The sequence below is a fragment of the Mugil cephalus genome, chromosome 3, assembly GCF_022458985.1.
Source record: "Mugil cephalus isolate CIBA_MC_2020 chromosome 3, CIBA_Mcephalus_1.1, whole genome shotgun sequence".
Taxonomy (NCBI): Eukaryota; Metazoa; Chordata; class Actinopteri; order Mugiliformes; family Mugilidae; genus Mugil; species Mugil cephalus.
Genome location: NC_061772.1, coordinates 22,800,536 through 22,918,718, shown reverse-complemented (window position 1 = coordinate 22,918,718; position 118,183 = coordinate 22,800,536). Strand labels below are relative to the sequence as shown.

Sequence of the window (118,183 nt, the reverse complement as noted above, 5' to 3'; positions counted from 1 at the left end):
ATAATAAAACTATATATATATATATATAATAACTTCTGAATTAGTTTGGTGGGACATGAGGCTAAAGGAGGATTGTGTGAAAGGACACTCCAGCGCGGTGGTTGGCCCTAGAGGTGTCCCATTAAACTGAAAAAAACTTCCAAACCGAAAACAATCTGAGAAGAAAATCACATTTCGGTTCGACTCAATTCGCGTCTGCACTAAAGCCACAGCCTGCGCTTAAAGGTCACATCTAACTACTTTAGGAGGTCACAAGCCGGAAAGGGCTTTACAGAACATGCCCGTTTCTTTTTCTTTTTTTTTCTTTAAAGTGTTTTTTTCTGCAGTCCGTGTCCTGACCGACTCAATAGGCTCACAAAAATTCAAATAAAATTCATTTCCATCGCGGACTTTACTGCAGATGGACTTGGGAAAAGAAAAAAAAAACACAATGGAGTGGATAATAAAAATGACATTTCTATTAAATCGCCACGCAGCTGCATATCTCTGCCTGCTCAGTCAGGCCCCTCCACTTATAAGGCGTGATGATTATCCAACTCAAAGCTCGAGGTGTGCGCGCACAGGCTCCCACCTGTGCAGAGGTAATTACAGTTTCACTCCTCTCCCAGCAATCACTGGGAACAAGACCATAGCTCTGAAAGTGAGACTCAGCTTAACCAGTAATACATAGGGATGTGTGAAGCAGAATAACACACCTGGACGTCCACACTCACACACTTGTACGCAACATTCTTACAAGCATCGGCCTAGGCTCGTAAAGTTGTCCTCATTTTGAGGGATTTATTGCAATCTAAAAAGCATCAATGTGATTTAATACATAAAGCCATTCTTTTTAACTGTACAATTTAAGACTCTTTGAATCTGTAGTGAAAATGATTAAATATAGAAAAAAAAGTACATAAAGTAAAATAATCAGCATATCCTCGCCGAGCAAACAAAGAAACAATTGTTTAGCTTTAACATTCACAGAGAAACACACTTAATCTCGGAAGTACAAGAATCGTATAATATGTTCCTAACTTTAACTCTGTGGTGGCTCAGAGGTAGGCACAGGGACAGAATAAACTACTTTTCAAAATAATTCAGAGGCAAAACCTGGAAGACATGTTGTTTCACAATAATAATTTGAACTATTAAGTGGAAATCAAGCGGTTAAAGAAGGACTATACATATAATATATATCAAGTTTATACAGTATTAACAGGCAGAACTTCATGACTGATAAACCAAACTCAATATATATGGTTTAAAACCCCCAAAACATAAAAAGACAATTTCCCCTTAACCAAAAGTCAGGAAAACATTTTTTTGGAAGCATTACATCTGTTTCGACAAAATGTATTTTCATCACTACATCTCAAAAGTAGTTACGGTGCAAGAAACAACCTATAGAGAACTTTTAATGGCCTAATGCTCTGTGTTACTGTGGACCATTTTTCTTAAGAGCCCCAGTCCCTCAGGTGATTTTAGTCATGGTAATGCAATGTTTGTCACGCTGCATTTCCAGTCAAGGGTGTGTTCATAAGGGCGTGCTTGCAAATCGAGCCCGACAATCTGCCTGAACCAGACAGAAATGGAAAAACAGGCTGAAACAAAGAAAGAATTCTATCAAGAGGAATGAATTCATTTCAATTTAAAAGCAGCGGCTGATTGTCTGGGGCTGCGGACAATGCTATCAGGCGTTTTACTGGTAAAATAATTTGGCCACAGTATCAAACAGATATTCAAATCCCTCCACCTCCTCCCCAACCGGTGACAAACACCTGTGTTGACCATGGAAAACAGAAATTTGACACTGGTGTCACGGCACGACTGCTCTGTTTACAGAATCTAGCCGTCCTACAATAACTTTATGAACACACCCTTAGATTACACACATCAAAGTGGACACAAAGAAAATGCAATGATATCCAGGCTAATTACTCAAAGTCTGTTGACATTTTTAAATTAAAGTACTTCTTTTTTTTTTTTTTTTTTCCTTGTGAAAATCAATAGCAGCCTGCCTTCAACACGAGACTGACATTGCTTCTCCCACTGGAACATTATATGTTGATTCATTGTGCTGGTTGAATGCATAAGATAAACATATCTAAATCAAACAGGCAATTTGACTGTGTCCTGGTTTGTTGCTGTTTTGTTTCCATCGCTGTTGTTCATCCCCTCACAGCCTGCGAGTCTCCCTCGAAGGCACTGTTGTCATAGTGATGTTCCTGTCTCTCCGGGTCAGAGCTCCCTGGGTTGGTCAGTGGAACCTCGTACAGATGTTCTCCTCCCGTCACTGTGATCACAGTGACATCTGGTGGCGATTCGCTAGAGATGCTCTTTGTCTCATCCTCGACCCCGAGGGCCTTCAGGATGTCGCACTTGCACATGGGGCAGGTCCTCTTCTCCAGCAGCCACGGTTCGATGCAGGCTTTATGGAAGAAGTGGTCACACGTCAGTATGGTCACCACGTCGCCTGCTTTGTAGGATTCGATGCACACGGCACACACATGGGACTCGGAGGTAGTTTCCTCGTCCCCTCTTTTGATGGTGCGTACTTGTAGACGGCCTATTGCCTTCTTCGCTTCAGATTTCAGCCTCCTCTCGTTGCGCCTCAGCCTATTCAGACTGTAGAGACGGTTCGCGGAGATAAACACGAAGTAGGCGATTGAGGCTGCCGTCACAATGAAGAAGGCGATGGACAGGAAATAAAGCCAGTAGGTGTCCATCCAGGGTCCGTGAGGGCTGCCTACGTCGATGAGCATCTGAACATCTGTCCCATTCATGACCAACCTGGCAATTTCCGCGCCCTGAGCGTTGCCGACCATGATAGCCACAATTTCTTCTGCCTCCGAGTGTGCCATGTGTGTGGTGCTGTTTCCACTGCCGTCCACATTGTACACGACCACAGCAGCTGCCCCTTGACGCTTGGCGGCATTGATCTTCTCGCTGAAGGTGCAGTTGCCTCTTTTGACTAACGCTATCCAAGGGGGAGAGCTGGAATTGCGGCTGTAGACGGGGTCTGAGCCGCAGCCTTTGGGGTCTCCCCTGGGAAGCGTGACAATGCCTGAAGCTTTTTGAACCAGAGAGTTTCGACCGTACACCCCGCACTCACAGTATTTGTCCACAGTCTCATTGAGGTTGTTAACGTAGCTTATTTCCACCACGGCTGTCCAAAACACCATGGCAGCTGAACAGCGCACAAGCCCTGACAAACACAGCAAAAGCAGCAGAGGCTGTTGTGCCTTCTTACCCATGGTAACGCTCTTCTTACAACACCCTCGGTTGTCTTCTTTAGCTTCTTTAAATCCTTTGTTGGTCCTAGTTCCTGGTTTGTTCGAGCCACAGCGATCTGAATCCAGCTATGGTTTCACGCTACCTGCTGTCTTCGGTAATATGAGCTGAGCCTGTGGTAACATAACACGAGCTGTGCGTCAGCCACTCACCTCTCGTTATCTTCCTGAACCTTGAACACTGAGCACTCCTTTGTAGAGGGCAGGGTGCTGCTATTCAACAAGTTGAAGCACTAAAGAAATATAGACCTGTGCTTTTTCCAGAACCGTGGAACGGTGTACGAGAATCCAAGACGTGATAAGCAAAAGATAAGGAGAATTTCATAGATCAGTAACACACAGCAATAGCTTGAAGCTACTAAAAACAGCTGACTTTGCCCCCGTGCACCGATGAGCAAAGTACCTCAACCAGTCTTTCAAGTCCGTCTAGTTTCCTTCCCCTTTTTTCTGTGGTCAGAATCGCTGTTGTGTAAAGCGGACGGGTATTACTCATCTGTCTTGTGGTTATTCAGCAGTGTCTGCTCCTAGCACACATTTTAAAAACCATACACGGTAAGAAAGTGTCCTTTAAACAACACACACGAATAAAAGTTTTCTCATGGCTTGGATACCTCGAGGCAATTAAAGAGCCTCAGCTAGCATACCAGCGACAACTGAAATGGAACCAGGCTTTGTGAAGTTTCCATTGTATCTTCTTACACACAAGTGAAAGCACACAAGCACAGAGAAGGAGAGACAGAGAGGCTTCCAATGACAAACAAGATGAAGCAGTTGCTTGCCAGGTTGCTATTTTACCTTAGCTCTCCAACACACACACACTGAAACTGACTTACGTAGGCATCTAAAAAATGCATTGCTCAATCAAGGAATTCAGGGAAACAAGTATCTGAAAATAAAAGAGGACCTGGTGTTTATTCTTGCAGCTCACGGATGTTGATAACAGAAACAATGGTGCTGCTATGACCTGGAAATTCAAAATACCCACACACAGATAGCAGAAACCAAAAGAGTAACACAAAAACAGTGAAGACCATATTAATTTAAGTTGCTTTCTCAAGTATAAAAAAAGAAATTAAAAAATTCTACTCCACTGGTGTGAATTTAGGTTACATGTTTTAAAGATATCCCCAGACTTTCTGGCATACTACTGGCATCTGCTGGTTGGTTAAGGACAAATGTGATGACACACTGGTGCACAAGTTGAGAGATATTGGAAACAATCACCCAGTCACATGAAACTGGAGATAAAAAATCTCTTATCTTGAAAGTATTTAAAGTTTGAACGGTATTTTCAACAGTATCAGGTGGATGGAAATACAGCGTAAAGAAAGACTGAAGTCATTTCCAAAGCAGGCCCACAGAGGTCACTGGGTAATGAACTCTTAAATATATATAACCTAGTGAAGAAATACAGACAAACGTACATTTCAGATTTGAAGTAGTAAAAGAACAGAAAATAATATTTGTTTTGATCTGAAATTAAAATTCATTTCTCACCTGCTGTGAAGTGGCACTGTGAACATGTTTTGAATTGGACTTTAAGATAATGAGAAATAAAAACCAGTGAGATTAATTAAAAAAAAAAAAAAAGTGTAGCAACTAAAAAAAAATAACATGTCACACATTTAAAAATTTGGAAAAGGCGTTTAAAAAATTCTATTTTAAAATGACAAAGCTGTATTTTGCTGTGTTTGTCTGAACTTATCCACCACTTGTTGCTCTCTTGTTAATGATCAACTTATTTGTTTATGATTAGACGCTTGAGATTATTGCTTCCGGGTTGAGCGCGCACACCGAAACCATTACCGACTACAAGATGGTCGTCACGAGCAGGAACCAGTCAATGCCACACAGGGGCGCCATTAGCTCACTGTTGTTTGTTAGCTGACAATAACAAAAACACTGTTTTGACTATACAGCCTCATTTCACCGCTGCACAACACACAAAATGCCCAGAAGACTTGGTAGTAAGGATTTCGTTACTTGCCATCCTCATAAAGTCATTTTTGACTTTACATCTTGATTAAGCACGAACAATCTCCGCGGTTTCACGAATATAAATTATTTCACGCTGATAAACAAGTAAACAACTCACCTCCAGTTCTTTTCTTGCATGAGGGATAGACTGCCCATCATTAATGTCTCTTGGGTGTGAAGGAAGGTGACTCTGAGTGAGCAGCACAGAGAGAGCATGCTAGCAGAGGTCTGAAGAAGTCGTGCAAACTCGGGGCATGTCCAAGCATGCCCGAGACCCTGTCACTCCACACGCGCGCGCACGCGCGCACACACACCTTCCTATTATAAAAAAAGCTTCTATCACGTTGTGGGATGAATTTATATTATAATGTTTACCCATCAGTCACAACATTATAACTTTACCACCTGCCTAATATCGTGTAGGTGCCTCCAAATTAGTTGTGACTCATCAGAGGATGGACATGGGCCTTCTGAGGGTGTTAGCATGTTGTTAGGATATAAGGATGTTGTTAGTTAGGTCCTTTAGGTCCTATCGGTTGAGAGAAAGGGCCTCTGTGGATCATCCCACACCTTGTGCTCTTTTTCATGTTTCTTGTCTTTTCTTTTCTTTTTCTTTCTTTTTTTTTTTTTTTAATGCTTTAACCATTTGTTTTTCTTGTGCCAATGTAATTTTCCACCTGGACAAGGTGTGTTTATCAGGAGACATATTGAGGTTGGTGTATAAAATGACCACGTTCCACTCTGTGGCCATAACTATCCCCATTTTACTTTGGCCATTCCTTAGCAATAGTCACCATAAAAGAATATAAGCAATTTCGTTCAACAAAGAAAAAATGGAAATTACAACTAAATATACATTGACGGTGAAGGTTTTTTTCTCACTGCACTGATAATTTATTTATTTATTTATTTATTTATTTTTTAAATTAGAAGGCAATATATTTCTTTCAAAATCCATTTGCTCTTGTAAATAACTGCATGCAATTTTAGGAGACTGAATCGATTAATATGTGAACCCAACACATCACAACACATCTTTGCATCCTACTGGAGATTGCTGCTGCCATATGTGAAAGATTCCCAGCAGAACATTATATTGTCAGAAGATATTATATCATATTATTTACCTCTTCTGTCAGTGGTCATAATGTTATGCCTAATCTGTGCATATTATAGTATCAAATGCTCAGTGTAATGTTATTTATGTTGTCGCATTTTCCTTCTTCAGACCGTTTAAAGAGCCTATAGGCAACATCGGTCTGTAACATGGATGGGATGAGATTTATAAATGTATAACCCGCAGCGTTACAGGCCTGCTTACGGTCACTTTAATGTGCGTTAAATTCCTGCCACCGGAAAATTACGAACTAACTTTCCACTCTCAGGATTGTGGTGGAAGGGTTTCATGTTGAATTACACCCCTGATGCCCCTCAGGCTGGGGTTCGTTCAAGTCGAGTGGAATGACTCGCAACTCGTGATCCCCGACTCTTTGTAACGCCAGACCTTAAAAGATGCTTTCTCCCCGCTCAATAATCTCTCTTTGCAGCTTGTAGCCGTAGTGTAGTGTTAGATGCGGCGCTCACAAGCAGTTTCACCCCGCTTTAAATCTTTAGCAAGCTTGTTAGACTAAAGACGCACATGACTCCTGGGGGATAACTGCTAATTTCACTTTCTATTTTTTATTGAACTTCCAGTGACAATGAGTGCGGCGACAGCTCTACAGAAAAAGAAGAGGAAAGATTTTATACCTTATTTTATAGGGTTTGTAATATTTTTGTATTGCACGGTTCATCTCGTATCATTTACAGCAGAAACAGCTCGGGAAACTCACTCTGTCAGGGTGCGCCGGGCTCTTGGTAAGCATATTATAAATATGTTATTTATGTTATTTTGTCGTATTTTTATTTTTTTTTTTTCTAAATCTGCAGCCATATTTCAACAGAGCTTTGTTGTGTGGCTACAATCGCTTTAATTTATTGTCATAAATGTCATGGTGCATTTTCGTGTTTTTTTAAAAAAAGTGTGCGTAATCAATTGTGGCTCATGAAACTGTGACCATGTTTGCTCTCCAAACCCCCGTGACGTTATTGGCATTAAATACCGTGTAAGTGCCGTTGAGAACAATCTTGGCAGAGCAACTTGTTGGTTAGATTTTCTTCTCTGATGACTGCTGAGCACTTTGTGTGTGTCCTTTTTTCTTCTTTTTTTTTTTCAGAAAATGAGACCGAATGCATCCCACCACAATCCTCTGAGTTTCCTGAAGGCTTCTTCACGGTGCAGGAGAGGAAGGATGGAGGGCTCGTCATTTATTTTATGATTATATTCTATATGCTTCTAGCTGTCTCAGTAGTCTGCGACGACTACTTTCTGCCATCTTTAGAAGTGATCAGTGAACGTAAGTTGAAATACTCTAATGATGTCCTGTTCCCTGGGGAGGATGATTACAGGCTGTATCACATTACAAAATAACCAAAATAACTATGGATTGTCATTATAATTGTTATTAAATTAAGCCTGGCATTCAGTATTCAGGTTTGTGAGCCATGCAGCGGTTGTGATTTTACAAATTCATGGTACAGAACATCCACAAACACACAGTTTAAAAGATCATCAGAAGGAAATTGTTTGGTTGCTCCCATAAAATGACAGCTGCAATGAAATGAAGTACTAATAGAATAAAATAAAAATATACAAAACAATGCTTAAAAACAAGATGTTGCACAAGTATTACTGATTAAAAAATACAGAAATACAGGAGGATTACAGAAGAATAAATGTGTGGAATGTGCGCATATAACAGGCCTCTGTCTGGACAGTTACATAGTTTATATGTTAAGTTTTAATATCCAAATATCCAAAGAAAAGTCTACACAAATAGGGGAAAATGGCCAACCCAAGTTCCAAGATCCAAACACTTCAGATGTTGTCTGTTTTAAACATCTTGACCTTTTTTGCAGAACCAGTAAATATTCAGCATTTTTTAAATGAATTAAACTGTCACCAGAGTTGTTGCTGATTGATGCAACGCCCTCCACTCCAGTGCATTAGTCATAATCCTGCACCCTTTGTTTTATTTATTATTTTTAATGAAGCTTTAAGCGTTGACTGGATGCATTTTCTATTGTGATATTATTTTGTTTCTCAGGTCTTGGGTTGTCTCAGGATGTAGCAGGAGCCACATTTATGGCAGCCGGGAGTTCTGCGCCTGAACTTGTTACAGCTTTTCTTGGTAATCACCAAAACCACCGCCGCATCCCTTCACTTTCCCCACCCCCCAATATGACAGTGGAAAGGGAAGATGGTTGCCTTATCTCAATTAGCTTTACGGACATTTCCTTGTCTTTTTACCATGTCTTTATGTCTTTATGTTTATATTGCCCCTTAGGCGTTTTTGTGACAAAGGGTGACATTGGGGTGAGCACCATTGTGGGATCGGCCGTCTACAACCTGCTAGGAATCTGTGCCGCCTGTGGACTCTTGGCCTCCATGGTATGGTTTGACACAATGACACGGCAGTGGAATCGTGCGTGCATTGTGTTGTGCAAGAGATAAACCTGTTGTTTTTGTCTCCTTTACGAGGCGGGGCGCCTCACTTGTTGGCCACTGTTCAGGGACTGCCTGGCATACGGCATCAGTGTTGCCGCCGTTATTGCCATCATCTCTGATAACAAAGTGTACTGGTGAGTGTGCGTTTATGTGCGGTGACTAAGCGGCACATTATCTTCAGGCCTCACTGCACATGTGCGCTACTTATAAAAGACAGCGTTACATACAGCTGTTTATTGCATCTTGTGATACTCAGAACAACAAATAAATTACCCAACAACCATGTTGTACAGTGCTGCAACACAGCCACATTTATTACAAAGCTATCTCTACTGTCCGAATGACATCTGCCATAAAATCAAAATCAAACTATAATAATAATAAAAAAAAAAAAAACACTAGGCAGAGAATCAACAGAATAACACCATATGAAATGCGATGCTATTCCCTGAAGAGGGATATTCGATTTACGTGGAAAGCTCTTGGAACATCTTTCCAGAAAATGCGCCAATTATATGTTTTTTTTATTTTTTATTATCAGGTATGATGCTGCCTGTCTGCTGCTGGTCTATGGCGTCTACATTGTGGTGCTGTGCTTTGACCTCCGCATAAGCGAGTTCGTCCTGAGGAAGCTGAGCCCGTGCTGCACCTGTCTGGGTTCGGGCTCTGGCGATAAGACTGAGACACAGCCTCTGACGGGCTGGAACGACGACACCAGCCTCAGATTCCACAGTCGCTCCAGAACCGACAGCGGCATCTTCCAGGACGACTCTGGCTACTCGCACCTGTCGCTCAGCCTCCACGGCCTCAATGAGATTCCTGAAGGTATGACATGCTGCTTGGTGAAGTTCATATCTGGGCTTTTGTCCTCTTTGAGGTATTAACTTGATGAATTTGTTTCATCTCAGCAGAGCATAAAAGTGTGTTTGCGGTCCCGGAGAGCGACCTGAAAAGGATCCTGTGGGTTTTGTCTCTTCCCATCATCACTCTGCTGTTCCTGACCGTCCCCGACTGCAGGAGAAGGTTCTGGAAGAAGTGGTTCATGATAACTTTCCTCATGTCCGCTGTCTGGATCTCAGCTTTCACATACGTGCTGGTGTGGATGGTCACTGTTGTCGGTAAAAACCGGTGTTTTGAACATTCTGTAACAGTAACAGGGCCGAACCCATTCTGCACATTTCCTCCGACTTAGCCTCAGGTGTAAGCGAGCCCGGGTCACCCATCGAGTCACTGGGGATCACAAGTGTTTGGAACTTGTGAGAAAAAACGTCTGATTTGCAGAGTAGAATCACATGGAGGTCTGCTGGCTAATTCCTGAGATGCCATTGTCTTGGAAAGTTGAGAAGGGGGGTGGTTGTAGCTCCACTGGGCTGTGTGCCTGGCCAACCACAGCAGGGATTACAGTCGGCTTCACCCCTGAGGAAACACAGTCATGTGAGGGCTGGGTGTACAGAACAGAACTTAGCACGGGCTTCAGCTCACATCTACAAGAGAGATGTAGAAAATGACCAGGGATCAGGCTAAAAAGGCTAAAAGATCCAACTTATCATGTGACAGTAGCAGGTCTAGTGAGGTATAATGAGATTAGTATCCCATAGTCACCAGATATGCTCACATGGAGTGAGCGTTCAGTCATATGAAAGAGTGGATGCGCAAAAGAGTGTTTCCCAGTGGCTGTGCTCTGTAGATGACTGCAACATCACCGGGTTCAGACAATGTTAGGGACTCATGTGACTTGTTTTTGCATCACAAGTTTACAGTAGATTACTTAAAACTATTTTTAACGGGAGGTGTGTCAATAAATTTCTTTTTCTTTTTCTACTTTGCAAAATCTTTATGAAGGTCAGTATTTTTACATGTTAACATGCACCTTCAGGGAATCTTTAATATGCTGACGATTTAGCACTTTTGTTATATGTTAGTGAAAGCATCTAATTCCATGACCTTTGTGTTTCTAAAACCCTGGCTACAACCTTGCTACCAGGGATAATCTATTAACCCTATAGGCATAGCTACAATGAGCTGCTGTTCTCCTCCTGGCTTGAAGTTGTTGGCGGGAGGGAAGGGTTATGGGACTGATTTTGTGTTGCTTTGCTGTTTACACAGGTGAGACCCTGGGGATTCCTGACACGGTAATGGGACTGACTTTGCTTGCTGCTGGGACCAGTATACCCGACACCATAGCCAGTGTGATGGTGGCCAGAGAAGGTAATATCTGCTGCAATTCACTATTAAAAATAAAAACATAAGAGTAGTTTGTTGATGAGCAGCAATGCCGTTTCATGTCCCAATACTCACAAGTGGTGATATAAAAACACGAGTCTTCTACCAAGCCCTGAGCTCTGTTTTAGTGGTAAACACACCAATCAGGAATAACATTATGACCAGAGAAATAAATAACATTCACCATCCTGTGAGAATCCAATGTTTTGGATCTGGTATTTATGTGGATGTTACTTAGACATGTAGCACCCACCTAGACCAGACCAGATGCCCCCACCCCATAGCAGGCACACAAAAGAATAACAGTTTAGGAACGCATGTATACATTGTCTATATAATAATAATAATAATAATTTCTATATCAATAAAAATGCCTTGCCTTGCATGAAACATGAAAAACAGCACAATGTGTTGACCTGGCCTCCAAATTCACTAGACCATAGGTCTTCAACAGGGGGTCCGGGATCCCTAGGGGTTCCACAGAGGTACTGCAGGGAAGTCGCAAAATCTTTGGTTAATTGGATATTTTTTTATACATATAATGTTTTCTATTTCCCCCCACAAATTTAAATGTCTTTAATTACACATTAACATGAATCCAACATATTTTAGTAAAATGATAAGGGATAGCCTAATATTGAATGCAAAATGATAATAATGATAATGTATATTTATAAACAGCCCAAGTTTAATATAGAACACATATAGTACTGTAGGTACTGTCCATTCTCTGATGAGTCACAACTGTTTTGGGAGACCTACACAATGTTAGGAAGGCGGTCATAAAGTTGTGGCTCATCAGTGTATTTGTCACTTATTTGGATTTTAAATTAAATCAAAAATAAAACATTTTTATCAAATTGCAGAGGTATCAGTGAGGCTTAAATGCAGCATGTGGACATCTTTTTGCTTCTCAGGGAAAGCTGACATGGCCATGTCCAACATTGTGGGTTCTAACGTCTTTGACATGCTGTGCCTGGGTCTGCCTTGGTTCATCAAGACGGCCTTTGTGGACACCAACAACCCGGTGGAGGTCAACAGCACCGGGCTGGTCTTCATTTCCTCCACGCTGCTCCTTTCAATCGTCTTCCTTTTCGTAGCCGTGCACATCAACGGCTGGAAACTGAACTGGAAGCTGGGAATCGTTTCTCTCGCCTGTTACATCCTCTTCGCCACTCTGTCCATCCTGTACGAGCTGGGGATTATTGGGAATAATCCCATAAGACTGTGCGGCGACTGAGACCTGACATTCCCAGGACTGAAGCCATACTTTCTGAGACTACAATAGTTCAAGAACTGTTAAGCCCTTTAAAACCTACAAATGTCTCGGAGCCGTGGTCAAACTCACATTTTTTTTAACATGTTATGCAAAAAAAAAAAAAAGGCGAACACTCGTCACATCTCAGGAAGAGGAGGATGTCTGTAATGTGGAGAAGCACCAAAGATCATCCCCTTGCACGTGTCTGCTTCTTCAGATCCGGATCAGACTGGCATCGCATCTTGAAGGCCCGATGGAGGCCCCAAACGGAAAAAGCGCCGTCACAGGCGTGACTGCTGTGGTCATATAAATAAAGGTGTCAACTAACTTGACCATGTGCGTCTTTTAGGTGTAGGTGTAGACTTGAAAGGGTAATCTTCTGGTCATAACTGATAAGTTTTATGAACAGGAAGTACTAGTGGAAGGAGCAATAAGAAGTAGTAAAGGAGGAGAAAAAAAAAAAAAAACTTTCCACTCAACTTCGCTACATTTAAATGTTTCCTTCAGTTGTGTTTACACATGAAGTTGTAAAGTTTGCATGGACTTTAGACACTGACCTACACGTTGAATGATGCCTATATAATCGACAGTGGTAATGCCCATTAAAAAGTTATGTGGTTTATGTTTGTCGTTACCTGGAATTTTCCAGTTTTCGAGAGGCCAGTGTGTGGCAGTGTTGAGAGCAGAACAGCTCGATGCCAGTTTACACACTGAAGAACCATTGAGACTTTGACCTTAAATAATAATAAAAATAATAATAAAAAAAAATACAATCACCAAGTTTAAAAATTAAATTTTATTTGTTCAAACAAATCACCTGACAAATTAAAAAGGGCTTACAAAACAAAGATAAAATAGCTATGTAGTATATATAAACAAAAACAAAAATGAAATGGACATACGGATATGAAGTTTTTGTGTTTTTAAAACAAAACAAAAGATCATTGGCAAAGGGGGGCTGAATGTGTTAAGTGTGTAAGATCAACTTCTACAAAAGCTCTAGGCGTTGCGGTCGATGCGGACGTCCACCTCTCTGCCGTTGATCTTGGTGCCGTTCATCATCCTGCAGGCCTTCTCCGCGCTCTCCGGAGAGTCAAATCTCACCGTCCCACATCCCTTTGACTTTCCATTCTCCATCTTGATTTCTGCAAACATCACCATACCTGCAGCAGGACCAGCGCGAGCAATAATTCAGTCTCTGAACAGTCTGAGAAACAGACGGTAAATAATAAATGAACTTTAAGCGAAGGACGTACCACAGTGACTGAACTTCTCTTTCAGCTTTTGCCATGTCAGATCATAGGAAAGCTGCAACACAGAAATATATAATTCAGTTAATAACCTTATTTAACACATTTGAAGGTAGATGTAACCAAATGAAAAAAAAATGAATAGTATAAACATTAAAACCACTATAAGACTTACATTTCTCACAAATATCTGGCAGCCTGCTTTGGACCCAGAGCCTCTATCAGACATGCCTCCACCCATGTGTCCTGGCCCCCCACCTCCATAGCCACCAAAGCCTCGGTTCATGTCAATTCCCGTCATGCCTATACGGTCGAAGCTGGAGCCCATCCGGTCCATTGACATGTTGCCTATTCCACCACCTGCAATAAACACAAACAGGAAAAAAAAAGAAAACAAAGTAAAATGAGTGACAGAGCTAATCTGGGTTTAATCAGACCTAATCTGGAGTCAGTATATGAAGGGTCCAGCTGCTGTAGCCCTGCAAAGTCTGATCGCAGACACACATGAATGATAATAACCCGACAGACACCAAATATACCAATAAACTCCATCTCCTGGCACACAGTGTTTCACTGGGTTAGTTCAACGAGGTCACCAGAGTGTTTAAGAAGTGGAGAAACTGCAGAACCAAACATCAAAACACCAGAGTCCAGGGCCACTGTGATATAGTTCATGCGGAGGTTAGGACTTTGCACCAGATTCATTTTAGTCGCTGAATAAATCACACAAGGAAGTGTGAAGAGAAATGATGTCAACTAACACACTTTCTCCCGACAGTCCTTTTACTCTTTGTTCTGTAACAATCGTTATCAGTGTACGTTATCTGCCTCATAGTGACTTACATAGTGACGGCAACAAGGGACAAATGTTGAAGTAAGAAAAAGTTGCGCACTAATTAAGACTGACCCGCTTATGATCTGCAAATTACAAGACATGCAATACAGATAAAATATCTCAATCTATTACAGAGATGGACTGCAATAACTCTAACATTATTATATAACTATATTTCACGCCCAGTGCAAATGCTGAAGAGGTTTCAAGTTTTTTTTATTCTGGGGGGACATACATATATACACAAAGATTGTTTCTCGGGGTCCCTACATACACATGTCTGTGCTTTCTGCTGCCATTTTTAAGAGCAGATATGCAGCACTTCAATGAATTGTCTTGTCAAAAATTCCCAGATTAACTAGACGGCAAACCTAAATTAGACCGGGTCAAGTTAACATGTACTCTGCAGCCTGTACTTTGTCACTTCGGTGACATGTCTGTATTTTATTTGGGTCAATATATAATTGAAGGACTTTTGAAGTTCATGGGATAAACCTCGCATACACTTGTATTCAAACTAAAACAAATAATGCTTTTATGTTTGTTATGATCACATCTTTATAAAATCCATAATTATCTCTTATGGAAAAAACACTTATTAATAAAAAAATACTAGATATCACTGAAATGTCAACTAAATAACCGTCCGAATTCAATAACAACCACCTTCTAGTTAACTAAACAATAATAAAATGAGCTTATTCAAAATTAGTTTTGATTGTATTCTTTTTGTTAAGTTGAGATCATCATGACAGATATTATATTCTGGCAATATATCGAATTATATATGGAAAATAAACACATTAAACCTGACAAGGAAGTGTGTTAAACCCAAAGCAAATAACCTGCTCCAAGGTTTGTTCCTCCTCCTTTCTTAGGAATTTAATATGGAGTTAACGCACGTCAACGGTGTTCTTTATATATTTATAAATAACTTTCAATTTACTCAACTGAATATATAATAGTTAGAGAATCTTTCCATAAAAATGCCATGTGGTGATTGATTATATGCAGCCATGTCGATCTTAGGCCTGAAAACAGCCAAAAATGTTAAAACTATGTTAAACTGAAAAAGTCCCACTATTATATCTTGACCCATTTACAGCGTAGACAGAAACTGTGAGAAAGAGGTATGACGTTCAAACTAGATCCTCTAGCAGGGACTTTAAACATGCACACTACACCTATTATTTCAGTGTAATCAACAAGTACACCGAGTCTTCACTGAGTCTTCACTGGGACATCCCAAACAATCCTCCAAAATATCCAAAATACAGCTGTGTCATAAAGCGCAACACAGGAGCAGGACGAGTACTTGTACTGAGGTCATCTGATTCAAGGACACTCCAATTATTATAACCCAGCACTTCATTAGCAAGTCTCGACACTTGACACATGATTGGCCGTACAAACTGTCAAAACACGATAAAATGGTCTAGTGAATTTTCTTGTACCTAATCCAGTCCCCATGTTCCCCATGCCACCACTGCCCATGCCTCCTCCAAAACCTCCACCTATAGGAGAGAATGCAAGTTGGATGCAGATTAGGTCAAATCCTAACGCAACAATGTCACAACACAAAGTACGAACAGAACACATTTAACACAGTGAGTAATCCCCAACATAATCCAAAGTACACAGAGGTACTTGAATAACCTCCCCTGTGCACCGTGTTTAACTATAAAAGGAATTCAAGGCTGATTGTCTGAAGAGGGAATTTAACTCACCCATTCCTCCGAAAGAATCCCCAAATCCTCGATTCATTGGCATGTCACCGTGACCGAAATCCCGATCCATGACACCCATTCCTGACCTGTACATATCTTGACACAGAAGAAAACAGGAACTTTAGACCCGAAGACACCATTAACACAAAGGAGCGTTTCAGTGTTTACAGCAAGACGCACTTATCTCTTCCACTATCTCTACCCACTGTGAGTGCAAACACTCACTTACCTCCCATTCTACCAACTGGTGCCATGTCTCTCCCTCCAAAGCCACCCATATTGCCCATGCTCTCCATGCCCCCAAAGCCTCCACCACCACTCATTCCTGTTAAAAGCAGCACCAAGTTTGAACATCACTGCCTCCTCAACAACAGCCTTTGAGACCAGAAAAACTCGGGTAACTAAAGTCTCACCTCCTCCGAGTCTGTTCATTCCACCGTAGCTCGAAACATCCATACCTACGACAGAAGAGGATGTAAGTCAGGACATGTAAAGAAGCAACATGCACTTATTTACATTCAATGACTGAACTTATACGATGAAAGTGCAGCTCTTCTATAATGTTCTTGACCATAAGCCATGAAAATGTGCAGCCAAGAGATCCTGGATGGATTCTTTGCATTACCTATGTGCTGCTTTTCTAAATTAGTACAAAAGGTGTTCAAACGCCTGGCATGTGGTGCTAACGTGCTAACCAGCTGGCGAGGATGAATTCCATCCTCTCTGAGAAGCCTTTGCGTGTAGAGATGGACTGTTTCATAACAGCACGATGCCCTGGATGCATGACTATTTCTGAACCTCCATAAACTAAACATGTTTGACGGGTGACTGACCTCCAGGTCCCATGGAACCCATGCCTCCTCCACCGCTCAGTCTGGTGGCATTTATAGGTTGACCTCCCGGGCCCAGTCCCATTCCAATACCACCTAGACCCCCTACAAAAAACACACAAAGAGCAAACATTTAAAAAAAATAATAACTTACTGGCACCAACCACACAGCTGTTTACCCATCATAAATATTTGTGCACACCTCAATCAATGTCAGGTCATGCTAGTGGCATTTATTGTTACAGACACTGAGAATTTTGTGCAAAGATACTTAATAACAGTTAATTACGTGAGTCTTCACTATATCTCAAATACAGTAACTTTAAAGAATTTAAGTATTGATCAAAGTATACGTTATTTATCCGAACGTGTTATTTATCCTATGCTGGTGGAGCAAGTCTTTACTTCCAGTGAGGACATCAGAGCTCTGTCCACTTCATTAACCAAGAACACCTTAACATGAGAATCTCATAGGACTGTTTTTATCCACTGGTGTTTATACATATGACTAATGTTCTTGGTAGACTCAGGACATTTGTCAAATACTGTCTTGGCATGTAAACAAGAACTTTTGTTGTACGAGCATATTTTCCAAAGCACAACTAGACAAAAAACAGCAACGAACGCTATTGCGCAAGGCACTGTACTCACTTGGTAACTGTGGTGGTTTTTCTACTTGATGGAAATCATCCAGGGGAAGTGACTTTTCATCCTGCACAATCACACAAATCTTAGTTTTGATCATTTCCACATCCTATGCACGGTTTAAATTACGCAATGACTAAAACCAACTTACAATTTTCACGTGCATCTGTCTGTCAAAGAGCATCTGTCCATTGAACATAGCTGCATCCAGAGTCAAGGAGGAAGTCGTGGTAAAACTGCAAATCACACCATTTTGTTTCATTATGTTCAGCTGAGAAGGATACATATTGCCTGCACAGCCTCCAGTGGCTGCTCAAAAGTCACCGTTCCCATCCCGCGACTCTTGCCATCTTTGTCCTCCTTAACATCCGCACGTTTTACCACGCCTGCCATGCCAAACACCTCCTTTAACTTCTTCCAGCCCACCTTGAAGTCGAGCTGTAGGACAGAAGGACATGAATTAGCGCTGATAACCATCATTAACTAGATTTGGAGACCGTTCGTCCCTGTGTCCTCACATTTGCCACAAACACTGTGTTGCCTAGCCGTCCAGCCTGCAGTGCATGGATGACCTCAGGTGGGATGTTAGGGTTATTGGCAATGGAGGGCGGGAGGTTCAGCCCGCCAGGTCCCATGTCCTGCCCACGACCTCCCTGTTGACCTACTCCCATTCGCTGCAGTGCACGCCGTGCATGTTCCCCATCAGGGTCCTGTACAAAAAGAAACACATACAATCTAATTAACATCTAGGCTATCATCTAGTGATTATCACAAGCATTTGTGTTACAAGCCCATGTGTCGTATTTAACCATAAAATGTTCCTCACCTCCTTGATGTTGAGTCGTCTTCCACTAAGGTCATGCTTATTCATGGCTGACACAGCCTTCTTCACAAACTCCTCATCTTTGAACTCCACCACACTGTTGATTGGGGCAGATACAGGCAACACATGAGTCCATGCAAGCTCAATATTAAAAAAAACAACAACTAAATTTGTTAAAGAAAGTATGTTTCTTACCCACAACCCTAATCGGGGGCATCATAGGAGTCCAGGTAGCACACAGGGAGTGAACAAAGCACAGTTAACATCAAGACAAACCACAGGGACATTATACATCTAATGTATCTAACAAGCTTCTACTTTGTTCTTCAGAGCATGATGTCCACAACTTGCCTGCTGGCGTGAGCCAGAAGGCTTTTGATCTACATTACAAAGGTAACAATTAATACTAATTAAAATAAAAAATAAAATTTTGCAAAGACATTTTGTAGAAAAAGATACATACATTGCTATTTACCTGAAGTATTTTAAAGTTTTGAACTGGACACAATTATCAAGGTAGAAGACTTTAGAAAACTGCCATAAGAAATTTGTTTAAGCTTTACCAGTTTAAACTTTAGTGAAGAAAAATAGTGCGGTTCATCTTTATATCTAAAATATGCATTTATGTCATTTAATGTAGAAACATAACAAAAACAAAACAAACAAAAAAAATCAGGATCTTTCAAGGCTATTTTGTTCCACTGAAGAGAAAGCTGTTGCATGTAACAGAATTGTAAAATAAAATTTTGAGACATGAGGGTCAATCAATAAGACAAACCACACAACCCACATTTCCCTTTGGAAAATGGCCAAACAAACAAACTTTTAAACCAATTGAAATCACAACAACAAAAGCAAATGTGTACTCTTAGATGAGTTCATTCGGCTACTTTTCCAAAAGTCAACAGGACATCTCCCTTTCAAATGAATGTCAATCATTAGCCATCTATCAGGCTCTAAACCCAACCTACAGTATCTCCAGTTCAGTAGACCCAAAGGATCTGAGCCTAGAAGAACACTTGATTAAAGAGAGCCTGCTGAGGGCATTTAAAACCTCGTGCAGCATGTTGGCCACATCACTTACCCTTGACTTTCCTTCTGCATCCTTAAAGAGCTCCACGTATGTAACCTCACCGACTACATGAGACATACAAAGGAAAAATACCAAAAGAACAAAGGAATTTAAGTCACCAAGTCTTCAAGTCACCGTTGGCCTTGGCAATGCCGCTACAGATGGAGATGTCCCATTAATGATCAACAGTCAGCCCAGACCAACATCCCACCAGACAACACCATGCCTTTCTGGGCAAGTGACTGAGACACCCAAAGGCCAAGGTCAGAGAGAAACACAGCTACATTAAACCTGGGAAATTCAAAAGACTTCAACATGATCAGTTTGGCAACAGATTCCATTGATGGCAGTTCAGAGTTTTAAACTGTCCTTTGACCATTCAAATGGCTTCTTGAGACCTCCGTTATTCAGAAGGTATTATAATACAATATTTTCAATGACATAATCAAGATTCACCATGAAGCAGATGCAACAAAAACATTCAACAATCAATTCTACTACAGGTTTGAGGTTACATTTTGGAGCTGACAATGCCATGAAACAAGTGACAATGTAACTAAGTTCATCTTCCTTTTCTCACGTTCATATCAGCTCAATCTAAATTGGTGCCCATCCAAAAGATTTTATTAAAACTCCAATCACCTAAAAAAAAAATCACACTATTTTGGTCCCTTAGTATCTGCACTAAGTACATCCAGAGAAAGCTACAAACTAACTGACTAGTGCTAGAAGCAGATGTTCCATCTGGTAACAAACAAAAAAAGTGGTCAAGTTCTTCTAAATCAGTTGAAGAGATAGAGAGAGGAGGGAGACACCATCCCCATTACTGGGAACATTACCTTTCTCACGCATTAGATCTTTAATTGCCTGCCACTTCATATCATAAGGGATATTGCTGATGAACACCCGGTTTCTATGGGCGCCCTTCTTGTCTCCACCGTGTTTGTCTTTGTAAGGATGGTAGCGGTTTCCTCTTCTGCTCCCAGAGGACTTCTCTTTACCATCGTGTTTTTCTTTGGAGGGCTTACTCTCATCGGCTTCCCTACAAAGTGGACAGATATGCAGGTGAAATGCAGCTCTCTCTTGGACAATTAAAACAACTGCTAAAGACCAGAACATCCACAAAGCTAAGATTTGGTGCATGGTATTTACTAGTGTAGTGTACCAAGTGAACTGGCAGGTGATTGTGACCAGTGACAGAGTCAGAGTGTTTTGCATGTGCTAATATTCACTTGTGTTTTGCATGTGTTTTTCTTCATTGGTGGCAACAGGGACAGCAGCAAACGCTGATATATTTACAAGCTATCCAATATTTGTAAACAGAACAGAGGCCATGCCATACAACTAGTAAGGGACGCTAATGCTAGCGTATTCATCTTAAATCAGACTACAGCCTAACTTTCGTGGTTTATGTAACTAACCTGGATAAACGGTAAATCTAAGTGGTGACCTGGTGAATCAGCAAGCCCCCGATTTAGAAATTCTGTTAGCTAAAGCTAACACAACAAGATAAGCTTCTCCCGTAGCTCTGAGCAATTTTGGGACTCACAGGACACATACAGAATACACAGTACACATTTGACGTGACGTATTTTATAAACCAGTCAGCGTGCACGTAATATTAAAGTTTTCGACAGCTTATTTGCTAACAATAGCTAGCGTCTCACGACTCCATTTTAGCTAAGCTAGCTACCAGCTGCGCCGACAGAACAATGCATCATTTTACTCACGTTTTCACGCCATTCGGTGTTTCTTCAAATGTCTCGTCGGGTTCGGACTTGACGGACTCAGCAGATTCCTCCTGCCTTGGTTCCTCGTCAAGAGTTTCAGCATCTGCCATGTTAAGGTTTTGTTTGCCCTGCAAAAAAGCTACGCAATTGGATGCGTGTAGTTTGAAGATTTGTTAAACCTGACGCGCCAGATGGTTACACACGACCATGAAGTTATCGCGTGAACTCAAACATCGCGAGAATCTAGTGCCCTCCTGATTCCAACAACGCGAGAATTGAGAGTTGTTGCTAGGCAGCCCGGTTGAATGGAATAGAGTAGAATAGAAAAGAATAGGATAGATAGATAGATAGATAGATAGATAGATAGATAGATAGATAGATAGATAGATAGATAGATAGATAGATAGATAGATAGATAGATAGATAGATAGATAGATAGATAGATAGATAGATAGATATTTTATGAACATCTTCATGTTTTTTTTGTTTTGTTTTTAAATAGTGACCTGAAATGCAAATGAAATGCAAATGATTGTTGCATGAGTTTCTGAACAGTATATATATATATATACGTTCGAGGCACAGTTACAATGATACAGCCTGCACATTTGGAGCGTCTACTGGGACCATCAGGTCCCTGAAGACACTGCACCTCTTGTCATGTTACTCATATAGGGGAACAGCTGCATATTTGTTCTCTAATAATAGACAGTGTAATTCATACCGGTAATACCTACAGCCTATAATATTCCAGGCAGCTCACTCGAAGCCTCAGACTATAAATGTCCCATCTTATTGATTAGAATACAGTGCCAAGCCAATTCATCATTCCTGAAAGTATTGATTCATGCACTTTTACTTTGCTGGAGGAATAACTTCTGTTTCTTTATAAGGTCTACTTTATCATTTGTAAAGAATCTGCTTAGCAAGTCTGGCTAGATTGCACCAGCAAAAAAAAAACAAACAAACAAACAAAACAAAACCACTTTTCAATGCCATAAACAGGTGTACTGCTGGAGAAAACATCGCCCTGTTACTTGTTAATAGTATCAGCGGACAATAACAACAATCATTAGGATAACAAGTAGTAAAATATGGTGCTATTAAATAATCAAGCACCAGGTGCTGGGCTTCAGACCATATTGATGATGACTCCACTTCTAATATTAAAGTGTTGGATACTCTACGTGCCTCAGAGTGATAACAATAAAAGTAAAGCTAGTTTTTCGAACGCTGGTGTTTTCAGGGTTACAGTATATGAATGTTTCTGAATATTGATATCAAAATATCAATGTCCAGCGGTTGAGATTTCTGCGAACCAGCCAGTGAGTCAACAAGTTGTGCAGTTGATGACTGATTAAAAACAAAACAAAAGACAACTTGTTTTTTCTTTTCATTCAGGTGCAGGTAACGAAACACGGATTGCAACAACGTTTGATTACAACCAGGGATCAGGTTGTACACAAACGCCAAGAGGTTAACCTTTAACACGGAGCACAGTACATGCATTACTCTGTCAATAAAAAAATCAGGTCAGTAAAATGATTATTCATTTCCTGACTGGTTGTTCTCACTGTGTACACGCCGTGAATCAATGCTTCATCATTTATGGCACTTTAAGAGAACTGCAAAATGACTTCCGAACTTGTCAAACTAAGTTACTGAACAAATTCTGTTAATATTGGAGGTTCTCGTGTGCAGTTAAACTCAATGTGACTTACTAAATGACAGTTAAGTAAAAAATTTACTCCCTCATAAGAAGAGTAATTTATTCATTTAGCGTTATTTCCCCCCGTAGACATTTGGATCTCATTTCTGTCAGTAATTCAGTTAGTAATTATTGAAACACTTCTCTCCAATGGGCTCCTTGGAATAGTACATCTCTAATATCAATATTCTAGATTATTGTATTTATACATCAAAACATCAGGCCATTTTTTTTTTTTTTTTTTTGTAATAAATATTTAAGTTTTGTAAGAGATTGTAAATCTCATTAAACCATGAGCCCCAATAGAATGAGTAATGACTGCAGTTACCTAAACCGGGAGGTCTGGTAAAGTATTTAAAACTTTTGCAATTCCACTGCTTTCATCTTTGTCCTTTATCGTTAGATTGTATTATCACACAGGGGTGTGGCGCAGGGTTCATTAACATTAACGGGGTAACCGTGTGAGCAGTTAATAGAATCCTTGTTTTACAATCCTCTGTATCGGCTTTGCTCCTGACCTGTTGCACGACTGAGATGAAAGTCTAACAACGCTTCATAACATTAAAATGTACTTTATGCAACCGGTTTTCTTTGGTTACCAAAGGAGTCCCAAGCACCACGCCCTGACACACAAGTTTGCTCACATTTTGTTTGTTCTCAGCTGTCCTGACAGATATGATAAAGCTAACATTACCCAAGTCACCGACCTTCTGGTCATTTTTACATACATGGACTGAGGAAACAAATTGGCTTGCAAATGTCAGAGCAGCTAATGTAATCTGGAAGACCAGCTGGGTGAAATGTTTGAAACAAAAATGAGTGGTGCAGATCCGCTCAAGACTAGATACTGATGCTGGCCTGAGAAAGGCACATTTCAAGAGACACACTGCAGAGGCAGAAACTTGGAGGTGAATTTTAATGCAGAGAAATATTCTCAGTGTTGGCACTATACACAAACCAGTGATCACTATATCCCTCATGACACGTCTTAGCCTTAGATCCAAGTCTCTGCACCACCATGACAAGAACTACATTGCTGATTTTTGCACTTCATAACAGTGAAACAGGCAACCAGCTGCATTTCCTTAGGTGGGCAGTCAAATGACCTGCTCTTTCTTTTCCTTAGAGATTTGACTTCACATTCAATTCTGCTAAAACCCTTTTAAATACCATTATTCTGTCCTTCAGCAGATTGCATTTGTAAGTCTCTAACCAGAGGGGCTAATTCAATTGGATCACGGCAAACTGCACCAATTAAAGACACATCATCAAACCAGGCTTGGAGGATTATGCTGTGTTGTACTAAAAAAAAAAAAAAAAAAAACCCATTGCAGCAGCATTTACAAGTCAGGAGCAGTAAGAGGCAGCATTTCTCCTGCCGCCTAAACCTTGATATTCTTGTTGGTAGAGTCGTTTTGGGAAAAGCCGAAAAAGCCGGAGAGGGAAGGATGAGGACGGCGGATCGCTTGTTTATGCTGCTGCATACACCCTGTTGCTGAGGGGAGGAATGTTGTGAATGACCGAGGCGGCAGGGCAGCTGAGTGAGACTAACAAGTGGTTGCCATGCAGCAGGAGCAAGCGTGCGTGCTTCTGGAGGGAGAGATAGAGAAACAGAATGATAATGAGCAGGAGGCAGCAAGTAAAGGAGCACGAGGACAGGCGCTGTATCTCTCAGAAGAAGAGACACATATAACGGCTTGATCCAGCCTCTCCCTTGCTTCTCTGTTTCTCTCTTTGCTTCAAGCTTTTTTTCTTTTTCTTTTTCTTTTTTTCTTAGATGAGCGCTTAGCCTGTCACATCCAGCATGCCAGCAATGAATGGATTGATGGATATATGTCTGAGAGCTCAAAGATGGAAGAGTTGTTTGCAAGAAACAGCAGCAACAGGTCTATAAGGATGGCTCGATAATGATGGTGAGACGCCTGCTTTTTTCTTCTTTAACAGCCTCACCAAATAATCCTGTCAATGCGGTCTCTCTTCTTCTTTTTTTTATTCACCCTACCTCACCTCCCTCCCTCTCGCTTCCCTCTTTCTCACCATCTACACTCGTGCAGTGTCCTCCTCCTCCTCCTCCTCCTACTCCTCATCATTCCACTTCCTTCCTCCTCGTCTGTCTTCCCCAATTCCTCTCTGTGCATTTCCCCGTCCCTGCCTATATGTATCGTCCCTCTCTCGTCCACCTCCCACCCTCTCCTCCGTCCTCCCTTCCTCTCACCCGAGCCACCTGCTGCTCGTGTTCATATGAAAGATTTGAGGGGGGGAAAGAATGACAGACTTTCACTCGTGCGACCACACCGATTTCGTAGTCATGTTTCGGTCAATTGCCGTCGCTTTCTTAGCGTCTAACGGAATTGCACTGTCTGGCAGGCACTGCTCACATGCAACAGGTAGAGACTCCTTTCCTCTGAAACGCACATGCATACGGTTGCATCCTCGGCAGATGTGACGTTTTCATTGATGCCTTGCTGGCGTTGTCCTTGTTTAACAGCGGGCTATGCACTGCGACACAATGAAACTGTAACCTGACTTAGGGGAATGTAGTCAGGGTTTGTTTTCCTGAACCCATTTCACACGTTTTGTAATTCTCTGCAAAATTCCCAGAGGGGCAGAGGGGGAAACAGACAGATTTATTGAAATGCCTGTATATCCGTTTGATACCACATTTAAAAGAGTCTATGTAAAGACACCTGTAATTGTTCTTGTTTTATTCAGCTCAACATTTAAATGCGGGGATCTCTATATTTCCTCTACTATGTCTGCATTTCCTCCCCTCAGACTATGCAGCATGTGTGTTAACGCTTAAACAGAAACAGGTTGATAAATAAATTGGGACCCTTTCCGGAAAAAGAGGCGAATGCAGCACTAATCCGAAGCCGCCGTTTCACCTCTGCGCAGGTAACATGCGGGCTTCTAAACGCCTGACCCCGTCAGAGGAGAGATGAGGCACCTAGATGCTGGTTTACCATGAGCAGCATCCACTTCAACCACTCCCTTGCTGCCATGAGCGGAAACGACATGATGGCGCATTCTCTGACTCTGGAGCAGAAGACGGCGTTCGCTTTCGTGGGGATGCTGCTGGTGTTCCTGGGGCTGCTGATAGTAAGGTGTTTCAGGATCCTGCTGGACCCCTACAGCAGCATGCCCTCCTCCAACTGGGCTGATGGCATCGAGGGGCTGGAGAAAGGGACGTTTGAGTACGCCCTCACCTAACACAGGGACACACACACACACACACACACTGACAGATAGAAATGTCCATATAAACACTCAATCATACAGTTGCACACATTCAAACACCTTGCATTATCCTTGCACCCTAATGCCGACACGCCATGAAGACATCTATCTGTGACGCACTGGAGACACTGTGTGGCTCGACCCGCGTGCGTTGTTAGAGTCTCTCAACTGTACGTGACTTGTTGTGCGTGTGTGACAGAGTGCGAGGCAGATGCTGTGTCACATTCTCTGCCCTTCTGCCAGGGGGTGTGTATCTCAGCTCATCGATTTACACAGACCTTGGCCGAAGCTCCCTTTAACCCATGCCTGCAAGTTGAATGTCTGTAAATGATAAGAGGTGGACGCTCATGTGACGGGAATTTCGGGGCGAGGTGGGACTATTAGAATGTGGCTCGAAGACTCAGGGACAGGCTCCGTTATGTGGACTGTGTGAATGGGACACAGAGGGCTCCGCACAAGAATGCACATGAGTGGATACAGGGTATTATGTCAGACTGTAGTGCTCCGTGGACTGATCAGACCCAGTGTGGTGGCTCCTGCTGCGTGCAGATTGGCCCTCGGTGCAGACGTGTCTCGTTTTCCAAAGTCCAAACACTGAGATTAACAAACTGTGATCTACATTATGGTGTAACTGTTTCTCAATGATGCAGACTCGACTCTTAAGAGTTTGCGCCGCTGCCGATTTTTGAGCGATGGTGTACAGTATGTGCCACGATTTAAAAAACAAAAAAACACAAATGTTTACTTATGAGAGTATGTCTGGAAAGAGATATGATAATGTTGATTATTTATGGCTTGTCAGCTGTTCCCTCTGACAAGTGTTTTGTCTAAGGTTTGGCTGGGGAGATCAAGCCAAAGAGCTTTGAAGGGAAAAGAGAATTACTGAAAGAATTAGGAAGGACTCTCTCTCTCTCTCTCAGCGCTGCTACTTTTCTAACGACGGGGAGAATCTCTCGCTGACTGTCTGCAAAAGGAAAAGGTCACGTGGAAAACAAAGGCGGGGGGGTGTGTGTGTGTCAGCACTGCACGTGAACATCTTCTTCCTCTATTCTCAGCCATCCTCAGCCTCACTCACCTGACAGGACTTCTGCTGCGACTCTGCAGACGGCTCCAAGTCTGGGGTGTTCCTTTGCTAATTTCTACGGTCTACGGTTTTCTCCTTAGTGCTGTGAATCTGCCTTACTGTGACCTTCAATGGTTTTATGTGCCTTCATCTAGAAACAATAGAGCACCAGTTTGTGTGTGCGAGCGCCTGCGAGGGTGCGTGCGTGCCATTCCATGACGACAGACCTGTTGCTTGCTCAGCTGGTGGTAGAAATTTTGCATTGTTTTCATTAGATTCAATGATGTGAAATAAATAGAATCTCTTCTCTTTAAAACACTGCTGGTCAAGTCTTTGCTTTTTGAAGTCTCTTATTTGGCGTCTGTGAGACAGATCAGGTCAGTTTTACCGAGCGGGTCGCAGTAAACAGCCGTGGCTCAAACGATGAAAATTCAAATTCAAATCCTTTTTTGACCTGTCTGCTTCTGCTGTCTGACGGTGATTATTCAGCATCGCTACGGCAACAGACAGAGAGGGAGCAAGAGAGTGCATTAGCCCAATACCGGAGAAAATGGCTTTATCATTATGACACTGGTACAGGTAGATCATGACACAGGAGTTTTTGGAGTTTTCAAGAAATGCTGCGACGGAAAGTCCACTGACGGTAATGAAAGACAGGTCCTGATCTACAGAGCCATTTTAAACTCAGAGGCCCCCACGCATACCTCCCTCAACGCACGTCATTCTTCAGGAATGCAACAATTATTGTCAAAGTCACTGTCACCTATGTGACATCCTTATCTGGAATCTATTTTTAGTGCAAACACATTGTTCCTTTTCCTCTTTAGCCTACAAGCCCACTTTGAAGAAAAACTAAGGTTACCTATTTAGTTTTAATATTTGTTCTATTTTGCATTGTGCATTTAGGGCGTATGTGGTCTGAAATATAGATAAAAAAAAAACTAACCTGTTCTTGCATGAGGCAGAAGGATCTCCTTAACTTCATCTGCATCCAACAAATACTGCAGATATCACCAATAATCAGAATGACAGGAAACTTTCTTCTTGCATTGATTTCCTTCTTTTAATAATTAGGATGCTACATGCTTTTGCTGCTGAATTCACAAAAAGACCGCATACAGAATTCCCAGTTACATAGCGCAGGACTGATGAGATGGCTGAAAAATAAACCTTAGGTGTGCTGATTATCAGTCATTAGTTTTATTGCTTGTGGTCTTCGGACCTCGCAAGCCATGTCCTTGATATAACGTGATAAGAAGAGGCGATACAATAAGCTTTTTACTACCTAAGCTATCTTAAGTCCTGTATATTTGTTACAGTCGCTTCCAAAAATAGTCGCTTGAATTAATAAAGCCATAAATATCGTAGCAAGTGTGTTTTATTTCCTTGCTTTATACAGTATACACGGGAGTGGTTGTCTGGTGTAACGAGCTGAAGCTGAAACTTGAAATCCAACACATCCGAAGGCTGCTTTAAATCAGCCGTGTTTGATTTTAAAACTGAACGCCTCTACGGGCCCGTATGAATGGATGCATCAATGATTACCCACCATGAGTTACATTAATGTTTTAGAACAATTATTAATGAATATAAACCGCATATGTTTAATAATTCACTTTTACCTGATTCTAAGCCGCTCTCAGTTCTCGGATCTCCTTTTCATGGTTTTTCACAGGTTCGTGTTTCTTTAAAATAAAATAAGTCGTACTGTGCGTTGAAGTCAAAAGTCATTACGAAACGGCTGAGATCAGAGTGAGATTGGTCGTAGCCAAACATGTATGGAGTGGAAGATCACAAAAATAAAATTACATAATTTTTTCTTTTATATTTATTTCTGTGAAACTGTCAGATTTATTGGAAACATTGTTTATTACATGCGTGTGAGTTGTTTTAAATACCATGAGTATCTTTACACACGGTTTTACCCCCCTTCGACTTTAACCTCAGTTCTCATTAAAAAAAAGAAGCATGTTTAAAAGGTTATGTTGGTCTGAAGGTGTCATTTTATTTCTGAGTGTAATTAGCAGACCTACCCTGACAAATCTCAGGTAACCTACAAGGTTTACACAGCTGTTAATTTATTGTTGCTATTTAAAATGTAGCAATCGGGAACCACGTCTGCAGATGTCCATGTCCCGTGCATTTAAAGGCTTGTTTCGTGTTGCAGAGCAAGGTTTGATAAATGCTGCAGTGGGATTTGTCTACCTCTTTAAAGCCCTTCGGTCATTAAGCAGAGTGCAGATTGCCTTACTCTCTGTGCATATAGTTGTAAGAGCACCTGCGGCTACTGTGCAGGCTCAACGGATCTCAGAGGAGCAGTGTGTGGCAGGGAAATGTCATGCAGCCTCCATAATAAAAAGGAATCACCTTCATTTCAAGTTCAGACTGCTGGAGAGTCAGAGTCAGACCTGATGATCCCAAACTGCACAGACAAAACAGCTGCTTCACTACAAAGAGTCAACTCACAAAAGAAGTGAGGCAGCAAGGAAAACTTCTACTACCAGTGTAGTCAATGTGCCCCAAACGGACAGTTTTCTTTCCTCAGCATGACTCAGTATTACTCTTGTAGAGAAAAAAAATAAAAAATCACATCAGCTTTGAACCCCGGTGTTTCGAATCCGATAAGCGCCGTGAAATTGATTGCCACCTTTCAATCCGAACATAAAAACACGTGCTGGAATATTTTTCTCAGCTTGCAATACATCCAAGGTCAGGCTTCAAGTCATTAGCCTGCCTTTCACTGTGTGCATAAATCACCGTGGTATATCAGTAATAAGGAAGTTTACCTGTTAAGAGGTCTTTTAAAGGCACTTTAGAAGTCATGTGGCCTGAGTGAAGTGCCTCCGGCATGTTCCTGTAATTCATGGTCTTATATTAACTCTCTTTTTCCCTATGAATCCTGCACTTGCCAACCCAATAGCGTTCCCTCCTAACAGTTTGTGACAAACACCATTATTAGAGGTAACCTTTATTTAATTAGTTATATAAATCTTGTGAGCCCAATATCGTATTCGCTGTATGAACTGTTCTGCCTCTGTAGATTCAATTTGACTAGATACTATTGAAAATTAAGATTTTTATGTTGTTTTTTTTTTATCAAAGTCACATTCAGTCTATAGGCTGAGAAACCTTGAAAACTTTCCTTCAGTATATAGCCTTTCTTCAAATGGGAACTTCCTTGTGGCTGTTTCCAGGTGAATCATCGTAAGGGCCCATAGGTCTGAGGAAATACTTCTCAAAGTCCCATAAACTGCAACCAGAACAACATGTGCTGTTTCCCTGCACTTCAGACAATAATATTAGTAATCAATTCTCCTGAACCCAGGCAATGAGCGCCTTTATCTCTCGCTTGGCGTTTATGACTCGGTTAATCGTTAAGCAATGCCTTTGTGTCCCCGAGGATGGAGCAAGGACATATCTGACACCCCTCGTTCAGTTTTCTGAGGGTTGATCCAGAGAATCAGCCAATGACTGACAGGCAGTGTATGACCCTGGGATCTAGGATATAAAGGTAGGCCATTCAAACCAAGCTCACATCAACAAGAGCAGCGGAAGTGTGCTCTACTTTCCTAGGCTAGTCTATTCATCAATAAACAAGGATAACCACGCCGGTTGAGGCAGTGTTCAGCTCTTTTAAAAGGCAGTTGGATGTCTGAAGACTTAAGACCTGCGCTGCTGTTTTGATTTGCTGACTGTTTAAGTCTGAGAACCTCCTTGTGATGGAGAGGTTCAGCTCGAACAGAGGGGAGCATGTTAACCCCGCTTATGACTCCAATCTGGATGAACCTCCAGTCTACGAGGAGCCTACCAGGGACCAACGGACTGTCCGGCCCTCGGTGGTCAGTGCTTTTGGCCACGACACTTTAGACCGCGTGCCCAACATTGACTTCTACCGCAATGCAGGCAGCGTGAGTGGTCACAGGGCCGTGCGACCATCCCTGCAGGAGCTCCACGATGTGTTCCACAAGGTAAGCGTGCGTGCATTTGACTAAAGTTTCAAGTTCAACTCTGAATAATAAAGTGCTTTGCCATTTATAATCTATTCCTGTCAATAAGTGTTGCAGTAATAAATGCTCTGCACACTTTCCTTTTCAATATGCGCGGTTGTCCTTCACGTCACCTCTTGCAGAAAGTAACTCCAACCTGTTGTTCTACACAACTCAAGGCTGTGTAACGGTCATTTTTGTGCTCCTTAGCTACACGGGTCATCCATTCAGATTAAAGACTCAAAACAAAGGCAGTTGGGGTAGTTTACTAGTGTTTAATCATTCAAAAACCGTCCACAGTTCAGTCATTATCTCTTTATCTAAAACCTTGTAAAACTAAAAAGAACACCAAAAGTTATTTCTGGTGCTCAGGGGCAGTTAACAGCACTGACACATATACGAGTTTTTACTGCGTTTTATTAGGCCACATTGCCAAAGAGATGGGGTCATAGGTCAGCTGGGTTTATAGGCTGCGATAGATTAGTATTTCTAAACAGATTAATTTTTTAGCGCTCATTCTGTCAGGTAATGAAAGATATAATTTGCACTAACACGCTAGGGCAGATTTTGTGGCTGCGTGCGTCTGTGTCGGTGATCAGCGATAGGGTTTTAAAAATATTCACTGGGACACATCAGTGTTTCATGTAACATTCTGCCATAAATAACACATGTATTACAGAGAAAGCAGAAAAAACACTAATGCACACGCTGACAATAAAATAAGTTCTGCGTCCAAAAATGGGAGAACAGACGCAGACATATTTTTTTATTATTTAATCTTATCATTTCTAATAATTCTTATCATTAGTAAACGTATATCAAGTATGCTAAAGTCACAGTTATCACGATATCTCACTATGTTTCTGCTTATTTTTTAACAGAATGGAGCGATCTCCATCCCAGACACTGTGGAGGACGACGGTGAGGGGAGCGACGGGACCCTCTCCGAAGATCTGGAATCTGGCACTCCCGTTGAAAAGGTCCAAGAAGGAGTGAAGTTCGGCTGGATAAGGGGTGTCCTGGTGAGTTATATTGGGCCATTGCGAGCTCCCCCCCTGTTTTTATACGAGCAGGGTCACTCGTTACTGTGACCTGACGAGAAGAGACCCCATGTGTCCCAATAACGCTGTGGGGGTCAAGTGGGAACCTTCAAGGCCAGAGTGTGGCGGTCATTTGCATTTGAGCTGCTCCTGGTCAATTGTGTTTCTGGCAAAATCGAGATAAAACATGTTGTTGAAAATTAAAAAAGGGAGACGATGTGTTCAAATTATGACTAAAAGTGAAGAATTTGAACTTAAACTTTAAACCTGTTCTCATCCACAGGTACGATGCATGCTGAACATCTGGGGTGTCATGCTGTTCATCCGTCTGTCCTGGGTGTTTGGACAAGCAGGCTGGGGTAAGTGAGTCAAGCGCATATCTGTCCTTGTCCCACGGGACTCTAACAAAGAGTGTCCTAAGGCCTTAATGTGCATTTTAACTGCCTTTCCCATTGTTTATTCTATTTTAATTCCTACATTTTTAAGAGGAGTTTTTTTTGCCGTTCCCATTACACAGCTCTGGTTAGGTTGGGAACGGTCGCTGTTGTAGGTCTGTAAAAACTTCACTAGATTAGACAAATGATCGCGACTCGGTGGAGTCAGTTTCCATCAGTGAATCCTAAAATGGTCCTGTCTGGGGCAAAAGCAGACAGATCCTACAAATATGTGATCCGGCGACGAATTAGCATGCCGTTAAGCAGTGATTGTAGGTAATCCTAGAGACACTTAACGAATTACATAGTTCTCCTCTCGTTTGCGGGGAAGGACCAAATTGCTGCTAATTCAATTGAAACAGCCTTACTGAGCTCCCGCAATAACCGCTCAAGGTCTTATCCGAGAGCCGAACTTTCGCTGAGCAACATTAAAAAGTGTGAGACAAAGAAAGAGGAAATTCTAAGAATAGCTGAATGTGTTCACTGATCAACCAGCACCCGCTTTTGTTCAGACGCTGTAAAACTAAATGGTTTCGAAGGGGCAGAGAAATCCGACCAGGTTACGGCTGAGGACTCTCAGTGTGTTACCGTGGGGAGAAAAGTTTCATTTCACACAGAGCATTGCGTGACTGATCGTTTAAACATAATGCCCGAGGAAAGTGGAGTGAATAAATAATTATTTTAAGCTGTTACGTGTGTGTGCTTTTCAGGTCTGGGAATTGTGGTCATTCTTCTCAGCTGCGTGGTCACCACCATCACTGGCCTTTCCATGTCTGCCATTTGTACTAATGGCGTAGTGAGAGGAGGTAAGTCAATGGATTTCCAACCCACATAAGACAACTTAATGTACAAGAATTTGACAAGTGACAAGTGAATTAAATGTGGCTATTGATTAACCTTTCATTGCCTTCATAACTCACCAGAACCACCGCCGCCAACACCAGCAGTTAAAACATTATTTATAAATTTCTACTCCCTGCGATAACACACACTCGTTTTTGACATCAAATATTTTATCGAGAGGACGTCCAGATAAGCCCTCAAACCTGCACCTGAATGTCAGGACCTGGGGCCTTTTCCTGGTTTTATGACTTGCCTACCTACCTCAGTCCCGACATGAAATCAATCACTCAGTGACGTGGCAATTAATCATCCACTAATGTATGTACGCCTGTGCTTCATTTTGTCATTTCAGGTGGAGCCTACTACTTGATATCTCGCAGTTTGGGACCAGAGTTTGGCGGGTCAATTGGTTTAATCTTCGCCTTCGCCAATGCAGTGGCCGTGGCCATGTATGTGGTGGGATTCGCGGAGACGGTCGTCGATTTGCTCATGGTGTGAGATTTTACCGTTATAAAGTCGTTAATGAAGGAGTTGTGGAAATGTCTATTTGCAAAGCATTGAACACTGGCTTGTACCTCTTCCCTGACACTCTCAGGAGCACGATCTCCTCATGGTGGATCAGATAAACGACATCAGGATCGTCGGTGTCATCACGGTGGTGCTGCTCTTGGGCATATCCGTTGCTGGAATGGAATGGGAGGCAAAGGTAAGAGATGAATATTTTTTTTTTTTACTGGTAGTTCACTAGTCTCTGGGCTCGTTCTGATAAAGTGTCCTAATTTAACTTTAATCCTCTTCTTTCATTTCTCCCCACAGGCACAAATTGTCCTACTCATCATCTTGCTGGTGGCCATCGTGAACGTGTTCGTGGGAACATTCATCCCTGCAACCGAAGATAAGAAATCCAAAGGCTTTTTCAATTACGACGGTAAGAAGCGTTCTCCAAACCAACGCTCCTCCTCAAAGCAAATGAGATTGTATCCGTTCACGCAGTTCATTTTCTCTCTTCCTTTCTATTTGTCCCCCCTTTTTTTTTTCTCACAGCCAAAATCTTCATGGAGAATTTTACTCCGGATTTTAGGGGTACAGAGACATTCTTTTCAGTGTTTGCCATCTTTTTCCCTGCGGCTACGGGCATCCTGGCTGGAGCCAACATCTCTGGAGACTTGAGGGTAAGTTTTCATTATCATTAGCGGCTACGGTACACAGGCTTCTAAATAAATTGCTATAGGTTATTAAAAAAGTCTATTCTGTAAATAAATCAGTGGGGTTGCATCAGAAACACCTTTCACTAATTAATTAATTGATTTTTTAGCTTTTATTTTTATTTACAGAAACTTTTTTCTTCATAAAATGACATTGACCTGTGTTATTTTACAGGATCCTCAGGCTGCCATACCTAAAGGTACCTTGTTGGCCATCCTGATCACTGCAATCACCTACCTGGGTGTGGCCCTTTGTGTCTGTAAGTACAATCATTTATAAAAATTCAAGTGAATGAAATTACTCACTGGTTATAGTTTTGCTCTGATTTAGACTTATTCATAAGAACAATATCATGCCCATTCAGCCAGAGAATTTTCTAGGCTTCTAGAATATCACATGAAAACATTGTATTTTAAAAAAAAGAAATACCAAGCAATGCATCTGTTCCCTTCTTTTTTAATTAAACAGCTGCTACTGTTGTCCGTGATGCCACCGGAAACATAACGGACCTCATCGCTCCTGGAACAATATGTAACGGTTCAGCAGCTGTTGCCTGTGAACTTGGTTATGATTTCTCCTCCTGTGCAGTAGACACATGCAAATTTGGCTTGATGAACAACTTCCAGGTACACACCCTTCTAAGATTAACCGTCATACGAGAGGATCCTTTTCTTTAACTCCCAAAACCATTAATGGTCCCTGCTAATCTCTTCTGACTCAGGTGATGACCATGGTGTCTGGGTTTGGTCCACTCATCATCGCTGGAACATTTTCAGCCACACTTTCCTCAGCCTTGGCTTCCCTCGTCAGTGCGCCTAAAGTCTTCCAGGTCAGTAACTAAGTCTTTTCAAATGCAGTGCAGGTAAAAATGTTTTAGAGAAACTGAACTGACTTTTGGAGATATTTTCTAACCCGAGTTCTGTCCCTCCTCAGGCGTTGTGTAAGGACAACATCTACAAGATCCTGCACTTCTTTGCCAAAGGTTATGGCAAGAACAACGAGCCGATCCGTGGCTATGTCCTCACATTCATTATTTCTGTGGCCTTCATTCTCGTTGGTGAGTCATAGTTGGACTGCAGCATCTCAGCGTCCTTACAATTAACTGACACCTTATATTTTATGAATTTCATACCTAAGCGCATATGATTTCACCTCACAGAGACAAAATTAACCAAACTGAGCTGCTTCTTATGCATATTCACATGTATTTCATGTTCCAAAGTCAAAGCAACTCAGATTCTTTTTTTTTTTTGTCTTTGCAGGTAATCTCAACACCATCGCTCCTATCATCTCAAACTTCTTCCTGGCATCGTATGCTCTCATTAATTTCTCCTGCTTCCATGCATCCTACGCCAAGTCTCCAGGTTGGTCTCTACACAGCAGCATACAAATTAGCGTTTTTTTTTCTTATGACCATCCATCCATCCAGTACCATACGCTTTTTGCTTTTATCCTGAATTTTTCTTTTTTTTCTTCAGGTTGGAGACCGGGCTACAAATACTACAACATGTGGCTATCCCTGATGGGAGCTGTGCTCTGCTGTGTCGTTATGTTTGTCATCAACTGGTGGGCGGCTCTACTCACATATGCCATTGAAATCCTCCTCTACATTTATGTCACAGTCAAGAAGCCAAGTGAGGAAGCATAAACGCGTGAAAACACTCCACATTCGCGATGGCGCGGTGGTTAAACTAACCAACTTTCATTTCATCTCCAGACGTGAACTGGGGTTCGTCGACACAGGCTGTGACGTTTGTGAGCGCAGTCAGCAACGCTCTCTCGCTGTCTGGCGTAGAAGATCACGTCAAGAACTTCAGGTAAAAAGCTGCACTGCTGGACTGAGGGGATGTTTTAAGAAGCCGTGACACTGTAAAACATTCTTGTTTCTTTTATAGGCCTCAGATCTTAGCACTGACAGGTTCGGCACGAAGCAGACCAGCTCTCCTGGACCTGGCTCACTCCTTGTCTAAGAACTATGGCCTCTGTCTCACAAGTGAAGTGTTTGTGGTAAGTTACTTGTCATGCAATTGATGATCAAATATGAAGCAGGTATGAAGTTTAGGGTCATGTCTTTGGGATATCTTAGCTCCTAACAACAAACTCTTCCACATGTTGTGATCTCTTTAGGGTCCAAGATCGGAGGCCCTGGAAGAGATGAATTCAGGAATGGAGAAGAACCAGTACTGGCTGAGGAAGACCAAACGCAAGGCCTTCTACACTGCCGTGGCTTGTGACAGCTTCAGGGAAGGAACCGAGAGTCTGCTGCAGGTCAGTGCGGACACCCGTCTCCGATAAAACTGCAACAGAACGAGCATAGTGCACTCGATTAAAGTGTAACTTTGATAAAAAGGCGATTTTGTAGAATAAGGATTTACTGACTCATTTCGTCCTCACAACACTGAGTATCTATTGCTTTGTTATGACTCCGAACGAGATCTATCGCAAGGATCTGGCCAGGGCATTATTGCAGGAGGTTGAAGAGGAAGGAGTTCACGAGAAGGAGGAAAACAGTCTTATTGCTCGGACTATCACACTCGAGATAAGGCCTCTGTTCATTGTCAGGATTGCTTACTTCAAACAGCACGACAGATTAAGAGCTATAATTGATTAACACTGCACTGCACGAGTCCTTGCAGACGGTTTGAGATCTGCTGATTGACCTGGTCTTAACTTCTGGCAGTAAAACTGCTATTGCTTGAGTCTGGGAGGCTTTGAAACTTTCTGGGAACTGTTTTTTTGTTGCTTTCTCAAGTTAATGAAGACACCAGGTTTTACAACCCACCGTTGAGATGGTGCTGGTGTTGCTTCAGTCATCAACTCATTTTGATTTGGGGGTATTATCTTTACGAGTTTTGCGCTCCTCTTTACAGGCTTCTGGTCTTGGTCGTATGAAGCCTAACATACTGATGATGGGCTTCAAGAAGAACTGGAGGACCTCAGGTTCAGAAGCAGTGCAGAGTTATGTGGGAATACTTCAGTAAGTCCCGAGTACACCTACACGCATATGAAACAATAACACACAGCCGTTAACATGGGCAAGTGATCTGGGACTTGAACGCCTGTCTTAATTCTCTTTTGGACAGTGATGCATTCGACTTTGAGTACGGGACAGTGATACTGAGGATGAACCAGGGACTGGATGTGTCGCACATTGTCGAGGCAGAAGGTCAGTTTGAAACTGAGTGGATATGAAGAAATGTGTATATATAAATAAAAAGCAAACATGTTCCAAAACCAAAACTGTGGAAATTCACTGGCTTTAAAATATGCTTCTAATCTGTCAAACAACCACAGGATTAATAAAAGTAACTATCAGACATTGCAGAGGTGCTGTCACGACAGCCCACAGTAAATGATAATAATAAAAAGAACATTGATAAGCCAGGTCAGCTTACAGATTACAGAGTATTACAACAGTAGTTGGCAAACAGATAAGAGGCTACAATAATTTGTGCCCCTGTAGGAATCCTATACAATAAAAAGCGAATGAACGTTGCCCATATTCACAGCGATGGGACGTATGATTCTGTCTTTCAGAGGAGATGTTGAAGGCAGCACGAGAGCAACAGGCACTGGAGGATGAGATGATGCCAAACGGAGGGAAACCAAAGGGGCTGTTCAGGAAGTCCAGGAAATCATCTCAGCAAGTCCTCACGACCAGAGGTATCTATCAGATTATTGGTTTGCACTCGACATTTAAAGCGGCTTTGAGGGCGGCTGCGCTCTTTAAGTACGTGGTAGTATCTTTCTCATGCTCTCATATTTCCAGTGAGTCAGAGAATAAAAACAACATACATTTAACAAATGAAACCGATGACTCACGTCTTTTTTTTTTTTTTGGAGTTTTCTCCACCCCCATATTGAGTTATAATTGAATCAAACGCTTTGACTAAAGAGATCTCCGAGGGTGTAATCCAATAATATGGTCCCTTTCGTTCCAGTTTGAAGAGCATCTCTTAAGAGCATCGCTTTAACCCAGACAGCCGAGGGTGGTTGCAGCCTCTTGCTCAATCCATCTCTGTCTCTGTATCACACACACACACACACACACACACACAAACACGCGCCTCACCACTGAGCTGCATCTTGGCAAGACGGCGGCGGTTGTTAGTACACAATCTGCATCCCACTCACTGGAACATTAGACCTGAGAGATGGCTGTTCCTGCTGATGTAAAGTCAGCTTTTAATCTTAGTTCGCAACTGCTTCCCCCAGCTGACGTAATTTTCCACACTCTGTCAATGAATTGCATCCACCCCCCGTCCGGCATTGCTCTCATTTCTCCTATCATTTTTTCTCCCCCCCCCACCCTCCTCCAGTGTCGGTGTGTGGCCCTCCACCCGTGCAGGTTGCCAGGATGAATGAGAAGCTGATGGAGGCCAGTGCTCTGTTCAAGAAGAAACAGCCTAAAGGCACCATTGATGTGTGGTGGCTGTTTGACGATGGAGGTGGGTGTTGGTTCCCATAAATGTTTTAAGAAATGCGCACACAGGAACAAATCACACATCTTCCTCAATAATATACAGACAATATGGAAAGAAAAAAAAAAGATAAATAATAAAAAGCAAAAACTGAGATATCGTGGTGGAAAAAATTATCTTGAATAAACTTAGACTTAGTCTCTAAAAGCCACAAATAAAAATATATACATCATATTTTTGTCAATGAAAGCAAGTGGATTTTGTGTGATGGTTTTACAATAAATAAATAGCTAAACTAATAAAGTGTTTCCCCCCTCCCAGGTCTTACCCTGCTGCTCCCCTACATCCTTACCACCAGGAAGAAGTGGAAGGACTGTAAATTAAGGATCTTCATTGCAGGACAACCTGGACGCACTGAGCTGGATAAACAGGAGTGAGTAAACAGACTTACGTTTCTGTACCAACCATGGCTTAATCTGCAGAAGTTCGACTGGGTACATTAACCGGCAAAGTCGCGACGTAAAAAATTCATGAGCCGGCAGCAGCGCTTTATAGCAAGTTTTATTGAGCGTTAACTTTCAATAATTAGCTCCATTTACGAAAATGTGAAATTAACCCGTGTGTGACAATTTGACTCGCAGGATGAAGTCTCTGCTGCAGAAATTCAGAATCAACTGCAACGACATCAATGTGATCGACGACCTCCACGTCAAGCCCCGATCTGACAGGTGACTGCTTTTATTTTCATGCACTCTTAACATATCACAGCGTGATAAAACATTCACGCACAAGTATGTCATTGGTTACTCACGTTTTTCAAATGCGTTCCTGCAGCTCGAAGCAGCTAGACGACATGATTGAGCCGTTCCGCCAGCGCGGCGTGTCCAGAGACACGGTTCAGGCCGATGCCAAGCAGAAAGATCAACCCTGGAAAATCACCGACGAAGAGCTGGGCCAGTTTGAGGAGAAGGTAAACCAATTATTTAGTGGAGTTATTCATGTATACAACAGCAAAATCTGGTTGAAATAAAGTAAATAAATAAATAAATAATGTTGCCGTTTTGCAGACTAACCTCCAGGTCCGACTGAATGAGCTCCTCCAGGAACACTCCAAATCAGCCAATCTGATCATTGTGTAAGTATAACCAGATGTTTTCTATATAACATTCGACTACTCATCTTGATCCAGTGTTGGAAATAACTGTGTCTAACGTACTGTTTGCCCGTGGCGTTAACCCTCTGCAGGAGCATGCCCATTGCTCGTAAGGGATCTGTCTCGGACTTCCTCTACATGGCCTGGCTGGACGCTCTGACGAAGGACCTTCCACCGACTCTGCTCATCAGAGGAAACCACAAGAGCGTGCTCACTTTCTACTCCTGAGCACGTCACAGGCAACACTGCATTGTAGCGAGAAAGGAAAAAGATGATGGTACCAAATATGAACCGTGTTCATAAAGCTTGCAAGGACATGGATAATACTCAGTCTTCCAGACCAACACCAGCATTTAGTTAACAAAAAAAAACAAACACTTTTTTTCTTTCTATTTGGCTTCTGAAGACAAAATTTAACTTTCTGCTGCACGGAAGGTTCTACATAAATGCTGTCAATGAGGGACAAGACTTTTAAAAATAGAAAAATGCATTTCTGACATCGGCTTTGTGAATGTGAATGAGTCTGAACGGGATTTGGAGGTATTTGCAACAGTGGAAGAAAAAGTGGAAGGGTACAGAAAGGATTGTCTAGAAGTGAGATGTAGGCAGATAATTTTGGGTCCTATCGTGGTCAGATCAGTTCAATGAACAGAGACGGGGGCGGAGATGAAAGGCTGCTGCAATGGTTACACTGAGTGAGTGTGATTGTAAAATACATGTATATAGTAGATGGCTGACTTCATTAGTGGATATTTTTGAAAAGTTAAAACTTTCACAAATGATCAATAGCATTATATTTCTTATTTAGCCGCGGTAATAATGATTTTTTGATATTCACTTAATGTAAAATACACCTCATTTATATAGTTGTTTGTTTACCTGTTCCACATCATGTTGTTTCAATACTTTTAATGTTACTATCACAGCACACTTTTTGTTTAAGGCAAATTAAGGGGAAAAAAATAATCATGTGAACAAAATTCTTTAGCATATTTTAACTGACTGTCTTCTTTTTTAAATGTGTAATTGCGATCACATGAAATAAAGAATTAATACAATATTTCAGTTTTGTCATGCCTGTTTCTGTCAATACAAAAGAAGATGAGGTACTTTGTGTAGTAGTTGCTTTGTTTTCAGTCCAAACTACTTGTGTAGATCTATTTTAATTTACGAAACAATCAGTTTTAATATAGTTTTTAGTTATACAATGTTGTTTGTAGTTCGACACACAAGGGCTTCAAGCGGAAAACACCAGTCTAACGTGTGCACTTTGAAACCGGATAGATACAGTGGTGAAAAAAAGTTTTTGGAAACCCTTAAAATTTTTATACATGCTCAAACATTATCATGAAATATTTGTGGAAAAATCTATCAAAAGGTGTGGCTGCATTAGACAGGCACAAAAAAATATAAATTATATTTATTCTGTTTATTTGTTTACGAGAAAAAAACTAAAAAGAAAAACTAATTTCTTGACAGTTTAAATATGTCAGTTCTCAACATTGTCGGTATCAAAGTCAACGAATAACAGAGAATGTGTTCAAAACTGAAGCATCACATCTTAAAATTGATATTTAGTACTCTTTCCATTAGCATGCATGCTCCCCACGAGCCTGTCAGGGTAATCTTGTCCCACTCTTCTTGAATTACTACTTTCAATTCTTCTAAAGTCTTTGGTTTGCATTTTGAAACAGACCTTTTGATAATCCACCACAGATTTTGAATGGGGCTGGAGCTGGGTCACTCTAAGACCTGGACACTGTGCTCCTGCAGTCAAGTTCTACTGGCCCTGGATGTTTGGCGAGCGGCATTATCTTGTTGGAACGTCCAGTTTGGGCCTCAACAGAACAGTGCACGTGCAGAATGGAGGTTTGGAGAATGGCACAATATTTGTCAAAGTTCAATGTGCCATCACAGACAGTGAGATGACCAGCAGCACTCATGCATCCCCAAACCATGATACTGCCTCCATCATGTTTGACTGTAGGTACTGTACATGCTGGAGATAATGCTTCACCTGGTCTTCTGAGTACCCTCACCTTAGCAGGAGGCAGATAAAGCTGGAAGCTGGACTCATCTGACCACAGAATCTTCTTCCAGTTCCTGACTGTCCAGTTCTTTTGTGCTTGGGCCCGACGACGCTGACCCCTGTCTCTCATTGATCAGGGGCTTCTGGACAGCCTTGTAGGACCTTAAGCTATGATCTAAAAGTCGACCACGTTGCCGGTGGAACACTGAACACCAGTTTGGTTTGACCACTACTGTTGGAGCTCCTGTGATGTCATTCGGGGGGTGTCCCTGCACAAACGGATCAGGATGCATCTGCACTTCCTGGCAATCTGGCAGCAGCTGTACCCTTCCTGGCTGATTTTTTGTTTTTACATTTGAAGACAATTCAGGCCCTGCATTACCAAAGAACTTATTTAAAAAAACAATTAATCACCTCATTCATGTCATTTTTCTTGTCCAAACACCTTTAACATTGTCTTTATTATCATCTAATATTTTATGATAGTGTTTCTTAGATCTTCTTACAATAGTTGTTAGCTTGTTTCTATATTCATTTCTTGCCTCTTTGGTTCTCTGTTTTAGAAATTCTCAATAAAATGTGTTTTTCTTTTTGCAAGCATTCTTTAATCTCTTTATAATCCAATGTTGATCTTGTTTTGGTTTATTATTAATCAATTTTATAGGACCTGTTTTATTATATAATATTTTGATATATTATCAAGAATTCATCACATGCACAATTTATGTTCTATACTATAATTTTAATGGCATTTTTAAATGCATTTATTGAGTCTTTTGTTTTCACTCAACTGTATTCACTTTTTTTCCACTTTATTTAAATCAGAGCACTTTCGTACAAACCGATACAAATGTATGCATTTATAAGTATGTTATTATTTGAAGATGAACAATGATTTATGTAGATTTAGTCTGTAATGTATTTCCACAGGTGCAGCAATGGATTTAATATTTCAGATCTGAAACGATGATCACAAGTACAGCAAGATGATTAAGAAACTGGGGACAAAGTCGTCAGATTATCCTTACATCATCACATAATTACATAATGAGCACTGCCAAATGATTTTAAAACATTATTGACTCTATATTTAACCCTGTTATCAGATAATGACCACGGAATGGGTGACTTCTGGTGTGATATCAGGCAAAATGACTAAATGTCCAGTTAAATTACATCTACAAACCACCCAGACGTTTCAAAACAGTGCACAGTTCCTACATTTCTATCCAATTAAACGTTTTTGTTGACCTCAGCTGTCAGCTTGATCTGACATTGTGGATTGCGTGACTCAGGGTGCAGCAGGAGGAGGAGGAGCGTAGCTAACCTGAAAGGCTGGGAGGTGGTCAGCTGAGCTGAGCCGGTCTGAGCAGTATAACACTATGCCACCGCTGTTGCCAAGGCTAAAGGGACTTCAGCTATGCTCGTCGTTGTTTTATGCTGCTCCACATTTCTTGAGAAGAGACATCCGCACTCAAATGATCACTAAAAACAAAGGCAAGCAAGAGGTTAAGATGGACAAAGTTGACGTTAGCTTTGATAGCCTTTGATAGCATTTTGTAACTGACCGCTGTGAATTCATTACGCGACGTTATAACTTCTCTGTCTGGCCGCGTTAACAAAGACGTGACAGGCTACGTCTTAATGTAATGTATGAATAAAGCGAGGCTTATTAGTCATTGGCAGTTTTCATTTGCGTTAGCAGGCTAATGCATTTTTTTTTTACATATCGGAAGTAAAGTAATGTTTACATCTGCATCAACTCTCGCGAGAACCGGTTGAGCGACATTCTTTGGGAACTGTTGCCGCGGTTACGGAACCTACTAAGGTTTCTTTTTTCATTTCGCTACAGAACAGAGCACAGTGCTAACTACAGTGCTTTAGTGTTGTGGTAAGCTTTTGCCCTTAATTCTACTACATGTTTAGCCTGTTTAGCCGGTTTGTTTCATATCCGGGTGATAACGTTTTGAGGAGGGGCTTATTTGGCGGCGCAACTTCCTGCGCGGCAAAATCAAGAGCGCGCCAAGAAACTGGAGCAGAAGCAGTTATTGCTGTCTCTTTGTCTGCAGCTACTTAGTCTTTAGTCTGCACAAATTATTTAGCGTGCTTTAGGTTTTTTTTTTCTTTCTTTGAACTCTAAACTATTTGACAACATGCCCGCCCTAGAGGTTACAGACGCGTCTGCAGTTTCTCCATCAAAGAAGGCAAGGATTGAAACAAAAGAAGAAAGACCAGTCCTTAAATTTGCCAAACTCTCTGAGCATGCCACTACACCTACCAGGGGCTCATCTAAAGCAGCAGGATATGACCTTTACAGGTTGGTTGTACTTTAAAAATAATAATTAAAATTGTATTTGGTTCTACTGATGACTAATGGTAAATCAGTTTGTGCAGCTTTTTAATATTGTGGCCACATGCTGTAAACAACAACATCAAAAAAATAGAATAAATGAAAACACAGCTGCAGATATTACTTTACTAATTGTTAATGTTTAATTTGTCCTACTGCATAGATAATTTCTTTCCTGGTCGTCTGTTAGATGGCGATAAAGCGAATGCAAACCAGCTAACCTCACTTTGTATTTTAACAGTGCATACGATTACACCATTGGTCCCATGGATAAGGCCATTGTGAAGACAGACATTCAGATAGCAGTTCCACATGGCTGCTATGGGAGAGTGGGTGAGTGTTTGACACAATAATATATTGTCCTTCCTGTGTCTACGAACTCCATTTGAGTTCAGAGCTGTTGTAGTTAGATACACCCGCCCATAACTGTTATTTCCTCCCCAGCACCGAGATCCGGACTGGCGGCAAAGCACTTCATTGATGTCGGTGGTGAGTCTTTCTACTTACCTAATGAAATTATTATGAGGCAGTAGCGATAACCTTCGTCACGTTAGCCATTTTAATTAATGTGTTTGTTCTCCCTCAGCTGGAGTTGTAGATGAGGACTACAGAGGAAATGTGGGCGTTGTGCTCTTCAACTTCAGCAAGGAGACGTTTGAAGGTGAGTGGTGGTGTTAGTAAATTGGACCGTCGCCTTTTTTCATCGCCAGCATCAGCATGTACATTTAGTCCATGTCTAATGCCACACTGGCTACTCGATGAGTTCAGGACTCTGTGGTGTTGGCATCTAATGCAGGACTTCTCGTTAGTGCAGATAGTTCTTTGTGACTCTGGCTGTACAGGTTTATTGAATATGGAACAGATTCCTGCCTCGTGGCATTGTGTGTTATACAAATCTAAACTCATAAACCTTTAGACTTTTCTGTGCATACAAAAGGTTTAATGAGACTTTCGCATGTCTGATACCGAAACTGCATTCATGCAAACCAGTTGGACCACAAAGCTGAACCAAAGTTATCTTTAAAATTGAATCAACTTCCTGCTTGCACATTTTTTTAAGAGATTGCAAGACACAAACTGAATAAAAACTAAAGCGCTTTATGAAACGATGCATATATAAGTGTTTTTTTTTTCTTGGTTTCTATTCCTCTTTCAGTGAAGAAAGGTGACCGAGTGGCACAGCTGGTGTGTGAGAGGATCTGCTACCCAGATCTGATGGAACAAGAGGTAAACTGCAGTGTCATTATTGTACACAAATAAACACTCTAGTGCCAGTTTATTAGATACACTTAACTAAAAATGGATGAAGCATTCCTGCAATGAATACAAACTCCTTAAAGGTAATAATGTCAATTTTTGTCAACATAGTTTGGAATATGTGGTAATTTGAGGTTGCTGTTGAATTGTACTGTTGCCTGCCTCATATATTTTAATGAACAGGATAAAAAAATAAACAGCCCCACAAAGTACAGCCTTAACATGACTGCTAGATTTAAAATGAACATTTTTTCATATTTTCTGTTGTATTTTATTTCATCAGATTAACATGAATAATTAAGTAATAATAATAAAATGTGTTTTCTTTCAGACACTTGATGAGACAGAACGTGGTGCTGGAGGTTTTGGATCCACTGGACGCAACTGAAAGCTTCTAAGAGAGTTACGTCATATTATATATGTTTAGTGTTTAGTGTTCAGTGTTCAAATAAAGACAATATTTTGTACTTTGTGAGTCTGGTGCTTTTACTGAGCCTGACACCAATGTTTTTTTTTAAGTTTCCACTTGACTTGTGTTGTGTTCAAATGGTGACTTTCCACAAATGCCCACATGGGGGCGGTACAGGACAAGAATTATATCATGGCCTAAAACTGAACTCCATAACTGATTCCACCAGTATAATGTCAGAACTGAAACATTCAGAGCTCATGCTGCACTGCAGAAGAGTCCTCTATCATGAAGCCAGCAGCAGCAGCAGCCTGTTGAACTCGATTACGATCGTAATACAACCTGGATAAAGGGGAAACCACAGCACCGAGTACATGTACACCAAAAATGTTTTATTGTGAATTTACAACTAAACCCTCACTGATGTGAACAGAGAACACAGACTGGTGTCAGGCTGGTCCGTGGCAATGCAGCACTGATTTTACTTGTGAGAGGATGTGTGGCCACGAAGACCTCAGTGCATAATCATGAAGGCCCAGGTTTGGCATCATCAACGTGTTTTTCGTGTGTGCAGGTGTGTGTGTGTGTGTGTGTGTGTGTATGTATACACAGTTTACAAAGGAAGTAGTTGGTCATTATAAGCACCATTATGACACCCTCTATTCCAGGGGCTTCCTCTAGTTTACAAATGCTTCATAGATTAAAAAGTGGCATTGATTATTACAGTATAAACACAATTTACATGTAGTATAGAGGAGAGCAGACAGGCTATGAAGCTAGCTGTTACGGTTGCAAAGACATGAAATCTTCAGAATGGCTGATGAGATTGTATCTTGTTGACTACGGAGTTTTGTATAGTAGTGCAGTGCATTCACAAGTCTACGTGGAAGTGTTGCTAGCACCAGTAAATATGAATTATTCTAGTCAGTAGGAAAGATGGAAAAGCGTAGTTTAAATATGCAGTAGGAGTCATTTAATCTCAGACATGGCTAAATCTCAATAGTCCATTGTGGTTTTTCCTTTCCTCTCCTAATTATTCTCAATCTTTATCGTCTTCACTCCGTTAAGTTAAAACCAGGGGAAGGAGTGAAATGTCAACTTCCACGTATCTGGGTTTGTTCAGTCATTTACGTGAGGGGAGGAAATGAATTTATTTCAGACTATTGGGACTCGCCCCTTTTTTCTTCAACCTAAGCTGAGTTCTTTAAAACAAAAAAACAAAACAAAAAAAAAATATCAGCCTTTAGAGCTTTCTGCAGTCCACATGCCCTTCAAAGTGGCATCAGATTCCACATATCATTATACAACATTAACCCTACAATTAAAAACCCTATTCACACCCTCTCCAGTGCTTTGAGCGCAGCGGGAGTTGTGATGCCGGACAATATGTGTTTCATTGACTGAAATCTTCCATACTGCCCCGTTTCAGCTGGCATTTTCCGCAGAAATTGTATCTATGATATGCAGAATCATCTTTGGTAATCAAATAACCCAGTCCCTCCCTTCCCCCCCAAAAACCCCTTCTTGTCTCTTTGGTGGTGAGCCGTTCTCGCTGTTGGAGCAAGTAGAAGTTCCCCCTAACTACTGACCCAGAGTCAGAAATGTTTAGCCTTTTTTGGAGAGTGTGAGAATGACACTGGATCAGCAGCCGCTGGCAACATCTGCCTCTCTCAGTCTTGTGATGGTTAATGGAGAATGATCTGCACCCTCATCTTCAGTATGTCTCCCAGCTGTCCTGTGAGGTAGTCTTTATCATGTTGGTCCTCCAGCTCAGCCAGCTCCTTCTTCCTGTAGAGGGGCATACTGCTAATCTGAAGGGAGTACGCCCCCGGCACCAGGGCCTTCTTCTTGCTCAAATGCAGGTAGCTGATCCCTTCCCTCTGGTTGATTTTGAAATAGCCTTCCTCGTTTCCGTAGTCAATGCTGTAGCGTACATGGTCGCTGAGAGTGGACAAGGCTGGGGTGAAGACGAGGATTTGGTCCCGGTTGCTCAGGTCACTGATGTTCAGGTGGAACTGGAGAGTGTCCTCGATGTCCAAACTGGCCAGGCTGATCGTCTCCTTCTCAGTCAGCTGCAGAGAGGAAATGTGGTCAGACTTGATGCAGTAGATAGAGGATATGTAAAGCAGGGCTCTTTAGCGTTTTTCAGGCTGAGGACCCCAAACTGATGGAGATTAAGTAGGGACCCCCTACCAACTATATGGGTTCTATATTAAACTCGGCCTAGTGCTATTTATAAATATACATTATCACTATCATTTTGCATTCAATATTAAGCTATCTCTTTACTATACTACTACGTACGATTAATGTTAATGTGTGTTTAAAGAAATTTAAAAAATATACATATATATATAAAAAATGTCTAATCAACCAAAGATTTTGCGAACCCCCCTGCACTGCTTCCACAGACCCCCTGTTGAAGACCTATGATGTAGAGTAAATAAAAGAGATGTAAAATGACATGGCGTAGTAATAGTACATGACTGCTATGTTGACAAGATACAAGTAATAAGGTGCTCTAATGTTCAGTGTAACCCTGACCACCATTCATTTTTTAACATAAACTAAACACTAAATGACTGTAACCAAATCATAAAACCTTAGGTTACTCTTGCAACTTACTAGAAGTTCCTTGGACTCAGCAAATCTTTGCTGGAGTTGAGCACATCAGTGTCAGAGAGGGTAGAGACCCTCCCACTTTAAAAGGAAGTTTAAGTTTTAGATCCCGAACACGGGCCTCAGAAGGCCCATGTCCATTTTGGAGGCTCAAGGGAGACCTATACAATATCAGGCAGGTAGTCACAATGTTTTGCCTGATCAGTGTATACAGATTACCTGCAGGTTATCCACAGGATCCCCATGTGTTGAGTTGGTGCTGCGACGTTTGCGTCCCTTCTTGGGATAGCCGTTGATCTTACATTCGTAGCAGGCCTCGGGTGAGAGTGAATTATCGTCCTCCTCACCTCCTTGTCCTCCACCCGGGGCGCCACTTGTGAAGCCCAGGCCTGTGACACAGTGTCTACAACGACGAGAACAAAACCACCGCTCAGACAGAAATACCTACATCAGATTTCACTCGCAATCACCCACTTCACGTACCCTTGTCCTGCACGGAAGTATCCAGGCGGGCATCCGCAGAGGTAGCCCCCGTCCGTGTTCGAACATCCAAACTTGCAGGGGGTCTGGCTGGTGGAGCACTCGTTGACGTCCGTGCAGCCTCCGCTGGTCTGCTCGTAGTTGAAGCCAGTGGGGCAGAGGCAGCGGAAACTCCCAAGGGTGTTGTGGCATGACGCTCCCCCGCAGATCTGGCTGTTCAGACACTCGTTCTCATCTGGGACATGGGAAGTGGATGGGAAGTAAACACACAAGGGTTCATTCTGGTTAAAGGACACAAACAATACTGGGAACGGCTGCCACGAATGTTGTTCATACGGGAATAGACTCTAAACACTAAAAATAGAGGTTTAACCAGCTAATCTTGTTATTTTGGTTCACAGAGGGAAACAAATAACACAATTATTTTTTCTGTGCTTGAATTAGCTCAAATTATTTTATGAAATGAAGGATTGATACTTGTTCGCCGAGAACTTTAAGCCATTGTAGATTTTAACAACAAGGTAATAATGATGCACTGAAAGAAATTCAATTTAATATTCATGAAAAAAACAGTATAACTCACCAACACACTGGTTCCACTGGTAGTGCTGCAGGTAGCCTTGTGGACAGCTACATCTGTATCCACCCACTAAGTTCTGACATCCATGCTGACACCTGTGGTTACCGTCACACTCGTCCATATCTGTTGGGGACAAACGCACGGCAGAGCACTGTTAAGAGTCTTCTTTCTGTAACTAAGCTGATACCAAAGCTGATTCCAACAGTCCACAGACCTTCACAGTTTTGTCCGTTGGGATCCAGTGAGAATCCCCGCTGGCAGTCGCAATTGAAGCTTCCCGCGGTGTTCTGACAGACGCCATTGGATCCGCACAGATTTGGATCCGTTGCGCATTCGTTGTTGTCTACGGAGAGAGGCGGGGAGGTTCAGACATGGGTAAAACTGGAAACGTGATATAGAGACTGATTATGAGCCTGGTTTCGATGTGTTTTTTTTTCACTTTAAAATCCAAGCAGAGGTGAAAATAGGGCCGCACGAGTTGTTGGTACAAAGAATCTCACAGTCTGCACGAGGGTTCTTACATGTTATATCAGACCAGAGGAGGTAAACATGAAAGCTCATGCTTGACATTGGAATAAGTGGAAACAGCGTACATTATTTTGACTGACTTCTTCCACTGTGCTGATTAAAAACGATGCAATATGAACACAATCACGTTGTTCGAGCTGCTGAGAACCTAAAACCAGAATATCTCGTTATCTCTGCACTACAGCTGTTAGACGTTCGATCCCGGATCTTGTCACAGATCATTTCTTCCTTTTAAAGGTGCTCTAATACGTTCCCAACTTAGATCTCCGCTCGGTGCAACGGTCAACATATGGGAAACAGTGCTCAAAAGCGCAGAGGGAGTATCTACTGTCCCAAAACACTACCAGGCAGTCCAAGCATGGATCCCAGACAAGCACTGCTTTAAAGAAGAATCTGACAAACAGAGACTCGCGTCACATGTATGTTTCTCCAACCTCATTAATTATAATTTAATAACAAATTTCCAAATCTACAGCAAACGATTTGCCTGGGGTAATTCCCTTGGCCAGCGCTGAGGGTTCCCTGTCTTTGGTTTGACGTGACGTCATGGGAGCCACTTTATGGTCTGGAAAAAAGCTTGTGGTAGCCATGGCGATCCACAGCAATGTTCCATAACAAAGCACCGCTAAAGCCGCCATGACTACAACCCAGCCTAATAAGACCAGAGTGATATCAGGCGGAGTCCATTAACACTAAATGAGTATGTAAAGGTTAGACGAGACGGTCCTTCAGGGCTCTGTTATGAGCTGGGCTGGAATAAGACGCTACAAAGTGACAGGACAAAGTGTGTTTGAAGTGGGCGCAGGGTGAAACACGTAGCGAGTCCCTGTTTTTGTGCGGTGTAACTTCGTTCTTCCGTGCGTGTATTTACCGATGCAGGACGTGTGATGCTGGGTGAAGCCAGGAGGACATTTGCAGGTGAAGCCGCCGATGGTGTTAACGCACAAGAACTGACAGTAGTGCTGTTTGGTTGAACACTCGTCCAGATCTGGAAAAAAAAAAGCAATATGAAATAGAATTTTTTTTAAAAAAGAGTTAAGACTGCTAACTGTTTTTTATAGTGCTTTTAAGATACAGTGGAGTTGACAGACGACTGTATGGGGGCTGCTCTTTTCTGAGTCAAATTCCAGTCCTTCTACAGTCACTGACCTACAAATGAACTGCCAATGAACCAGACACCGGAAGCACAGAGAGGTACGGAGGAGGGGGGGGGGGGGGGGGGGGCACTAAAGCTGTGGTAAATAAATATGAAAAAGGCCTGAAACAAGTGAACACTGTGAGCACGCGTCTTTAAACTTCTAAACAAGGCTGATAAACAGAGACCCAGACAGATTAACTGCGTCAGAGACCCCGGATGCATGGTACACGTCTTCAAACTGAGCGTCTCGGGACGGTGAGCAGAGCACTGGCAGAGGGCCCAGGCCACTCAGCACTACAGCAGCTGGAACCTGAAAACGCACTCAAGCAATGAGAGCGTGTCACTGAACTCGACGGATCTCGGGAGCACTGAACTTAATGTGGGCTAGACTTGAATATTTAGAGGTTCTGTTTGGCATTTTGTATGTGTGTGTCACCTCTGCAGCTTTTTCCATCTTCCTGCAGGATGTATCCTCGAGGGCAGGAGCAGATGTAGCCTCCTTCGGTGTTCTTGCAGATGAAGTTACACGGCTTCGGTGCCTGTATGCACTCATCCACATCTAGAGGGAGAAGGTGAGACAGAAAAAGTGAAAGACAGAGGGAGTTTTGAGTCCGCGGCCAGAAATTCCATAAGGGGAGATGATGAGACGGACAGACTCGGGCTGCATTTTTTCAGACGACTGTGTGGGTAGTCCACACAAAATACTTTCAGCTCTTTACTAGACAGCAGGAATGAAAACTTGAGGTAGGTAGGTAGTCAATAAAGCACGAACACTGGAGGTGTATTTAAGCCTTACCCACACACAGTGTGCCGCTGATGTCAGTAGTGTAACCGGTTTTGCAGACGCAGTGATAGGAGCCCAGCGTGTTGATGCACTGACCATTCTTGCACAAGTTCCCCATCACGCGACACTCATCAATGTCTGGACAAAAACAAGAAGCTTCCTTCAGACAGGGAACGGATGCATTTATTTTCACTAGTGTATCTAATGAACTGGCTAGTGAGCGTGTGTTTCTAGGCATTTTGTTAAACATGGAGCGTGTAGAGTACGGTATAAAATTACAAATTTCTACCAGCAGCATATAAATCAGTGCTTCGCAAGAGGTTTCAACATGGCCACCACTAACATTTGTAAATAACCAGAATCATATCAGTGTTTTTTTTTGTTTTTTTTTTTAAATAAATACTGATTTAAGTATTATATAGTATATAGAAATAGTAGTACAGTATAGTAATGGATGCTCTACTAGTCAGAAAGCAACTCATCTGGAGGTGTCCACTTATTTTAGTATAAACAAAAAAAAGGGAGCTCCGTGCGGGGACTTGTTGTCACAGACTGAAACTAAAATGTAAAAAGGGGCTTTACATAATTCTATTTCCTGCACTTACCTATAAAGGTGTGTCTAACCCCTCTCTCTCTGTCTCAATTCTTAACGCCCCCCTAACAACCCCTCTATTTTCATTGCTTCATCTTCCATTACCCACCCCACATCTCGCTCCGTGGGTTCCTCTAAACCGATGACCTTCCATCTCTGCTATTAATGTCTGCTTGCCTTCTGGGTTCAATCTGCTTATATAACCAAAAATGACTCTCTGCAGGGGAGTTATAAATCTTGGAAGATGAAGACTGCATGTAAACCAAAGAAAATTATAATGAATCCATATCAACAGAGACTGATGGCAAAAGGGAGACAAAACACCAGATGTTTTCAAGGAAAGATCCACAGCATCCAGTTGGATAAATTTAGCCGTGGACATTTGAATTATTCTTATTGACGATTCATTTAAACTAAGTAAGATACCTCTGCCACTCGTGGTGTACCCAGGTCCCAGAGGACACATCCTCTTGTACTGGGTGGTCCCCGGCAGCGGGCAGAGCTCACAGCTGGTGCCCCATCCTCTGCCTCCGTCACAGCAGCACTCAGACTTGGTCACCAAGTTCCTGTTGCTAGAAGTCATCTGGCACAGTGTGGTCAGAACTTCAGTGAAGCAGAAGCCTTCACGGTTATCTGGAGGGGTGAAAGAGGCGGGGGAAGAGAAGTGAGTGACAGACAAAAGTGGGCCTGGGGAAAGCAGACCGAACAAACCCAGACGGGACCACACACCAGACGCAAACAGATAACCCACACTGCTCTATCACTACAGTCTGTGAGGACTGAGATAGACAGGGGTTTTTCTCATCCAGTTCAGGACATCACGGTTACCCATGGGGATATATTTAGTCTAGAGAGGAAGGCTTTCACAGTATTTCCCTGCTCCTATCTTGATAATGATAGACACATGTTTTTTTTTTTTTTCCCCAGCATGACAAAGGACACCGTCATGGAAAGGTTGAATTCCCACTGAGACAAAATTAAAAGGAAACCTAAAATAAATATAAATAAACTAGTAATCAACATGAAATAAGACATACAGTGTGATGTCTTTGGTTTCCAAGGGAAACCCAAATGCTTAGCGATATGGGTGATAATTTAAGTTCTGAATGCCAGAACCACTAATTACGGTACCTTTTTAAAACATTGTTTTCTTAAACTTTTTGGCCTCTCAAACTGGCATCCCCACTGTAATATCCAATTTCATATCATCCAGCATGTAAATAGGCAACCAAAATATTTTAAAGGGTGGCTTCATTTAAGGAGAACAAACTGCAGTAAACTAAAATAAAAGGGCAGCAAGGAAACAAAAGATCCTGGTAAAACCTCACGCTTAACTAAAAACACATGAAGTCAGAACACAGTGAAAAGTAAAATATACAGAAGGGCACATAGTATAACTTCATTTACATACCAATGCATTCTGTCTGTGTTGGGTTAGCGATGAATCCCTGGTCGCATCTGCAGCGGTAGCTTCCTACTGTGTTTTCACAGCGGCCATTCTTACAGACGCCTGGTTTGGTGCATTCATTCAGGTCTAATACATATACACAGACACACACACACAGATACACACACACGGTGTAAATATAAAACGGACTGTTATGTTGATCTCAGTTAAATGATGCCAAAGCCAATGTTCCTCCAAAGAAATCATAATATGAGCTCTCATCATTTGATTAAAATTGCGGCAAAAGTGAAAAGAATTCACTGTGTCCAGAACCAACTTTATTCTTCAGCGTTTGATGAGTCGCTTGTGTGGCTGCGATAAATGTTTCATAGTAACCAGAAAATTTAAGAGGACATTAAAAAATAAAGTTAAATATAGAATTCTTTTTCCACACAAGTACTTAATACAGTAGTCCTCGCTTGTTTTTATTTGCACTCCAGGTCAGATGCTAAAACAAACGTCGATGTGAATGAACTCAGGTTTATTTTCTGTACACTACAGGCCAAAAGTTTGGAAGCAACTTCAAGTTTCTGTTCATAATACACTTCTTAAAAACCAGCATGAGTTCTATGTATTTTGGGATGTATTTACTGCATGATCAGACTTTGCTTTAAATTGAAATTTTATCGTTTCAGTGCAAAAGTAAAAAAAAAAAATTACAAAAAAATTACAGTTTAGATTATTCACTTTAACTCTTTGGGGCTTTTGAGAGTCTGCAAACAAATATCCAATGTGGAACCAATGCCTTGTATATGCCATGCTGTTTTTAAAGCCAGAGGAGGTTATAGTAAAAATGTCTTCCGTCTTATAGCAAAAATAACTTTACTCTTTATATAATAATCATGTATATTTTGATGCCAAGTATACCAGTGAAACTATGATCTTTTAATGTAGAAAACAAACTTTTGGCCTGTGGTGTAAATGAAGACAACATGAAGTGTTTCCTACAGTTGGACAGTGTGATACTTACCCATGCAGCCCTCTCCACTGGGCATGCGCGTGTATCCGGGAGAACAGATGCACATGTATGTACCAATCAGGTTCTTGCAGGTCATCCCTCTGCTCTCGCAGTCATCTATGCCATCTTCGCACTCGTTCTGATCTGGAAGAGAAAAACTCCAGAGTAAAAGGGCCGCATACATTTTAACTAGTCCGTGTGTGTGCATGCATGCACAGCAATTACGGCGCACCAGTGATGTAACACAGACACTCATGACAGTACTCCAGGGCTTAATCTAAACGCCCACTCCAACACCGATATCTATAGTGCTAACAGGCGCGCAGTGGGAGAGCTGGTGGTCTGTTTGGAGCTCTAATGTAAACAGCAACGCTATAGACACTGACAGGTTCCTCCTGTCTCTGCGCTTCCCCCCAAATACGACCGTTGCCATGGTGCCCGCGCTATCTGAGAGCGGAGGTGTAAACAGTGTCTCGACCGGTTAGAGTGTTTTAAGTCCATGCCGGACGGAGAACTCTTGAGGATCTCACAGTGATAGCGTGTTATGTAACGTTTTACGGACGGGGCCAGCGTGTCTCTGCGAGGTACGACGTTCTCCAGTAAATTCAACCATGCCTGAGAAGGCCTACGAGTGAGCTGCTGCGGTACCTTTGCACATCTTCTTGTCCTCGCGCAGCACGTAGCCAGTGGGACATTTGCACTCGTACGAGCCCACCACGTTAACACAGCGGAAGGCGCACAGGAGGGCGTTCTGGGCGCACTCGTTGATGTCTGCACGAGGAACGGAGAGCGACAGGTTACGAGAAAAGCCTGCACGGGTGAAGCGTGCGTTTGAGATTGCGCTTCGCTCACCTTCACAGGTCATCATCGGGCCGGGCTCGAAGCCGTCGTCGCACGCACACTCAAACCCTCCGATGACATTAGTGCACGTGCCGTTTCCGCAGGGATTGCCGATCTCACACTCATTAGTGTCTAGTTGGGAGAAAGTCATTGGAAGAATCACATTAATGCCACGTTAATATCCACACATGCAGATGGAGCTGACAGAGAGGAGGAAGATGAGGAAACACCGGGAAAGTTAAAGAGAAAGTAAACTTACCTTCACATTTAACGCCTCTAATGTCCAGGCGGTATCCCATGGGACATTCACAGCGGAACGAGCCGTCCGTGTTGATGCACTGGCCATTTTCGCAAGGATCATTGAGGCATTCATCGATATCTGCAATAAAAAATATCAACATCGATTGAAATTATAAGCCACAACATGACAACGCAGGGAAGATTGTGTGTTAGTGGCACACATACCTTTTGGATGGTCATCATCCCCTCGTTGATATCCCTCATTAGGACAGAGAAGGATATATCCCTCTGGAACAGTGAGATGTTATTATTATTGTTTTGTTTGTGAGCTTCCATGCAGTCCACGAGTGTTGTCATTCATTCGTGTGTGTGTGGCAGTCTAAATGCAGGGAAGAATACAAACCTTCTCCTTTGCTGGGGCAGATTTCACAAGGGTCTCCCCATCCCTGACCGGGCATCCCAGTGCAGCAGCAAACTTCCTTAGAGGTGTTTTGAGGCTTCGGAGCCAGGCAGCGCCCATTTTCAAACTTGGTGTAGCAGTAGTTCACACGGATATCTAAAGGTTAACACATAAACAAAGGACAAATGGAGTGATGGAGTATTGGATACCAGGTTGACAATTTCCCCCTGTTACTATTTTAGGTCATCATTACACAATGCATTATTGTGTTTTACCATTGTAAATGAGCTGAGCTAACTCTAAGTACTTCCATTTCTGTTTTTATCAAACTGCAAACACTGGGGGAGAGATGGAAGGTTTTTTATTTCAACTGCATAAAGAGCGGGAAAACAAGTAAATAGTAATAAATATGCTTATCAACATAGCTAAACCCTGCTAATTAACACAACCACACCAATGGCAACTTATTTCTTTAATCTATTTAAACAATTATTTTTACATATATTTGCTTAGCCCCCCAAAAGTAAAATTTGTCAAAAAAAATCATTGTGTACAAATGCCACATAGGTAGTTATTTATTTATTTATTTTTTATAAAATTTTTTACTGTTTAAGATAGTGTGGCCTTCATTCAATTTAAAGTAATGCAAAATCAAGCACGCCATATTACATGGATGTTTTTTTTTTCCAGACTTCTTTGCAATGTTTAGGTCAGAATGAGGTCAGTGACCACACAGAACTTAATTTTAACCTCCTCAGACTCAAGCTTTTGTTTGCTATGCATTTTTTAAAAATTTTTCTTTCTCCTAAAAAACTAAGCATCATCTTTCAACAGGAAGTAGTTTTTGGGATTATTTCATTATTTATATTATAAAAAAGTCACCAATGTGTGAAAAAATATAAAACTGTTTATTTTAATACCTGTACATGCCTGAACAAAACCAGAATGGCGAACAATGAACGTCTTCAAATGAGTACTTGCTAATTAGCGAGGTTGTAGCTCGTTGCTTCTGATAAAATTTGTTAATTTGCAGGTCAAATCAAACTAGAAATGTTAATAAGCACAAATAAATAAGTTTTAACCGTAGAACTTGATGAGGTTTTGTTCTGTGATTGTCTGTAGAGCAAATCCAATGAAATGTCCGCTATCATGTTTTTACTGATTAGTGTATTAACACTTTGCTACCACTAGGTGGCAGACTAAAGTGTCCACTAACGAGGACAACGGTTTTAAATGAAGCAGAATAAGCTGCAATAAAACATAAAACTTAATGTGAGGGTGCAGGGTCTCAGGAGGTTAAAGCTGCGCCCAAGGTAGCACTCCTGCCCACGACCCTTAAAATGGCAGAAGTGCCATGCTAACTTGTACTGTATATTGATCAAAATGCCAACAGGACCCTGACATTTAATGCACTTTAAGGTGACTTGACTCTTGGTCAATTATCTCTACTGAGCAATCCATATTTGCCTTCTTCGTCCTGGACTAGGCAGGCGTAATGTGAAGCATATGGCCGCGCTCTCCTGCAAGCACCGGCCTTCACTGAACTCAACACAAATAAGCTTTCTGACCACCTTTGATCACATGCACACACACCTGGCTTAAAGGCAACGATCACACACACGAGCACCTGGTGCTGTTAGGAGAATGTCAATGAGTGTCACGTTACTTTCCACCGTGAAACTGATTCGTCAGCCTTTCCGCGAAAGAGATTGATGGTGCTCTGAGCGCAGCCGTTGTGCAAGTGTGTGAGCGCACATGTCTACGCATCACCACTTGAACCCACATATCTCACTCTAATTTTTTACGCTGAAATATAAGACACTAAATAATTGCTTGTTCACCAGAAAAAAACACAATACTACACTTTACTACTGAGGGACATACTGAGGGGAAAAAAAGCTAAAATCCTACAAAATTAGAAAGTTAAGCTGTGAAATAAATCAACACTTGGTAACGACTCTAAAGATGATGACAGATGTTTAATGGTCATGATTGTGTGTATTGGCCAAACCACTACATCATTATAATTTGAAACATATCATTAATTGGAGAGTCCCTGCAGCCAAGCGGTTGAGACACATACCAAATACTGTCACTGCAATATCACAAGTATGGAACACGTCATCGCCTTCTTTCCCCCTCTCCCCATGTTTCTACCACCATTAAAGACTAAAATAATAATAATAAAAAAACACATTAATAGGACTTCTTATGTCCTTTGCACAGACTTGATTTTTTTTTTGTGTATTTAACTGGAACAATCGTATTAATAAATACTTGATGTAGATGTAACCTTAATATGATACAGGTTTCGCTATTTTTATTTTAATGACTTTTATCATTATTTCTCATTGTTTTTAACCAAACAAAGTGTTTTCGCAGCAGGACAGGCTTTGTCCTTGTCTAGAAACCCCCTTTGGTGCCAGTGTTGCTCACTCCCCACCCAGCTCCTGCTGTTTATCTCCTTCAGTCGAGCACTTCTGAGACTGCAGAGAGAAGTGAAATGCTAACTGTAAACTGCCTCACTGAACTGATGATGTCATCACTTCAGTGTTTGGAGAGGGAACTCCCTAACAGAGGACTCAGCGTGCCCCCACCCCACCCAAAAACACACATATGTACATAAACACACACACAGACGCACACAAGTGAGGAAATGGAAAAGTGATCTGTTCAGAGCCACCCTTGGCCTTGTTGAAGCACCGGCAGCAGAACCAGCTGGAACAAAGTGTGCTATCATGAAAGAGCAGGAAAAGTCTGACTGCTGCTTCGTCTCCACTGGTACTCGCTATGCATAACGTAGCTTCATAAGCTTTAGCGGCCTCCTCTTTCTCAACCCAGACACACACACACACACACAAAGAAAAAAAAAATACCTAAACATCTGCGTCCAGAGGCAGAGAGCTGGAAGCCTTCTGGGCACAAGCAGGTGAAGCTTCCTTCGACGTTGACGCACGTTCCAAATACACACATCTCAGGAGACTGGGAGCACTCGTCGATATCTGACACACAAAAAGGAAAAGTGAATCACCCATTCTTAATTTGCACCATTAGATTTCAGTTTAATTTGTCTTTGAACTACAGTATTGTCATATCCGTGGGGATAACATCAACCTGCGACTCATCGTTAAGCCACTGTCTATGAGAAAACTAAATGTAGTCTTATTAATGTACAGCTGGATGAGGGTATATGATCTGGAATAGGTTCAATTTTACATGTTCACTAATCACGATGACCAGCTGCTGCTAATGCTAAGAACTCACTGCTGTTCCTCCCTGCTTCCAGGAACAGAGCACAAAGCAGGAATGTGTTAAAGTCTGCCGAATATCTCTTCATCAGCCCCACTGTATAAACAATCCAAGAGTTCCTGGCTCGGGCCCACTCCCACGTGTGAAGGGGAGAAGAGGGGTGTGTGTGAAGAGAAGGAGTATGCAGCAAAGCCTATTCTGTTCTTGTACAACTCAGCAGAGCTAAGTTTTGATTTGCGCATACTGAACGTAAGCAGGTGCACTCTGCATTGCCTGTGAGGAGACTGACCACTCCGTAAAGAAAATCCTGTTTTTGTTCTACGTGTTTCTTGACCATGATGCAGAAAGGACTGGCTTTAGGATGCTGTACCTTCACACGTTTCCTCATGGAGATAGTAGCCAGGTGGGCAGATGCACCTGTACGAGCCGTCCAGGTTCAGACAAGTTCCTGCACCACATGTGCCCGGATTCACTGCACATTCATTAATATCTGGGGAGAAAGGGAATATACAGCAGATTTACTAAAAAAACGTTTATATATCATAAGCAGGAAAATATAAAAAACTGAAGAATTGTGGTGTCGTACCTGTACACAATCTGTTGTCCAAAGAGAGCTCGTAACCATCATTGCACACGCAGTGGAAGGTGCCCACGGTGTTCACGCACTGTCCGTTTCGACACAAGCCCCTCTGCGTCGAACACTCATCGACATCTGATCATCAATCAAACAGCAATGCATCACAAAAAGCCGGACGATATTTTAGTCTTTTTCAGTCAATCGCATCCACAGACTCACGGACCTATGCAGTCGCTGTTGTGAGAGTTCTGAAAGCCGGGGTAGCACAGGCAGTTGTAGGAGCCCACCGTGTTCTTACAGGTCCCGTTGCCACAGGGTTGTCTCTCGCACTCGTCCACGTCTGAAACGCAAAGGGCGACATTTGGGCAGTTTTATCGCAGGCTGTGCTGACGTTACCCCACACAGGAGGAGAAAAGGGAGGCCCAGCTTACCGACACACATGGACTGATCCCGCGTTGCTTTGAAGCCGTTGGGGCAAAGGCAGCGGTAGCTTCCCAACGTGTCAATGCACTGGCCGGGGTTGCATATGCTGGGGTTCTCAAGGCACTCGTTACGGTCTGGAAAAAGGAGCAAAACCAATGTTATGCAATGTAAAATTTAGATGATGTGGATATTGGATGGGTGTTTTTGAAACTCTTTCAAGGCCCATAATTCTGCAGACATAAATCTAAATCGTTTATTTTGTCCTCAAACAGGTGTCTTGTTAAGCTTAAATGACCCAAAGTGCAAGGGCGCGCTGTGTACACCGATCAGGCATAACATTACGACCACTTTCCTATTTTGTAGGTGTAGCCGTAGTTTTTTGTGTGTGTCTGCGTCAGGCTGCATCCGGCTGAGGATGCCTGCTGGCACCAAGGAGTCTCGTTGCTATGGGGTGGGGGTGCTATGTGTTTAAGTCCAAACATCTGCCATCTTGGAATTGTCACAAGAAGGTTAATGTTATTCACTTTCACTGTCATTGGTTTTATTGTTGTGGCTGATCTGTGGACACATATTTTATTCCTATTTATATGTGAAGTCACATGTGACATGCACGAGTGTTACTATACACCCGAAACAACACAAAATTATAATATGAGTTTAAGCCCTTGTGATAATTGATTTAAACATGTTAATATGGGATAATGCTTCAAAACACAGTATTCACTCTCTTGTAAATAATAATACCGGCATAACAGCATTATTATTAAACTGAAGTAAAAACAATATCTCATTAATAAAGGGTATTTTTATCTCCAGACACAGTTTAAATTTTCTCTCACTGGAGCCTGGAGCCTGCTCTGTTGTTAAGAGTTGCATGAAAAGCAGGAAGCAAAACAGGATGTTGATTTAACATTTGCTTATCGGCCTGGCCTCTGCAAACTGACAGCAACAAGTTTTTAGATATGCTGCAGCACATGTTCAACAGCTCAACACATGCTTCACATTCTCTCCTCCTTAATAACAAGCCCACCATGAAGAGTTCTCCATCAGACCGACTGTCACTGCGCTGCCCCGGGTGCTTTATCTTTGGCACATAGCTGGCAAAGAATGTGCAGTTCAAAGAGTTTCATACAACGGAGTTTGATTAAAGAGCTCGAGGAGGAAAGGCAACACTGGGCCACAGAGAGACGCAGAGAAGTCGGTATCATTCTCATTGGAGACAGCAGATTTTTGGCCGCTTCTTCTAATCTTTTCTCTAATCGTGCTCCACGTTTCCACCCATTTTGTATAATTTCTACGAAAGTCAGTAGGAGGCGTTGACTAAACCGCTGAAGGCTGAATGAAAGCTGGCAACCACGCGCCATATCTTTTACTTATTTAAAATTCAGAAGTGATCTCAGCGCAGCCTTACCTAAACACTGTCCGGTGGGAGTGAAGCGATATCCAGGTTTACACTCGCAGCGGTAGCTTCCTGGCATGTTCAGGCAAGCTGCGTTCTGCTGGCAAACCGGCCCGTTCTGACACTCGTCAATATCTGCCAGCAGCACAGATAGAAGTGTTCAAACACAGGGCGCAGATGTAAAAACACAGATCTGGTGAAAGCTTGCGAACTGTTTCGACGTTACCTTCGCAAATCAGCAGCTTGTCGTTGTAGATGAAGCCGATGGGGCACTCGCACCTGAAGCTGCCGATCATGTTGATGCACACTCCGTTCTCACACACTCCTGGGATTTCTCTGCACTCGTCAATATCTACCCCACAAGGAAAAGAAGTGGATTAGAAAAATATGACTTCAATCACACAGACATTCAAACTGGAAGCTCTTACCAATGACGCGTCCGGTGGTGATGTCAATATAATATCCGGGCCTCTCACTGCCGCACAGGATGGCGAACTCATCTAGAGCGCGAATAAGATATGAGATGACGAAAGCTAATTTTTCAGTTCCTTAAATAACGGTGTGTTAGCATACACAGCGTGAGACCTCACCGGTGCTTGGCACGGGACACTGTTCGCAGGGTTTATTCCACGCGTGGCCGATGTTGTAGGAGCAGCAGCACATCTTTTTGGTCATGTTGAAGGTCAGCTCCCCGTCGCATGTCCCGTTGTCAGAGTAAAAGTTCCTGTAGCAGTAGCTCTTCCTCATGTCTGTGTGCGTTTAAAGAAAGAAGCAGGGGAGAGGAGATTAAACGTAAAAAAAGGCGCCAGCGTGACGTTGACATTTTGTTGATCCACGTGTGCGAGCGCGCCTACCCATGCAGTTGTTTCCTCCGTTGACCTGCATGTAGTCCACAGGGCAGATGCAGGTGTAGTTACCAATAGTGTTGTAGCACTGGCCTGGACCACAGATACCTGGCCGTTCACACTCGTTGATGTCTGCACAGAGGTACAGAGATTAATGGTGAGTAACGTGATAAATGCCTAAAGGAAGGTGGAGTGAGTGCAAAAAGGAATACATGATGATACAAATGTGGAAGAATTAAGAGACTAGCTGCGAGCACAATATTATAACCCTTTATCTTCACTGTTCAGTTCAGTATGAATGTGGAGACTTTAATTGAGTTCATCTATTCGCTATTCGCTCTTCATTTGGGCATATCAATAATAGCACATTCATCATTTCTCTAACAACTTGGTGCAAAATAGCGAACACTGTCCTTATTCGTTCCGGCCCAGCTAGTATCTGACAACTTAGATTGACTAGAGACAGAGTGGATGTGCAGCCCTGGACTTGCAACAGACACATTTCGCTTTTGTTCTTCCAGCCAACAAACACACACTAATTAAATTGCCTCATGTCATTGTCCAACCCTTAAGCCCCCTCCTGTCCTCTTCTCTCTGTTCCCAATTCTCTTTTCTAAACACCCTTCCCACTTATCCCCCATTTTTCATCGCTCCCTCCATCATCTCTGGTGTATCTACACTGGACTCTGTGTACTTTCCTGAGCGGAGGGCCGACCACATCAGAGCTGGGCCGCTCTGAACACATTTAGGCACTCAGCTGTTTCATCATTCTAGCTGAGCTGAGCTGGGTTGGTAACAAAACTGGAGCAGACAAGGTTTAATATTTCTTAGTTATTTTGCTCTCAGTACTTTCTCCACGTGTCCCTGAACGAACAACAGCGGGACTCAATTTCCTACCCGCTGGAACATCCCGGGGGCAGGAGCTCAAGAGGGATAGGTCACCTGTGTCTTCATGTGTCCCGTGAGGCTGCACAGTAGTACTCGTGTGTGTTTAATACCTTCGCAGACTCTGGTTTCCAGGTTGAGGGCAAAGCCTCTTGGACATTCACACTGAAAACTGCCAAAGGTGTTGATGCAGTGTCCTCCCTGGCACAATCCGGGCAGCTCCTGACACTCATTGATGTCTGCCAGAGAAAGAGCGAGAAAGGAAACACTCAGTTGACAGTCGGTGTTATCGTCGTTGAGTGAGTGTGCATAACACGTTGCTTTCTGACCTTCCAAGATGACAGTGATGGGGTTTGGCCTGAAGCCTTCTCCTCCAGGACACAGTGTCTTGTACTCAGCTGTTGTCACAGAACACACGTTAAAAACACGCAAAAGCAAAACACTCTCGCACATGGTTGTTTCGTGGCAGGATTTGTCAGTAATGAGGGCGAGACGTTGATTTAAGTCGACCCCAAAAAGAGGTTTCTCTCTGTTCTCTCTTGTTTTTCTTATCTCATGTCAGACCTCTGAGAGATCCACAGAGCCCGGTGGACATTACTGCAGCTACTCAGAATTATAAAGAGAAAAGAAAAAGGATTTCTTCTCGTCACAGAGGCAGGCATTTCCTTGAGCTGAAAAGGGATGAGTCATTCCCTGTAATGTTTTGAACCATCTGTAGGCAATTTTCAAATAAGTTGCACAAAGCTGTCTCATCTTTACCAGCAACAACGATTACACCAAACACACCCTCATCGCATGACAAGAAAAGGCAGCGTGTAAGTCCGTGTTTTCACAGAGTACACACATTATCACATCAGATTTTTCCGAGTGTAAATACATATGCACTGATCAGCCATGACATTATGACCAACTGCCTACATTGTATACGTCTCCCTTGTGCCTCCAAAACAGTTGTGACTCGTCAGAGAATGGACATGGGTCTCGACACCCTGAGGGTGTCCTGTGGTGTCTGGTAACAAGATGTTGTCAGTGGGGGGGCTTTGGCTCCTATGGTTGAGGGGAGGACAGTCTGTTTATCATCCCACAGATACTTGATCAGTTTGGGATCTAGCGAATTTGAAGGCCAGGTCAACACCTTGTGCTGTTCTTCATGTTTTTTTGAGTCATACTAAACCATTTTTGTGTGTGCGTTGCCAACAAGAAGAGTCACTGCTATGAGGTGGGGAGAGTCCGATCTGGTCTAGATGGGTGGTACATGTCTGAGTAACATCCAAACGAACGCCAGGTCCAAAAGTTTCCCAGCAGAACATGAAATGTCACAAGATGTTCATGAATTCTCTGTTGTCAATGTTGTGGCTGATCAGTAAATACTCATTTTATTCCTATTTATGTAAGTAACATTCTCACAATCATTACATGAGAAGAGGTAAAAAATATTTTAGTACATTTTTATGGGCGACAGTGTTTGGTCTAACTGCCAAACACTCTCACATTTATGCTTTTGGCCACATTAGTAAAAAGCTAAAAAGGAAAGTAAAAGCTGAATAACAACATGTTGACTCACTCGAGTTGACGTAGGGGCACGATTCACATGGATTCCCCCAGCCCCGGCCGTGGGAGCAGCAGCAGGACGCCTTTGAAACACCAACTCCGATCTCGTTGGAGCACTCCAGGCTCTCCGATGCATCTCCCCGCGAACGAACGTTTAAGTAGCAGCTTCCAGAGCGAGTGTCTGCGTGCGCACGCGGTCATTTAGATACTGTACATCAGCGAGCATTTGCCTTTGGAGTTACGTGTACGATACAACTAAAACGTGTGGTTTAGAACTTGATGAGTCTCACCTACACAGCCCACTCGGGTGGGGTTGAGCTCGAAGTCTGCCGGGCAGTTACAGTGGTAGCTTCCGGGGATGTTAACACACATACCATTCATGCAAGTGGTCGGATCCGCGCATTCATTGATGTCTGAGAAAGAAAGACATATCAACACTCAATAGTCGTCAGTTCATTGGGACATAAACAGAGCATCTCTGGGTCACGGGCTGATACTGTGTGTCGGCTCATCTTACCTGTGCAGTTGCCTCCACTCCTGTCCAGTTCATAGCCAATGCTGCATTCGCATCTAAAAAGCCCTGGGATATTCTGGCAGCGTCCGTTCACACAGATGTCAGCAAAGGTGCACTCGTCTATGTCTGTAAATGAGGGAGAGACAGAAAGAGGAACCCAGCTGTGAAGGATTAGTGGATCATGGGATCATGGTGGAAAATTGGCAGCCAGCAGTAGGAAGTGAAGGCCGCTCACCTTTGCTAAAGAATGACAGTTCTGGGGCAAAAAAAGTGCCCAGACATATCCAGACAGAAACACACACACACACACACACACATACATACCCTATCAGAGCTGCAGCCAAGGTTATGAAATTGTGCTCTTCCACATCATTAGACTCTGCACAAGTCATTACTGTCCAATCCTGCCTGAACTGAGGCTGGGAGGACTGGTCAGGTTATTTAAGGATGTTTGACACATCAGCACACCGGGGTCAATCTGTTCATTCAGTTGAAGCCAGCGATGCTTTATCACTGGAAGCATGAATCGCACTTGTCTGCCAACGATCATGAGTGAGTTCACACGGCACTCTGCAGTAGCAGGTTTAGTATCTAAGTATATCTAGATTTATTTTATTGCACTTATGCAAAAGCTATGGCAAAAAAAAAAAAAAAAAACATATCTGAAACATGCATCAAGAGAAATGAGATCCAGACCAACGTTGTTTCAGCTATCCGGGGTGTCAGGAACTAACTGCCTTTCTGTTGCCCCACAGTTTTTATAAATAATAACAAACTTCTATGGTGCACATAGACATTTCTTCCATGCAGTCCATTGTTTTTCTGCATCAGTCATTTATCACTTAACTGTGCAATATTTAGAAATAACTCCAGACACAATATGGCGTGTGAAAACTCAACTTTGAAAGGAACTGCATTGCTACAAGATGAAACAAAGAAGCATTTGACTTACTAATTGATCAGATGTCACAATTCTAAATATCTACGTCGGTAACTACTTCTCACCGCAGAAATATGATGTTGAAACACGGCATTGTTTGTAAATGGAACAAGCAAAGCGCAAATGTTCTCACAACTTCAACCACTCTGACGATGTGCACATTGTGCACTTCCCACGTCCAAAACAGTATCTCACGAGTTCCATTTGAAAGCAGCATCTGTTCGGATCAGTTGTTCCTCCAAACGGGAAAACAAACAGTCATTCATTAGAGAATAACCAGACCTTTTGGAATCGGCCGTCGAGCACAGATCCAGAGATCTTGAGGCAAGAGAGTCGGGGATAGCGGTGTCGTGCTTCCTTACCTTCACAGGCCTTGCCGTCGGGGGTGGCGATGAAGCCCATGTCACATTCGCAGCGGTAGCCTCCGGGCAGATTGAGACAGTGGCCGCTCTCACACAGGTTGCTGTTCTCTGCGCACTCATCGCTGTCTGTAACGGTGGTCACACACACAGTTCTTTAATACGAACGGCTTTCATGCATATTTTAAACAAAGGTTGAAATGCAGTTTAAGATATTGGTTGTGACCTGAGCAGTAGAATCCATCTCCGGAGAATCCATCCTTGCACACACAACGATATGAGCCCATGGTGTTGAGACATTCAGCGTTGTTGTTGCACATATGTGTCCCATTCGAACACTCATCCAGGTCTGAAACACAACAAAGTCATAAAACACTTAAATGACTAAATGAACGTTTAAAAAAAAAAAAAAAACACTGTCCAAATGATTAAATGAGAAAAGGGATAAGGATTCCAACATCCATCTCTGAATGAATTAATCAATCTGGTCTGATCTAAAAACTGATCTACTACTCTAAGACATGTGTCCTACAAGCTCAACAATTCTCAGTTGCTTTCTAATATATGTGCATTAAATCTTACCTCCATGAAGGCTGTGGTATTCAGGACTTGTTTAAAATGGGAGAGCTGTTGATTCAACTGTGTTTTCATTTTGAGGGCTGTGTAGTTTGTAGAACTATTGAAGTGTATTGTGTTGTACTTGGTAGCTTTATGACCATACAGTTAATTCACCTCCTTTCTTACACTGTTTCATCATAAACTATATTAATTCCTATTTATTTGTGACAGTAATGGAGCTAAGGTTTAGAGTTACTGCTACATTTGAACACATTAGTTTTCACTTGTGTACCCAATGAACTGACAAGAAAGTGTATGGTTTTACTAATTTCCTGAAACAGCTGGGCACTGTAGTTCCTTAAAAACGTCATTGTTTGTTTAGGTATTCTGAGAGTAAAATTAGTTCAATCACAGACATTTCTTTACCAACAAGATTATCTCTCCTAGATAATAGCAGAATATTACAGACACTATTGAATGCTTTATATTTTAATTCATCTACTCACATATACGCATCATTATTGCCATTCTTGTAGATCCACTGAGGGTCAGACATATTGGTGCGTTCGAGGCCACCAAACTTACCTGTGCATTTGAGGCCATTGCCAATCCACCCTGGAGCACAGTTGCATTTGAAGCTGCCAGCTGTGTTGGTACAGGTTGCGTGTCTGTCACAGTTATGGGCTCCAATCTCACACTCATTAATATCTGGCAAAGAGGAAAACAAACGGGACGACATGAGAAGGCAAACAGACACCACTTTGATGGTCTGATGATTTGGCCCTGATTTCTGATTACAGCCAGGTTCTTAGCACTGAGGTTTAAAGTGCCTAAAGTGCCTAAAAGCAGCACCGGGAGACGACAGGGCTAACCCTTTCTGGTTCACTGTCTTCACCCATGGAGAGCTGTATATCATAGCAGAAGGCACCATTCTCATGATCTCTGATACTAACAGCCTTCCTATGAAAGTTTAACGAGCAGAGCCAGTGTCTGGATTTTCATTATCCAAGTGTATCCAGAGAGCTATAAAAGAGAATGATATCCTAATGCTGAGGCCTTGCTCTGTCTACTCAGTCTGAACTAGTATTTCTGAGGTTATTTTAGGCAAACATTTCCCTTTTCACCCACAGACTCTGCACCTCTCATATGCGGCTTTGGTAACAGCACATTACAGACCCACTTTAATGCTCATGTTTGGTTTTTCTCACCACCCCAGATGTCAAGTTTGGAAATGTAATCTTTTCAAAACACAATTTCTGCAAAAATGTCATCCACGAAGATGCCAACTCTACGCATAAATGTTCCTTCACGGCAAAAGCACGATAATGATATCTGGCCAGTGGAAGAAATATTGAGGTGCTCTGTGGGAATCCTTTTTGCATGTGCTAATCTATTGTCTGTGGCCAGGATTCCAATAAATGAGCAAAAAAAATTAATGGGAACAATCATTGGCCACTATTAAAACCTTCCCTGCCCATAAAGCTGTTTACATCCTGTAGGGTGGACCCTCTGAGGATCTCTATGAAGCAGCTGGTGGTGATAAGATGCAGCTCTTGTTCCTCAGGCAGCTTTCATACGATTGGCTTCTTGGCACAATGGAAAAACTTTGTACGGGCTACAACACAACAATGATGACTGCCAATCTGAAGCAAAACAACACTGAGAAAAACTGACTAACACAATGCCTGACCTTGAGTCAGAGAATGGGGCAGCTAGCAAGAGTTTGTTCCTGCGGCGTGTCCCTGCACATCAAAGAAAGCTATGCTAGGAACTCAACCTAAATGTTAGAACTCATCGGCCTGTGAGACGCGCTCCTCTCTGTGTGTCTGTCTTTTGCGAGAGTAGTAATTCAAAACACTGTCAATTAGAGATTATCGCTGCTGGTTTACTGTCTTCCTGAGGAGAGGGTACGGGTGTATTTACGCTACATTTGATTAGAGGGTTAATACGAGGGCTCAGAGCAAATGAATCTCCCCGGATTACAGACGGAATTAATGATCATTTCCCCCCTGAGCCTTTGATGACACAGAGCACACACATATGGAAATGCGAAGAGAAAACAGGGGGTTGTTGCATGCGAGAAGCGTGTCCACAGTCGCAGCTGTTTGATATAACTAGGATAGTGTCAGATGATTTCAAAAGCATGAAAAGGGATCTTAGAGAATTACACATCTGCCTACTTGGCTGCCTTACTGTCTCCAAGTTTGTATGTCTGTCTGATTGTCTGTTTATCTGTCTGCATTTCTGTCTTTTGATATATGTCAAAATATAAGAGATACTAAGTAACCAAACTCTTAGTATTTTCTAATATTAACACAATACGTGCTGCTTTTTATAACATGCCGAATGTGGCCACAAGCGTCACTAATGTTGAATATTAAACATGTCGCAGTATGTATTTAAGTTTGCCAACAATAGCCACCATAAGCTGACAGCTGGACATAAGTAGGCCAAGTGAGGCTGCAGAGGTAAAACTACTGTTAGCACAGTGCTGACCAAAAGTGTATTTTGTTACTTCTCAAGAAACGAACAATTATTTTAAGATAGTTTTGATTTCAGGTGTGATTTTAACACCCATATAAGTAAAACAATTTTTTGCATTTGTAAACTGTGCCTGTATACTTAGTGTCAGGCATTCGTTTTTAATTAGAAATAATATTTATTTTATATCCAGAGAACAGAATTAATGCGATAGGATTTGGACTACTATGTTTAAGCATGGTCAGAAAAAGGATGACGTCATCAGCATACAAAGATATCCTATGTACTTGTTTGTCTACTTTAATGCCCGCAAGGCCGTCATGGGCTCGGACAGCCATAGTGAGAGGTTCAAGAGTTAAAGTGAATAGCATACATCGGTAATAGAGGACAGCCTTCAATGCTGTAAGTTGAATGGTAAATAAGTAAGAAGTAGCAACTTCATTTCAACCAACACTTCTTCTTTGTGCCAAACTCCAGGGCAAAACACATTTAGAAGCCCAGTCCAACTGGAAAAAAACAAACAAACACAAAAATGACCAGCAGGCTAGCCAAGCCAACCGGCATATCATTGGAGTTTTCAAGTGGGCACCTCCCTTCACCGATGTTTTGTTAAGTTAGGTCCACGACACCTCAAGAAGGCTTAAAAGTGAGTTCTAGCATCTTGGAGTCCCCACCCTCCATGCTGCAACCACACAACCGTGTTACTTTCAACCGAGAGATTAGTTTAGCCCTACTACTAAATACTAAAATCACTACTAAAACCACCTTTAGCACGCTCCCCAGCTAGCATGTTTCCTCCTTAACCACAGCCACTCACTTGTCCTGCTGCCAGGGACATGTTGTTTACTGCGACCCTCTGTTCTCTCCCGTGAATGCCCATCTCGCACAGGAGAGCAATGCTGGATTTTGCCACAAATTCACGGCAACCCACCTCCACCAGCGTTACAAGGGCACTCCACCCTCACTGCTCAGCTTCTGCTGCTGCCATCTGTCCATATCTTATAGCTCTGTTGCACTCATTAGCTTCCTCAACTCTGCCTTCCCATGGAACAGTAAGCTCAATTAGTTTAGTTTGAAATTTGGTGTATCAAAACCAGTTTGACATTTTGGTGTATGTACATTTGTGCTCATTAAGAGCTGACTTAAGACACCCACTTTTTGGAGATTTCATCACACAGTTGCGGGCTTCCAAGTTACACTTTACTATTTTCATTTGTTTCAGATAGTATTTTGCAAGCCTTCAAAACTTAGTTTCAGTCTTGCAACATTAGATTTCAAGCACTATCAAGCACTTAATTTTAACCTTTCAAAACAAACTTGGTTTTTGCAGATTCAAATTATGGCATGATATTATTTCCCAAGCTGTTTGATTTAGTATTTTTTGCTAAAGCTCTCATTAGCTAGCTTCCCACCACAAATGACACATTCATGCTTGCTTTACTTTCCGATACTGATGAGTCATTCTTCAGAGATGCTGTTTCATTCATTAAATAATGGTTCTCTGACAGCAGGGATAACAAGGCTGAGCTGGGATAGGCTTCTCAGCTTGCTGCTCATTCACCTGACAAAGGATTGGCCTACTAAATAGTCCTCTAATGAGAACCAAAAATGTTTAAAAAGTTTGTCATTATTATCCAGTTTGACATGTGTATATCTAATTTTGAGGAGAAGGAAGGACTTGCCAGTAGACAATTAAGTTAACACACATCACCCTTTATCCTGACCCCTTCTTTAAAGCTGAGCCATACCCAGCCTTGTAAACTCTTCCAAAATACCTCCACCCAGAACTAACTTTCCAATACAAACGCAGAGCCTTACAAGCACTTAAGTGCCCATACAAATACCCACACACTGAGTATTCTGTGTTTTCAGAGAAATAAAAAGAGAAATTATTCCTGTTGGAGCTTCACCAACAGCTGGATCAGATCTGGCCTTGAGAACACCACTCACTCATTAACAAACACATGCAAGAAGATTTAGTCCACGCATACCGATGTGGTCACGTAAGGCAGTCCCACAATGACAACCAATTTCTTATGCATTTTTTCGTCTGAATATATATCTGTTCGAAAAAAAAAAAAGAGTAGCAGGTCTTGTTCACTTGTCTATAACAAGACATCCTGCCTGCCTGAGAAGAATTAGCGTCTTGATTCCCTGGTCTGGGGCTGAAATTCCAAACCTGTGATTCAGAACCGGCTGCTTTGCTGCAATCCCAGCTTTCTCAACACAAGGAATATACTGTATGGACATTTTAATGGGATTAGAATGAGCAAGAGAGAGTGTGTGTGTTTCTGTGTGTGTGTGTGTGTGTGTGGAAGGGTGAATTGCACTTCAGACAAACCTGTTTATTTGCGTCTGAATGAGGACGTGCTGCTGCTGACTGTGTGTCTGACTCATTTGGGGGACAACGCCAGATAGAATCACTGGCCAAACTCACAACCAGCCCCCAATCTCAAACGTTTTAAGAAGGCTTATAAATCAGGCATAATTCTAGCAAGACACAGAGGGAGTCCAAACCAGCAAAGGACTCTAGCTGCCGGATGGATTTTGTATTTATGTGTTCTGGAGCCGATACAGGTGATTACGCGCTGCAGAACTTGTCCAACCATCACGTAATGTTTAACTGACCCTAATGAAAGAGCAACAAAGGCATAAACAAAGATGCAATGTGATGCATGCATCTGATGGATGACAGTGATCTCACTGCTCCCGCTGCTGGTGCACGTGTGCGTGTTTCTCATCAAGTCAGACAGGAGCTCTTGAATGAGGGTGAGTAATGCGAGCGCTGCTTCTGGTTAGCCAGACATTTCTCATTTCTCACCTCTCTCTTCAGCTTGCTTTCACTAATGCCGTTTAACACAACCGCACACATACCCACCTCCCTTGCAGCTTAACTAGCAACAGGCCTCGACTGACTCACCGTCCACTGATAGAAGGTTTCGCTTCTGTGGGTCTGAATGTTCGCGGACGTTCGTTTCGCTCACCTGTGCAGCCCGTGGTGCCCTTGCGTACAGAGTAACCCAGGTCGCAGTGACAGATGAAGGATCCCTTGGTGTTCTCACAGTTCCCACTCAGACAGATGTTTGGGTTCAGCTCGCACTCATCCACATCTACACAGGAAGGGAAGAGCAGAGGAAAACGCAAGATCAAGAAACGGTTAAACACGTCGACAATAAAAGGAAAGGTTTATAACAATTAATGAGCGGTTGTTGATTCGGTCTGCCAAACTGGTTTTGATAAGCTGTGACATATGTAAGTGAATCACAAAAGAATTACATCATGAACTATAGTGAAGATTTAAAATGTGTTTACTTTGAATAAACACAGCAATAATAGAGTGTGTGTTTGCGTAGACCCATTTAGAAGTTTTCTGTGTCAGCTTTTTGTTTTCCCACTCAGTGGAAGCAGAAGTATAAATGTCACACATTCCTCCCAGCTCACTTCCAACGAACACAATGTTGATTTATACATCAACAACAACATTACTCCATGTTCCCTCACACTCATAGATCTGAGTCATTAGGTCTTGTTCTCATGACTCATTTCTTGGAAATCCTCAATGACGAAGTTTCTTTCAGTAAATCTCGGAGAACCCTACTGATCTGCAGACTTTTATTTTGGAAATTAAGGTGTGAGTCTGTTACCCAGGCAGGTCTTCATGTCCTCAGATGACATGAAACCGTCGAAGCACAGACACTGGTAAGTCCCTGGTGTGTTGGTGCACTGGCCCCCGTCGCAGATGTCTGGGGTCTCCTCACACTCGTCAATATCTGATGATCGAAAAGACAGAAAGGCAAATTAAAAAAGGAACAGGAGTAAGCAAACAATAGGCAATAGGAAAACTAATGAATGAATTAAACCCATATAGTGAAGAGTAGCCATAACATACAATGGAAAACAACGCAAGGCAGCATACAGGGCTATACAGGAAACATGTCTCTCTCTAAAATTACCCCCACTCTGCCTTGATCCCTGTCTGCATATTTGTATCTGTTGATTAAAGGAATATGACTCAAGAGTCAAAAACTCTGAAAATGTTAGAATTCACTGCAATGAACATCGTCTGTCATTATATGTTCAAATATGGAAGTTTGGCAGTAACCTGTCCCTGTTTAAGTATGTGTTTCCCTTAGACACGTGCCAGACAAATTACAGCAATGTGCCTCTATTTCATATACACTGCTTCTTGATGTGTTGCTACTGTATGTTCCTGCTCTTAAATCTGCTCACTCTTAAAACAAACTTTGAGGCCCTTTAGAGCTCCTGTATGCATAATATATAGACGTGGTGGGCTGTCAGGACCAGAAAACTCTTTTTTGCTGGACAAAACTTTGTCAAAATCACTGACTTACATTTTTTTCCCCAAATAATCTTATTAAATTATCCCCAATGCCCTTTTCTTTTCATGTTATGGCTTGGCTGTCTCTCAGCTGTGGTGCCTCTGGCAGCATAACTTTACATCCTTAGCTTTTATCCAATCAGATTTTAATAATTTAGTTTTAATTGGTTTTATATATTGATTATGTGTTAATTGTTTTACATACTTTATGTCCTGCTGCTATCTTGGCCAGATCTCTCTCTTAAAATGGAAATTTTATATCTCAATAAGACTAATCTGGTAAAATAAAGGCTATTATTATTATTGTTATATTCAGCCATCACGTGTCGTCGGGGGACAACAGAGCTGCTCTTTTCTAGCCGAGCTAGCAGTTCATGTTCATCTGTTATGGGCTGCACAAGCACATAAGTAATTTGTCCCGGTTCACGTGTTGAAAGCTATTTTTTGAACCCACGATGGCGGAAGGAGAAGAGATTTAGTTGCAGATCTTCTTGGAAATTTCGACAAAAGGGTGTGTCTGCACTTTTAGGGCGGCAATTATGAGCGCTATGAGGACTCTAAATTGTTTCTCAAGTTCTGGCGAGTAAAATGATTCATATTTACATTTTTTATGTATATTTTTGGCATTTCATTAAATCGATATTGATGCTTCTGTTGGACCTGACGTATGTGGAATTGTTCTAAGTGAGTTTCTTGCTTCAGTAATGGCGTGCAACATCCTGTTTTACTGCATATCCGTACGATGTTGATGGTTTATATTGTAGTGGTGTCATAACAATTGTATTAAGACGTGTTTTGAATGAGGTTGGAGAGCACTGAATGCCTAGGCGGAAAATGCATGGCCCACCACTGATGTATAGAAAATCTGAACCATAAACTGACACACAGTTACTTCACTCACCAGTGCAGCTTCTCAAATCAGGCATCAGGGCGAATCCACTGTTGCAGCTGCACTCATAGCTGCCCTCTGAGTTGGTGCAGAACGACTCACAGCCGCCGTTCTCGATGGTGCACTCGTCAATGTCTGAGTGGCAGAAAAACGTACGCAGGTGTCACAAAATCTCAACAAGAAAAAAATAATTATATGTTCATCTTACAGTTGAGAAACGTACCAACACACTCCACTCGGCTCTCGGTGGATTTGTATCCTGTGTTGCAGGAACACTGGTAGCGGCCGATCATATTGACACACTGGCCATTCCTGCACAGTCTGTCGCTCAACTCACACTCGTTGATGTCTGTGAAAGAACAAAATAATTATCACACATTTTTATAAAGGGATGATTTTATGGCAATAAGGTGCAAACTATTTTCTGGATTAACCGATTAATCAATCACTTGTCAACAAAGTAGTGAAAATGTGCCATGGAAGTACAATCTGCAATTTAAAACAAGAATTATTATCAGCTCTGCACTCTCATATAATTGCACATGGGAAGCTCTTAAAAGTGAACACAAACTCCCCCTAAAACACAAAATCCTTGTAAAAGTATAATTACAGCTGGGGCTCAACTAAACTAAAATGTGACATATTCTGAACTTAATGGTGATTAAGTGCATTTCCAACAAGGAATGTGATGTCATTATGGCTAATGCACTACACCCATCTGTACGAAGTGCGCAATATAACTAATGTTTATTGTCATTATCACCTAACACCGAGGAGATGAGGGGTGCAGGTTTCAGTGTGCTTTTAGATGGTAATAAAGGAAAATAAATGAGCTTAACAGCCAGTGATTGAGGATTAGGTCATGGACTGAAAACCTTCACAGACGCTGTGTTAAGTCACCAGAATGACACCCTTTGAATAATGCATGATCCCATCAATTTGTGCAATAAACTTAAGGTGGGAGTTGTGAAACTGAAGAACAGCGCAGGAAACGTCAGACCCTGTTTTTGTAGAGTGTACGCTGTTACTACGTCTCCAGTAAATTAGATTCTCGTGTAAGTAAAATGTGAAAAAAGCTGCATGAAAAACCTACACAAACAGTCTGCTTCTTGTTCGTCTGACACGGTTTTGAACAGAGACCTCATCGGAACATTTTACTGAAGACGGACAAAAATAAAAAATAAAATAAAATCTTTGTGAATTAACCAGAAACTCGACGCATTCTGAAAGAGGCTATATCCTGAAAACTTACATATCAAAATAAAAGTATGCAACAAACTGTTGCTCAACAATAAAGGCTATAATTTCTTAAAAATATATCATTCAAGATGACGCTTTTTTTCCCCGTCTTTTTAATGGACAGTCCCTATTATTCAGTTGTACAAAGTGCATGTAAATTGGGGAGCTTTAGCTAATTAAGATCATTTCCAGCTGTAGTCTCCGGCCAGGTCATAGAGGGAATCCTACTATTACCAACATAGGTTTAAAATGGTAAATAGAGCTTTATCCCTCCCCAAAGTGGCGCAAGTTCTATTCCAATTACTCAAATGTTCTTTCAGTTTTTCCATTTTCAAACATCAACACACTGACCGCCGTCAGATGGGATTCTCCCACTCCCACTCCACCCAGCGCCTGAGTCAGCCCACACACGGAGCCAGAGGCAGGGGCCGCCGATGGAGTGCGATGAACCACAGCTCCCTTGTCATTCTAACGCTCCGCTCTGACAACGTCCCCATTTACTAAGCTACACAAGAAACGATTATCCTCCTGCAAAGGCTAAAAGGCGGGAGAGATTGAGGAAAAGAGAAAGTCGCCGCTCACCTAAACAGGCCGACCCATCGGGCGCTACCTCGTGTCCTTCTGGGCACACACACTCGAAGCTGCCCTCTGTGTTTAAACAATCGCCTCCACGGCAGAGCAGGGGGTTCCTCTCGCATTCGTCGATGTCTGGTGGTGGTAGAACACAAACAGATATTCAGCGTTGGGGTTCAGTTACATGAGACAACTTCCTTATTTTAAGTTTAACGATGCAGAAGAACCAAGGGTGCACTATAACAAACATAAAATAACCATATTCATTTTTAACTTGTTGGTAATTTTGGGCTAGCTTGCTAAGCCAGTCAGTACCAACAGATTACGATGCCAAACCCTGCAGACCTTATTTTTAGTTCGGATCCTTTTATTTTTATTATTTTTTTTGCCAGTTTTGGGCTAATTGCAGCTTTAGGCCAACAAAAGTATCGAGACTCTCTGTTTTCAGTGTGTGATTTCTCCCAAGAATTTAATCAAACGGCGTGGAAGGGGGGACCGGCACAGAGTATTTTCACAGATGGTGGAACATTAGGACTTGAGGTTCGCGTAAAATGTTGGTAGCTCATTGTGTGAGTCCCCCCGCGTGCTGCTCATAAAGAGCAAATGTCTTTTAAGACCGGTTTTTGCAAAGCGTTTGTGATGACACTCTGGCTGCCCTGACCAGGTCCTATCAACACGCCACAGGGGTTTAAATTAAGTCAATTTAACTTCCTGGTCTCATATACACACTCACATATAAAGTATATACAAATACACACAAGTTGCAAATTGCACATTACATCATCGGTGTAAACAATGGGCTCCAGATCTGGCATGGTAGCTTAAGCACCTCATCCAGAGTTTATGGCCGAAGAGGGAGTGTAAAGGAGAAGGCTGGGTTGTCATAGTGCAGAAGGCCTTCCCTTTACTCCGAGACCCTAGACTGGCTACTGTACCTCCCAGCCCTTTAACAGGGTGTGCGAAAGAGTTGCTGAGGGGATTTTTTGAATCTCTGCCTTATTCCTTAACGGACTAAATGATTTCACATGAAGCAGCGCTGTCTCTGCACATCACTGGACCAAATCATCTGAGGCCGCAGAGGTCACTCGCCGTATATTTACTGTGTGCAGGTGTTGCTGTGTGTGGATTCATTACTCACCCATGCAGTTCTTCATCATCATGAAGCCACTCTCATAACCTTTGAAGCACTCGCACTCAAAATCTCCCGGTGTGTTGACACACGTGCCCTGTCCACATAGATCTGGAGAGATGTGGCACTCGTCGATGTCTGCCATGAAGGAATGCGACAGCAAGTTAGACTTAAGACAGCACCAATAACAACTACTACAGAGAAAGTCTTTACTGCAAAAAAATATATATATATCTGAAGATTAGAGCTGTGCAAACAAAAGATAAAAGTCCAAAATATTAAGCTAAAGGTTACTACATGAAAGAACGACCATAAAAAGTGATTAAGAGGTAAGTTTAAGGATGATTTAAGAAGCTTTAGCTCTTCAAGCAGATTCTTCTTAAGTCTCAAGGGTCGCTCCCTTCATCTCAGTCATCCGAGGTTAAAAGGTCCCAGATATCATTAAATTACTAGAAGCCTGTAAATTATTTCAGAATAAAGAACTGGCACTGGGATTTAAAGCTAAAGTGATGTGTGCACATTTCAACAGAGCACTAATGTAGCTAACCAGTCTACAGGGACCAGCTCCAACAAGTCCAAAGCAGCCAAACCCCCATTAGACTGAATGAGCTGAATGTAGGCAATGGCTCCACGCCTCTTTACTGTAATTAGTGTTGGCAGAGGGATTCAGAAATGGGGGGGTGCTGATGAAGAGTGGCTAGACTTGCAGAGACACAGTGGAGCTCCAGCATTGTTGTAGCTGATGCTGAGCAAACATTCCTGTCAAAAAATAGAAGCTAAATTTGTGTCAGCCGCAAGGTCGTCTGCAAAATTTGATCTTCTTATTCCTGAACCTTGGTAGTCAGTAAAGTAGCAATTGTAGAGTTTATGAAGTGTAACTTGTTGCACTCACAATTATGCTCTATGTTCATTAACGTTTCATCTGTCACCCACTTGTTTATATCCATCACTATTTCCTCCTGAGATCTGAGCTTTTGTTTGGTATGCATTTTTAATTTCTCTATTTGTCTTTATTTGGGATTAGTAAAAACTAAGCATGGTCTTTGAATCAGAAGTTGTTTTCGGAAAAAATGATGTCCTCATGTGTGGACACAGGGATGATTTTAATCAATATTATAATAAAGTCACAAATATGTAACAAAATACAACATGCCAATTTTCATGTCTGAATGTTGCTGTAAAAAAGCAGAATTGCAAATAATGAAGTGACAATGTCCTCAATTGAGTACTTGCTAATTAGCATAGTTATAGCTTGTTACTGTTGATAGAATTTGCGTGTCACATTAAACTAGAAACATCAATAAGCATAAGTACCAAAATTTCAACTGTAAAATTTGATGAGGTTTTGGACTTTGTCCACTCCTGTTACATGATCAGTTGCAGAATGAATCCACTGCTATCATGTTTTTACACCAACTAGTACCTAGTTATAAGGATAAAAGATTAAATGAAGCAGAATAAGCTGCCACAAAACTGGAACTTAATATAGCCATATGAGGATGCAAGGTCTCAGGAGGTTAAAATACATAAAACAAGGGACCTCGTGTTTAGGAGCCAGAACAGCAGACACTTCTACTCAAAAGATGAATAAATTATTTAATATTTGGTGATTCATTTCTTTGCCAACTAACTCACCAGTGCAGTTCCTCTCATCGGAGTCCAGAGCATAACCGTTATCACAGCGACACCGGAAGCTGCCAATGGTGTTTCTGCACCGCCCATTGGAGCACAGGGTGTTAATCATCCTGCATTCGTTTATATCTACGGCACAGAGAAGAGGGATAAATTCAGGTAAGAGAGCGCTGATGAATCAACAGCTTTGGAGAGGCCGTGAGCCGGTGCAATACCTTTAAGGAAGGGTCGGCCATTGAGGAAGTCGCCCCTGTGTGAGAAGCCTGGGCCTCGAGGACAAAGCTGTGCATACAGTGGAGTTCCTCTTTCCGGACATTCGTCGCATTCAGGGCCCCAGGCCACTCCGACTGAGCAGCAGCAAGCATCCACGCGGTGCTTCCCTGGGATAGGAGCCCCACAGCGCTCGTCCTCATGGGTGAGGTAACAGTGCTCCGTACGCAGGTCTGAAAGGCACATCAGATTTAACATGTATTTAATTATAAATACATGAGGTTGGCGTGGACTATTAAAACATTAAAATGGAGCACTTGCCAATGCACATCCTGCCACTGACATCCACGGTCATCCCCGGGGGGCACTGGCAGAAAAAGGATCCAGGTGTGTTCATGCACTTCCCATTGATGCACACTCCAGGAAACACTTGACACTCATCCACATCTGACGGACAAAATGGCAAAGCATCACCACCGATACGCTCGGTCTCAAAATATATTCAAATAAAAATCAAAGTCAACAGCAAAGCAGCCCTCACCTTCGCAGACATTTCCTTTAACTCTGGCAAAGCCTTTGCCACAAAACGGATCTGAAACAGGAGAAGATACAAAATAAATTACCGGTCGAAACAGTTATCTGATAAACATTAAAACATTAAAGGATCGATTACCTTTTTCACATTTGGCGCAAGGGCTGTTCCAGGCTTCTCCCAGTGTGGCGCAGCAGTGAGACTTCAGGGTCGCCCCATTGATGTTGACCTCACAGCGGTTGTTAACTATTTTCAGCCAGCAGGTGCTCTTTGTTGTCTCTGAAATGGACTTCACAAGTTACTACACAATCCACTGTGAAATGCAATGACGTGGCTGGTTAGCGCATGTAATTCAACACCACATACTGTATCTAATTCTTACATCTTACATCCAGTCAACGTCTTTCATTGTTCGGCCAACGAGAAGTCGAGATTTCACTGGGCTTCCTATCTCAGCTTCAGCTACAACATTTAAACTTGTTTTTTTGCCTCAAATTTGTTTTGTCATTATGTTATAAAAATCCCTCAACTGTCCCATCTTTTAACTTAGCATGAAAAAGTAGGACAGATGCTTATTATTTTTAAATTAAGTTAATCAAGTTTTATTATGTAATGCTATTAACTAATGAATAAATCCATTACGCTAAATGAATAAATGCCATTAGACCAAAAATATCCAAAATCACATGTTCCAAATAAAAACCTAAACTCCCCACCAGTCGTTTAGCACAGAAGAAGCTACTTGGATGATGGTGAAACATCAACCAAAAAAGACCAGGTGCCTTCAAGTCAGTGCTCCTCCATCCATATTATTACACCTTATTTATCCTTCCTTCCTCATTTTATTTTTTTATCTTACACCTATTTTTCTTTCTACTAGTTCATTTCAAGAGTGTTTTTTTATGTGCAACTGAGCTGCTGTGAACAAACAATAAGTCTAAGTACAAGTCTAAGATTTGCTTTTTGGTAATACCTCATTACGTGGTTGACTGAGATCCATCATAGACATATGAGTTTGAGTAAATTTCCCTTGTGGATAAATAAAGTCTATCTAAGTTTAAATGTTATACCACAGCACGATGCTCACTTACCTATACACTCCAGCCCCGTGCTGTCCAACGAACTGCCCATTGAGCACAGACACACAAAGGACCCTTGGCTGTTCACACAGTCTCCATTAACACAGGGGCTAGAGTCACATTCATTCACATCTGGTTGAGGAAGAAAAAAAATCATAAATGTCAGATTATTTTTATTTTTCCTCAAACTGACCACCACAGACTCAGCAAACACTGAGATGAGACACTGAACAAACAGAGCGAAAGCGTCTCTGACCCTCGCAGACGTCTGTCTCGGGATCGAAGCGATATCCTTTGGGACACTGACAGCTGAAACTCCCTGGCGTATTTCTGCACAGACCGTTTTCACACAGCAGTCTGTTCATGAAACACTCATCAATATCTGAGGAACAGCACAGACACAGAGACGCGGGGTGACTTTTAAATTCAAGGCAGAAACTTTCAAGAGGAGGGTGTTAAGGAGCAGTTCGCCCACCGATACAGTTCTTGCCCGTGAGGTCCACCTCAAAGCCTTCGTTGCAGGTGCACTTGTACGTCCTCAGCATGTTCTCGCACACTCCATTCTGGCAGATGTCGGGGTCGAGGGCGCACTCGTTAATATCTGAGAAAGTAAAGAGCAACCAGTCGAGCACTGAGCACAGAAAAACCTCGAGGCAATAACTTCAACTGAGGGGTTTGGTTTCTCTGTGGTCGGCGTTTGAAAACCAACGCGACACATTCAGAGGAGCTTGTGTGCATTACCTCTTCCATCGCCGGTTATGCCAGTGCCACTGGGACACAGGACCAGGAATTCAGCTGCAACAAAAACACACAAACACCACAGTTTGGTTGATAAAAGGAGAAAATATCACCTTTGCCAAAATCGAAGAAATCTCAAAGCGTACATTTAATACCATGTCATTACCCACGTACACGCTTTCTCATTTAGGCTGGATGTATATAAAACCGTCTCTTAATGTGGCGCGGCTCTGGCGCCTTTTGATATAGGAACTTTAATTGGCAGGACTAATGAGAAGTGACTGGATGACGTTTGTGTGTTTTCGCACGAACGCGAAGGCTGTCAATGACTCCTGACTGCGGGCGTCTCACGAGCACCGTTCTGTCAGTTCTGAAATCCAAGCTGGAGACACGGTTTTTCATCTGGTCCTCCCAACTTTGACAGGTATGTTTTGCATTAACCGCAGGCTTTGTGCGCCTGTGTGCGTCAAGCAGCGGGAGGTGGCTCAATATGTGTAAAGGGTGGAGTGATTTCAATTTGCCGTACCAGAGCTTTGTGGTGGGCAGGGTTGGCAGGGCTCTCCGTAGGCGTACTCTGTGCTGGCGCAGCAGCACTCCGACTTGGTCACAGCTCCAAATAAAGGCCTAACGCACTGCCCTCGCTTGTAGCCGCCATAACACGAACTGCGCATATGTGTGTCTGTTTCGGACAAAAACAAGACAGCGTGAGTGTTATTAGAGACAGAGATGAGGGAAGAGATCGCTCCAGACGGAACAAAAGGAGGGAGAAGGAGAAAGGGAGGCAAGAGTCAGCAACTCCAGTAAACAACAACACTGGCAAAACAATCGGTTCGTTCTCTCTTCATTACATCCAGGGATTTGAGGCATTCCCCTGCACTGATATCATCCTGACGAATACTCACCCAGACCGAACAACAGCATTTCAACACGTCCCACACAATACATTAAAAAAAAAAAAAAAAGTCATTTGGGGAAATGCTGGAATGTTGAAAATAGAGGCACAAGCAAATCTGCTCTCAGAGTGCCACTCCAGGAGACCGGAGCAGAAGGAGGCGGTGAAACAATAATCAGTACTGATCCAACACATGACCATTAACGATACGGGATTAGAAGAGGTTACAAGCACGAGATTCTGATGAAGTTTATTAAGATGCGTTCAGCATGTGTGCCTTGTTGTGGTTAACCTGGTAAACATTAAGGTTGAGGAAATGAACGTTCCTAAAAGTAAACTCACTATGAGCTTCCAGTTAAGTTGAAAGGTGATGCAAGGATGGACAGCTCACCTGCTTTTAAGTATAGGACGCATCTAAGTATGTGTGACTTTTCTAAAAGTCTAAGGATGTGCTTGCAAGGAACTATTAATAGTACCAAAACCAACTCGTAGAACTTCTTGGACAAAGATGAATAACACTATGTGAGACAAAAGAAAAAAAAGTCGAAGCCAGACTAGTTCATAAAGAGAGTGTTTGTGTTGCCGTCAGTGAGCCCTGGATTAAAAAGTGCATGGTTCTCTATCTACCTTAACCTAAAGCAGGGTTTTTGAAGACCACAGTGAGATTGCTGTTTGCCATAGCACTCCTGAAAATGATTCACTCACCTACGCAGACACGTCCATCCAGGCCCACGGCCATTCCAGCCATGCACTCACAGCGGAAGGATCCCTCTGTGTTGACGCAGTGGCCATTCATGCACATGCCTTGAGTCTCACATTCGTCAATGTCTGTAAAAAACACACATTACAGCAAAATCAGAAGAACTGGTTAAAGTGACGCCTCCTCTTAAAAACAGTTTGTCCTGAATCTTGTCCCCAGGTTCACTGAGTCAACTCGCTGACAAGATGCATTCAAAGCTGTTGCACTATTTACGACCTCAACTATAAAGCTTTCCTCTCCTCCCTCTTTATCTCCTCATTGCATTAGAGTTACGACGATGAGTGTTAACAATGATATGGCATGCACACATAACTCTGTGCTTATGTATATGTGTGTCTGTGTCTGTGTTCTGTTTGGGTGTGTTGGGGGACAGGCACACTGCAGGGAAGAGATGATGAGGCCCCGGGGCCCCTTTAGACTACACATATCATTAACGACTGCATACATCAGCACACGTCACCCACACCCTGCTCTCCTGTTTATTCTCTTATGACTTAACCAGGTCACTGTCTCTGAGATCAAATGTCTGCATCTGAAGCCATGTGCAACGAAGCGGCTGCAGCTTTAAGTTAAGACTGTTCTTTATGTGGCATTTGTTGGCTGGTAAATATTTAGTGTAAGTATATTTGCTTAACACTTACAGCACATCTAATGTTCATTGTAATATCTGAGAGAATACTGTCACGTGCAGTAATGAACCTTACATTATCTGGCAGAATCTGTAGAATACCGTTTCGTCTCCTTTCTCTTTGTACCAGACACGTTTAGGGAGGGCTGTCTGCTAGAATCTCAAAATAGGCGGACCCCAGCTATCCACATGTCCAGCTGGCCTGCCAGGAGGCTAAGGGATTTTTCCAAGGCTTTTAGGGGGATTTTTTGCCCCGTCTGCTAAGACTCACATAACTACTAATGTGCCAGGGAGGTAGTCACCTTCCAAGCTAGCTGAAAATGCAGGTCAAAAGAATAAGCGTCTCAAAATGAGTGTCCTTCTGCTGAGAAGACAATCCGCGAGCTTTCTGACAAACATACCTACACACATGCGTCCGCTGGTGTCCAGCAGGAAGCCGGGTTTACAGATGCATTTGAAGCTGCCATCTTCATTGATACACAGTCCATTGAGGCACATGTTCCTGATCAGACACTCATCCTGGTCTGTGGACGAACAGAAATGATCACATTGGTAGGAATGCATTGGACAGCCCCAACTATACGTCTCAAATAACCGGACAAGTTGCTGTCCATCCAGACTGGAGACTTTCAAGGAATTTAATAAAAGTTTTGGGTTGTTAGGTTCATCCTAACCTTCACCCATCAAATTGTAATCATTTCATCCTTTAGTCCGAGCGGATGCTTCTGCCAAATCTGAGGAAATTCCTTCAAAGGATTCCAGAGATATTGCGTTCATGATGTGAATTAATGGATGGCCAAAAACTGTGTCTTTTGAGGCCGTAGTGACCACGACCTTTGACCCGTGAACAATAAATTCTGTCCATTCTTAAGCCCAGGTCAACATTTCTGCTAAAACCGAAGAAATTCCCTCAAGTCAAATTCCCTAAATATTATTTATTTACAAGACTGGGCCCAACAGATGGACGCATTCAAGCACCACCAGCTCAGAGGACACTTAATAAACAGGAAACAAGTAAATTAGGACTAAAAGTTTTTCTTGATCTATCCGGCTGGCACTATTATGACATAGTACATTTTTTATAATACTAGAGAAAAAGCTTTGGGAACTTGAGGTTACTGGTACAAATCCCATGTATGCCTGAGTGTGCTCAGTTGCATGGGTTAAAGGCAGGGAAGAATTTGCTTTATGGGTGCATACAGTATATGTATGCCCAGTGAAGCTGGTTTAATATTTTGCAGTTAATGATCTAAAACACACAAAACCACACTGACTGAAAATCCTGCTCATTGTGGTGCATACTTCCAACCGGCATTGGTACAGTGTTAAATTACCACCCCCAACAGATCCACACCCCATTAAACATAAACATCACACAACGAAAGCTACTCTTTAAATGTGCATCAACTCTATAAATGCAGATGTCAGAACTTATCAGACCTTGACAGTTTTTGCCATCTAGTGAAATTTCAAATCCAGCATTGCAGACACAGTGGAAGCTGCCTTCAGTGTTCACACAGCGGCCGTTGTTGCAGATACGACCATTGGCCACGCACTCGTCCAGATCTGGCAGAAACAAATGGGCAGCAGAATCAAGACATAAATACTCTCAACTCGTGTGTTTAATGTGGGTGCAAGTGTGTATATGTGTGACCTCGGCACTCTGTCCTGGTTGCGGTGGACTGGAATCCAGCAGGACACTGACAGATGTAAGACCCAGGGGTGTTCACACACTCTCCATGTGCACACGGGCCTTTCTCACATTCATCATCGTCTAAAGAGCAAACACAAATCTCAAAAAAAAAAAAAACTTGTCCGAGTCTCTTAAAGCTTCAGGAAACTTGGCTTTTACTCAGAACTTACCAATGCACTCTCCCCTTCCGTCCAGTCTGAACCCCATGTTGCATTCACACCGATATCCGACGCCTGACATCGGGATACACCTGCCATTCAGGCAGAGGTTGCGGTAGGCCTGGCACATGTTGGTGATATTCTGAGTTTGGATGATCACTGGAAACAAAAGAAACAACCGCACAAATATATTGTTAATATGTGATAAAATTAAAGGAATTTCAGTTTGATATCTTTATTTCTAAGATATGTTGTTAACAGAACATGTAGGGATGCTGATAAAGCATGTACAAGCTAAGCAGGAAAAGCAACGTCCCATCTGCCTGCAAAACTGTAATTTCATAAGCATGGAGACTTCCATTACGGTACCTATCTTCGCACTGAATTTGCACTGGATTAAGAATTGGCATGGCCCACTTCCTCTCCAAAAAATGCTTATTCTTCTCAAGGCCTAACAAATAGCAAAATAGTTCCTTGGAAAAGTTTACTGCAGAAGATTTTACTCAAGGCTTGTGTGTTTATATTCCCCTTCTCTGAAAGTTCTCCATCATTACATGTAGCTCATTAGTTCAACGGGGCATGCTGTTGTTGTTCAAAACTGAGATTTCGATGGCGAGATTATCGGAAGGTTCAAAGCTACGCATCCACTTAGTGAGAACAGAATGTATGAGTTAAATTAAATGCTGTCTCATTTGCACATGTGAACTAAACACAAGCAGAAAGAAGGGACATACCCGGTGGAGGAGGCTGTACAGGTGTTTGTACTGGATAATGTCCTGGAATTGGCTGGCCTGGTATTTGAACAGGGACCTGGCCTGGTACGTGGCCTGGAACCTGGATTGGGATATGACCAGGAATCACCCTGGGTACCTGCCCAGGAGTTTGACCAGGATAAGGAACTGGGTAGATGCCAGGCAGGTCAGGACTCCCATCCGGTATCTGAATGCACAGTTTCTGATGCTCTTCTAAAGTAGCATGTGTAAAATAAAAAATGAAATGTGTGAGCAGCTTTGCGTTGAGACATGGCGCCACATTCATCACTCATAAATTGTGATAATTCAAAGGCACGTGAAGATAAGCTACTCCACCTGTTCCTTGAATGGGGCACATTTCGGGGGTGGATCCATCGGACCAGCAGCGTCCACTGTCACAGCAGCACTGAATTTTGGTCAACAGCTGCGAGTTTTGGTTGGCGCAGCGCCCGTTCACCAGACTAGTGTAGCAGTACCCACCGCGGGCATCTGTGGGAAACAGCACCGCGTAATTTCACTCAAACTAACCATGCTATATGGACTATAGCATATGTTGTCCGGATGTTAAACAACTTGGCCGGAGCACAATAAAAAAAAAAAAAGTAGTTGTTGCTTCGGATTTTCCATCATGTGGAAGATGGGAGCCATTTCCAATTGTCATCCGTTCCAATTTATGGGAACCATTCCTGCATCCTGCAGTTTCTGGCACTGTGCACCAGCATGACTCGCACTCAGGTTCTCTATTAACATAAATATATCATGTCTTGTTTCACACCCAGTCCATCAAACGTATTCACACGAGTAATTGACAAGCACCACGACTGATTTCTTAGTTAACTTAGGCACGCACAGAGTTGGCTGTTAAAACAGTTTGGCCCTAAGAGGGATATAAAAGTAGTGTCACTACATGGGAAACAGACTAACAGACTTGGGTGCATTAGTTTTCTGGAACAAAAAACTCAGACATTCCTTCCTCACAAACATCATCTCCTGGGGGGTAAAGTGAGTCTGAGTTTGCATATGTTTGTGTTTGCGTGCATGCACATGTGGTTGCGTGCACATACATAGATAGCTCAAATGTGCTATTGTGACCCACATATTTCTCTGGTCTGTTTTGGTTGAGTTGAACTAGGGAGTGTCGCTGCGTGATCATGACTATGTGCAAAAGTGCGATTATCAACCCTTTTAAGAGGTGGACTGTTCAACGTCAGTTTGCATGGACTAACAAACAGATGCACATTATTTTAACTTATTCCACGTGCACTTCTGAGCTATTGAGGATTTCACCCAGCTTTTCTCGTCAAGTGCTCTTCGTAGTTTGAGGAGAATATAGCTCATTGTTGTGGAACCAGAAACAAGCAAGTGACTACTGACCTAAATTCTACCAGCTGGAACGTTGGACAGATTTCAGTTCTTTCTGCTCTCAGTTTCAGGCATAAAAGGAGAAGGAATCAAAGTAGGGCGGAAAAGGAAAGAGAATGAAGCAGCACCTTTTCTTCTTAACTGCTTTGTCCCATATTTTACCGATCCAATGCATCTGATTTTCCTTTGGAGAGGCATGACAGCCAGTATGAGAGGAGACTCACCTATACATCTGGACCCATCCACAGAAGTGTAATATCCCTGGGGACACTTGCAGAAGTAGCTGCCAATGGTATTAGAGCATTCACCCACACTGCAAAGACCTGGAATGTTTGAACACTCGTCTAGATCTGCAGAGAGGAGAGAGAGGATTGTATTGTAACCATACTCTCGCTGCAACCTAACAAACTGCAAACTAACTTGAAACGTGAATGTACTACAGCACATGTTGGCACGGACAAAGGAACTAAAGCATTGTCACAGGATATTAAATCCAGGGGGCCTATGTAGCCGCTCTTCTGTTTACACAGTTAACCACCAAGTGCACATCATCAGGCACAAAGTCTGTTAAGAAATGCAGTGTAACTTAGACCCGCTCGAAATGTCTTTTATACAGTCCAGAAGTTTTCCGGCAATTATTTCTGGGCATAAAATAGCACATATTTTACGCTGCGACCGAGCGCCAGAAAATCTTGCTCAGTCTGTTTCACCAGAGTTTAACTCGGTCTGGAGATTGTCATATTCATGTCATAATGAGCTGATATGTATTCACAGGCTAGCCGTGGGCCTTTATTTGTGGGAGAGCAGAAGTGACGCTGAGAGAAGGTTTTTATTAAACGTTTTCTTTTTAGTCTCAGCGGCCAAGAAAGCAAGAAAAGATTATGATTTAATTGTTCTTTAAATCAGTCAGATGATGATAACTAGGATCCCCAGCTTAGAGAAAAGTGTCCTTTCAGAATTACATGGCAACATCTGTTCTTTGACTTGTGTGTATTGACATATTTGGCACAGGAGCTGGTTTAAATCAAGACTATTTAACCTTTGCTAAACAGCAGCCATGTTGGCTACAAGTGAGAGTAATACTAAACGCTGAGCTACTCATATTCATTTAGCTAAAATGAGAAAATGAAGCACTGTGGAGAGGAGTCATTGGTCATAGAAGTGACTCAGTGATTTGTGTTATAGATCAAATTTAGTTACATTACTTACAATTTAACTTACATTAGCCATAATAAAGTACGTACCACGCCAGACCACATAAAGTTGTAACAGCGCAACGCTTCAACAGATTCAATGAACGAGCTCATGAATTCAGCTTTTCATTTGAAAGGGAAACAGGTTATTTCTTCAGTAGTTAACATTGTCTGTCTTTAAATCACATATCAGAAGAAAAAAAAAAACCCACTTCATCTCACATCAGCATTTCCTTCAGACCTCACCATTAAATGTTACACCAAATTACAGAAAGAAACCTGAATGCTGCTTTGGTTTAATTAAACTTATTTCAAGGGAAGGGCAGAATGTGGCTTATGTGTGGTCTTTACCCACAACGTAATAATTAGAAAACCAAGACTGAGGTGAAGTTAACCACATCCAAACAGACGTCGCTCTTAATTCTCCCAACTTTTCGGAAACCTTCACAATATATATATATTTTTTGTTTCATTCAAGCAGAAACACGGAAAGAGATTCGCTCTTACCTTCGCATTTCTGCGAGACCTCGTTGAACTTGTGCCCAGCTGGACATTTACATTCAAATGATCCCACTGTGTTGATGCAGTTTCCTCCTTGACAGATGCCAGGGATGGCCTGGCACTCGTCCACGTCTGTACACGCAGAACATAGAATTAATACACACCCAAACGCACGCACACACATACTGGCTAATATTACCACACAAATCTGCACACACACTGAAGCAAATGGAAGGAAACTGGTTTAAAAAGCCAGATCAACAGAGTGACAAGAGAAAAGAGGGACAAGAATGTCTTCTGCAGGAGGAACAGAATTAAAGCCATGTTGAACAAGGTAAAGATGGCTGTGTTTCACTGGCTAATGTATGCAAAGATACGGATGACGTCAATGGAGAGTCAAGCATCGGGAAGCTGTCACTTTGTGCGTTATGCTGATGACTAAATTAAATTCATTTAATGAATTTGACAGATTCAAACGCGGGGCTCAGGCTGGAAACCTGCAGGCGGCTGTGACCTGATGCCGTCTCAGAGCACTCCATGTTCCTCTGGGCCCTGGCTCAGGTCCGCCTCCCCTGCAGAGGTTCTGATGTTGTTGGGTCTGGAGCAGGCAGACGCGGGGCCGTCTTACCAGAAATGAGCTCTCCCACGTGGCACCGCCACTGACCCGTGTTACTGACTCTGACAGTCCCACCACAGCGGGTGTCTGCAGGCATTCCACACACATGTGGGAGGCACTGCCACCCACCCCAATTTAACCCAATTAGACCTAATCCTCCGGAGAGGGGATGGTGGGCACAGATGAGGGGGATGACGGAGGGAGAGGGGTGAAAGCAGGCAAGAACGGAGAAGGAGTTAAAACAGGCAAAAAAAAAAAAAAAAGGGTAGAAGCAGTTTATTCATAGGGGGAGAGAGGGGAGGGAAAGTGACGGAGAAAAACAAAGATCCAAAAACAGAAAAAGAGACAGACACACTGAGGAACAGACTTTACCTTGGCAGGCCCCGGTGCGGTGGTTTGGTATGAACCCTCGTCGGCAGGGGTGAGGCTGGGCCGGGCACATCTCACAGGGGTGACCCCACGCCCGTCCGACAGTGGCGCAGCACAGAGTCTTTGTGCACACAATGCCTGTGAGCTGGCCTTGACACATCTGGTTATTCACCGAGGCAAAGCATGGCCCAGTGCGGTAGTCTGCGAATGCACGCGGTTCGTTAGCGAAAGATTGCGGATAAAAAGAAAGCTGAATGACATCTGCAGCACATTTACATTATATAGTCTGGGATGAAAGGGCTGCAGAGAGGACAGTAACACCCCATAAAGAATGCATTGTCTGTTCCCGGCATTTTAATCGCTCTGGCTCTCAGGTGTGTGAAGGCGAAAAAAAGCAGCGAAGTAGGAAAGGGATCTGGTAAAACTTTTAAAGTTGTGTGGGCGGCTGTGGAAAGTAACGGACGCGAGCAAGGACACCCAGACAATGAAAACCCAATCAGCTGCACATATATTATACTCCACGGTCATTTACTTTTTAGCTGCGTTTTATTGTGTGTGTTTGCTGCTCAGTAATATTTTTTACGGGATCAGGAGCATAGGTCATCCCTCAGGCAGGGCGCGTCAAAGTAGCCAGAGTAGGTGATTTCCACACTGGCTTCGACAGCCTAGAATTAAACCTAAATAGCTTATAATCGTTCTGAGAGTGTAAAGAAAGTCCCTCCATCAAGATTCCTCTTCTCTCCTCCCCTTCAATCCAATGAAAACCTCAGCTCCTTGAACCTACTGCTTGCACGCATCCATCCCCTCACTTCATTTCCCTCCAAACACCACTCCCTAGCTGCAAACTCCCCACTGACTTTACAGAACCGTTTAATCTTATCAGGTGAAGGACTGGATGTTGAAACAGAGATAGGGACGGGGAGAAAGAGAGCGAGAGAAAATCGCATCACTCCCAAAAGAAATCTGGACGCGGTCCAACGGCAAAAATCATTTCCACATTTCACAGCAGACAACAGACAGCGAGAGGAAAGAGGGAGACCGGTTCCAACAGCGCAGTCGTTTAAAACAAACGAGACATTGTGCGTTTCCCGTGTGGACCGGGGCCCAGCCCAGGCCCATCACGTGCACCACAGCCTCCACCGTCTCTCTGCCTCTGGCTCCAACGCTGTATGAAACAGAACTGGGTCATCTCTCTTTCTCCTTCTCACTCCCTCCTGCTCGGACTCCAGTGGAGACCAAATGCTTTCGATTCTTTGTCTATTTCTTCTTCCAACACGAGGAAGAAAATGACTACATACGTTTTACATTGTTTACTTGAGCATTTCCTTCTTTCGCAACTTCCACACCGCAACATTCCAGACGAAGGTAAAGTACACCAATCAGCCACAACATTAAAACCACCGACAGGAGAAGTAAATAACACTGAACACCTTGTGACAATTCAATGTTCTACTGGGAAATTTTTGGACCTGGGTTTTGTGTGGATGTTACTTAGACATGGAGCACCCCCTTAGACCAGACCAGGGACCCCCGGTCCATAGCAATGACACTTTAGGAACAACTAAAAAACAAAAAACATGAAAAACAGCACAAGGTGTTGACCTCCAAGGTCCCAAACTGATCAAGAATCTGTGGGATGATCCACAAAGGCGCCTCCCCTGAACCCACTGGACCCAAAGACCCCCACTAACAAAATCCTGTTGCCAACCACTACAGGACACAGAAGTCCCAATGTCCGTTCTCTGATGAGTCACAACTGTTTTTGAAGGCACAAACGAGACCTTCGCAATGTTAGGAAGGTGGTCACAATGTTCTGCCTAATCAGTGTATAGTTACTGCTTATTACTTGTTGATACATCGAGATAAAATTATACTTTGTACCATAATTACAACAAGAAATTTCAGTAACATCTGGATGAGTTGCATCATTTAAGGACTCATTCAACAGTGCGGAAAATAGGGTTATTCACCTTCTTACTAAGAATTCGATGAGGAATATTGACGTCACTCTGGCGAATGTACAACTGAAGTCAAAGTCCAGTTGATGACTAAAAACAGTCAGCCTGCTTCTGACCGAACCTCAGTCCGTCCTGAACAGCCCTGCACATAACACGCCGTAAAAGTGCAACCTGCTGTCTTCACACTTCATTTTAGTGCTGCTAATTAGTCAGCTTTAAAGGTGCAGGTAGGTAGGTTTTATCATCTTGGGACAGACCCAGGAAGTCTCCTGTTTCTGGCTTCTGGCTTCATGTTTAACAGTCAGAAAGGAGAGAGTGACTGGATAAAGGAAAAACAATGGATCTGAGGAGAGCGTTTGATGGATGTGAGCAGAGGAGGAAGACCCACATGTTAGGGCCGCTTGATCCCCTCTTAATAGGTTTCATGGCATGGAGAGCGGAGATAGGTCAGCAGATTTGAGGTTTCTGGAAGTGGAACGCGGCACCAGCTTAAGAGCTATAGCATGCGCCGGTGGTTTTAAACCAATTCTGTACTTTAGCGATAACCACTAAAGAGAAGCCAGTGCTGCGTTTTGAACCAGCTGCAGGAGAGATAAGGCAGACGGATTCCTACAAACAGAGAATTGCAATAATTGAGGCGAGAAGAAAGAAAAGCAATCTGCAGATCTTTGCTGACAGGAAATCGTTTTATTTTGCTTAATCAGGGATGAAAGAAGCTGACAAGAGTGGTATCATTATTCACATCGAAACACTATGCACTCCTAAATGATTTTGATGGAGTGCTTGTTTTTAAGTCGCTATTGACGAATCCAGCTAATGAAGTGCTATTTACACTGATTTCCTGGTAAATCCAAACTCTAAAACGCTATTAAGATGAAATAACTCACAAAATTACTTTTTCTTCAATGTTATTCCAGACACAGGGGAATAATATTGTGCACGTTAAACCATCAAATCTGATTTTATAGGGATTTTAAGGCAAGAGACCAGCTGCCCGCTATCTTCTACATCTCATGAAGTGCCTTAACCTATAACAACAAAGCAACATGTCGTGTATGACACAAGTTATTACAGGAGCTAAGGAAAAGTTTTAACATGGCGCCACCATAATCTCGAAGAACGTTTCACCAGATTAAGGTTTATGTCTTATTACTGTCAAGATGCCACACATAAATCATCCAACATAATACCTGGTCATTACAGATCTTAGCAGAGGAGCGCAAGCATGAAATCGAATAAATACAAGTGCGGCACTTAGACCAGTCAGCTGAGGTAAACAGGGAGAGGCAGACAGCTGTAGAGTGAAAATGGTGTCATTTCATCCGTCATCTCACTGTTTCTCTGTGAGCCGCATACATCTGGGGGATCCACCCATGTCCTGTACATCTGGGAGTAATCGCACGTGTTCACACACAAATGAACTCGAAACGCACACACAGAGCCTCGGCCGATGTCCCAGCCCCTCATCCCCAGTCTAGCCAGCAATGACCTCAAAACACTAAAACCTGCACACAAACCTGCAAAAGTGTTGTTTTTGCTTAACCGCTCTGCATCGGGAGCCCCTGATTCGGGATCGAAATATGGGAGTGGAGAGGAATTAAAGCTCTTTGTCAAGGTGCAGTTTTTTTTTTTGTTTTTTTTATAGCACAATAGAAATGCTGGCTTCCTCAATGACCAGAGGGTTTATGCACAACAACACTCTCGGTGCGGACAGACAGGCGGGAAGTCCGCTGGGAAGTGGGTCAGAAGAGTTTCCTGGATTAAGTCCAAAATGTTTGTACACACACGCACTCGCACACGTCAAATATGTCCACCTCTTTCTCGAATTTCCCATGCTGACCGTGCTCCTTAGATAAACCTCACACGCCTTTACGTTTAATAATTCGTATGCAGGTGTAGTATCTGCCTTGTGCACATGTTTGTGTGATTTGGGTGGGTTTCCACGCATGTGTTACTGGGTCTTTTATCTGGGTGGGGTCTTCCCTAATGGCCTGTCAGCAGATTTCTCCATCCTCCCAGGACTCACAAGTTGAGCACACACTTAACACATACACACACACACACACACACACTTGGATATCTATTTACCGAGGTTTGCTCTGGGATATAACGGAGCCTGATAGGGGAAAGTCTGAGAGGCATTAATAGACAAGAGAGCCCCTCAGCTGACTGACTAGCTTCCCTGTTGTGCTCTGGCTGTTGAATTTTTGACTCCGCAACTCACGTGTTCAGGGCCAGTCTTTCCCCACCATCCCAAGTCTGCTCAGTGGCGTCATACCATAAGCTCAACTTTACTGCCCCGTAGCTAAATGACTCGGCAGCAGGAGCACAGAGCGCCACATGCAATCAGCAGCGGAGTACGGCTGGATCCCATCAATTCCCGCATTGCGAGCCAAATCACATTTGCAACCAACAAAGAACACGTTGATGTACCAGGCTGCGTTTCCGCTGCAGTCAGCTGTGTCACCACAAGTCAGCAGATCACCAGTCACTTTGGCAGCTCAAAGTCACTCAGCCCTGGAGTAGTGATGTCTTCACGTTGAGGCCTGGTAGCCCCAGTCTATTTCAACATCCAAGAAAAATCTTTTGACTCTCAATGCAGCTACTTCCCCCCCCTGGTCGAATCACATGTCTGTGGAAACCTCGTGTTCTCGTTAATGTGATAAGATCGAGCCATAATGGGGAAAGGTTCTGTAAATTGCATTAAAAACTGCGTGGGGTGCGTGTACACATGTACTTTACCCATGTGCTTGTGTTTCTGTGAGAGCACGATGTCTTTTCCCTTGGGAGGCGATGAATCTCAGCCAAGGAAATTCCACTGAAAGCAACTTAACCCAAAATGCCACCGTATCCATCAGCCTGCATTCTCTCCCTCTCTTGATGTAATCCAAGATGAGGGGCCAAAAAACATATGCATCTAGTGGACTCAAAAAGCACATTAGATCAATCCACTGAGAACTATTTGGATTAAAAAGTAAAGCTGACAAATAGGAACAACTTTCTTAATTTTCATTTGCTGAATTTAACATGATTCTTGCAATAATCCTGTGTTCCCTAATTTTTTCTGATTCTGATTACCAACATCACATCTTCAAATGGCGCATTTTGACTAATCAACAGTTTAAAACTAAAAATATTCAATTGAGAGTAACACAAACCAGACAAGGCAGCAGCACATTCTGTCTTCTAAGGACTTTTTAGAGCATGTACAGTTTCCATCCATCCATTATCTTTTTGCAGGGGGGGCTGTGCCAGCTGACACTGGGCAAGAACTGGGTACATTCTATTCATTCTGGACAAGTCGCCAGTCCAGTCTATTACGGGGCTGACACTGGTATCAATACCATGTATGAGAACTTCTTACATGGGTATTTCGAACTTGACAAGTTTGAGTCTGAAATATAGACTCTGGAGGATGGGAGGACGGAGGACGTCCATTCTCTGATTTAGAACAGCAGTGGACTTCATCACGCCGGTGAAATGCATTCTGGGATACCTATCTGTCCCAAGTTCACACATGTTTCCTTCCGATGCGTCATCAATAACAAATACACTGCCAGTCAAAAAGTTTCAGAACAGCATCAGTATCCTCTGGAATAGTTGGTCAGAGCTTCATCCTACAGCAAGATAATGACCCAAAACTTTAGCCCAAGCTACACCAGAACTACCTCAGGATAAAAACAAGATGGAAAGCTTGAGAACATGGAGTGGACCATGGCCCAGTCTCCAGACTTTAAAACTATGGAGATGGTGAACTGGACAGAAGAGTGAAGCAAAGCATCCTACAACTTCGCAACAAAATTGGGGAAAAAAACTCTGAAAAATATTTGATTTCCATTTTAGAAAGAAAGAATCGTATTCACATGTTAAATCAGCCAAAGATGGAGTCAAAAGTTTAGAATATATTTTGGGTTATATATTGATTCCACGATTTTTATTTTTTTTTTAACTGCAGTTGTTTATTTGGTCTATACTTTCAATTCAGAGAAAAATAAGAAATTAAACTACATATATTTCAATAAAATAAAGAAAGAAATATTGGAGTGCTCTAAAACTTTTTACCAGCAGTGTACATATGCTCATGCATACTTGGTCAGTTGCATACTTCTAACTGGAACAGTAGTGAGTGATGCCAACCAAAACCACACCATGCACCGGGCAGTTCAGGTAAATCCAAACTTCAAATAGTTTCAGCCCAATACGCTGATTTAACAGGAACGAACGGAGACAGTTCAGAGGCACACGCAACAAAGAAATACGACCGCTTCGCACAAACAAAGTCGCATATTACCAGAGGAGACAAGACAATACCAAATCACCAAGCAGCTGACAGTGAGTCTGCAGTTTGCATTCTCTTCACCTTACACGACAAAATCAAAGTTTTAAAACCAGATGTGTTCATGTGGTTTCATATTTCTTTCACAACACCAGAAAGTTTCTGAGATTCCTGAAAAGTACACATATCTAGGGGATGATGTGTCCTGAAAGCAAAAAAAAAAAAAAAAAACTTAATCTGAATTCCACAACAGTCTTGCATACTTTCTGGCGAAAACCTCAACAGGAAGGCATCAAGAGACCAAAGTCACAACACGTAGCAGTGTAGTTCGACAGATAATCATCAGGCAACCAGGTAGTTCTTTATAGTTGCAAATCTGTTGCCAGAGCCAATTGACAAGCATGGCCTCGTTAAAAGGGATGTTACTAATTAAGAGCTCGGCTGCCAATCCAAATATTAGTTTTACTAGGTCAACACTTTGACCTTTAAAGGTCACTACAGATGCAACACAAACCATACACACACGCCTGCATGCGTGCACATTTAACTTAAACACAACCAAGACTGCCCACTGTTTGCGTGTGCTTGTATACTTTGGAGGCTTTCTCATATGTGCCAGAGCGCAACCACAGGAGGTTGGGAGGTCTTCGGTTAACAAACAGCACACATTTACAAAGACGTTACATTCCCCAGAGCATCATTTCAGAGCAGATGTGGAAAATAATGGTCACTTCTTCGCTCAAGCTTGACATGCAAATATTCCACAACAAACCACATTCCTGGAGCTGGTGGCATGACTAAGCAGGAGTCACACAAAAAAAAAAAATAAAAACAACCACCATTCAGCATCGCGTCATGTTTTCGCAAAAGCGGTTGAAAAAGTTGGAAACCGCTTTTCGGCAGCAGCGATCGGAGACAGCGTGATGTAAGATGAGAGAAAGAAACGCTGAGCAATGGAGTGTGGCGCTAGTTACCTCTCTCACACTGAGCCCCAGTGAATCCGTAGGTGCACACACATCTGTTGGGAGCCACGCATCTTCCTCCATTTAGACAGCCATTCTCACAAACCGCTGGAGACGAGGAAGGGAGATAAACAAACAATAACATCACATCTACAAACAGTACCATGAACAACAAATCATTTAAAAATGATTTTTTTTTTTGTTTGGGATCAACCAGACCTGCCATGGATAAAAGCTAAAGTTTGGACACATTAACTTTTTCAATTTTCGGGTAAAGCCGAAAGTGAAAACACACAAAATACTGGTAACGGTCTTTCGGTAGAAAACTGTTTGGTAGAAACTAGTTCATCTCCATCTTGTTCATATTTTCTTCCAAATAAGGTTGGCTAACTTGAGGCCTTTGGGATATCTGATCATCTGGCTGATAGATTTTACTGCCCTCAAGAGAGATTTTCAGACTGTTTCTTTCTTTTACTTTTTTTTTTTTTCCAAAATATTGATTTATTGTTAACAGTGGGGAATTTCACCAAAAATAACTAATTTAAATATTAATGGGTCTGTTTAGGGCTTTGAGCTAAATGCTAAAGCTAGCTTGGCAAGTGGTTAGGTTAGTTAGTGTGTTCTCGAGGCAAGTCTTTAAACGGACATCATTATTATTATTCACGACTTCGTAGATGAAACTTTTCGGTAAGGTTACGAGCTTACGAGTCGGAACACGTTTGATATTTCCAGAAATTAATTGCATCGGGGTTTCATCGTGATCTCACTGGTTTTATATGTCTGAGGAAAATGTGGATAAAAAACAGAAATTTTGGCAGAATATTTGTGGGCACGGCTTCCCATGCCATAACCACAAGATGACAAGTTTAATTTATCAATGATAATGGTAACATGCTGGTGTTTATCACAGTGTAGGGTTGTTCGCCATTTTCACCATCTTAGTTTAATTTAACGCCGAACGGATCGCCGGTGATCCGTTAATGCACGCGGTTTTGGAAGAACCGTTACTCACGATGGTTTGCGCTATTGACAGTATCCTGTAAGTGTGGCTAAATATTGGAATGTTGTAATTTTGTCTGAAAGACCTTCGTAATATCTCAAGAGTATTACTAATTTCTTTTTTACCAACAAATTATTCCAAACAAACTCTTCCCGAGTCTCTCCGGTCCTGCGCCGTTCCCTAACCAGTGACTTTATGTCCCCAACTGCAGCCAACGGCAGGCAGCGGTGCGTCATCATTACCGTAATGGCAGCTTTTTTTTCAGATGGCGTAACTTCCCCGTGTTCAGCCACAAGTTGGATTTTGTCCATCGGTGAATTACGGTAATGTGAATACCGCAAGTTTTTTTTTAGCATTTTTTTTTTTTTTAGGTTTTAAAGTATAAAGCAAATATGTACAGATGTGAAGAAAATGAGAGGAAGCAGAAGATATTTTAACCCTAAAGCAGATTCCAAAATTATGATGATAACATTCAAGTTTTATATGTTAACTTTAACCCTTTATAGAGGACTCATTGAAATTCTAAATTTCAACCATTGGGTGTTATCGTAGGGCATAAGAAGAATATTTTACATTTGATTTAGAAAATGTAGAAAATCAAGATGAATGAATTTAGCCATATATGGTGTTTTGCCCTTCAGTGAAGAAATGAAAACATGTATTTAGACCATTAGGACATAAGTGCTGATTCAGACACATTATCGTACACATTACCCCATTAGACAACATTAAGGCATTGTCATTGTGGTATCTAATAAAGCAGATATGCTCAGTGTTCATGCAGAGGTGGACCTTGCAGACCACATTCGACAGAGAATGCTTCCTCGAAAACCAAATGCTTCTAAACCGCACTGAGAGTCACACAGACGCAATTTAAAATGTGTGTTGAGGTTTAAAAATGTGGTTCTTCGCTCCATAAAGGGTTACACTTTATATGTAGGACCTCACTTAGTCCCCTGAGGGGGGACAATAAAGTCTCACTAACGAAGTTTGCCCACATTAATCCTTACGTTGTCCACAGTGATTTCCCACGTAGCCCTTCTGACACAGACAGTTGTCCTCTGCACACGTTCCGCCATTCATACACCGGATGTTACAGTGCTGGACTGTGGACCAAACAGAAAGACACACGCACACAGACAGAAAGACAGACAGACAGACAGACCAAAGTTGGAGTTAAAAGAGAAGCAATAAACACTTCAGATTCGATTTACGCGAGAAACTGTCTCCCTTTGAGTTGTGTGTCTTGAAAGCTATGCTCACATATAATTTCCTTTAAATTTATAATGCGCAAACAGAGCGTATACTGGGTTGAAGTGCTATGGGCTGCAGGAGAGCAACATGGAGGAGATGTTGACTATGGACATCTTCCAAAGAACACACACGCCCAGTGGACCCGCACACATGTACACACATGTACACACAGACACACACACAACAACAATCCACGAAACTGGCTGCTATTTGCAACAACGTGATTGCAACATACGTGCATGTATATCAATGGCTGGGATCTTGGGGCAATCTCGGGGGAAGTTTTCAGGGCCAAGTGTCTATTGGTGTTCGCACCGTGCCAGTTAGTTCATTATCACAAGCAAGCAACACGTGGATTATTTCTACATCTAAAAAAAATTGTATTCACTTAAATTCTCTTTCCTTTTTTCCCCCAGAGAACATTGTATGAAGAGACTGCATATTTTCTATCGTTCATCATTGCGGCTCCTTCTCATCCTAGTTATTGGGTCGTGAAATGTTTTTCCTCAGACTACAGACCCTTTGTTAATAAAAAATGTGATGACAGGGGTGTGGTCTTCGACGTGCTGTCCCGAAAAACATCTAGTTTCAACATTCTCCTGTTTGCACAAGTCATACCATTACTATGTTTATCTATTGGCCGAATAGCAGTTAAACTTCACCTATGCACACTTCATAATAAAAGACACAACAGCCCTTCAAAGGAGCTGGGAAAGAGGAGGCGCTGAATGACCTGATTTGGAGCCACAGGATGGTGCGATCTGGCCGTTGGGACAGGTGCACATGTTGGGTCTGGAGCAGAAGCCATCTCCACATGCACTCCGGCAGATTGCTGCAAATAGAAACATGAAACTCGATTAAAAAAAAAAAAAAAAGATGTCAGGTGCAAGGCAGAATAATGGTGCTACATTCACATAGCTGCAGTGGGGTTTGTTTTTTAGAGAAAGGATATAATCTGGCGCAGCTTAGGCTATGATCTAGACCTCATACTGAATCCTCATCTACAATATTTAAAAAACCCAAACAGACCACAATCCAAAATGAGCCAAATGTTCCTTTTTACCATCATCATAGTTACGTTATGGAAGCCCTTTTGGCACTGTTTCACAGAGCTATTTTCTTCTTTGAGTTTTGTTGCCATAAATGTGTACCAGTGTGTGTTTTCGGTCTGCACATTTCTTCTCTTTCCCACAGGCTTTTGTTGGCATGGTCCGCTGGCCCCAGCTCCCATCAGGTAGAGTCCAGCCACTGACCCCTACTCCCCGAACCCCACTGCTAAACAATGTCATTAGAGCTGTGACCGGCACGCAGCCAACCGACCAGTCCCAAACAGCAATCACACAACTCTACAGTGTCTCAAACCTTCCCGTCTACTGAAGGAGAGGCGGACGGAGATCACGAAGAATGAAAAAATAAACCTGAAAAACAATCTACTTCACAGAATAACAAAGTAATTGACCAAACTAATGACCAATTTCCAGTTATTATGATATTGGCTCAAACACCTTTAAACAAGGCAATGGAAATAATTGCAATATTAGGCTGGCACCTGAGAAGATAAATGAGTTCCATGAGGTCCTCAATCGGAGAACATAAAACGAATAATTAAAAACCTCTCCATCTTAGAGATAAAGTCATTGTTGCTATTTTGAATTAGTTTGCATTATTTTTTGCACATGTGTTTACAGCATACTGATCATTTGCAGCTGAGGTTTTGTCCCATATTGGTTTGCAGTCTAAGTTTAACTTAATATTCAGGGACTTAGCAGCACTGAACGCACAAGGAGGAGAGCGACTTGATAGTAACGGAGGCAGTACTCACGAACGATGCACTGGTTTCCTCCAGTCAGAGTCTTCCAGCCTGGGCAGCAGTAGGCGTTGTTCCTTGAACCACACACATTCGGTCTGTGGAAGATATTGTATCAAAAGGTCACATTCCATGTCTCGAGTCAAGTCTGTTTTATTTTCAACTAAAAATATCTAATAGTCTAATATAAATTAGACTCTCAATTGATTTCTGCTGATTACTGGTCGCCATATTGTGGCTACAAACGTCTCGTACCTTCATCAAAAGCAGCAAGAATAAGCGACTCTTCGTCTGGGTCCTGTTACCCAAGCAGGGTCTCAAAATCGCTCATTTCCATGTCAGTGTTAATCCTTTAACGTTGTTTGGGTTACCAAACACACAAAGTCTCTAAAAACGCTACAATTACGTTTGCACAGTCCCCGCAAGTAAGCCATAAAATGTACAACTGTTTTCTAAAAACATCTTGTGCAATAACAGCGCACATTTCTCCTTCTTGAGTACGCCAGAGGTTCCCAAGCATTTTTTTGTTTTGTTTGTTTGTTTTTTACTTGTGACCACATCACGAGCAGAAAACCCTACTTACGACCCTCATCACGAGCTGTTCGATATGATTTGTCTTCGATATGACCAGCCCCTGAATAGCTGGAACTAGTGTTTCACAAGACAGTGGCAGATTTTATGGGATAATTTCTCAGCACTGCAGCTATTTAATTAACCTTTAGAGTCTTTTGTGCAATTATTGCGAAACAATACTCTGATGTCTTGCAGGGATCTTGCTGTGGTTGCTGGGCGCAGCCTGGCATATGCTTCTCAGTGAAGAAGACGCTTTCCGCGTGTCTGGAGAAATCTGATGCACCTGTCAGAAATATTTCGCTTGACATGAAAGTGAACATCTGGGCCACCGCGCCACCGACGAGTCAGAAACGAGCCAACGTGCTCTGTGTGGACTCGTAATCACCTGCTGGGCGTAAACCGACCCCAGGAGTCGGCGTACACACTCCGCCGTGTTGATCAAAACCCATCAGCGATGTGAATGATGAAGCCGCATGGATGTTTGAAACAGTGGTAAGCCAGCGCAACGCGCAGTGTGTGAGCCTGCGTGTACTTCCTGCCTCTGAATCCAGATGTTCCAACAGATTAACTTAAAGCATGTCAAATAAAAATGCCTGAGGAGAATGCTCATAGAGTTGTCTACTGTGTGACCTTGATCAGCTGTTTGCTGTCATCACTGGACACAGATGTTCTTTCTTTTCTTTATTGCTTTCCTTCTGTCTGTCTTTTTCTTTTCTGCCTCCCCTCTCTTCTCCTCTCACACAACCTCTCCAGCAGTGGCCCACTGTGTACAGCTGCAGATGAGATTTATCCACAACCGGGGTGTGGTGTTTTTGGCTAGAAGGAGGTTCAGGCTGTTAGTCTCTCTCTCTCTCTCTCTCTCTCTCTCTCTCTCTCTCTCTCTCTCTCCCTCTCTCCCCCTCTCTCTCTCTCTCTGACACAGCCACACACGACCAATGGCCTCCTTTGTTTGGATGTAATTTATTATTGCAGTCAGCAGGAATGTGATATTCTTGCCAGCATTTAATTACTAAACTTTGCTCCAAACTTCCCATCACAGACAATGTCACTCCACTCATGGGTCTAGGTCTGCTTTATTTAAACACACACACACACACACACACACACACACGCAGTATTTGTGCAGGAGCAGAAATTTATATGAGAAGAGCAGACACCTGTTGAAAGTGCAATAATAAACCAGCGCACTAACGAATATGCACATTTTCTGGAAAGTTGTTGGTTAGCACGTGATGCGTGAAGAGAAGAAAAGAAAAGAAAAGAAAAGAAAAAAGAAAAGAAAAGAAAAGAAAAGAAAAGAAAAAAGGAAAAGCTTCTGTTCATAAATGGGGCACCATTACCCTCTGAGGACGTCCGTCCCTCCCCTCCTCTTAGCCCTGCTGGCTCTGGTGTCGGTCTGTCTGGTCACCTCATCGGTGTCCCCGGTGTCCACCACCTCTTCAGCGTCTCCGAGCTCGCCACAGAGCGACAGCAGGGCCACCAGAGCCACGGCCAACTGCAGCAGCCGTCCTCCACGCGTACTGTCCGGCATATCCACGCTCAAGCGCACAACTCCAGTGCACGGCAGAACAATAATAATAATAATAAAAATAATAATAATAATAATAAATCTCCTTAACTAGTTTGCCAGCCTCTTGGACCTCTGTAGTCTGGAGTCAAAGCTGCAAAACAATAAAAAAAAGAAAAGAAAAAAAAAGAAAAGAAAGGAAAAAGTAAGAGGAGGAGGAAAGAAATGCTGCGCACAAAATAAAACCAACTGCTAAACTGTTTCTAGTGATTGTGTTTCCATTGTGAAGTTAGAGAATCCATGATCACATGCCAAATCAACTGAGTCGTTACTTTACCTTGTCTCCCGACCAGGAGATTCGCTTGGGACTCGACAGAGGACCGCTTCACTTTCTGCTTGCAGGTACTGCTGAATAAACGTTTCAGAAGAAAGCTGCGGAGAAGAGGAAAAGTCACTCAAACCTTTCGCTGAGTCGCTATAATTAGATGCGCATTGTAACTTTTTTGGAGTCTGCCCGTGCGCATCCAGCGGAGTGTGTTGATTTTGCACACAGATAAGTCAGAGGAGCTGATGCATTCCAGAGGATGAGAATGGCAAAACTCACTGCAGAGCTCTTTCCTCATCCCTGCTCAGCTCAACTTTCCCCAAAACTTTTTTTTCTCCCCCTTGCGTGCCTTACTCTCGCGATACAAAAGCTTTGAGTTCAAAAATGCGCTCATAGCCTTTTGCATTGCAGTTACTCCAGAAAGGCTTGGAAGAAGAAGACACTTAGCCTATGAGCATTTTTAAATAATAAATAAGATAGGATGATCACATCCATTTAATTCTCTAAAAACATAATACGCTTGTTAAAAATTGTATAATTTGCCTGATATTATATATTGAAAAACAAATACTTTGTCAGACCGGCTTATCATAATTCTTTTGAATGGATTTTGAAATAATGGTTCTCCCTCAGAAACGAGTAAGGTCTTTAAGCCCAGCTGTTTTCCAGAGATTTGTCATTGGTTTGAATTTCCTCTAGATCCACAGTTGAGGTTTTCAAGCACCTAACCCTCAAACCTAACCCACCTAACCCTCCCCTCTGCAGCCAGAATAGAAAAGATATTTTATCTGGAGATATATCTCTCATCATTTGTTGTTAGGACCTCAATGCACTCTCCAGTGTTTTTCCGTAAGTGACTTATAAATAGAGACACTTCAGTTCACAGCATCCCCAAAAATGAGATCTTGTTTTATTGCTCTTGGTGCAGTGTGTCATTTAAATATTTACACGGTGCATGCTGTCCGATTTGAGGAATTTCATCCAGTGCAGCGATAGTTTTCACACACACCGCTTCATGTCTACAGCCACACCCAGCAAACATAGAGAGAGCCTGGCTCCTCTCTCAAGTTTGCTATCATTCTAAGAGACAAAAAAAAAAAAAAAAAAATTGGCACTAAACTGTGTATTCCACTACATTTGTTCATTATCAGCTTTTTTCACTTCCTTTCGTCTCTTTATTATTCCCAGCGCGTGTCCTGACACAGCTCCAGACTGCACTTCATTCATAAAGGAAGTGCTGCCTTCGCGGGTTAAATCTCACAACGCAGGTGACCTCCTGCAGCTGCTCCGACAGACGAATGTAGCATTCCACCTGCCGCACGAGAGTAGCAAATATAACTTAACTTTTTCCGAAATTTTCTTTTCCATCCTCTGATGCTCAGGTTGAGGCACGTGTCTCCGCTAGCCTTGCTGACATTTCCACTTGGACGACTGCCCACTGACTCAAACCTAGTCTCAACAATACTGTGCTGCGTCTTCTTTACTCTGGAAAGTCCTGCCCTCTGCGAGGCCTCTCCATCACCGCCGTCACCACCGCGTTTACTCTTGAACAGTCTGCCAAGAATCTTCAGCTGCCTCCAGACAACCAACAGTCAGGCAGCGCACAGAGTGCAACCACTGCAGGTTCGATCGTTTTGACAAAATACCTTTTGCTTTTGTTGCGTCCTGTCTCGAGAGTCTTCCTACCTGCTTGCCACATCTTCAGTTTCACCATTTTTACTTCCTTTTTACAATATCTTGCCGACCCTTTGTCTGTTATTCCAAGAGATCAAGAGGTCTGCTGCCATACTCTACGTCATGACCCAGGGTTTTTGTTTGTTTGTTTGCATTTCATACAGTATATGCTAAATAGGCCAATCAGAGATAACATTATGACCACTGACAGGAGAAGTAATTAACACTGACCATCTTGTGATGACACAATGTTCTGCTGGGAAACTTTTGGAGCTTGCATTCACGTGGAAGTTACTTAAACATGTGCCACCCACCTAGACCAGACCAGGCACCCCCACCCCATAGCAGTGACACTGCTTGATGGCAGCAGACATCCCCAGCAGGAAGCAGACACTGACACAGACACACACACATCCAAAAAAAAAAAAAAGTTAAGGAATAACTCAAAAATCCTGGCCGCTAAATTCACTAGATCCCAAACTGATCAAATATCTGTTGTCAGGCACCACAGGACACTGGCCCAAAACTGAATATATGTGTCAGTATCAACTGGTTTTCATTTAAGCATAAAAGTCCCGTCCTCCCTGAACTATAATCTTCTGCTGATAGAACAACACCAACAAAGTTCGATTTTCGCTCTTCCAGCCCATGTTAACAGAGGTTGAACCCTTCTCCTCTGATCCGTTATATTTCTCCTGCTTTAGCCAGTTTTCCATAAAAACTCATAAATCTGTTGTTCTTTCTTACATTATTATCTTGTCACTGAAGTATGGACTAGACCCACATTCCTATGTTCTTTGATAATGGAAGTAACATAACAGTAAAAACCGAGAGCCGAAACTCATCTTAATATTGTTCAAGGTTCAGTTACTGTAAATGGTTTGTTTGAGATGCAAAAAGAGACAAAGGTCCAGAGGGTGAAAGGTCTCCAATCAGGGAATGAGGGAGTCTGGGGGAGAGTTGGAGGGCTGAAGTGACCAGCGTTGATTGGAGTGGTTGTTTTGACAGGAACACGGTCTCTCCTCATTTATCTTTCAGACACAACCCTCTCTCTCTCTCTCTCTCTCTCTGTACGTAACTGAGATCAACCTCTGCAGCATCAGCGTGACCTGGGTGGGAGTTGATGGTGAGGGTGAACTGCTGAGCGCTGAAGAGCAAAGCTTTGGGGGGGTGTTTTCAGAGGGAGCCGGAGACAGCTCCCTGTCTTTGACACCAAGAAACGTTTGACTCGATTAAGTTGCAGCGCTTCCTTCTGTCAGCTGTGGAGAATAATTTCATTTGCCCACACCCAGAGGATTACTTTGACGTCCAGAATTCACTTTCTTGGTGTGAGACTAATGGAAAAATATCACTCTTGTGTCCAAGAGCAGCAGCAGATACAGTAAGGAGGGTGATCAGATAACATACGCCGCTCATGATGTCATGCAATAAATAAGATACATAAAGTGGCTGCAGTGAAAGTTTAAGATAATAAACCAAAAAGGGATGCATCTGGTGCATGTTTTGTGCACTGACTCTACTCAACATTTTTTCTTGGTCAGGGTAAATAACGGTTAACATCCCGGGAGCTGCGGGAGCTAGGCAGGTACATCTTGGACAGGTTGTGTCACATGGCTAACACAGTCTGTGAGGCATCAGCGCTAACCACCACACAAAATACCATTAATTATTTCTCGTCTAGCTCTGGTTTCCACTTTTTAAGCTTTTGCGTTAAGTTCGCTACACATTCACTGTTTTATTTCCACTGACGACACGTGAAGATTATAGGATGTAAGTGTGGATGCAGCACCACATGTCGCCCATATTCCGGCAGTGATTAACTCTGTGGCTAATTCGAAAAACAGGTTGAAAGGTGGGCAGGCGACCACCAATTCAAAGCAGCCATGTCCTAAATTCTTAATGGTGTGTGAACAAACCTCAAGTGGCTGTTCAGGGAACTGCATTTTTCTGCTTATATTCATCTACTTATTTTACATTTACCTGACGACTAATCGGCACTTTATACACATGAAACCTCTAGATATAAGTGTTATGAATCTGCAATCCATGAAATACGGACATTTAGTTATAAATTCAACGCATCATAGTCCAAATTAAAATTACTCGAGCGATATCTCTTATGTGTTACTATCTCCGCATAAGTTGCAGAAGACACTGTAAAGCTCTGTTCAGGTATTCTTGGGACTATTAAATTGGCCATCATGTTTAAAATAGGTGGAGTGCCCTTTAAGGCTTCAGTCATATTGGGCAAAGACTTTGAGGATCATAGCGCAGGACACACACACACACATAGTAGTGACGTCTGAGCTCAGGCCTTCGTTGCAGGATTGTTACTCGAGAAGCCCCAAGTCATCAACAGACGTAGTGTGAGAGAAAGCTGATGCCAAGCAGAGCAGGGTTGCCCTGTGCTCCTCCTCGACACAGAGGAGGTGTCATTTACAGTAAGACACCACCTTCCCCCCCGACCTCACCCCACCCACCTCTGTGTCTCACCCCATCTTTCTCCTCAGCTAATCTCCTCACCGTTAGGAACTGAGCGTGGGCTTCATTTTAGGGAATGTTTACTCCTCTGGTCTGAAATGGCTGAACCAAGAAGACAGAAAAAGCAAGACTGAAAAAGAGGTTGGATAAACATTTTCAGAGCATAACCTGGTTGTTTGTGCGGAGAATAATCCTCAGACGACCAAATATTTGTCACTCAATAATAACACAGGTCACGTTCTATAATTTTCCATTTTTTCTGTGGCTTTTTTTTTTTTTTTTTGGCCTAAGCTATATATTAAAATCTGCATCAAAATACTCTTTCACCAACTCATCTTCCTGCCGATGTGTTTCACATATCCCAAGGCAGCTTTAATAGCTTAGATTGAGGTTGTCTCTCACTGCGCTGCGAGCGGTAAGTGTAGCAAGACTTTCTCACACTGTGTGTTGTCTTTGGCTCCGGCAGCCACGGTTCATTTCCTTTTGTCTTCTGCAGCACAACTGCTGCCAATATTCATGTGAAATATTTCAAGAAAATGAGCTGCAGCAGAAACGAGTCTCCCCATCTCCCTCCTCCTCCTCCTCTCTCACGCTCTCTCTCCCTCACACACACACACACACACACACATACACACACACACGCTTTACACATGTGTGTTATGGGATTACATGTGATTTGGGAGTTTGGCCTCCGGTGCATTTTTTTTTTTTTTTTTTTTTTGCTGTGAGGATAATGTAATGATGGAATTCTATCAACTGTTCGGGCTTGGCCGTCTGTTATCACATATGGTCTCCTTCACTGAAACACACACTGTACATATTTAGTACACCGCAGCAGCGCAAACTCAAACATAACCGCAAAATAACTCAGAAGATTCCCTTTTCGTCTCCAGATGGATAATGTTCCTTACTCTATGAAATAATTTCCCCCCCAAAAAAATGGTTTCCCCAGAAAAACAGAAAGAAAGTTGTAATTGGTTTCTTTCATAGTGATGACTTCTCCTTCAAGCAACAGTCATGAGGAGGAGGAGGAGGAGGAGGAGGAGGTGGAGAGGAGGAACACTGAGTTGACAATATGACTCATCTCTGACTGTCCTGGGAGCAGAGTTTAATCGCTAGTGTACTCAACCTGGATGTTTTTGGCCACACTCCGTGTCTGGACTCACTCCTGATTGAAAAAAAAGAAGAGAATATTAAATCTGAACACTCTCCATTGAGGGAGAAAACTGTAGACCCTCAATACAATTCATATTAAGAGCTTATCTTAATGGGGCATCCTTGGGTCTGTCTGGCCAAAAACTTGTTCTCATACATATCCCTTGACAATGAGCAGTTAGGGAGGGCCGTTCGGTTCATTGCAATCTGCAAACCTACCACTAGGTGTCATTAAATCCTGCACACTGGTCCTTTAAAAAAATATATCTTCACTGTAGGACAAAATACACATAGCCTATATTCACAGTTCTTGAAATGTCCATGTGGGATCTCAAGAGCTGATGTGAGTTTGGAGCCTATGTAGCTTCATTCATGACACCACATCCCCATCCCTCATCACACGGATATAACCTTAGACATGCCAGTGTTTTTGTTTAGTTTAGTTTAGTTTGTACCATGCTTTGGTTGTAGCGTCATACTTAAAAAAGAGATATTAGATCGTAAAATGCTGAACGATTTATTAAATTAAGCCAAATCATGAGGTAACGTCTTGTTGATACACATCAAAGTTTAATCAAACACACTATGTGTTTGATTAAACTTTGATTAAACTACAACATGAGCGCTGGATATCGCTACACATTGCTCCGTTCAGGGCCCGTCCCCTGTGGGGCACACTGGATAGTATCCAGGCTGGTCTAGCTGCCTACTTATCTCCACTCCACATGTGATTTATGCAGAGTCTGTGTCCCCCTACACAAATCTGACCATCTTAGGGATGGAAAAACATTGAGTTTTCCCGCCAGTGGTTCGCTGCCATCATCTGTAATGGACACTTTGCAGATTTAGAGACCCATAAACACACTCCATGCAAATAGACACAAAGAGAAATATAACACACTACCCCGGTATTAATGTGATTCCTTTATGCTGAGACTTCAATTCAAATATATACACATTCTCAACAACGGAGAGAACAAAGGGAAGGAGAGGGGGATGGCAGAGAAAAGGTTTTCAACGAGGATTAAAAAAAAACAGAAGATGACAGAAAACAAAGAGCTTAAGCCTTGAGATTTGTTGACACTGTTTTTTTTTTTTTTTTTTCATTCCAATACACAGACGCCACTACTGTATGTGTGAAAGGAAAGAACAAGAGCTGTGGCCACCAGCTTAGTGAGGCTGAATATAGGCGCACCGATGCTATCAGCCACGCACTGACATCCTCACAATAACAAGGCCACAATGACAGTCATAACATCCTCATATCGGTGGCATGTCTATTATCACAGACAGCTGTATCACCGTGCTAGCCTTAGCGATGTGATCATGTGATTGCAAAATGTATCTTTATTTATTCAGCTTTAAAAAGAAAGTTTTGGACATACTGAAATTTTAGCCTCGTTGCGGAGAACAGGACTGTTATAGTTCATCCAGAGGGATTTGTCTGTACAAATCTGGTGCCAATTCATCCAGATGATAGCTCTCAACCTCATTCCTCACAATATAATAATAATAATAATAATAATAATAATAATAATAATAATAATAATAATACCATTTTACATACTTTAATTCAATTGCATATTCAAAGAAGTCAGCAAAAATAAAGAAATTACTATATTATACTAGACTAATTCTGTTACATGCAACTGTACATTCATTTTGTTTGCATAAAAAGTTATTCCCACAGAAAAGGAATGCACATATATTATCCCGCACGGTGTCTTTTGGGATCAAAACTATAATGGCACAAATGCAGACGCAGTGATGAATGCACAAAAGATTATGTCAACATCCATTTGTTGGAGAGGTCACGTAGTCGAGAGATAAAACTCCCAGCATGAGTCCTGCTCCTCTGAAGAGGTCGTGTCGTCACCAAAGCCAGACACAGATAACCAGCATGAGAAAAGATTCTCTGAAACACCCGTCCCGGTGAATCCAAGCCTCTGCTTAAAAAAATCCGAGGGGAGAATTGCGAGCTGCCAGCCAAAGCATGAGGGAACAGCAAAGGAATGGAAAGCACAAAGAGACCACTGGAGAAAAAGTCCTCTTTTGAAGTTGGCCAACAAAACAGTTTTGATTCAAGTCTCCCACATCTGTCTGCTGCCTCGTGCAAGAATCCTGGAATCCCCCACCCACTCATCATCACCGTGTCACACACACACACACACACACACACACACACACACACAAACACAAATTCAGACTTGATTCCGATCCACCAGCAAAGAGCATGAAAACAAACATTTTCTAGGAAGCTCTTCAGCCAAGTGGCAGATAAGCAAGGCCGCTGACTGAACATGATCACGTGCACACGTGCACACATACGGCCGGAGATGCAGCTAATGACATGAACCGACGCTGACCTAGTTTCCAGCAGCGGGACGATAAGGGGAGAGTGAAAGGATGACGATGTGGAAGAGGTAAAGAAACTCCAGGGCATATTAGTGTGTGACAGTGCGTGTGTGTGTTTCCACTCAGAAAGGCCTTCCAGCAGTCAACACACTCATCATAACTTCAGAGACGAGCTGTCATGCTAAGCGGGGTAGAGGGCTGGAGCCTGAGAGCAGAAGGAGGTAAACTCTCAAGTGGAGCTCGGCTGAGGAGTGAGGTGATCCCTGTGGGGGTTACACACACACACATGCACACACACACACACACACACACACACACACTCATCTGTTCACCAACTCGGGCCAACAGCAACTCACTGTATACTCATTTAACAGAGACTCTTGGCTCGGTCCTCTGCAGCACGCCCTCACTGGTTCTCGACTCGTGGAAACAGGAAACAGAACCAGGCACAAAAACCCATTGGGCTCTCTGTTTGTGTGCATTTGTTTGCAAACCTCACATGACTCCTGAGTCTCCTCCTCTGGGCCGTCTCTGGAGAAACATACATGTGGGTTTTGGCATGGCAGTGAATGCTGCAACATGGACCAGTCAGTGGCCAAGTCTTGCTTTATTTCCTTCCAGATCTGAACTCTGTTTGACTCTGATAACATTGAAACAAGGAACAATTTCATGCTCTCGTACTCTGGGCGCTTTTTTATGACTTTAATTGTTCCATTAAGGCGCTCCGGGGTCTGGGAATGCTTCGTCATATGCGAAGTGTGTGTGTGTGTGTGTGAGTGTGTGTGCGTGTGTGTGCGTGTGTACGCTTGAAGTTATTGCCCTCGGGCTCATCAGCACTTAAGTTTATTCTGCAAAGGAATTCAAAGAGTTTGCATGTTCTGCATGTGAAGCCAGAGAACCTGCAGATTATACAGAATGTTTATCATTTCCTGTTTGTGTCGTTTTAATGACGGGGTTCCAAGAATATGCAGAAAACACACAACACTACTGTAATGTCTGCTGCAGAATTTTACTATCTTAGCGGCTCTAATAATTAACCTCAGTGTCTCGCTGTGAAAGTGGAAGGAGGAGCTCATGTGCAATAATATCGGGATATATATTACTGGTGCAGATTACTTTATCAGTGGTGTTTTTAATTAGATTGTCACAAAATGATTTAAAGCTGGACGCAGTGGTGATTTGGCGGAAGCTGAGGCATATTATTCACCGAGTTTAATCATTAGCTGGAGTGATTATGAAAGTTATACAGCGGGTATTCACACTGCATACTGGAATCAATTACTTCACCAGCAAAAACCACACCTTAATTGAAGCAAGAAAGTTTATTAACTGGCTGGAAATTGATAGAGGGATGAGAGCGGCCAGTGGGACGGGATGAACGATGCTGTGTGGTGTGGAGGTGGAAGATGGTGTGGGGGATTGTGGCTGAGCGTGGGAAAGGGGATAAAAGGAGGCGTGGTCTTGTTCCTGAACTTAACTTAACCATATATATACAATCACCGGTCAATTAATTAGGTACACCTTACTAATAAAAGGTTGGACAACCTTCAAAACTGCCTCAGTTCTTCGTGGCGTACTTTCAACAAGGTGTTGGAAACATTCCTCAGAGATTTTGGTCCATATTGACATGACAGCATCACACAGTTGCTGCAGATTTGTCGGCTGCACATCTATGATGAGAATCTCCCGTTCCACCACATCCCAAAGGTGATGGTCTATTGGACTGAGATCTGGTGACTGTGGAGGCCTTTGGAGTACAGTGAACTCATCGTCATGTTCTAGAAACCAGTTTGAGATGATATGAGCTTTGTGACATGGTGCATTATCCTGCTGGAAGTAGCCGTCAGAAGATGGTACACTGTGGTCAATAAATGGATGGACATGGTCAGCAACAATACTCAGGTAGGCTGTGGCATTTAAACCATGCTCAATTTGTACTAATTGGCCCAAAGTGTGCGAAGGAAATATCCCCCACATCATTACACCACCACTAGCAGCCTGAACGGTTGATACAAGGCAGGATGGATCCATGGCTTCAGGTTGTTTACACCAAATTTTGACCCTGTCATCCAATGTAGCAGCTGAAATCAAGACTCGTCAGACCAGGCAATGTTTTTCAAAGTCTTCTATCGTCCAATTTTGTTGAGCCTGTGTGAACTGTAGTCTCAGTTTCCTGTTCTTAGCTGACAGGAGTGGCACTCGGTGTGGTCTTCTGCTGCATCTTCTTCAATCTTCTTCAAGGTTCAACGTGTTGTGCGTTCCGAGATGGTATTCTGCATTCCTTTGAGTTAATGTTGTCTTTCTATCATCTCCAACCAGTCTGCCCATTCTCCTCTGACCTCTCACATCAACAAGGCATTTTCATCCACACACCTGCCGCTCATTGGATATTTTTTCTTTTTCAGACCATTCTCTGTAAACCCTAGAGATGGTTGTGTGTGAAAATCCCAGTAGATCAGCAGTTTATGAAATACTCAGACCAGCCCGTCTGGCACCAACAACCATACCACGTTCAAAGTCACTTAAATCCCCTTTCTTCCCCCATTCTGATGCTCTGTTTGAACTTCATCAACTTGTCTCGATCACCTCTACATGCCTAAATGCAACCAATTGCAGCCATGTGATCGACTGATTAGCTATTTGTGTTAACAAGCCATTGAACAGGTGTACCTAATTAAGTGGCAAGTGAGTGTAAGTAACAATTTAATTTTATTGTTGTTCAATATAACTATTCTTTTCTTGATTAACTCAGAAAGATCATTCGAAAACTGAAAATCGAAGGAATGTTGGCCACACTTGTAACCGAGCTGATTATAAATCGATGGGACAAATCATTTGCTATGTTTGCTTTTTAAAAGATTCCTCTGGGATTAATCAGTTACCTGAATAGCTGCTGATTCATTTTCCGTCTTGTGTTTCTTGCTCTGTAAAGTTGTGCAGTTACTTTTTCTTCACAGAGATCATTATGTATTCTTAGAACTGAGTTTATTTTATGAGAATACAGCACAGGTATAGTGGTGAGGTGACATAGTTTAAACTCAATTTAAACTAATCTGGAGCTGAAAACTGACATTTGTGGCACTGAACACAGAGGGTATTGGTGGTTTAAATGTTCAACATCTGTATTAAGTTGCTATTAGTTTCTGTGTTTCCTTTATCTTGCACCAGAATCTGTTTTTTTTTTTCCTGCCAAATTATCCATTCTAGTTCATGGGTGTGAAAGCCAATGGTTGATTGCTTTTTCATGGGCAATTTATGCCAAACTCGCTTGTACAGTAACTCCACACAGGTTTCCAGATGCTGGAGTCACATTAAAATGGTGGCCAGAGTTCAAACGGTGACCTCACACCGGTGACAACTTGTGACCATCAGCAGACCTCACAAATGTAAAAGACACGCATCACACACTAGGTCATTGTTGTTATTGGTGGGTTGTTCTGGGTGAGGTCTGTGTGACTCAGAGGAAATCCACCGGGATGTAATAGAAGCAGGAAAAGCTGGTGGGAAAATTACTTAATTTCACATTTGTGACAGCTCCCATATTAACAGATGACATCTGATGAGACGCCTTCAGTCGGCCGGTTCGCTGACTGAATCAAATAAAAGTCCAATTTAACGTAAAAGTGTGCGGGGAAGAGCGAAAACAATGCGTCTCTCTTTTTCACACCACATAATCTGGGGAATTGTGGGAACTTCACAAGAATGCGAGCTCTGCGATAACATCTGACAGGATTATCTGAACAAAAAGGCTTCAACTGTTATTTTTCTTTAGATACCCTATCAGCGTTTATCTCCTTTTTGTATCAGTCCTCAGCAGAGTTGCTTCTTTCCCCATCAGCTGCCAGCTGTTCCACAATCTCAGCCTAACAAACTGCGCCGAGGGTGATTAATGTGGGCGAAACCCTCCGAGCCGTCCTCTGAGGACGAAGAGGGCCACAGCCCCAAAAAAAACAGCCAGCTGCATACTTGGAGCACGCAGTCATCTTTTACTTCACCAAAAATCTACAAGTGACAGGGCGCTGAAAACTGAGGGAGAAGTGTTACAGCAATTATTGCAGGCTGTTTACTACGAGCCATTTTCGCCGCTGTCTCTGAAAACACATCTGTTTCAAGAAAAGCTAAATAAATTTCAGGTTGTTCCTGTTCCTGTAATTTTTTCCTGTGAACTTGTTAAATATACAATTATGGAGAAATGTCGTTTCAGAAATGTTGCCAGATGGGTATTTGACCAATGAAGAAAACATGGAGTTGGTTACAAGTTGAAGGGGGAAGGAGGTCCTGTGTGGACCCGTAGCGCCATCTCCTGGCTAAAATGATGCAGCCGGTGAAAAGGTGTTTAAACAAATAATTGTTTACCAGGTGTGGGCTCAAAAATGGAAACAGAAGTGATGTTTTTTTTAAAACAAAGAAATGATGACAAGATATATATTAAGAAAAAGAAACTTATCCTTATAGTTGAATACAGCGTGATGTATTAGCCTTTCCCAGATGTGTCAAAATTTTAATTCAGAAAAATATGATAATATTGTCCTTATGTCAAATTAGTGTTGTCATCAAACATTTGCACAGTAATTCTTAGAGTCATACTTACCGGACAATACAGAATGAGTAATATTGTGTGTAATGGTAAGTTATGATAATAATCATCAAAAATATAAGTTTTATTATATTATATTATATTATTATAAGATAATAAGTTTAACTTAGGGGCTTTTACAAAATCCTTCCAAAAAATGAATTTGCTTCCAAGCTGCATGAATTGAATAGTAATGCAGTTAGGTCAGCTGAACGAATGGAGCTCCGGTAGTAAATCTTGGCCTCATTAATAAAATAAAGTAAAGCAACCATAAAATCAAA

General features: G+C 42.4%; 6 protein-coding genes across 12 annotated transcripts; 3 read left to right on the top strand and 3 right to left on the bottom strand.

The window, feature by feature from the left end:
• Positions 1-755: 755 nt before the first annotated feature.
• On the bottom strand, positions 756-3,671 carry rnf128a (ring finger protein 128a). Its single transcript, XM_047581112.1, has one exon. It carries the CDS (start codon positions 3,237-3,239, stop codon positions 2,154-2,156), a length of 1,086 nt encoding a protein of 361 aa, XP_047437068.1. The 5' UTR covers positions 3,240-3,671; the 3' UTR covers positions 756-2,153.
• Positions 3,672-6,671: 3,000 nt separating this feature from the next.
• slc24a5 (solute carrier family 24 member 5) lies at positions 6,672-12,902 on the top strand. Of its 2 annotated transcripts, none has more exons than XM_047580303.1 (9): positions 6,672-7,109; positions 7,469-7,648; positions 8,399-8,482; positions 8,639-8,742; positions 8,833-8,933; positions 9,341-9,624; positions 9,711-9,917; positions 10,906-11,007; positions 11,940-12,902. In XM_047580303.1, exons 1-9 carry the CDS (start codon positions 6,953-6,955, stop codon positions 12,260-12,262), a joined length of 1,542 nt encoding a protein of 513 aa, XP_047436259.1. In that variant the 5' UTR covers positions 6,672-6,952; the 3' UTR covers positions 12,263-12,902. The 2 variants fall into 2 exon arrangements, with proteins under 2 accessions (XP_047436259.1, XP_047436258.1); XM_047580302.1 differs by having other exon boundaries at positions 6,673-7,109; positions 9,708-9,917.
• A 155-nt stretch (positions 12,903-13,057) lies between these two features.
• Positions 13,058-21,434, bottom strand: myef2 (myelin expression factor 2). Of its 4 annotated transcripts, XM_047580297.1 has the most exons (17): positions 21,193-21,433; positions 20,302-20,504; positions 19,475-19,527; positions 18,586-18,593; positions 18,394-18,487; positions 18,086-18,277; positions 17,852-18,005; positions 17,719-17,768; positions 17,574-17,634; positions 16,926-17,027; positions 16,506-16,550; positions 16,322-16,417; positions 16,093-16,188; positions 15,820-15,879; positions 13,706-13,890; positions 13,537-13,588; positions 13,058-13,443 (listed from the first exon to the last, which is right to left on the bottom strand). In XM_047580297.1, the coding sequence occupies exons 1-17, from the start codon at positions 21,300-21,302 to the stop codon at positions 13,280-13,282; spliced, it is 1,725 nt and encodes a 574-aa protein (XP_047436253.1). In that variant the 5' UTR covers positions 21,303-21,433; the 3' UTR covers positions 13,058-13,279. The 4 variants fall into 4 exon arrangements, with proteins under 4 accessions (XP_047436253.1, XP_047436254.1, XP_047436256.1 ...); XM_047580298.1 differs by lacking the exon at positions 15,820-15,879 and having other exon boundaries at positions 21,193-21,434; XM_047580300.1 differs by lacking the exon at positions 16,322-16,417 and having other exon boundaries at positions 21,193-21,432.
• A 9,297-nt stretch (positions 21,435-30,731) lies between these two features.
• Positions 30,732-41,343, top strand: slc12a1 (solute carrier family 12 member 1). The gene is made up of 26 exons (XM_047581212.1): positions 30,732-31,168; positions 32,068-32,208; positions 32,510-32,585; positions 33,371-33,466; positions 33,856-33,995; positions 34,099-34,209; positions 34,320-34,431; positions 34,548-34,675; positions 34,884-34,968; positions 35,178-35,335; positions 35,431-35,538; positions 35,643-35,766; positions 35,972-36,073; positions 36,188-36,343; positions 36,427-36,526; positions 36,605-36,716; positions 36,837-36,977; positions 37,580-37,686; positions 37,793-37,875; positions 38,247-38,372; positions 39,029-39,157; positions 39,452-39,563; positions 39,772-39,858; positions 39,965-40,100; positions 40,198-40,265; positions 40,376-41,343. The coding sequence occupies exons 1-26, from the start codon at positions 30,920-30,922 to the stop codon at positions 40,509-40,511; spliced, it is 3,123 nt and encodes a 1,040-aa protein (XP_047437168.1). The 5' UTR covers positions 30,732-30,919; the 3' UTR covers positions 40,512-41,343.
• A 2,281-nt stretch (positions 41,344-43,624) lies between these two features.
• dut (deoxyuridine triphosphatase) lies at positions 43,625-46,386 on the top strand. 2 transcript variants are annotated; one of them, XM_047580051.1, is made up of 7 exons: positions 43,625-43,809; positions 44,479-44,629; positions 44,904-44,995; positions 45,107-45,151; positions 45,249-45,323; positions 45,819-45,889; positions 46,251-46,386. In XM_047580051.1, the coding sequence occupies exons 1-7, from the start codon at positions 43,695-43,697 to the stop codon at positions 46,305-46,307; spliced, it is 606 nt and encodes a 201-aa protein (XP_047436007.1). In that variant the 5' UTR covers positions 43,625-43,694; the 3' UTR covers positions 46,308-46,386. The 2 variants fall into 2 exon arrangements, with proteins under 2 accessions (XP_047436007.1, XP_047436008.1); XM_047580052.1 differs by lacking the exon at positions 43,625-43,809 and having other exon boundaries at positions 43,817-44,629.
• Positions 46,387-46,699: 313 nt separating this feature from the next.
• Positions 46,700-105,958, bottom strand: fbn1 (fibrillin 1). Of its 2 annotated transcripts, XM_047580049.1 has the most exons (66): positions 105,674-105,958; positions 105,170-105,490; positions 103,272-103,354; positions 102,183-102,281; positions 101,206-101,301; positions 99,208-99,303; positions 92,003-92,200; positions 91,021-91,146; positions 89,545-89,670; positions 88,295-88,447; positions 87,941-88,171; positions 87,219-87,365; positions 87,010-87,129; positions 86,796-86,921; positions 85,757-85,879; positions 84,673-84,795; positions 83,602-83,754; positions 83,079-83,132; positions 82,813-82,938; positions 82,594-82,719; positions 82,350-82,469; positions 81,400-81,537; positions 81,268-81,318; positions 81,048-81,173; positions 80,732-80,959; positions 80,520-80,645; positions 78,894-79,022; positions 77,765-77,890; positions 76,167-76,292; positions 75,956-76,078; positions 74,360-74,485; positions 73,700-73,825; positions 68,820-68,942; positions 67,903-68,025; positions 67,680-67,805; positions 66,381-66,503; positions 66,154-66,276; positions 65,877-66,044; positions 64,642-64,710; positions 64,426-64,551; positions 63,437-63,559; positions 63,173-63,331; positions 63,011-63,082; positions 62,809-62,934; positions 62,595-62,717; positions 61,192-61,317; positions 60,984-61,100; positions 60,770-60,895; positions 60,554-60,673; positions 59,811-59,936; positions 56,938-57,090; positions 56,760-56,822; positions 56,554-56,673; positions 56,307-56,426; positions 56,103-56,225; positions 55,467-55,598; positions 54,461-54,583; positions 53,476-53,682; positions 52,470-52,595; positions 52,110-52,232; positions 51,407-51,523; positions 50,222-50,350; positions 50,011-50,130; positions 49,431-49,662; positions 49,167-49,350; positions 46,700-48,400 (listed from the first exon to the last, which is right to left on the bottom strand). In XM_047580049.1, exons 2-66 carry the CDS (start codon positions 105,358-105,360, stop codon positions 48,014-48,016), a joined length of 8,700 nt encoding a protein of 2,899 aa, XP_047436005.1. In that variant the 5' UTR covers positions 105,361-105,490; positions 105,674-105,958; the 3' UTR covers positions 46,700-48,013. The 2 variants fall into 2 exon arrangements, with proteins under 2 accessions (XP_047436005.1, XP_047436006.1); XM_047580050.1 differs by lacking the exons at positions 101,206-101,301; positions 102,183-102,281; positions 103,272-103,354; positions 105,170-105,490; positions 105,674-105,958 and adding an exon at positions 100,321-100,721.
• Positions 105,959-118,183: the final 12,225 nt, after the last annotated feature.

Bases quoted from the DNA above. Each gene is read 5' to 3' on its own strand.
- dut (XM_047580051.1), top strand. From the start codon at position 43,695: ATGCCACCGCTGTTGCCAAGGCTAAAGGGACTTCAGCTATGCTCGTCG. The intron at 43,810-44,478 runs GCAAGCAAGAGG...TGCCCGCCCTAG, and splicing joins AATGATCACTAAAAACAAAG to AGGTTACAGACGCGTCTGCA. The intron at 45,152-45,248 runs GTGAGTCTTTCT...GTTCTCCCTCAG, and splicing joins GCACTTCATTGATGTCGGTG to CTGGAGTTGTAGATGAGGAC.
- rnf128a (XM_047581112.1), bottom strand. From the start codon at position 3,239: ATGGGTAAGAAGGCACAACAGCCTCTGCTGCTTTTGCTGTGTTTGTCA.
- fbn1 (XM_047580049.1), bottom strand. From the start codon at position 105,360: ATGCCGGACAGTACGCGTGGAGGACGGCTGCTGCAGTTGGCCGTGGCT. The intron at 68,943-73,699 runs GTGAGCGAAACG...CCTCTTTGCCAG, and splicing joins GGGCACCACGGGCTGCACAG to ATATTAATGAGTGTGAGATT. The intron at 62,935-63,010 runs GTAAGAGCTTCC...CTTGTGGGGTAG, and splicing joins CACCACCGGACGCGTCATTG to ATATTGACGAGTGCAGAGAA.
- slc12a1 (XM_047581212.1), top strand. From the start codon at position 30,920: ATGGAGAGGTTCAGCTCGAACAGAGGGGAGCATGTTAACCCCGCTTAT. The intron at 34,210-34,319 runs GTAAGAGATGAA...TTCTCCCCACAG, and splicing joins GAATGGAATGGGAGGCAAAG to GCACAAATTGTCCTACTCAT. The intron at 34,676-34,883 runs GTAAGTTTTCAT...GTTATTTTACAG, and splicing joins ACATCTCTGGAGACTTGAGG to GATCCTCAGGCTGCCATACC.
- slc24a5 (XM_047580302.1), top strand. From the start codon at position 6,953: ATGAGTGCGGCGACAGCTCTACAGAAAAAGAAGAGGAAAGATTTTATA. The intron at 8,743-8,832 runs GTATGGTTTGAC...CTCCTTTACGAG, and splicing joins GTGGACTCTTGGCCTCCATG to GCGGGGCGCCTCACTTGTTG. The intron at 11,008-11,939 runs GTAATATCTGCT...TTTGCTTCTCAG, and splicing joins TGTGATGGTGGCCAGAGAAG to GGAAAGCTGACATGGCCATG.
- myef2 (XM_047580297.1), bottom strand. From the start codon at position 21,302: ATGGCAGATGCTGAAACTCTTGACGAGGAACCAAGGCAGGAGGAATCT. The intron at 16,551-16,925 runs GTCAGTCACCCG...CTTCTGTCGTAG, and splicing joins GGGTTCCATGGGACCTGGAG to GTATGGATGTTTCGAGCTAC. The intron at 13,891-15,819 runs GTACAAGAAAAT...TGTTTATTGCAG, and splicing joins GAACATGGGGACTGGATTAG to GTGGTGGAATAGGCAACATG.